Source organism: Pecten maximus, chromosome 18, assembly GCF_902652985.1.
Source record: "Pecten maximus chromosome 18, xPecMax1.1, whole genome shotgun sequence".
Classification (NCBI taxonomy): domain Eukaryota; kingdom Metazoa; phylum Mollusca; class Bivalvia; order Pectinida; family Pectinidae; genus Pecten; species Pecten maximus.
The window spans coordinates 31,580,533-31,683,266 of NC_047032.1; the positions used below are offsets into that span (position 1 = coordinate 31,580,533).

Below are 102,734 nucleotides of genomic sequence, written 5' to 3' on the forward strand. Positions count from 1 at the left end.
GTAAAATGATGAATTGAGCCCTTCTCAGCTGTTAAATGTGTATTGGATGTGCTATAGAATCTGTAGTAACGCACTGTTATTTGTATTAGGAAGAAGGCAGCTGTATCAATTAATCACATCACATTATGACGTCACAGACATAAAACCTGAAACGTTTCGAGCAGTTTCAAAGAAATTTGAGGCTCATGACGATGTAAAATGTTTTCAATAACTTTTAGTATTATTGTAACACGAATATGAACTCTTGTGTTAATTGTAAAACAATCTGAGTTGCGATATTGATTCTCCTCATTGCCATATTACTGGTGTCACGTGACGTGAAGCTGATTATCACGTGATAGGACTAAACATTGTATACTTTTTCCTCGATTAGATGGTGTATAACAAAGTGAAACATGATATTATTATTGTGAATGAATCTCCTTTTTTCATATTGAATTTTCTTTGCTTGTAATCCCATTAGGGGGAAGCTTGGCGTGTACTTTGACCTCTGTTGTGTACTTTTAGATTGTCATAGTGATATACAGAACATAGTATTATTTACCATGGATTAATTGTTTCTACCTGTTAAAGTGTACGTAAAATATTTGGTAATATTTTGTTTTTTCGTACTCTAACTTTTTATATTGTTTCTTTTAAACATTGTTTTACGTATGTATGTATATAATGTTTGTCTGTCGGTTATATCATTTGATTTCGGTACACATAAAGGATTTTTATAGTTGTTGTTGTGGATGAACTGCTATGATAGATGGTATCTTTTTTATCAGCATGTGTTAGTTGTTGCGGTGAATTACAATGATAGATGGTGTCTTTCTTAACCTTAACAGGGATGTTTTATGTGTTCATTCATCAACAATGAAAGATGAACATCTCTATGAAGAAAGCTAAATGGTGTGGAACAAATCACCTTTAACGAAAGCCAGTCACCCAGAACGAAAGTCCTTAAACGTCCATAGCAAAAGTTAATCATCTAAAACAAGGAATGATCATCTAGGACGAAAGCAACTAGATAGAAGCTAATTCCTCAATGACGAACGTTGATCACCAAGATCGACGAAAATTCATCCATAACGAAAATTCATCACCCAACACACAGATCATTCATTTGTAACGAAAGTCATCACCCAACACACAGATAATTCATTTGTAACGAAAGTCACCACCCAACACACAGATAATTCATTTGTAACGAAAGTCATCACCCAACACACAGATAATTCATTTGTAACGAAAGTCACCACCCAACACACAGATAATTCATTTGTAACGAAAGTCACCACCCAACACACAGATAATTCATTTGTAACGAAAGTCACCACCCAACACACAGATAATTCATTTGTAACGAAAGACATCACCCAACACACAGATAATTCATCCACCACAAAATCTAGAACGAAGGTAATCCATCGGAAGTAGTTCGTCCGTGACTAATCTATAAGCCGATAAGCTGTAATGTACTAGAGTTGTATTTGGTGTCTGACATTGATTTTTGTTTGTTGTCGTCTTATAACAATTTCATTTGTATGTTGATTTGCATGTTGTGTATTTTTATACAAATCTACTAACGACTGACGTCATACATATTTTATCACAGTACTGTTCCCCTACGCCTATCTATGTGGAGCTTTTTCCCGGGTAGACGTTCAAATTTATTATTGTGGACATTCTCCAGTAGATGTTCGGATTTATTAGTGTAGACATTCCCCAGTAGATGTTCGGATTTATTATTGTGGACATTCCCCAGTAGATGTATCTGATGTTGTTTATCGGTGTTGTTACATTACTTACATTATATGTACATTATTGTCGTTTGTTTAACCATAGAAAAAAAACTTGATATACAGGGTCCATTCTCATTTCTTTAATTCATTGCAAATCTTTAATTAAGATATATTTTATTTATATACGATTTGAATTGAATAAGACGACAATACTTGTAATTGTGTTTGTGATATCACAGAGCAATCATGTACATCGTAGACGTTAAATTGATGAAAGTTTAACTTATTATACAATGTATTTTGAATATTAGAAATAAATATTTACTGTTTTTAATTATCTGCTACAATGTATAACAGTGCTAATATGTTTAATTATCGAATATTAATGACAAAGATTTTTTTCCGCATAGAATGAAAATTAACTAAGGAATTAAGTACACGTGTACGTTTTATATATATATATAGATATACACGATGCTTCAGTTTATATGGCAATACCTGTCTAAACCGGAACTGTTTAATCCGACAACCTCTATACACCTGATATTAGCCCATTTCCTATTGTATTTATTTCTACATACGACGTTCCATTATTGATGTTTTATTTGTGTTTATAAACCTGTAACCAAGTTGTACTACACACAGGGACTTGTATAACACACATACACGACTGTGTTGTTGGTGCCAAGTCCCTGTGATATATTTCTGTATAACTTTATACATATATCAGTTATCACAAACACAAATATTTTATTGTAAAACATGGATTTAGACAGGTTCCTAATCGGGTATATGTTTTAAACAGAGAGCACAATAAAGAATTGAGGACACGGATTTATATAAACTATATAGTGAATGATTTATGTAAACCGTACAGTGAAGGATTTATATAAACCGTACAGTGAATGATTTATATAAACCGTACAGTGAAGGATTTATATAAACCGTACAATGAAGGATTTATATAAACCGTACAGTGAAGGATTTATATAAACCGTACAGTGAATGATTTATATAAACCGTACATTGAATGATTATATAAACCGTACAATGAAGGATTTATATAAACCGTACAGTGAATGATTTATATAAACCGTACAGTGAAGGATTTATATAAACCGTACAATGAAGGATTTATATAAACCGTACAGTGAAGGATTTATATAAACCGTACAGTGAAGGATTTATATAAACCGTACAGTGAAGGATTTATATAAACCGTACAGTGAAGGATTTATATAAACCGTACAATGAAGGATTTATATAAACCGTACAGTGAAGGATTTATATAAACTGTACAGTGAATGATTTATATAAACCGTACATTGAATGATTTATATAAACCGTACAATGAAGGATTTATATAAACCGTACAGTGAATGATTTATATAAACCGTACAGTGAAGGATTTATATAAACCGTACAATGAAGGATTTATATAAACCGTACAGTGAAGGATTTATATAAACCGTACAGTGAATGATTTATATAAACCGTACATTGAATGATTTATATAAACCGTACATTGAATGATTTATATAAACCGTACAGTGAAGGATTTATATAAACTGTACAGTGAAGGATTTATATAAACCGTACAGTGAATGATTTATATAAACCGTTCAGTGAAGGATTTATATAAACTGTACAGTGAAGGATTTATATAAACCGTACAGTGAAGGATTTATATAAACCGTACAGTGAAGGATTTATATAAACCGTACAGTGAAGAATTTATATAAACCGTACAGTGATGGATTTATATAAACCGTACATTGAAGGATTTATATAAACCGTACAGTGAAGGATTTATATAAACCGTACAATGAAGGATTTATAGAAACCGTACAGTGAAAGGTTTTTACTCAAAAAACGTATATATGTGTATAGTGATTATTTCTTATTTAATTATTTATGTATTTAATGACAATGATGTCTTTTGCTAAATAAAACTTGTGGAAAATAATGTAATTTTTGAGTCATTTGTTCTTACGACTGGTAATAAGAAAATGCACCGGTAAAATGAGGAATAAGAACCGAAAACTGACCGTCGTGGATAATCATCATTCTACCCGGGTTTACACAGTGCGTGTTGACACTATCTGTCCAACACAAACAGGGAATTCTAAATGAGTATGTCATCTGGCAAAAAGTACAGAAAAAATAAAGAAGTGAAATCATATAGTCCTGACCTATTGTTCAGACCCCATCTACACAAGATCTCAGAGACGGTAGACAGGTGAAGTGTTACATATCGAATGTTGGTAAGATGTTTTACAGATGACTCTACCTATAAACAGGTAAGTTGATACAGACAGTTCCGTACATCTCTCTGTGGTGTGTACTCCTGTCATTCATAGTGTTATGATACACAGCCTCGCGTATTACCGTAAACGATACATCACTGTTTAAAATCTCCAAGGTCATTCGTTTCCCTGTAAACTTCTCTACCTCACAATTGTAAAACTGTGTACCTGGGTAGCTTGGACTTTTATGGCAATGAAAAATAAATTCATGACATTCTTTAAAATATTTTAACATTTCAATTACATTAGGCCAATGTATTAAACCAATATTTGCTACCACGAACAACCTATATGTATAAATATATATATATATATGTGTGTGTGTATTCAATTTCAAAATGTTTTATTAACAAGTCAATAGGATTAGACACCCGGCATAGCCTATATAGTCTTGTCCTATATGTACATGTATATACATATATATGTGTATCGGAGTTGTCTCCCATATACAAGCAGTCAGGTTTGTAGATCTTTCGAAGGAACTGCCAATCATTGACCGATTCCAGATTATTTTTTATAGAAGAAGTTCTATAGGTCTCTTCACGTGTAACTCTTTTATGGCAGGAGGTACATTCATAGCAAGGCTAGATATATCTTTAAACACTATCTCTAAATTACGACAATGACAAGGCTCGTATATAGATATATACATTTTGTTGTTTGTCATTGTTGATTGTTTAAAAACAGAGTTATGTTAGGCATGGCCAATTGATACCATCTAAACTACGAAAGGTCCATCCGGAATTTATACAAGTAGGTCAAAGGTTTGCTAATGAACCTGGTCGAATGGTGTTGATGACAAGGATTTCTATTCATTGGACACAGCACAAGTAGGTCAAAGACACTCTACTGAACCTAGACAATTGGTGTGACGACAGGTTCGATTACGCATGAGCAGACACGAGATGTTTTTGAACGATTGTTAACCGAGATTCTCGCCACGTAATTATTTCTAAGTCTGTCTATACCTCTTCATACCTTCCATTGTTAGTAATCAAGCGATGTAGCTCTGTAAGGGCGCTCCGGGTAGCTCTAAAAAGGATTTGTGGAGATGTATACACTGTTTGACATCAGATGTTAAATTCGTAACTATATGTGTGACAAACTGGCCGTAAATATCTAGGTGTGAGGACTTATAAACACAGACGGAACGGAGCCCTATCTGTGACGATGAATACCACATTAAGTTGGGCAGTATAAAGACCCTCATCTGCTCTGTTCAAATTGAAAGTAAAATCCACAGAATGTACAGACCTGTCCAAAGACAGAAACATTAAACAATAAACAAAACTTGTTTTAATAAATGATTCAAATCCATAGCCGCATATTGCAGATGTTTCTCTCTTTAAAGTACAAAGTTACTTTGTATATTGATGTACACTGTACATGTTCATTAACTGAAGTTGTGAAATACACAGTTTATAGTGTTTAATGTTTCGATAAAGGAGTTATACAGTTAAAATTAGGTAGCATACAAGTTAGCTTGAAGTGCTAGTTTACGTAACAGTATCATATACTAGTAGTATATACAAAAAAAAAGTATATCATAAAGTCGCCAAGTAACAATACAGTACAGTGTAGCATGACTCCTTAAGACTCCACGTCACAGTAAGATAGTATATATAACATAAGTCGTCATGTAACAATACAGTACAGTGTAGTATACATCCTTAAGTCTCCACGTCACAGTAAGATATTATATATAACATAAGTCGTCATGTAACAATACAGTACAGTGTAGCATGACTCCTTAAGTCTCCACGTCACAGTAAGATAGCATATATAACATTAGTCGCCATGTCACAATACAGTACAGTGTAGCATGACTCCTTAAGTCTCCACGTCACAGTAAGATAGTATATATAACATTAGTCGCCATGTAACAATACAGTACAGTGTAGCATGACTCCTTAAGTCACCACGTCACAGTAAGATATCATATATAACATTAGTAGCCATGTAACAATACAGTACAGTGTAGCATGACTCCTTAAGTCTCCACGTCACAGTTAGATAGTATATATAACATTAGTCGCCATGTAACAATACAGTACAGTGTAGCATGACTCCTTAAGTCTCCACGTCACAGTAAGATAGTACAGTCAAACTTCGATGTTTCGAAGTTCAAGGGACTAACAGAAAAACTTCGATACAGCGGGACTTCGAATTATTCATGGTTGACAATAGATCGATGTTTTCTTGATACTGGCCATATCTGTTAACGTTACATGTCCTCAGTGTCTTCGTGTTGATCGTCGCCTGTCAGGCTCACATCGAAAAGTTTACTTAATTTATACCTCGAACACAACAAAATAAAAATTCTTTTCATTAATTATACCTAAGCATTTTATTAATTAAACAAAATATGTATCGGTTACAAAACACTTATATCGCGTTTAACAGATGAAACAAAAGAAGTACAATGCACACTTACGTAAGTCGTTAGGCTTTTCTGCGAAAGACACGTGCGTTTACGTTATGTGCATATAAAATACGGAATGCCGATCGGTTGGAGAATGCATGATTGAATGACAAATAATCGATTTACTTGGATATTTATGTAAAAGTTTGAAACGTGACACTTTGAATATGAGTGAAGCCATCGCTAATTGTTTGTGTTTAAAATTGGTCCGGTTGTTTTACAGTTCCGAAAATTTACTCACCGACCGCTGATTTCAATGGCGGCGGAGATTATCAGAGACGACTACCGAAATGTTTTACCGGAGTGATTATATGTCATGGCTTCTAAATACACTTTTTATCTATCAATTTGGTCTGATTATTAATAAACCCCATGACTGGGAGTGACAACACACGCTATCGTTATCCCTATTGTCAGTCAGGGCATTTGGGGGAGAGGTGTGAAATCTTGCCGCAGGGGTCACGACAAACACCTGTCCAGTGGTCAGTACAGGTAAATTTTTTGTTCGAATCATGAGATGTCAATTACCTATAATATCATAGCTAACGGGTCATGAAAAAAGTTCGATACATCGAAAACTTCGATTTATAAAAATTCGAATCATACATAGTTTCGTTAGTAGTGTTATATAGTGAGAAAATTCGGGACCAAGCAAAAAGTTCGATACAGCGAGAAATTCGAATCAACGAAGTTCGAATCATCGAGGTTTGACTGTATATACAATGTATAACATTAGTCGCCATGTAATAATACAGTACAGTGTAGCATGACTCCTTAAGTCTCCACGTCACAGTAAGATAGTATATATAACATAAGGTGCCAAGTAACAATACAGTACAGTGTAGCATGACTCCTTAAGTCTCCACGTCACAGTAAGATAGTATATATAACATTAGTCGCCATGTAACAATACAGTACAGTGTAGCATGACTCCTTAAGTCACCACGTCACAGTATCAGATAGTATATATAACATTAGTCGCCATGTAACAATACAGTACAGTGTAGCATAACTCCTTAAGTCTCCACGTCACAGTAAGATAGTATATATAACATTAGTCGCCATGTAACAATACAGTACAGTGTAGCATGACTCCTTAAGTCACCACGTCACAGTAAGATATCATATATAACATTAGTAGCCATGTAACAATACAGTACAGTGTAGCATGACTCCTTAAGTCTCCACGTCACAGTTAGATAGTATATATAACATTAGTCGCCATGTAACAATACAGTACAGTGTAGCATGACTCCTTAAGTCTCCACGTCACAGTAAGATAGTATATATAACATTAGTCGCCATGTAACAATACGGTACAGTGTAGCATGACTCCTTAAGTCACCGCGTCACAGTAAGATATTATATATAACATTAGTCGCCATGTAACAATACAGTACAGTGTAGCATGACTCCTTAAGTCTCCACGTCACAGTAAGATAGTATATATAACATTAGTCGCCATGTAACAATACAGTACAGTGTAGCATGACTCCTTAAGTCTCCACGTCACAGTAAGATAGTATATATAACATTAGTCGCCAAGTAACAATACAATACAGTGTAGCATGACTCCTTAAGTCTCCACGTCACAGTAAGATAGTATATATAACATTAGTCGCCATGTAACAATACAGTACAGTGTAGCATGACTCCTTAAGTCTCCACGTCACAGTAAGATAGTATATATCCTTTAGCCCTGATGCCATGGTAAAGTAAAATTGCATGAATGATCTTACATGAAAATTTTCATCGGATCGACCGTGATTTAACGATCGACTTAACAGCAGAAGCAGGTCTACTACGGGTGTTACTGAAATATCGATTGAAATTAAAATGTATTAATTGCAAAATTAAAAAGAGAAGATTGAATCTGGACACGAACAAATGAAAGTAATCCAGGATATAAAATAATTCCTGATCCCATTGACGGACTTTAAGTGACCTCACGAGAGCACGTGCATTGCATGACTATGGGTTGTTTATTACGAGCTGTCAGTGCCCTGTGTAACACGAGCTATCAGGTTGAACCATCTGGCTCGGAGGAACCAAGACAATTTAAATTTTATTTGACTAGTATTGATTTTCAAATTTTCAATTATTTGTCTCTGTGTAAACTGCACATCGAGGTAAACATTTGGCCTCCCGACTGTCTATCGTTATTTTGTGTGGAACCGATTTATTGAGTATATATCAATAGCAAGTGTACAAAAATCCCATTTAATTTTCAAATAATAATAAGAATTAAAAAAAATTCAATAAATGATTAAGATAAAAATAAATGTCACTAAAAAAAAAAAAATAGAAAATGAAGAGACACCAAAATCAGGCACTGAGGAGACATGACGAAAAGAAAGACAAACCTTCGAATATAGGAGACGTCAAAAAGGGAAGGCAAAAACACGAATTGAAAAGACAGCAAAAAGGAAAGGCGAAATCACGAACTCAAAAGACACCAAAAGGAAAGGCAAAAACACGAACTCAGAAGACACTGAAAGGAAAGGCAAAAACACGAACTCAGAAGAATCCAAAAGGAAAGGCAAAACCACGAACTGAGAAGAATCCAAAAGGAAAGACAAAACCACGAACTCAAAAGACACAAAAGGAAAGGCAAAAACACGAACTGAGAAGAATCCAAAAGGAAAGGCAAAACCACGAACTGAGAAGAATCCAAAAGGAAAGGCAAAACCACGAACTGAGAAGATACCAAAAGGAAGGCAAAAACACGAACTGAGAAGATACCAAAAGGAAAGAGGCAAAACCACGAACTGAGAAGATCCAAAGGAAAGGCCCAAAACCACGAATCTGAGAAGACATCCAAAAGGAAAGGCAAAACCACGAACTGAGGAAGACAGAAAGGAAAGGCAAAACCACGAACTGAGGAAGACAGAAAGGAAAGGCAAAACCACGAACTGAGGAAGACAAAAGGAAAGGCAAAACCACGAACTCAGAAGACACCAAAAGGAAAGGCAAAACCACGAACTGAGAAGACACCAAAAGGAAAGGCAAAACCACGAACTCAGAAGACACCAAAAGGAAAGGCAAAACCACGAACTCAGGAAGACACCAAAGGAAAGGCAAAACCACGAACTGAGAAGACACCAAAAGGAAAGGCAAAACCACGAACTGAGAAGACACCAAAAGGAAAGGCAAAACCACGAACTGAGGAAGACCCAAAAGGAAAGGCAAAACCACGAACTGAGAAGACACCAAAAGGAAAGGCAAAACCACGAACTGAGAAGACACCAAAAGGAAAGGCAAAACCACGAACTGAGAAGACACCAAAAGGAAAGGCAAAACCACGAACTGAGGAAGACAGAAAGGAAAGGCAAAACCACGAACTGAGAAGACACCAAAAGGAAAGGCAAAACCACGAACTCAGAAGACACCAAAAGGAAAGGCAAAACCACGAACTCAGAAGACACAAAAGGAAAGGCAAAACCACGAACTCAGAAGACACCAAAAGGAAAGGCAAAACCACGAACTGAGAAGACACTGAAAGGAAAGGCAAAAACACGAACTGAGAAGAATCCAAAAGGAAAGGCAAAACCACGAACTGAGAAGAATCCAAAAGGAAAGGCAAAACCACGAACTCAGAAGACACCAAAAGGAAAGGCAAAACCACGAACTGAGAAGACACCAAAAGGAAAGGCAAAACCACGAACTGAGAAGACACCAAAAGGAAAGGCAAAAACACGAACTGAGAAGACACAAAAGGAAAGGCAAAACCACGAACTGAGAAGACACCAAAAGGAAAGGCAAAACCACGAACTGAGAAGAATCCAAAAGGAAAGGCAAAACCACGAACTGAGAAGAATCCAAAAGGAAAGGCAAAACCACGAACTGAGAAGACACAAAAGGAAAAGGCAAAACACGAACTCAGAAGACACCAAAAGGAAAGGCAAAACCACGAACTCAAAAAACATCAAAAGGAAAGGCAAAACCACGAACTGAGAAGACAACAAAAGGAAAGGCAAAACCACGAACTCAAAAGACAACAAAAGGAAAGGCAAAACCACGAACTCAGAAGACACCAAAAGGAAAGGCAAAACCACGAACTCAGAGGACACCAAAAGGAAAGGCAAAACCCACGAAATGAGGAGACTTCAAAAGGAAAGGGAAAAAACCCACGAACTGAAAGAAACAAAAAGGAAAACGCAAAACCACGAACTGAAAAACACCAAAAGGAAAGGCAAAACCACGAACTCGAAAACATCACAAAAAAAATGGCCAAACACGAACTAAAAGGGACACCAAAAGGAAAGGCAAAACCACGAACTAAAGAATCCAAAAGGAAACCCCAAAACCACGAACTAGGAGACACCAAAAGAAAGAAAAAACCACGAACTAAAGACAACAAAAGGAAAGGGCAAAACCACGAACTCAGAAAGACACCAAAAAAAGGCAAAACCACGAACTGAGGAAGACAGAAAGGAAAGGCAAAACCACGAACTGAGAAGACACAAAAAGGAAAGGCAAAACCACGAACTGAGGAAGACACCAAAAGGAAAGGCAAAACCACGAACTGAGAAGACACAAAAGGAAAGGCAAAACCACGAACTGAGGAAGACACCAAAAGGAAAGGCAAAACCACGAACTCAGAAGACACCAAAAGGAAAGGCAAAACCACGAACTGAGAAGACACAAAAAGGAAAGGCAAAACCACGAACTCAGAAGACACCAAAAGGAAAGGCAAAACCACGAACTCAGAAAACACCAAAAGGAAAGGCAAAACCACGAACTCAGAAGACACCAAAAGGAAAGGCAAAACCCACGAAATGAGGAGACTTCAAAAGGAAAGGCAAAACCACGAACTGAGAAGACACCAAAAGGAAAGGCAAAACCACGAACTGAGAAGACACCAAAAGGAAAGGCAAAACCACGAACTGAGAAGAATCCAAAAGGAAAGGCAAAACCACGAACTGAGGAAGACACCAAAAGGAAAGGCTAAACCACGAACTCAGAAGACACCAAAAGGAAAGGCAAAACCACGAACTCAGAAGACACCAAAAGGAAAGGCAAAACCACGAACTGAGGAAGACACCAAAAGGAAAGGCAAAACCACGAACTGAGAAGACTACCAAAAGGAAAGGTAAAACCACGAACTCAGAAACACCAAAAGGAAAGGCAAAACCACGAAATGAGGAAGACTCAAAAGGAAAGGCAAAACCACGAACTCAAAAGACAACAAAAGGAAAGGCAAAACCACGAACTCAGAAGACACCAAAAGGAAAGGCAAAACCACGAACTCAGAGGACACCAAAAGGAAAGGCAAAACCCACGAAATGAGGAGACTTCAAAAGGAAAGGCAAAACCCACGAACTGAGAAGACACCAAAAGGAAAGGCAAAACCACGAACTGAGAAGACATCAAAAGGAAAGGCAAAACCACGAACTCAGAAAACACCAAAAGGATGGGCTAAACCACGAACTCAAAGACACCAAAAAGGAAAAAGGGGAAAAAAGGAAAACCACGAACTGAGAAGAACCAAAAAAGGGAAAAGGCAAAACCACGAACTGAGGAAAAACACCAAAAGGAAAGGCAAAAACCACGAACTCAAAGCAACAAAAAGGAAAGCAAACCACGAACTGAGGACCAAAAGGAAAGGAAACCCGAACTAGAAGACAAAAGGAAAGGCAAACCACGAACTGAGAAGACCACAAAAAGAAGGGCAAAACCACGAACTGAGGAAGACACCAAAAGGAAAGGCAAAACCACGAACTGAGAAGACACAAAAAGGATGGGCAAAACCACGAACTGAGGAAGACACCAAAAGGAAAGGCAAAACCACGAACTGAGAAGACACCAAAAGGAAAGGCAAAACCACGAACTGAGAAGACACAAAAAGGAAAGGCAAAACCACGAACTCAGAAAGACACCAAAAGGAAAGGCAAAACCACGAACTGAGAAGACACCAAAAGGAAAGGCAAAACCACGAACTCAGAAGACACCAAAAGGAAAGGCAAAACCACGAACTGAGGAAGACATCAAAAGGAAAGGCAAAACCACGAACTGAGAAGACACCAAAAGGAAAGGCAAAACCACGAACTGAGAAGACACCAAAAGGAAAGGCAAAACCACGAACTGAGAAGACACCAAAAGGAAAGGCAAAACCACGAACTGAGGAAGACACCAAAAGGAAAGGCAAAACCACGAACTCAGAAGACACCAAAAGGAAAGGCAAAACCACGAACTGAGAAGACACAAAAGGAAAGGCAAAACCACGAACTGAGAAGACACCAAAAGGAAAGGCAAAACCACGAACTGAGAAGACACCAAAAGGAAAGGCAAAACCACGAACTCAGAAGACACCAAAAGGAAAGGCAAAACCACGAACTGAGGAAGACATCAAAAGGAAAGGCAAAACCACGAACTCAGAAGACACAAAAGGAAAGGCAAAACTACGAACTCAGAAAACACCAAAAGGAAAGGTAAAACAACGAACTCAGAAAACACCAAAAGGAAAGGTAAAACAACGAACTCAGAAGACACCAAAAGGAAAGGTAAAACAACGAACTCAGAAAACACCAAAAGGAAAGGCAAAACCACGAACTGAGAAGACACCAAAAGGAAAGGCAAACCACGAACTGAGAAGACACAAAAAGGATGGGCAAAACCACGAACTGAGGAAGACACCAAAAGGAAAGGCAAAACCACGAACTCACAAGACACCAAAAGGAAAGGCAAAACCACGAACTCAAAAAACATCAAAAGGAAAGGCAAAACCACGAACTGAGAAGACAACAAAAGGAAAGGCAAAACCACGAACTCAAAAGACAACAAAAGGAAAGGCAAACCACGAACTCAGAAGACACCAAAAGGAAAGGCAAAACCACGAACTCAGAAAACACCAAAAGGAAAGGCAAAACCCACGAAATGAGGAGACTTCAAAAGGAAAGGCAAAACCACGAACTGAGAAGACACCAAAAGGAAAGGCAAAACCACGAACTGAGAAGACACCAAAAGGAAAGGCAAAACCACGAACTGAGGAAGACACCAAAAGGAAAGGCAAAACCACGAACTCAGAAGACACCAAAAGGAAAGGCAAAACCACGAACTCAGAAGACACCAAAAGGAAAGGCAAAACCACGAACTGAGAAGACACCAAAAGGAAAGGCAAAACCACGAACTGAGAAGACACCAAAAGGAAAGGCAAAACCACGAACTCAGAAGACACCAAAAGGAAAGGCAAAACCACGAACTGAGGAGACATCAAAAGGAAAGGCAAAACCACGAACTCAGAAGACACAAAAGGAAAGGCAAAACCACGAACTCAGAAGACACCAAAAGGAAAGGCAAAACCACGAACTCAGAAGACACCAAAAGGAAAGGCAAAACCACGAACTGAGGAAGACACAAAAAGGAAAGGCAAAACCACGAACTGAGAAGACACAAAAAGGAAAGGCAAAACCACGAACTGAGAAGACATCAAAAGGAAAGGCAAAACCACGAACTCAGAAAACACCAAAAGGATGGGCTAAACCACGAACTCAAAAGACACCAAAAGGAAAGGCAAAACCACGAACTGAGAAGAATCCAAAAGGAAAGGCAAAACCACGAACTGAGGAAGACACCAAAAGGAAAGGCAAAACCACGAACTCAAAAGACAACAAAAGGAAAGGCAAAACCACGAACTCAGAGGACACCAAAAGGAAAGGTAAAACCACGAACTGAGGAAGACAGAAAGGAAAGGCAAAACCACGAACTGAGAAGACACAAAAAGGATGGGCAAAACCACGAACTGAGGAAGACACCAAAAGGAAAGGCAAAACCACGAACTGAGAAGACACAAAAAGGATGGGCAAAACCACGAACTGAGGAAGACACCAAAAGGAAAGGCAAAACCACGAACTCAGAAGACACCAAAAGGAAAGGCAAAACCACCAACTGAGAAGACACAAAAAGGAAAGGCAAAACCACGAACTCAGAAGACACCAAAAGGAAAGGCAAAACCACGAACTCAGAAGACACCAAAAGGAAAGGCAAAACCACGAAATGAGGAAGACACCAAAAGGAAAGGCAAAACCACGAACTGAGAAGACACCAAAAGGAAAGGCAAAACCACGAACTGAGAAGACACCAAAAGGAAAGGCAAAACCACGAACTGAGAAGAATCCAAAAGGAAAGGCAAAACCACGAACTGAGGAAGACACCAAAAGGAAAGGCTAAACCACGAACTCAGAAGACACCAAAAGGAAAGGCAAAACCACGAACTCAGAAGACACCAAAAGGAAAGGCAAAACCACGAACTGAGGAAGACACCAAAAGGAAAGGCAAAACCACGAACTGAGAAGACACCAAAAGGAAAGGTAAAAACACGAACTCAGAAAACACCAAAAGGAAAGGCAAAACCCACGAAATGAGGAGACTTCAAAAGGAAAGGCAAAACCACGAACTCAAAAGACAACAAAAGGAAAGGCAAAACCACGAACTCAGAAGACACCAAAAGGAAAGGCAAAACCACGAACTCAGAAGACACCAAAAGGAAAGGCAAAACCACGAACTGAGGAAGACACCAAAAGGAAAGGCAAAACCACGAACTCAGAAGACACCAAAAGGAAAGGCAAAACCACGAACTGAGAAGACACCAAAAGGAAAGGCAAAACCACGAACTGAGGAAGACACCAAAAGGAAAGGCAAAACCACGAACTCAGAAGACACCAAAAGGAAAGGCAAAACCACGAACTCAGAAGACACCAAAAGGAAAGGCAAAACCACGAACTGAGAAGACACCAAAAGGAAAGGCAAAACCACGAACTCAGAAGACACAAAAGGAAAGGCAAAACCACGAACTCAGAAGACACCAAAAGGAAAGGCAAAACCACGAACTCAGAAGACACCAAAAGGAAAGGCAAAACCACGAACTGAGAAGACACCAAAAGGAAAGGCAAAACCACGAACTCAGAAGACACCAAAAGGAAAGGCAAAACCACGAACTCAGAAGGACACCAAAAGGAAAGGCAAAACCACGAACTGAGAAGACACCAAAAGGAAAGGCAAAACCACGAACTGAGAAGACACCAAAAGGAAAGGCAAAACCACGAACTGAGAAGACATCAAAAGGAAAGGCAAAACCACGAACTCAGAAGACACCAAAAGGAATGGCAAAACCACGAACTCAGAAGACACCAAAAGGAAAGGCAAAACCACGAACTGAGAAGACATCCAAAAGGAAAGGCAAAACCACGAACTGAGGAAGACACCAAAAGGAAAGGCAAAACCACGAACTGAGAAGACACAAAAAGGAAAGGCAAAACCACGAACTCAGAAGACACCAAAAGGAAAGGCAAAACCACGAACTGAGAAGACATCAAAAGGATGGGCAAAACCACGAACTGAGAAGACACCAAAAGGAAAGGCAAAACCACGAACTCAGAAGACACCAAAAGGATGGGCTAAACCACGAACTCAAAAGACACAAAAAGGAAAGGCAAAACCACGGACTCAGAAAACACCAAAAGGAAAGGCAAAACCACGAAATGAGAAGACACCAAAAGGAAAGGCAAAACCACGAACTGAGAAAACACCAAAAGGAAAGGCTAAACCACGAACTCAGAGGACACCAAAAGGAAAGGCAAAACCACGAACTCAAAAGACACCAAAAGGAAAGGCAAAACCACGAACTCAGAAACACCAAAAGGATGGGCAAAACCACCAACTGAGAAGACACCAAAAGGAACGGCAAAACCACGAACTCAGAAAACACCAAAAGGAAAGGCAAAACCACGAACTGAGAAGACACCAAAAGGAAAGGCAAAACCACGAACTCAGAAAACACCAAAAGGAAAGGCAAAACCACGAACTCAGAAAACACCAAAAGGAAAGGCAAAACCACGAAATGAGAAGACACCAAAAGGAAAGGCAAAAACCACGAACTCAAAAGACACCAAAAGGAAAGGCTAAACCACGAACTCAAAAGACACCAAAGGAAAGGCAAAACCACGAACTCAGAAGACACCAAAAGGAAAGGCAAAACCACGAACTCAGAAGACCCCAAAAGGAAAGGCAAAACCACGAACTGAGAAGACACCAAAAGGAAAGGCAAAACCACGAACTCAAAATACACCAAAAGGAAAGGCAAAACCACGAACTGAGAAGACACCAAAAGGAAAGGCAAAATCCAGCAATTTAGAAGACACAAAAAGGAAAGGCAAAACCACGAACTCAGAAAACACCAAAAGGATGGGCTAAACCACGAACTGAGGAAGACAAAAAAAGGAAAAACAAAATCCAGCAATTTAGAAGACACAAAAAGGTCAGTTTTCGTTGTCCAATCCTTCCTATTGTTTCATTTCCTTTTTGTTTTGTTGTCCAATCCTTCCTATTGTTTCATTTATCTTTGTTTTGTTGTCTAATAACTTTTTTATTTTCCTTGCCCCATTTTCTATTGTCATTTTCCCTTTTGTGTTGTATCCTCTATGTTCCTTTTGTTACCTGTCTGTTTTGATATCGCGTGTCTTCCAGTTCACATTCACTTTAATCTTTGTATATCTTCACATTGACAACACGGACGCTAACATAAATGTACCTATATACATACAGATCAATGTAATATGAACTTACCTGTGTATTTACCTATACTAATCGATCTCACCTATAGAAAGATAAGTAAAACACTACATCTACCTGTGGACACAAGGGGAATTACAGGTGTATAACGACTATGGGCTATTTAATGTAGACAAGCTCACCTGTTACAAACCAAGTACTTTAAGAGATTTAAATCTCAAATACTCAACACCTATTATGATAGAGAATTATGAATTGAAAGACTTACTCCTTAAGTCGTGTTCCGGAACCACGAGAGATATGTTACTATTTCCAGTCTAAGATTTGTCACCTTGGAATATGCATGGACGCAATAATAATTTATCAATAAAATCAATGTTTAAGATATTTGGTGTTTTTGGCATGATAAAAATTATGATTTTTTTTAGAATATTAAAAATAATATAGTTTAGGGCTAGCAACAAGTATATTGTACATTGTTTAGAAAGAGGAAAACCTAACGTATGAAATTTACAGCCTAACAGCGTAATCCTGGTACGAAAAAAACAACTTGTATGTGGGTTAAATGGGACCATATCATCCCCCGAAGGCACCAGAAATCCAACACCACCCCCCTATAGAGAGATCAGCATGATCCGCCAGCTTCCGGTGAGTAAGGGCTTGTTCTGTGTGGTTATAAACAACAATACATGTATACCAATTGTTATTTATATGTAATTTGGGGAGAAGCCTTGTTAGCTAAACCAAGTCATGATCAAAGGGTGCGACTATTAAAGACGGAGGTTAACACGAATTATAATGGTGGGTAGTTCATGTTCAGAGAAAAAAAAGAGCATTTCTTTGAATTACATTTCCCTTGGATCCGATGCTTGGCCTTGAACTAATCACTAAAGTGACCGAGATTATTGAAACGGTATTCCATCAATGTAGCTGTTATTCAAAACCATTAGCCACTGATGTATTTGGCTGATGAACGAATTTCAATCATAAACATATATATATATGTATTATTATATTAAAATGTAATCTTTTATCAGAATCACAATTCCTATATATGTTTATGACACACTAATAACATAACTATTTACACAACATGCTGTCTGGATTATACAGATATTATTGTACAGGTACATTTGTATATTATACAGGTATATTATACAGGTATATTATACAGGTATATTATACAGGTATATAACACAGGTATATAACACACAGGTATATTATACAGGTACGTTATTACATCTACATGGAGCGTAGTGACTAAATTTTTACCCCAAATATATATTCAGACTCATCACACAAGAAACAATTATAGACGAAATCAAGTTGAAAAGTCAGTAAATACGAGAGAATGTATTCGGTCAGAAAAGCATACTAACAGCGGGCACTGGAATCACACAGGAACTGAGAGTCGGTCACATAGTAACGATGTCCAATGTAAAACAGGACAAACAATATGTACAACATGTAGTTTACTCCACTGTAAAACAGGATAAACAATATATACAACATGTAGTTTACTCTACTGTAAAACAGGACAAACAATATATACAACATGTAGTTTACTCCAGTGTAAAACAGGACAAACAATATATACAACATGTAGTTTACTCCAGTGTAAAACAGGACAAACAATATATACAACATGTAGTTTACTCCAGTGTAAAACAGGACAAACAATATATACAACATGTAGTTTACTCCAGTGTAAAACAGGACAAACAATATATACAACATGTAGTTTACTCCAGTGTAAAACAGGACAAACAATATATACAACATGTAGTTTACTCCAGTGTAAAACAGGACAAACAATATATACAACATGTAGTTTACTCCAGTGTAAAACAGGACAAACAATATATACAACATGTAGTTTACTCCAGTGTAAAACAGGACAAACAATATATACAACATGTAGTTTACTCCAGTGTAAAACAGGACAAACAATATGTACAACATGTAGTTTACTCCAGTGTAAAACAGGACAAACAATATGTACAACATGTAGTTTACTCCACTGTAAAACAGGACAAACAATATATACAACATGTAGTTTACTCCAGTGTAAAACAGGACAAACAATATATACAACATGTAGTTTACTCCAGTGTAAAACAGGACAAACAATATATACAACATGTAGTTTACTCCAGTGTAAAACAGGACAAACAATATATACAACATGTAGTTTACTCCAGTGTAAAACAGGACAAACAATATATACAACATGTAGTTTACTCCAGTGTAAAACAGGACAAACAATATATACAACATGTAGTTTACTCCAGTGTAAAACACGACAAACAATATGTACAACATGTAGTTTACTCCAGTGTAAAACACGACAGACAATATATACAACATGTAGTTTACTCCAGTGTAAAACACGACAGACAATATATACAACATGTAGTTTACTCCAGTGTAAAACACGACAGACAATATATACAACATGTAGTTTACTCCAGTGTAAAACACGACAGACAATATATACAACATGTAGTTTACTCCAGTGTACAACACGACAGACAATATATACAACATGTAGTTTACTCCAGTGTAAAACACGACAGACAATATATACAACATGTAGTTTACTCCAGTGTAAAACACGACAGACAATATATACAACATGTAGTTTACTCCAGTGTAAAACACGACAGACAATATATACAACATGTAGTTTACTCCAGTGTAAAACACGACAGACAATATATACAACATGTAGTTTACACTGCTGTAAAACACGACAAACAATATATGCCACATGTAGTTTACTCCAGTGTAAAACAGAACAAACAATATATACAACATGTAGTTTACTCCAGTGTAAAACAGGACAAACAATATGTACAACATGTAGTTTACTCTACTGTAAAACAGGACAAACAATATGTACAATATGTAGTTTACTCTACTGTAAAACAGGACAAACAATATGTACAACATGTAGTTTACTCCAGTGTAAAACAGGACAAACAATATGTACAACATGTAGTTTACTCTACTGTAAAACAGGACAAACAATATGTACAACATGTAGTTTACTTTATTGTAAAACAGGACAAACAATATGTACAATATGTAGTTTACTCTACTGTAAAACAGGACAAACAATATATACAACATGTAGTTTACTCCAGTGTAAAACAGGACAAACAATATGTACAACATGTAGTTTACTCTACTGTAAAACAGGACAAACAATATGTACTACATGTAGTTTACTCCAGTGTAAAACAGGACAAACAATATGTACAACATGTAGTTTACTCCAGTGTAAAACAGGACAAACAATATGTACAACATGTAGTTTACTCCACTGTAAAACAGGACAAACAATATATACAACTTGTAGTTTACTCTACTGTAAAACAGGACAAACAATATATACAACATGTAGTTTACTCTACTGTAAAACAGAACAAACAATATGTACAACATGTAGTTTACTCCACTGTCAAACAGGACAAACAATATGTACAACATGTAGTTTACTCCAGTGTAAAACAGGACAAACAATATATACAACGTGTAGTTTACTCTACTGTAAAACACGACAAACAATATATACAACATGTAGTTTACTCTACTGTAAAACAGGACAAACAATATGTACAACATGTAGTTTACTCCAGTGTAAAACAGGACAAACAATATATACAACGTGTAGTTCACTCCAGTGTAAAACACGACAAACAATATATACAACATGTAGTTTACTCTACTGTAAAACAGGACAAACAATATGTACAACATGTAGTTTGCTCCAGTGTAAAACAGGACAAACAATATGTACAACATGTAGTTTACTCTACTGTAAAACACGACAAACAATATGTACAACATGTAGTTTACTCCACTGTAAAACAGGACAAACAATATATACAACATGTAGTTTACTCCAGTATAAAACAGGACAAACAATATGTACAACATGTAGTTTACTCCACTGTAAAACAGGACAAACAATATGTACAACATGTAGTTTACTCCAGTGTAAAACAGGACAAACAATATGTACAACATGTAGTTTACTCTACTGTAAAACAGGACAAACAATATGTACAACATGTAGTTTACTCCAGTGTAAAACAGGACAAACAATATGTACAACATGTAGTTTACTCTACTGTAAAACAGGACAAACAATATATACAACATGTAGTTTACTCTACTGTAAAACAGGACAAACAATATGTACAACATGTAGTTTACTCCAGTGTAAAACAGGAGAAACAATATGTACAACGTGTAGTTTACTCCAGTGTAAAACAGGACAAACAATATGTACAACATGTAGTTTACTCCAGTGTAAAACAGGAGAAACAATATGTACAACGTGTAGTTTACTCCAGTGTAAAACAGGACAAACAATATATACAACATGTAGTTTACTCCAGTGTAAAACAGGACAAACAATATGTACAACATGTAGTTTACTCTACTGTAAAACAGGACAAACAATATATACAACTTGTAGTTTACTCTACTGTAAAACAGGACAAACAATATATACAACATGTAGTTTACTCCAGTGTAAAACTTGAAGGTGAAACCCCATTCTCAAGGACAAATTATAATTAAATTTTAAATTGGAGATAGTAAATAGGTGTTTATGTCATTATAACCTCTATATAATAGGCCTTTGGTGTAAACATGTAAATACAAAACTTGGGAGTGAGTTTAACGAAGCTGTTAATTTGTTTCCCATCCCTCTGAAATTGTATATATGCAATAAATATGTTGGATTATTAAATGAAATGCCATTTAAACTTGACATATGTCTGACAATACAGAGAAACTAGTGTTCATGCTCACTTTGTTAAAACCTAGATCATGACACAGGGCTATTAATCAGTATCCATTTACATAATTTGGTGATTTTGTAAATTCAGAAACACGAGATGGAAAATAATCCGAGTACTTTGTCCCGTTCTAATGCTGCCATCGGTGAATGATTTTCAATTTGGACAAATCGAATGTGTGACGCGCTTCCGATTTCACCGTTTTAAAACCAATGTCGTTAAACATGGGGGTATTGAAATAGTTAAATAATAAATTATACAGAATACTGAAATGACTTGGACAGTTCTTGTTTCGTAAACTACATGTAACACTCGGACCTTCTCGGACTCGTACCACCTCACACGTTATGAGAAAAGCTTTCATTTTGCAAATATCGAATTCCCTTACAAACAACATTACTTTTTCTACACTTGGTGGTTTGATGACGAATATAAATCTAATGTTTTATTAAGATGTGTTAACTAAACAGTTCTACTGTGTTTTACCGCACTGCGTCGTTTCCCTGCAGATAGATTGTTTTGATTCCTTACATAATTTACATATCTATACCTCTATCAGATCCGAGCTTTTCCGTATTCAGCACACGTAAGGACCTCCTACTGGAGTTCCTCCTTGGTAGCCTCTGTTTCGTATACAGCATACCTCTTCTTTTGTAGCCTCTGCTTCGTACACAGCATACTTCTTACTTTTGTCAATAAAGTGACAAGTCATTCCGCTCTGTATATCGCCTATATTTACATGTATTAAAAACTGAATGATCACATTTATGAAAATTTCCATAAAGTATTTGTATGCGTTATTCCAGACAGTAATTTGAGATGTTATTAAAATCATTGTAAACGAGAAAATTATATTCGGCTGACTTTCTTCGGTAACAAGGTATTCTATCGTGTTAGTCATATTTACAGCCACTGAAGTCCAGGAATCACGAGATGACAGAATTACATACATGTACGATAAGTCCCGAGATGATCTTTAGTTCTAGATTTAGGTTTGGTTTGTGATGATAAATGCTGCGATATCGTTTAACAGTCTGTAACTTATAGATATATAAACCGTATGGTACATTCAGGCTAGGTAACACTCCAGAACCCTTGGATTTAAAAGTAGACTTGTCATGTAAATTTATTCCTAAACTAACCGAGGTCTGCAGTTCGAATCCCGCCATACAAAAGGAGACTCTCTATGTACATCCTTATAGACTTCGGGATACATTCCAAGTAGATTCGAATCCTGACATATTAAAAGGAGACTCTCTATATATCCCGATGTATATAAGGATGTAGGTTCGAATCCTGACATATAAAAGGAGACTCTCTATATATCCCGATGTATATAAGGATGTAGGTTCGAATCCTGACATATAAAAGGAGACTCTCTATATATCCCGATGTATATAAGGATGTAGGTTCGAATCCTGACATATAAAAGGAGACTCTCTATATATCCCGATGTATATAAGGATGTAGGTTCGAATCCTGACATATAAAAGGAGACTCTCTATATATCCCGATGTCTATAAGGATGTAGGTTCGAATCCCGCCATACAAAAGGAGACTCTCTATATATCCCGAAGTCTATCAGGATGTAGGTTCGAATCCTGACATATAAAAGGAGACTCTCTATATATCCCGATGTATATAAGGATGTAGGTTCGAATCCTGACATATAAAAGGAGACTCTCTATATATCCCGATGTATATAAGGATGTAGGTTCGAATCCTGACATATAAAAGGAGACTCTCTATATATCCCGATGTCTATAAGGATGTAGGTTCGAATCCCGCCATACAAAAGGAGACTCTCTATATATCCCGAAGTCTATCAGGATGTAGGTTCGAATCCTGACATATAAAAGGAGAACTCACTGTATATCCTGATGTCTAAGGCTGCAGCTCACAACATAATCTCACCTTTTCGTTTGTCGCCTATGTAACTGTTTGAACTCAATCTCAGGCGGTTAGGTAATTAAATCATCGATATTAACATAGATTATGATGATAAAACTTTATCACTGAAAAAAAACCCAGATAAAAATACTTTCGAATATTACGACAAGTCAAGGGACATTAAGATGTTAGTTGTGATGGGATTGAGTCAATGGGAAATTAATGTTAATTATCACAGGGACAGGGCACAAATTCCCAAACCACTATCCATACACAGACTATGTATATTGTTATATATCGATACACAGGTCCGAGGGTAGGGGATTAATGTCTAGTCCCTGTGAGCATCAGTACATTAGTATTTAGTGTATTATTTAAATTATCATCAACACAGAAAAAAATATTTTAAAAATATGTTTTTTGTAATCGTTATACCATAAATAGGTTTATTAAATAGTGTGTGTAATATTCTAAGTGTATTAATTAATGTATGTAAGATTCTAAGTTTCTAGGTAATATGTGTAAGATTCTGAGATTATTAATTAATATTTGTAAGATTATAAGTTTATTAATTAACGTGTGTAAGATTCTAAGTTTATTAATTAATGATTAATGTGTAAGATTTTAAGTTAATAATTAATGTGTGTAAGATTCTAAGTTTATTAATTAATGTGTAAGATTTTAAGTTTAGTAATTAATGTGTGTAAGATTCTAAGTTTATTTATTAATGTGTAAGATTTTAAGTTTATTAATTAACGTGTGTAAGATTCTAAGATAATTAATTAATGTGTGTAAGATTCTAAGTGTATTAATTAATGTGTGTACGATTCTAAGATTATTAATTAATGTGTGTAAGAGACTTGTTATGTAGTTATCACATACTTCTAACAGTACACTTGAGAATTCTAACATGTTTATAAAGATTTTTATCAGTCAGTGATAAAATTGAAATGAAAAGCTTGTACCCAATTATACGTCTGTATTGTATGATATTTTATAGAAAAAAAACAAACACTGTTTATTTGTAGCGCGTGGAGAGGATTCCTCTCGTGTCTTTTTTTTTGTTACTATGGTAACTGTTAAGTAAAATGATAGATTCTTGTCTAATATCTCGGAAAACTTTGGTAGAAATTTGGTAAAATACAAAAGAAAGCTAACTGAACTTGTCCTGACATTTCACGCCAGGAATTTGAAATTAGATTGAAATCTTGACAGCACTTGAGTTATCTGTTGGCACCTACGTGTAATCTCGTTGTCATCTCGTGCCATCTCGTGATCAGGCGATCAGACTCGATTGCGTTTTATTCCTGTTTAATTACGTTTTGTTAATTATATTCCACTCGGATAATCAGCTTTTCTCGGGTTTTATCGTCCACGTCATTTAAGATTGAAATCTTTAAAATAGCAATGTGACATTAATTTTTCCACAAGCAGCTTGATACCAATGTGTTTATTGCCTAAATGACATAGCCAAAACCCCAGGAGTACGGAATCTCGCTTGAACCCTAAACTCCCCGACAACACCTCTTCCTCCCGCGGGGGTCGTCTTCCTGTCCCAAAGGGGCCATAGAATACTTCATGAGCGTGATAATGATGAAAAGGTCGCCGGAAAACAGACAATTATCAGGGCTTAAGTTTATACACGTCGGCAAAAGAAACAGACATCTGAGAAAATCGTAAATCGGACTACCGGTGACATCGGGGTACCGGTGACATCGAAGTACCGGTGACATCGGAGTACCGGTGACATTGGTGTACCGGTGACATCGGAGTACCGGTGACATTGGTGTACCGGTGACATTGGAGTACCGGTGACATCGGAGTACCGGTGACATTGGTGTACCGGTGAAATTAGTGTACCAGTGACATCGGAGTACCGGTGACATTAGAGTACCGGTGACATTGGAGTACCGGTGACATTGGGGTACCGGTGACATCGGAGTACCGGCGACGTTGGAGTACCGGTGACATTGGAGTACCGGTGACATTGGAGTACCGGTGATATTGGAGTACCGGTGACATTGGAGTACCGGTGACATTGTAGTACCGGTGACATTTGAGTACCGGTGATATTGGAGTACCGGTGACATTGGGGTACCGGTGACATTGGGGTACCGGTGACATTGGAGTACCGGTGACATTGGAGTACCGGTGACATTGGGGTACCGGTGACATCGGAGTACCGGCGACATTCGAGTACCGATGACATTGGAGTACCGGTGACATTGGACTACTGTACCTGTGACATTGGACTACCGGTGACATCTGAGTACCGGTGACATTGGAGTACCGGTGACATCGGAGTACCGGTGACATTGGTGTACCGGTGATATTGGAGTACCGGTGACATTGGAGTACCGGTGACATTGTAGTACCAGTGACATTGGAGTACCGGTGACATGGGAGTACCGGTGACATGGGAGTTCCGGTGACATCGGAGTACCGGTGACATTGGAGTACCGCTGACATCGGAATACCGGTGACATTGTAGTACCGGTGACATTGGGGTACCGGTGACATTGGAGTACCGGTGACATTGGAGTACCGGTGACATTGGAGTACCGGTGACATGGGAGTACCGGTGACGTTGGACTACCGGTGACATCTGAGTACCGGTGACATTGGAGTACCGGTGACATCGGAGTACCGGTGACATTGGAATACCGGTGACATCTGAGTACCGGTGACATCGGAGTACCGGTGACGTTGGATCCCGATATAGTTTAGACTCGTGAATCTGCTTATATTGAAACTGATTACATGTACAATGTACAGACATCTGCTGGGAGAATGCAGTGATGTCTGCAATTGACGATGAAATATGATTGATAAAAAATTTACATTGAAACTATAAGTAATAACAATAAATGCACTTATTGAATCGCAGTTTTGGATACCGGGAAGTATTGCTGTTGCAAATTTTCTTTCTTTTTTCAATAAATGTTTTCCACATCACCCGAAAAAACAGTATCGTAACATTATGTACAAATGTATATTGATAATGCATTAAAAATATCTTAATTCGCCCTTAATCACACATTCGTCTTAAAGTTATCTCCTCTTAAAATAGTCCAAGTGTAATAAGTATGTATCTCGACGGGCCCACATCTGTTACCTAAAGTAACTACGAAAGTAATTCAAAAATGTACTGTATTTTTTAATGTCAGATTTTGTCAAAGAGCGGTATGTCATTAAATATGTTAAGTCACGTGGGCAATGTAGCATGACGAAAACGTCAAGCTGAATAAACTTTGATCTTCAAGCCTGAAACTATTACTTGTAAGTTTGTATATTATATAGTTTATGAGTCGGAAAGTTCGTCATGCGGGGGTAGCCAGTGGTATGTCTAGACGTGAAATATTATCCGAAATCTTTGTTTTCGGTATCATTACCTTTAGCAGCTGTGTAAGAGAATGTGAAGTCCAGTGTACCTATCTTGTAATCATATGTTCAGTTAATGTTGATGAGATCCACTCCATACTTGTAACCTTTTTGTTAGTGAAACAACAATGATGAAACTCAGTATTGTACTACTGTACAGCGAACTAAGTATAAAACAATACTACACCAATGTACAATGTAAAAAATGGTATAATGTACGAAACAAAGCTACATGTATAAATATATATACAATGTACAACAATCTATATAAAATATATATATAGTGTACAACAATCTATATACAATATATATACAATGTACAACAATCTATATAAAATATATATACAATGTACAACAGTCTATATCACATATATATAGTGTACAACAATTTATATAAAATATATATCAATTACAACAATTTATATAAAATATATATTCAATGTACAACAGTCTATATCATATATATAGTGTGTACAACAATTTATATAAAATATATATCAATTACAACAATTTATATAAAATATATATACAATGAACAGCAATCTATATAATATATATATACAATGTACAACAATCTTTATAAAATATATATACAATGTACAACAATCTATATAAAATATATATACAATGTACAACAATCTATATAAAATATATATACAATGTACAACAATTTATAAAAAAATATATATACAATGTACAACAATCTATATAAAATAGATATACAATGTACAACAATCTATATAAAATATATATACAATGTACAACAATCTATGTAAAATATATGAACAATGTACAAAAATACGTAAACTTGGACAATGTTCAAAAGTTTGATGCAAACTATATGAATTAATGTATTCGATGTAATACAGTGATATCATTAAATCTGCGTCATTTTTCACGTAAATAAAACATTTGTGGAGGCCAGGTTAAAAGAATGGTCCAGCAGCTATAACTTAAAGTAAATGTGAATCTGATAGCTGGGTATCGAGGTGGTCGCCACGGGCCTGGAGACAGAACAGATTGAATGTATATATGTAAGCCTATTGAGAACATACTCGACAGACATCGACACGGTTGTCAATTACACCAAATCCAGACGATGTACATTGTAGGTGCCCTATAACACACAGACAGGCTGAGTGAACAACTCTATCGGACAATGTATACTACTCAATAGGTGGAAATACCTGTGTTCGGGATGGTAAGCCGGAGCGAGTATGTAGGGAGTGGTACAACTATGTATCTATGTAGTGTGATAGTCTATCAAAGGGAAATTTAAAATGAAGTTCTCATAAAACAAAGGTAAGATATTCATATTTATGTTCAATATCTATACAACTGTCTAACACATGTCTAATGATCACTTACCTGTAAACTACCGACCAACTAAAGTAACAGTAGGTAACGACAACCTGTCTGTAAGGACCACCTACCTGTACAGTATGTAACGACAACCTGTCTGTAAAGACCACCTACCTGTACAGTATGTAACGACAACCTGTCTGTAAAGACCACCTACCTGTACAGTATGTAACGACAACCTGTCTGTAAGGACCACCTACCTGTACAGTATGTAACGACAACCTGTCTGTAAAGACCACCTACCTGTACAGTATGTAACGACAACCTGTCTGTAAAGACCACCTACCTGTACAGTATGTAACGATAACCTGTCTGTAAAGACCACCTACCTGTACACTATCTAACGAGAACCTGTCTGTAAAGATCACCTACCTGTACAGTATGTAACGATAACCTGTCTGTAAAGACCACCTACCTGTACACTACGTAACGACAACCTGTCTGTAAGGACCACCTACCTGTACAGTATGTAACGACAACCTGTCTGTAAAGACCACCTACCTGTACACTATGTAACGACAACCTGTCTGTAAAGACCACCTACCTGTACAGTATGTAACGACAACCTGTCTGTAAAGACCACCTACCTGTACACTATATAACGACAACCTGTCTGTAAAGACCACCTTACTGTACACTATATAACGACAACCTGTCTGTAAAGACCACCTACCTGTACACAACGTAACGACAGCCTGTCTGTAAAGACCACCTACCTGTACACAACGTAACGACAGCCTGTCTGTAAAAACCACCTTCCTGTACACTATATAACGACAACCTGTCTGTAAAGACCACCTACCTGTACACAACGTAACGACAGCCTGTCTGTAAAGACCACCTACCTGTACACAACGTAACGACAGCCTGTCTGTAAAAACCACCTTCCTGTACACTATATAACGACAACCTGTCTGTAAAGACCACCTTCCTGTACACTATGCAACGACAACCTGTCTGTAAAGACCACCTACCTGTACAGTATGTAACGACAACATGTCTGTAAAGACCGCCTACCTGTACACTATCTAACGACAACCTGTCTATAAAGACCGCCTACCTGTTAACAACGTAACGACAACCTGTCTGTAAAGACCACCTACCTGTACACTATATAATGACAACTTGTCTGTAAAGACCACCTACCTGTACACTACGTAACGACAACCTGTCTGTAAAGACCACCTACCTGTACACTATATAATGACAACCTGTCTGTAAAGACCACCTACCTGTACACTATGCAACGACAACCTGTCTGTAAAGATCACCTATTTGTACACTAATTACCACATATACTATGAAGCGAAAAATTGTCTGCATAGCCTATGATTCAAACTTCTTCGACGCTTGGTAGAATATAGATATTTTCCCCTTTTGGAACTATACGTTTTCTATTGAGGAAACGCCTTATTTGGTTGGTCTAGGCCCTGTAAATTGACGATGTGTTACATTCACACCTTGTGTTTCTGCACACTTTCTGTTAAATTTTACCCGATGTACCCGAAAGGAAGAAAGGGCGAGGAAACCTTTGTTGCTGTCCGAGTATAGAGAACTTTCCCAGATGATCTCATACATACCTATATATATAGTGGAACCTAAATCAACAAGCCTTCAAATATATTTATGCCGGTTAGTACGAGATGGTTAGTACGAGATGGTTAGTACCATATAGTTAGTACCAGATAGTTAGTACGAGACGGTTAGTAAGAGATGGTTAGTACGAGAGGGTTAGTACCAGATAGTTAGTACGAGATGGTTAGTACGAGATGGTTAGTACGAGATGGTTAGTACCAGATAGTTAGTACGAGACGGTTAGTAAGAGATGGTTAGTACGAGAGGGTTAGTACCAGATAGTTAGTAAGAGGTGGTTAGTACGAGATGGTTAGTACGAGGTGGTTAGTACGAGTTGGTTAGTACCAGATAGTTAGTACGAGATGGTTAGTACGAGAGGGTTAGTACGAGATGGTTAGTAAGAGATAGTTAGTAAGAGATGGTTAGTACGAGATGGTTAGTACGAGGTGGTTAGTAAGAGACGGTTAGTACGAGATGGTTAGTACGAGATGGTTAGTAAGAGATGGTTAGTACGAGATGGTTAGTACGAGATAGTTAGTACGAGATGGTTAGTAAGAGATGGTTAGTACGAGATGGTTAGTACGAGGTGGTTAGTAAGAGATGGTTAGTACGAGAGGGTTAGTACCAGATAGTTAGTACGAGATGGTTAGTACGAGATGGTTAGTACCAGATAGTTAGTACGAGATGGTTAGTAAGAGATGGTTAGTACGAGGTGGTTAGTACCATATAGTTAGTACCAGATAGTTAGTACGAGATGGTTAGTACGAGATGGTTAGTACCATATAGTTAGCACCAGATAGTTAGTACGAGACGGTTAGTACGAGATGGTTAGTACGAGAGGGTTAGTACCAGATAGTTAGTAAGAGGTGGTTAGTACGAGATGGTTAGTACGAGGTGGTTAGTACGAGTTGGTTAGTACCAGATAGTTAGTACGAGATGGTTAGTACGAGAGGGTTAGTACGAGATGGTTAGTACGAGATAGTTAGTACGAGATGGTTAGTACGAGATAGTTAGTACGAGATGGTTAGTAAGAGATGGTTAGTATGAGGTGGTTAGTACGAGATGGTTAGTACGAGATGGTTACGTTCCTGACGGTTAGTACCAGATAGTTAGTACGAGATGGTTAGTACCAGATAGTTAGTACGAGACGGTTAGTACGAGATGGTTAGTACGAGGTGGTTAGTATGAGGTGGTTAGTACGAGATGGTTAGTACGAGATGGTTACGTTCCTGACGGTTAGTACCAGATAGTTAGTACGAGACGGTTAGTACGAGATGGTTAGTACGAGATGGTTAGTACGAGGTGGTTAGTACGAGATGGTTAGTACGAGGTGGTTAGTACGAGATGGTTACGTTTTAGATATTTACTCAGTTAATTGTTGTTGCAAATATTTCAAATACTTCGTGTGAAATTCAGATATATACCTACAAGTCTACCTATTTATTACCTATATTTAGTTCGCTTTGAATCAAAAATAAAATATGACATTAACATTCAATAAACAACATTGTTAGTACTAATTTGGTCTGACTCTTCTGCGTTTGCCATCAAACCATCCGATTTTTCGTCAATAGGCTGGATAAAAGCCAGAGGACACTCGGACTTTATTTGTCTTACAGCGAATTTCCGTAATAGTTCGGGTCGATTTAACAGGGGAACCTATATCCGCCTGTCAATGTCAGAGACAATCCAGATTAATGTCCTGACTAGACAGTCCAAAGTACAAGTATCGTCAGTATACAAACAAACAAACTTAGGACAATCATCGTCAGTATACAAACAAACAAACTTAGGACAATCATCGTCAGTATTAAACCAACAAACTTAGGACAATAATCGTCAGTACACACAATCAAACTTAGGACAACCATCGTCAGAACACACAATCAAACTTAGGACAATCATCGTCAGTATTAAACCAACAAACTTAGGACAATCATCGTCAGTACACATAATCAAACTTAGGACAATCATCGTCAGTACACACAATCAAACTTAGGACAGTCATCGTCAGTATACACACTATCAAACCTAGGACAATCATCGTCAGTATACACACTATCAAACTTAGGACAATCATCGTCAGTATACACACTATCAAACCTAGGACAATCATCGTCAGTATACACACTATCAAACCTAGGACAATCATCGTCAGTACACACACAATCAAACTTAGGACAATCATCGTCAGTATACACACAATCAAACTTAGGACAATCATCGTCAGTACACACACAATCAAACTTAGGACAATCATCGTCAGTACACACACAATCAAACATAGGACAATCATCGTCAGTACACACACAATCAAACTTAGGACAATCATCGTCAGTACACACACAATCAAACTTAGGACAATCATCGTCAGTACACACACAATGTCAAACTTAGGACAACCATCGTCAGTACACACAAAATCAAACTTAGGACAATCATCGTCAGTACACACACAATCAAACTTAGGACAATCATCGTCAGTACACACACAATCAAACTTAGGACAATCATCGTCAGTACACACACAATGTCAAACTTAGGACAACCATCGTCAGTACACACAAAATCAAACTTAGGACAATCATCGTCAGTACACACAATCAAACTTAGGGCAATCATCGTCAGTACATACACAATCAAACTTAGGACAATCATCGTCAGTATACACACAATCAAACTTAGGACAATCATCGTCAGTACATACACAATCAAACTTAGGACAACCATCGTCAGTATACATAATCAAACTTAGGACAATCATCGTCAGTACACACAATCAAACTTAGGACAATCATCGTCAGTATACATAATCAAACTTAGGACAATCATCGTCAGTACACACACAATCAAACATAGGACAATCATCGTCAGTATACATAATCAAACTTAGGACAATCATCGTCAGTATACACACTATCAAACTTAGGACAATCATCGTCAGTACACACACAATCAAACTTAGGACAATCATCGTCAGTACACACACAATCAAACTTAGGACAATCATCGTCAGTACACACAATCAAACTTAGGACAATCATCGTCAGTACACACACAATGTCAAACTTAGGACAACCATCGTCAGTACACACAAAATCAAACTTAGGACAATCATCGTCAGTACACACACAATCAAACTTAGGGACAATCATCGTCAGTACATACACAATCAAACTTAGGACAATCATCGTCAGTATACACACAATCAAACTTAGGACAATCATCGTCAGTACATACACAATCAAACTTAGGACAATCATCGTCAGTATACACAATCAAACTTAGGACAATCATCGTCAGTACACACAATCAAACTTAGGACAATCATCGTCAGTATACATAATCAAACTTAGGACAATCATCGTCAGTACACACACAATCAAACTTAGGACAATCATCGTCAGTATACATAATCAAACTTAGGACAATCATCGTCAGTATACACACTATCAAACTTAGGACAATCATCGTCAGTATACACACAATCAAACTTAGGACAATCATCGTCAGTACACACACAATCAAACTTAGGACAATCATCGTCAGTACACACACAATCAAACTTAGGACAATCATCGTCAGTATACACACAATCAAACTTAGGACAATCATCGTCAGTACACACAATCAAACTTAGGACAATCATCGTCAGTATACACACAATCAAACTTAGGACAATCATCGTCAGTACACACACAATCAAACTTAGGACAATCATCGTCAGTATACACACAATCAAACTTAGGACAATCATCGTCAGTACACACAATCAAACTTAGGACAATCATCGTCAGTATACACACAATCAAACTTAGGACAATCATCGTCAGTATACACACAATCAAACTTAGGACAATCATCGTCAGTACACACAATCAAACTTAGGACAATCATCGTCAGTATACACACAATCAAACTTAGGACAATCATCGTCAGTATACACACAATCAAACTTAGGACAATCATCGTCAGTACACACACAATCAAACTTAGGACAATCATCGTCAGTACACACACAATCAAACTTAGGACAATCATCGTCAGTACACACACAATCAAACTTAGGACAATCATCGTCAGTATACACACAATCAAACTTAGGACAATCATCGTCAGTATACACACAATCAAACTTAGGACAATCATCGTCAGTACACACAATCAAACTTAGGACAATCATCGTCAGTACACACACAATCAAACTTAGGACAATCATCGTCAGTACACACAATCAAACTTAGGACAATCATCGTCAGTATACACACAATCAAACTTAGGACAACCATCGTCAGTATACACACAATCAAACTTAGGACAATCATCGTCAGTATACACACAATCAAACTTAGGACAATCATCGTCAGTATACACACAATCAAACTTAGGACAATCATCGTCAGTACACACAATCAAACTTAGGACAATCATCGTCAGTACACACAATCAAACTTAGGACAATCATCGTCAGTATACACACAATCAAACTTAGGACAATCATCGTCAGTATACACACAATCAAACTTAGGACAATCATCGTCAGTACACACAATCAAACTTAGGACAATCATCGTCAGTATACACACAATCAAACTTAGGACAATCATCGTCAGTACACACAATCAAACTTAGGACAATCATCGTCAGTATACACACAATCAAACTTAGGACAATCATCGTCAGTATACACACAATCAAACTTAGGACAATCATCGTCAGTATACACACAATCAAACTTAGGACAACCATCGTCAGTACACACAATCAAACTTAGGACAATCATCGTCAGTACACACAATCAAACTTAGGACAATCATCGTCAGTATACACACAATCAAACTTAGGACAATCATCGTCAGTACACACACAATCAAACTTAGGACAATCATCGTCAGTATACACACAATCAAACTTAGGACAATCCATCGTCAGTACACACAATCAAACTTAGGACAATCATCGTCAGTATACACACAATCAAACTTAGGACAATCATCGTCAGTACACACACAATCAAACCTAGGACAATCATCGTCAGTACACACACAATCAAACTTAGGACAATCATCGTCAGTACACACACAATCAAACTTAGAACAACCATCGTCAGTATACACAATCAAACTTAGGACAACCATCGTCAGTATACACACAATCAAACTTAGGACAATCATCGTCAGTACACACACAATCAAACTTAGGGCAACCATCGTCAGTATACATAATCAAACTTAGGACAATCATCGTCAGTATACACACAATCAAACTTAGGACAACCATCGTCAGTACACACACAATCAAACTTAGGACAATCATCGTCAGTACACACACAATCAAACTTAGGACAATCATCGTCAGTATACACACAATCAATCTTAGGACAATCATCGTCAGTATACACACAATCAAACTTAGGACAATCATCGTCAGTACACACACAATCAAACTTAGGACCAGTCATCGTCAGTATACACACAATCAGAACTTAGGACAATCATTCGTCTGTATACACACAATCAAACTTAGGACAACCATCGTCAGTACACACAATCAAACTTAGGACAACCATCGTCAGTATACACACAATCAAACTTAGGACAATCATCGTCAGTACACACACAATCAAACTTAGGACAATCATCGTCAGTATACACACTATCAAACTTAGGACAACCATCGTCAGTACACACAATCAAACTTAGGACAACCATCGTCAGTATACACAATCAAACTTAGGACAATCATCGTCAGTACACACAATCAAACTTAGGACAATCATCGTCAGTACACACAATCAAACTTAGGACAATCATCGTCAGTATACACACAATCAAACTTAGGACAATCATCGTCAGTACACACACAATCAAACATAGGACAATCATCGTCAGTACACACACAATCAAACTTAGGACAACCATCGTCAGTACACACAATCAAACTTAGGACAATCATCGTCAGTATACACACAATCAAACTTAGGACAATCATCGTCAGTACACACACAATCAAACTTAGGACAATCATCGTCAGTATACACACTATCAAACTTAGGACAATCATCGTCAGTACACACAATCAAACTTAGGACAACCATCGTCAGTATACACAATCAAACTTAGGACAATCATCGTCAGTACACACAATCAAACTTAGGACAATCATCGTCAGTATACACACAATCAAACTTAGGACAATCATCGTCAGTATACACACAATCAAACTTAGGACAATCATCGTCAGTACATACACAATCAAACTTAGGACAATCATCGTCAGTATACACACAATCAAACTTAGGACAATCATCGTCAGTACACACAATCAAACTTAGGACAATCATCGTCAGTATACACACAATCAAACTTAGGACAACCATCGTCAGTACACACAATCAAACTTAGGACACTCATCGTCAGTACACACACAATCAAACTTAGGACAATCATCGTCAGTACACACACAATCAAACTTAGGACAATCATCGTCAGTACACACACAATCAAACTTAGGACAATCATCGTCAGTATACACACAATCAAACTTAGGACAATCATCGTCAGTATACACACAATCAAACTTAGGACAATCATCGTCAGTACACATACAATCAAACTTAGGACAATCATTGTCTGTATACACACAATCAAACTTAGGGCAATCATCGTCAGTACACACACTATCAGACTTAGGATAATCATCGTCAGTATACACACTATCAAACTTAGGACAATCATCGTCAGTATACACACTATCAAACCTAGGACAATCATCGTCAGTATACACTATCAAACTTAGGACAAGATCGTCAGTATACACACAATCAAACTTAGGTCAATTATCGTCAGTACATACAATCAAACTTAGGACAACCATCGTCAGTATACACAATCAAACTTAGGACAATCATCGTCAGTATACATTCAATCAAGCTTAGGACAATCATCGTCAGTATACACACAATCAAACTTAGGACAATCATCGTCAGTATACACACAATCAAACTTAGGACAATCATCGTCAGTACACACAATCAAACTTAGGACAATCATCGTCAGTACACACACAATCAAACTTAGGACAACCATCGTCAGTACACACACAATCAAACTTAGGACAACCATCGTTAGTACACACACAATCAAACTTAGGACAATCATCGTCAGTATACACACAATCAAACTTAGGACAATCATCGTCAGTACACACAATCAAACTTAGGACAATCATCGTTAGTACACACACAATCAAACCTAGGACAATCATCGTCAGTACACACACAATCAAACTTAGGACAATCATCGTCAGTACACACAATCAAACTTAGGACCGTCATCGTCAGTATACACACAATCAAACTTAGGACAACCATCGTCAGTACACACAATCAAACTTAGGACACTCATCGTTAGTACACACACTATCAAACTTAGGACAATCATCGTCAGTACACACAATCAAACTTAGGACAATCATCTTCAGTACACACACAATCAAACTTAGGACAATCATCGTTAGTATACACACAATCAATCTTAGGACAATCATCGTCAGTATACACACAATCAAACTTAGGACAATCATCGTCAGTACACACACAATCAAACTTAGGACAATCATCGTCAGTATACACACAATCAAACTTAGGACAATCATCGTCAGTATACACACAATCAAACTTAGGACAATCATCGTCAGTACACACACAATCAAACTTAGGACAACCATCGTCAGTATACACACAATCAAACTAGGACAATCATCGTCAGTACACACACAATCAAACTTAGGACAATCATCGTCAGTATACACACCTATCAAACTTACGGACAACCATCGTCAGTACTACACAATCAAACTTAGGACAAACCATCGTCAGTATACACAATCAAACTTAGGACAATCATCGTCAGTACACACACAATCAAACTTAGGACAATCATCGTCAGTACACACACAATCAAACTTAGGACAACCATCGTCAGTATACACACAATCAAACTTAGGACAACCATCGTCAGTACACACACAATCAAACATAGGACAATCATCGTCAGTACACACACAATCAAACTTACGGACAATCCATCGTCAGTACACACAATCAAACTTAGGACAATCATCGTCAGTATACCACAATCAAACTTAGGACAATCATCGTCAGTACACACACAATCAAACTAGGACAATCATCGTCAGTATACACCTAATTCAAACTTAGGACAATCATCGTCAGTACACACAATCAAACTTAGGACAATCATCGTCAGTATACACAATCAAACTTAGGACAACCATCGTCAGTACACACAATCAAACTTAGGACAATCATCGTCAGTATACACACAATCAAACTTAGGACAACCATCGTCAGTATACACACAATCAAACTTAGGACAATCATCGTCAGTACATACACAATCAAACTTAGGACAATCATCGTCAGTACACACAATCAAACTTAGGACAATCATCGTCAGTACACACAATCAAACTTAGGACAATCATCGTCAGTATACACACAATCAAACTTAGGACAATCATCGTCAGTACACACAATCAAACTTAGGACAATCATCGTCAGTACACACACAATCAAACTTAGGACAATCATCGTCAGTACACACTAACAAACTTAGGACAATCATCGTCAGTACACACACAATCAAACTTAGGACAATCATCGTCAGTATACACACAATCAAACTTAGGACAATCATTGTCTGTATACACACAATCAAACTTAGGGCAATCATCGTCAGTACACACAATCAAACTTAGGACAATCATCGTCAGTATACACACAATCAAACTAAGGACAATCATCGTCAGTACACACACAATCAAACTAAGGACAGTCATCGTCAGTATACACCCTATCAAACTTACGACAACCATCGTCAGTACACACAATCAAACTTAGGACAACCATCGTCAGTATACACAATCAAACTTAGGACAACCATCGTCAGTACACACATTCAAACTTAGGACAATCATCGTCAGTATACACACAATCAAACTTAGGACAACCATCGTCAGTATACACACAATCAAACTTAGGACAATCATCGTCAGTACATACACAATCAAACTTAGGACAATCATCGTCACTATACACACAATCAAACTTAGGACCGTCATCGTCAGTACACACAATCAAACTTAGGACCGTCATCGTCAGTATACACACAATCAAACTTAGGACAACCATCGTCAGTACACACAATCAAACTTAGGACACTCATCGTCAGTACACACACAATCAAACTTAGGACAATCATCGTCAGTACACACTAACAAACTTAGGACAATCATCGTCAGTACACACACAATCAAACTTAGGACAATCATCGTCAGTATACACACAATCAAACTTAGGACAATCATCGTCAGTATACACACAATCAAACTTAGGACAATCATCGTCAGTACACATACAATCAAACTTAGGACAATCATTGTCTGTATACACACAATCAAACTTAGGGCAATCATCGTCAGTACACACACTATCAGACTTAGGATAATCATCGTCAGTATACACACTATCAAACTTAGGACAATCATCGTCAGTATACACACTATCAAACCTAGGACAATCATCGTCAGTATACACTATCAAACTTAGGACAAGATCGTCAGTATACACACAATCAAACTTAGGTCAATTATCGTCAGTACATACAATCAAACTTAGGACAACCATCGTCAGTATACACAATCAAACTTAGGACAATCATCGTCATTATACATTCAATCAAGCTTAGGACAATCATCGTCAGTATACACACAATCAAACTTAGGACAATCATCGTCAGTATACACACAATCAAACTTAGGACAATCATCGTCAGTACACACAATCAAACTTAGGACAATCATCGTCAGTACACACACAATCAAACTTAGGACAACCATTGTCAGTACACACACAATCAAACTTAGGACAACCATTGTCAGTACACACACAATCAAACTTAGGACAATCATCGTCAGTATACACACAATCAAACTTAGGACAATCATCGTCAGTACACACACAATCAAACTTAGGACAATCATCGTTAGTACACACACAATCAAACTTAGGACAATCATCGTCAGTACACACACAATCAAACTTAGGACAATCATCGTCAGTACACACAATCAAACTTAGGACCGTCATCGTCAGTATACACACAATCAAACTTAGGACAACCATCGTCAGTACACACAATCAAACTTAGGACACTCATCGTTAGTACACACACTATCAAACTTAGGACAATCATCGTCAGTACACACAATCATACTTAGGACAATCATCTTCAGTACACACAATCAAACTTAGGACAATCATCGTCAGTATACACACAATCAAACTTAGGACAATCATCTTCAGTACACACACAATCAAACTTAGGACAATCATCGTTAGTATACACACAATCAATCTTAGGACAATCATCGTCAGTATACACACAATCAAACTTAGGACAATCATCGTCAGTACACACACAATCAAACTTAGGACCGTCATCGTCAGTATACACACAATCAGACTTAGGACAATCATTGTCTGTATACACACAATCAAACTTACGACAACCATCGTCAGTACACACAATCAAACTTAGGACAACCATCGTCAGTATACACACAATCAAACTAAGGACAATCATCGTCAGTACACACACAATCAAACTAAGGACAGTCATCGTCAGTATACACCCTATCAAACTTACGACAACCATCGTCAGTACACACAATCAAACTTAGGACAACCATCGTCAGTATACACAATCAAACTTAGGACAATCATCGTCAGTACACACACAATCAAACTTAGGACAATCATCGTCAGTACACACACAATCAAACTTAGGACAACCATCGTCAGTATACACACAATCAAACTTAGGACAACCATCGTCAGTACACACACAATCAAACATAGGACAATCATCGTCAGTACACACACAATCAAACTTACGACAACCATCGTCAGTACACACAATCAAACTTAGGACAACCATCGTCAGTATACACACAATCAAACTAAGGACAATCATCGTCAGTACACACACAATCAAACTAAGGACAGTCATCGTCAGTATACACCCTATTAAACTTACGACAACCATCGTCAGTACACACAATCAAACTTAGGACAACCATCGTCAGTATACACAATCAAACTTAGGACAACCATCGTCAGTACACACAATCAAACTTAGGACAATCATCGTCAGTATACACACAATCAAACTTAGGACAACCATCGTCAGTATACACACAATCAAACTTAGGACAATCATCGTCAGTACATACACAATCAAACTTAGGACAATCATCGTCACTATACACACAATCAAACTTAGGACCGTCATCGTCAGTACACACAATCAAACTTAGGACCGTCATCGTCAGTATACACACAATCAAACTTAGGACAACCATCGTCAGTACACACAATCAAACTTAGGACACTCATCGTCAGTACACACACAATCAAACTTAGGACAATCATCGTCAGTACACACTAACAAACTTAGGACAATCATCGTCAGTACACACACAATCAAACTTAGGACAATCATCGTCAGTATACACACAATCAAACTTAGGACAATCATCGTCAGTATACACACAATCAAACTTAGGACAATCATCGTCAGTACACATACAATCAAACTTAGGACAATCATTGTCTGTATACACACAATCAAACTTAGGGCAATCATCGTCAGTACACACACTATCAGACTTAGGATAATCATCGTCAGTATACACACTATCAAACTTAGGACAATCATCGTCAGTATACACACTATCAAACCTAGGACAATCATCGTCAGTATACACACTATCAAACCTAGGACAATCATCGTCAGTATACAAACCAACAAACTTAGGACAATCATCGTCAGTATACACTATCAAGCTTAGGACAATCATCGTCAGTATACACACAATCAAACTTAGGTCAATTATCGTCAGTACATACAATCAAACTGAGGACAACCATCGTCAGTATACACAATCAAACTTAGGACAATCATCGTCATTATACATTCAATCAAGCTTAGGACAATCATCGTCAGTATACACACAATCAAACTTAGGACAATCATCGTCAGTATACACACAATCAAACTTAGGACAATCATTGTCAGTACACACAATCAAACTTAGGACAATCATCGTCAGTACACACACAATCAAACTTAGGACAACCATTGTCAGTACACACACAATCAAACTTAGGACAACCATTGTCAGTACACACACAATCAAACTTAGGACAATCATCGTCAGTATACACACAATCAAACTTAGGACAATCATCGTCAGTACACACACAATCAAACTTAGGACAATCATCGTTAGTACACACACAATCAAACTTAGGACAATCATCGTCAGTACACACACAATCAAACTTAGGACAATCATCGTCAGTACACACAATCAAACTTAGGACCGTCATCGTCAGTATACACACAATCAAACTTAGGACAACCATCGTCAGTACACACAATCAAACTTAGGACACTCATCGTTAGTACACACACTATCAAACTTAGGACAATCATCGTCAGTACACACAATCAAACTTAGGACAATCATCGTCAGTACAACACAATCAAACTTAGGACAATCATCGTCAGTACACACAATCAAACTTAGGACAATCATCGTCAGTACACACAATCAAACTTAGGACAGTCATCGTCAGTATACACACTATCAAACTTAGGACAACCATCGTCAGTATACACACAATCAAACTTAGGACAATCATCGTTAGTACACACACTATCAAACTTAGGACAATCATCGTCAGTATACACACTATCAAACTTAGGACAACCATCGTCAGTATACACACAATCAAACTTAGGACAATCATCGTCAGTACACACACAATCAAACTTAGGACAATCATCGTCAGTATACACACAATCAAACTTAGGACAATCATCGTCAGTACACACACAATCAAACATAGGACAATCATCGTCAGTACACACACAATCAAACTTAGGACAATCATCTTCAGTACACACACAATCAAACTTAGGACAATCATCGTCAGTACACACACAATGTCAAACTTAGGACAACCATCGTCAGTACACACAAAATCAAACTTAGGACAACCATCGTCAGTACACACAATCAAACTTAGGACAATCATCGTCAGTACAAACAAACAAACTTAGGACAATCATCGTCAGTACACACACAATCAAACTTAGGACAATCATCGTCAGTACACACACAATCAAACTTAGGACAATCATCGTCAGTATACACACAATCAAACTTAGGACAAGATCGTCAGTACACACACAATCAAACTTCGGACAATCATCGTCAGTATACACACAATCAAACTTAGGACAACCATCGTCAGTACACACAATCAAACTTAGGACAACCATCGTCAGTATACACACAATCAAACTTAGGACAATCATTGTCAGTACATACCCAATACATTTAGGACAGTCATCGTCACTTACACACAATCAAATCTAGGACATGCTATTTACGGATTTAGCTTCCATTATTAAGGCCGTTTACGGACGAAATACATCAAGATATCAAGAAAATTAGCATAGAAAGGCAGAGTATATTTTTGCAGCAAAACAAATAAAGACACAAAGATCACTCCCGTTAAGTTTGATGTTAATCTGTTAATTATTTCCTGACCTTGTCGTAACCCCTTAAATCATAAATAATCCTAGCTAATTGACATTTATTCTCCGTTTAGTTTCGTATTCAGATCCCGTCATCAAATGTGATCGGGTCATATCCGAAACTCACTGAAGGTTTACACATGTATTGTGATTCACACTGGTAAAGATAATTATGGATAATTCAGCAATAAATGTTGTACATTCGCTACAAAAGATTTTTTTAGGAGAAAGATCGGGTGATCATGGCCGATCGGTGTCTTCATTTCAGGAGTCAGACCATTATTTCAGAAGAGTATCGTATCGAGAAACAAATCTTGTTTTTAAATCATTTCCTTTCTACTGGTTTTATTGTAGGTGTCAGTTTCAATAGGTAAATAATCACATAGTGGTAGGTTACATTGTGAAATGGACACCTACTTATATACCTGCTGATTAACTTGAGAGTTTCAAAGCCAGGTGTTTACAAAAAAAAAATCTAAATAAAATATTTGAATAAAGAATATGCATTAAAACTATTGTAATTTGAAGACATTTTTTCTGTGAAAAATAAACCATGTTGAGTAATGAAGACAGGAGTCGTGATAGGTAGCAATTAGAAAATTACAAAAGTAACTTTAAAGAAATTTTACTACTTTAGCTATAAAGTTGACTAGGCTTTCAAAAACCGACCTTTAAAACAGCTTTATGTAGCTTCACGGAACCTTGACATCAGATGTATCGAGTTCCATCAGCTTGATGATCGGTTAAGTATAACTTTTAAATAATTAGACCACGCCTGGTACTGCCATTGAGTTTTACACACGATCCCCCCGTCTGTACGGCTGTGCACATCTTACATTCTAAAGATAGTATTCACCTCTGCTATGTTATAGTCCACAACGAATCCTCGTAATATTTCCTAGGAGAACGAGTCATGGTTTCCGTAATAAACAACAGAGTTATGGCACTTTGTTTACGTTAGGTAATGTCCACTTTATACAGAGTTGTGGCCCTTTGTTTACGTGAAGTAATGTCCACTTTTTACGTATTTATACAGAGTTGTGGCCCTTTGTTTACGTGTAGTAATGTCCACTTTTTACGTATTTATACAGAGTTGTGGCCCTTTGTTTACGTGTTGTAATGTCTTCTTTTTAGGTATATATACAGAGTTGTGGCCCTTTTTACCATGCATTATATTTCTTGGTCGTACGGTATCTAAGTACATGTATTTGAGTTCATCTGGTTGACTGTCACGTGGTAAAGACCTCGTGTCCAACAATAAGCAGAGTTACGGCCCTTTACTGATTAGAAGATATATTACTTGTTCGCAAACCTTCGGGGATCTTATGAGGCGATATGAGTATTGATGTGCATATTATCTAAACAGAATGTCGCTCTTAACTGAATATGGTCTTAGGTTGATGGGGAGGCTAGGTTTTTATACATTGTACATGTATCTATTAAACAGTCGCTAGAGTCGAGGAAGACAAACCTGAATCCAGTTTGAGTATTTCGTATACGTCTTATTGTTATTTCCATGTTATTCATGTTAAGTCATCAAATTACACTTTGTAATTATAAAAGTGCTTATGAAGTTGAATTGAGTATAGTCATCAATATGTGAAATACCGACTTTTTAATTGTGTTGTTCCTTTGTTGTTTTATTTATTTTTGAATCTTCATTTGTCATATTTTGTTTTTACTAAATGCCCATGATTTTCTGTTTTCTGTTTTTCTCTTGTTGTGTAACTTGTGTTAGGTTAAAATATACACGATATGACTGTACACATGTCATAATACAAATACTGATTGGGATCTGTTTTTCCTCGAGGCAGAACGTGTGTTCATTGAAGCTAAATTGTTTTTGTACACAGGGAAATCTTCATGTGTACAGGTAACACAGTCCAGTAGTCTTACTAAGTAGGTCGTACATTAGTCAGAAATAATCCCACGGTTAGGTGTGCTTTATGTATCCGGGATTATAACAAAAATCGTGTTATGTCGATGTTTTATATTGTTATAACTTTCGTTCACCTGTAAGCCTGCTCGTGCCGATAGATTAAGACAGTGCATTACGTGTGAAGGTAGATTTAATCTTTTGGACATTTTGTCAAAACATTTTGACCTGTACTGCTTAATAAGATTCGCGATAAGCTCTGTGGAACATACGGGCTTATTCTCCTCTCGTGAAATGTGTTTGCAACATTTCAAGGCTCTTCACCTGTATTGTTATCGTACCCAACCCGGTCTGATTGTCTTCGTCAGTGATATCCCCTTCTGATATACTCCAGTGATTGGATCCGACACTTTTCGGAAGGTTTAATATTGTGATTGACAAAACTACCGGGATTCGGTTTGGATTTTCTAATAGGATTACACTGTGATGAAAAGCAACAGGAATTCTACAAGGGTTCGTGTTTGGTCCTCCCTATTTCCCCAGATGGAATTTTTATTTACATGTATGGACGACAACTTGTAGCATTGCACCTCACGTAATCAGCGTTTGATCGTGAAAAGAAGTGTAACCATTTTGAAACATCGTGATATATATTGCTGATATGTTGTGCTACATTCGGAAATAAACTAAACTATATATTTTGATACCTCTAGCAACGTGAAATGTTGAATGGCCTTCAGCTTTGTGATGATATGGTCCAATGACTGATAGGTCAGTCTGTCTGACTGTGAACATCGCCAGGGAATGGTATTACGCTACCTAAATATTCCGTGGATTAGACCTCATTTTCCTGTACGTAAGCATAGTAATTATATCTCGTTTGGCATTTATCTTTGATTTTGTCTCCAATTCGAATGAAGGGAGGCATATATATATATAAATACTGATCGTCGTCGTCGTCGTCATTGTCGTCATTGTCGTCATTGTCGTCGTCATTGTCGTCGTCATTGTCGTCGTCATTGTCGTCGTCGTCGTCGTCGTCATTGTCGTCGTCGTCGTTCTAACACAATCTTATCCGGAGGATAAGTTTTGGAGAAATCTTGATGATGCAAACATCAACTACATGCTCTATGTGGCTTACACGTACTTTAATGGAGTAATATGGACCTTCATTCCATGTCCAAGGTTCATTTGGTATTAACTTTTCGAAACTTTAACGAAAGACAACCGTGAATTCGATTGAAAAAAATCAATCAATAGGAAGGGGAGATATATGTCTTAGTTCAAAAAAACAAATAGTTTACATCATTTAATAACATCTTTAAATAAACATCCAAACTGCGTTATGTCGAGTTGAGATAACTCGAAACACTAGATATCTCGAGGTAAAACTGTCATTCCCGTGGTTACACCTTGACTTAGATTAAATAACTTTGGTAGTTATGACATACTGTTAATTAAGTGTTTATCTCGAAATAACGACTCCTTTTGGAAGTGCTGGTATAGCACAATATCCCCGTATATAGTCAAAGGAATCGTAAAATGGATTCTCTCGTCAGAGGACAAACACATAACTGACCATATCTCACAAGGTCATATAACATTTTAAAGTGTATACCTACGTACAGTGTATTGTGTTAAAACGCGTGGAGTACTTGACTTGTTCTGTTCTACTCAAGATATCCATGGAATCCACTCAGAGTGCATAACTTGGAAGAATTTCTTCACTTAAATTGTCAACCCGTTCAATCAACCACTGTCCATTAAAGACAGAATCCATTAAAAATCGTTTTTATAAATACCGACTCATTTAAGAAAGTTAATTAACTGATTAAAACGCCCAGGACAAATTCAATCATTTTTTATGAAAACGAAATTGATTAAACTGGACAAGTAAGTGTTCCTGTATAAAGTGTGAAATGTTTCAGTAATTGACCGACACATTAAGGGTGTATGATAGCTTTATGAGTCCGTGTCCTTCTCGTGCCTCTTGGTTTCGTCTCTCATGCGAACGAGAAATTACCAGATCTAATTGTATGTATGATTATATTCTTGTAGCTCTTCTATACATGGAGGAAATAAAGAAATGATAATGTTGGACCACTACAACTATTTTTAGTGAATTGACCATACTGTACGTTAAGATAGTTCGCAATATTTTCAAGTAATCCAATTGGCATTCAATTCATCATTAATCACATGTCTACATATATGCAAAAGAATGCAATGAAGAAAAAAGAGAAATTTAAGAAAACTCTTGTGTAAATTCCAGGTACATTATCAAGGTACCATACAACCTTAATATAGATACATGGAAAAGGGTCCTTATGAATATATTTGATATTATTCAGGAATAGATTTAAAAGAAATACATGTAATAGATAGAAACAAGAAAACAGATCCTGAAATAAAAGTATATGATATGTAGATGTTATATTATGGCTAGGTAAGAAATAATCGGGATTCCTTGTCGAAGATGTTTTTGTATGGCTAGGTAAGAACTGATCGGGATTCCATGTCGAAGATGTTTTTGTATGGCTAGGTAAGAAATGATCGGGATTTCATGTCGAAGATGTTTTAGTATGGCTAGGTAAGAAATAATCGGGATGCTATGTCGAAGATGTTTTTGTATGGCTAGGTAAGAACTGATCGGGATTCCATGTCGAAGTGCTCTATAGTCCTAGTCAAGGTACAGTATAATCGGATAATAAATTCCTTTCCTACACATTAGAAAAAAGATTACAAACCAGTTGAAACTGGACCAAACACTTAGTCAGCATACAATGGCCGTTAGTAAAACGTGCTTACTTGTTTAATCCGTAATCGTGTAAATTATAAACATCTTATACATACAAAGATAGATTATAGCAATACGCATGTACGAGTACCGCCTTTATCAGGAATGGTATGTACGAGTACCGCCTTTATCAGGAAAGTATGTACGAGTACCGCCTTTATCGGGAAAGTATGTACGAGTACCGCCTTTATCAGGAAAGTATGTACGAGTACCGCCTTTATCGGGAAAGTATGTACGAGTACCGCCTTTATCAGGAAAGTATGTACGAGTACCGCCTTTATCGGGAAAGTATGTACGAGTACCGCCTTTATCAGGAAAGTATGTACGAGTACCGCCTTTATCGGGAAAGTATGTACGAGTACCGCCTTTATCAGGAAAGTATGTACGAGTACCGCCTTTATCGGGAAAGTATGTACGAGTACCGCCTTTATCGGGAAAGTATGTACGAGTACCGCCTTTATCAGGAAAGTATGTACGAGTATCGCCTTTATCGGGAAAGTATGTACGAGTACAGCCTTTATCAGGAAAGTATGTACGAGTACCGCCTTTATCAGGGAAAGTATTACGAGTACCGCCTTTATCATAAAAGTATGTACGAGTACCGCCTTTATCATAAAAGTATGTACGAGTACAGCCTTTATCAGGAAAGTATGTACGAGTACCGCCTTTATTAGGAAAGTCTGTACGAGTACCGCCTTTATCAGGAAAGTATGTACGGGTACCGCCTTTATCGGGAAAGTATGAACGAGTACCGTCTTTATCGGGAAAGTATGTACGAGTACAGCCTTTATCATAAAAGTATGTACGAGTACCGCCTTTATCGGGAAAGTATGTACGAGTACCGCCTTTATCGGGAAAGTATGTACGAGTACCGCCTTTATCAGGAAAGTATGTACGAGTACCGCCTTTATCGGGAAAGTATGTACGAGTACCGCCTTTATCAGGAAAGTATGTACGAGTACCGCCTTTATCAGGAAAGAATGTACGAGTACCGCCTTTATCGGGAAAGTATGTACGAGTACCGCCTTTATCAGGAAAGTATGTACGAGTATCGCCTTTATCGGGAAAGTATGTACGAGTACAGCCTTTATCAGGAAAGTATGTACGAGTACCGCCTTTATCAGGAAAGTATTACGAGTACCGCCTTTATCATAAAAGTATGTACGAGTACCGCCTTTATCATAAAAGTATGTACGAGTACAGCCTTTATCAGGAAAGTATGTACGAGTACCGCCTTTATTAGGAAAGTCTGTACGAGTACCGCCTTTATCAGGAAAGTATGTACGGGTACCGCCTTTATCGGGAAAGTATGAACGAGTACCGTCTTTATCGGGAAAGTATGTACGAGTACAGCCTTTATCATAAAAGTATGTACGAGTACCGCCTTTATCGGGAAAGTATGTACGAGTACCGCCTTTATCGGGAAAGTATGTACGAGTACCGCCTTTATCAGGAAAGTTTGTACGAGTACCGCCTTTATCAGGAAAGTTTGTACGAGTACCGCCTTTATCAGGAAGTATGTACGAGTACAGCATTTATATGGAAAGTATGTACGAGTACCGCCTTTATCAGGAAAGTATGTACGAGTACCGCCTTTATCGGAAAAGTATGTACGAGTATCGCCTTTATCGGGAAAGTATGTACGAGTACCGCCTTTATCGGGAAAGTATGTACGAGTACCGCCTTTATTAGGAAAGTATGTACGAGTGTAACGGGATGAGCATATTGTCCAATCTGGTGCAGAGATAGAAACACAACACACTGTACATTATTTACAATATTTAATTACACTATACACTATGAACAACTGCACATCCACACTCACTTTCACACATTTAATAAGAACATATATCACAGATTTCCATCACTGTCTATGAGGTCACCTTAATAGTCTACACTGGTGGGCAGATTTCCACCATGGAGTGTCAACAAGAAACCCAGTTCTCTCCACAAGACGGGCACCATCAAGCCTCATCACGAACAGTTCTATATTGCCAGCAAAGAATACCACTCATGGCTGTCCATCAAGGTTCTGGCTGTGTTCCTCATGAGTCGCAACCACAGTACCCAGGCCACCTCGCTCCACCACACATCAGTCTGGCATATGTCCCTGTCAGGACTCTGTTCTGACCATGATCCTTCCAGGATCATCCACACCACATTATGGTCTATCCTCACCAATGGGTTAAACTAAAATATAATACAAATATACTACTAAATAATTATGGCCCAACTAACCTAACCTATTAACAACCGTTATATTGACTGATATAATACATATATGCAATAAAATGACTACACCCTAAATTACTGAAAGTATGACACACGACGCCTTAATATTTACTACACTGACAACAAGTTATAAACAACATATACAGTTGGGTTTGTATGTACGGTACTCACCGCAAGCTGTAGTTTGCGTATTTATGTCCAATAAATGAGTAAATAGCCGCGGTGTTGTGCCGCTACACCTGCATGTTGACGTGTTTACACCGCACGTTCTGGAATGTCCTTTGTCATATATCCGGTCATACATCCGGTTCACGTACAAGTCTTTGAGCGCGAAATACAAACAAAGTAAAGTACCATGGTATGTAACAACGAGTACCGCCTTTATCGGGAAACAATGTCCGAGTACCGCCTTTATCGGGAAAGTATGTACGAGTACCGTATCAGGAAATTATACTTGATTGAAAAATAATGATCATTGGGGAGAAAAACACCACCACCAACAAAAAACACTAACCACCACAACCAACACCACCAAAACAAAAACAACAAACAAACAAACAAAAAACCCTACCAAAACACAACAAAGTCAGAAACAAAATCACCCTTAAGACTATCGTGTGGTCCTGTATGACGTTATTGTGTTGATGGACCGTTAAGACTACCGTGTGGCCCTGTATGATGTTATTGTATTGATGGACCGTTAAGACTACAGTGTGGCCCTGTATGACGTTATTGTATTGATGGACCGTTATGACTACAGTTTTGCCCTGTATGACAGTATTGTGTTGATGGACCGTTAAGACTACAGTGTGGCCCTGTATGACAGTATTGTATTGATGGACCGTTAAGACTACCGTGTGGCCCTGTATGACAGCATTGTATTGATGGACCGTTAAGACTACCGTGTGGCCCTGTATGACAGTATTGTGTTGATGGACCGTTAAGACTACCGTGTGGCCCTGTATGACGTTATTGTATTGATGGACCGTTAAGACTACCGTGTGGCCCTGTATGACAGTATTGTGTTGATGGACCGTTAAGACTACCGTGTGACCCTGTATGACAGTATTGTGTTGATGGACCGTTAAGACTACCGTGTGGCCCTGTATGACGTTATTGTGTTGATGGACCGTTAAGACTACCGTGTGACCCTGTATGACGTTAGTGTGTCGATGGACCGTTATGACTACAGTGTGGCCCTGTATGACGTTATTGTGTTGATGGACCGCTAAGACTATCGTGTGACCCTGTATGACCTTACCGTGTGGCCCTGTTATTAACCAGTTTAGTTTCTTTCATGCCAATGCAAAGTTTTATTCTTTATAGTTGTTTGCGACAAAAAGGCAAATTAAACGGAAATAATAGATAGATAAATAAATAAATAAATAAATAAATAAAAAACGTTTTTAAATTTAGTTTAAACAATTTTCTTAGGCAAATGTGCGTCCCGAAAGTGTTTTGAGAAAGTTCTGTTGTACAGCGAAAGTCGCTTGACGAGTCAGGGTTAATATACAAATCATCGTCATCGTTATTATTACAGCATTCAGAGCAGGACGAGACTGTAAACCAAATTGTATAAGAGGAATGTTCGGTAGTGAAACAGTGTCATATATCAAAGTCTCCACCAAAACAGGCAACCCTGGCTGAGTACAGAATTACAATACACCAAAACCTACTGTGGCAAAACACGAACACTTCAAATGGATATGATTTCTAAGTTAATGTTCAGTTTATTGTGCGTCTTTTCTTGTGATTTTTTTTACCACTTAATAGTTTATAGTTTCGTTCATTACATATTTTGATTTATATACAACAAGGCCATACATTTTGTGCCCATACATGTAATATCGATATGTGCCACCGCGAAGCGCGACGAGGGGGCGAGGGTTATGATATTGACTCGTCGGTTGGGGAATATATAACAAGGAAACAATAAGGAAAATGTCAATCATACATCTGACTTCATAGCAAGGTTTGACGAATGTAAATTCCAATAACAATATGATACTATGTATATCTTCATTAAAACATATGTTTTATCGGGTTTTTGATGAGTACACATACTTAATGCAAATGTACCGCGTGTTTCTTTCTTTGGTCCGTACTAAAGGCACTAAAAAGGTACGTCACCATATAATGGAACGCTATTGTATCTCAAGTGATGGCGCCTGTCTCTACCAAACATACCTCAAACATAAAATGCGAGTATTCATCTTTTTTATAATGTAACGGATAAAAAAACAATACCTGAATCGTTCCGTCGTATATTTACACGCATAATTTATAATTTATACAATTTCACTGCAAATGAAGATTCTTCGTCTCGTTTTTACAAACTTAAATAAGTATACCGAAGGAACATCCAGTTCCGCCATCTTGGATCCAAGTTGGAACTAATTTAGGAAACTAATCACATAAGCCGGTTCGCCGCGTTCCATTATAAGTACAGTAGATTCTTACCGGTACAACTGGTACGTACCCGATAGTCTCTTAACAAGTTACAATCTATGAGTTCTGCTAGATCATCATACTGCGGGATTTAGATGTAAAAAGCTATATAAAAAATATAGATTTAACCGCACTTGAATACCATCACATGGGTGGCCGAGTGGCAGAGTGGTGACGCACTTGAATACCATCACATGGGTTGTCGGGTGGCAGAATGATGCCACACTTGAATACCATCACATGGGTTGTCGGGTGGCAGAATGATGCCACACTTGAATACCATCACATAGGTGGTCGGGTGGCAGAAGGATGCCACACTTGAATACCATCACATGGGTGGTCAGGTGGCAGAGTGGTGACGCACTTGAATACCATCACATAGGTGGTCGGGTGGCAGAATGATGCCACACTTGAATACCATCACATGGGTGGTCGGGTGTTGACACACTTGCCGTTCACCTATGGGATCAAGGTTCGATTCCCAGGTTAAATATTCTAACCGAACTGTCAATCGGAACCCCTCGTCATTTCCTTCGAAACTAGACAACGTTCGCAGACGGAGGCGAGGTGTTCCGATTGCCCGAACTGTGTGTTGGAACGCAGTAGCAGTCTTAAACTACAAACATGTAGTTACCGTTAACCACTCACACAGGAAGCACGTACATTTATGTACATACATTTATTTGTACACGTATGATTGATTTTACGAGTTACCAGTATTTGAAAAAAATACAAATATATGTAATTGCAGCTCACATCAATTTACACCTTGTCACCATCACATACATATACATTGTACATTGACATTTAAGTAGGAACATTTTCGATAATTACACCACTAAACTCCGAGTACATTTTGTGAAATAGTTTCTTTGCCAGTCCTTAATCATGATAACTTACAATGAAGTTGAGACCCGAATTTGAACGATTTAGCATTATTTTCTTCGTGTCATTCCATGTAAGGCCTCAAGAGTTGCGCCCCTTCTAAACCGAGAACTAGTGATGTTCGAAGGTTGTGTATTTAAGGATATAAGTTTTTCTCAGTCTCGGCGACGTATTTACTGGTATGATTTTACAGGCCTTTTCAATCATCAAATTTATTCAATGATACTAGTTACTGGTATGATTTTACAGGCCTTTCAATCATCAAATTTATTCAATAGTATTACTTAGTTATCAGTTGCTTATTTTGAATGATATCTGCAAAAACAATCTTTTATGAAGATAAACCATCTTTAAGGAACTGATTCCATTTACAGTATTAAGTTTTATGTACCATGCAGTAAATCAGAACAAAATCAATTAATGAAATATTGAAACTAGGGTCATGAAAATGCACTGTTTCAAATTTTGTATCTACCGACTATTCGAGTGCGCAAACACCTCGGCCTTTTTTTTTTAGTTTGTTACCTATTCTCTGATTGACACTCATTCCTCATTCACACTTCCCCCAGAATCTTAATGTATTCTTGTCTTTTAAGGAAATTACTACTTTCATACTTAAGTGAAACTATACACGTACATGTTTGTTATATTTTTAAACTTTACAAGTACATGTTTGTTTTATTTTTTACTTGTAGGTGCTCCATGAAGGTTTACCATCCGTGTCAAACATTTATTGACTAAGCAGAGCCAAGCGTCAAGATGAATACACCAGAACAGGAAGCACGACTACAGGAAATAAATGACCATTATGTTTCAATTTTACTTCCGGCAATAATAGTCATCGGGGTGCTTATGGTTATAGGTTTATTCGGAAATCCTCTAGTTATTTATTTTTACGGCTGTCGAATGAAAACTACGGCATCCTATATGTTATTGTCACCCTGGCTATCTTCGATCTCATATCCTGCGTTATTTCTATGCCCATGGAGATTTCAGACTTAATCAACTTTTATACTTTCGACAGTGCCGCAACTTGTCGTGCTCTCCGTTTTATAAATTATTTTTCCTGTATTGGTTCCGGGACGACTCTAATTGCAATCGCAGTCGACCGATTCCGGAAAATCTGCAAGCCTTTCGAAGCGCAGATCACCGAGAAAATGGCGAGATGGATCATTTTCGGAGTGATTGTTTTCGCATTGTTTTGTTCATGGCCTGCCATTTTTCTCAACACGGTGATTCAGAAAAATCTGACTGAGGATACATCTGTGGTAGCTCGTGATTGCACTCTAAACCCAGACGAGGATTATATACTATTTGTGACAGTCTATAATTCGTACCTCTTCCTCTGTTTTATCATCGTTTTCATCGTACTCACCGTCTTGTACACTCTAGTCGGGAGACAGCTGTACAAGTTGCGCAGCTTCCGGTTTTATGCCACAGGGATCGAGAGAAACTTATCGTCTGCTCGTCCTACGAGTTCGATGACAGTTGCTAGTGACGTGACACATTCGGAAGGAAGAGGGAAAATGGATGATTCCTCAGGTTTCGGAAACGACCTTCGAGACGGTGCGCTGTCCCCTATTGGAGAAGACGATTACGGTCGACCTACATCGGCCAACTCGATCGCCGTCAGCGCTAGGTCGCTGAAAATGGGTCCACACAAAATTATCCCTCAGATGATAGACCCAGACCACAAAAAGGACATTGTTAGTGGAATGTCGTCATCAGTTCGACAAACAAAAAGTTTCACAGAAAAATCAGGCACGGACAAAATTCCTGAAAATAATCGTAGAGTAAGTTCGGCAACTATGGCGAACAGCAAAGAGAGAGCAATGGGGCATAAGTTCGGAAGTCCTTTACGAGAAGGGTCAGCTACGTCGAGGTTGTCCTTTGCGTCAACGACAAGCTCTATGACGGACATAGAAACTCGTGACTCCTTAGCAACCGGACATATGGACAACCAGAAGGAAAAAATGCGATCGCAAAATATCAACACCAAGCGATATACGATCATAGCTCTGTCTATTAGCATTGCGTTCGTTCTCAGCTTTTTGCCTTACTTGACACTTGTAATATGGTCAACGTTATTTATAACTTACGACCCGAACGACTTTACACCAGCTCAACTTGTAGCTAGTGAACTTTTCCATAGGTCGTTCTTATTTAACTGTGCTTTAAACCCCATCATCTACGGCTTCCTAAACACGGAATTTAAGAAAATGGTCTTTGGACAATGTGCAAGAGTATTATGTTGTTGCTGCAAGTCTAGGCATAAAGACGGTGACATAACTAATGCGGAACTTAGTGGAATGTCCCGGTCGACATAACTTTCGTCATCTCCACTGTAGTGTCCCGTCATTGCTAGTAATAGCACCGTGCACTATAAGACTGTGTTTACATTTATACTCCAGTGTCGATATATTTATATAAAAACAATTTGTACTCTAGTAATATTAGTGCGATGTTGCCGATACAGCTTCCATTAATCAATGGAATTTACTAACGTTCTCGGACTGGAACTCTGGGTAAGGGTTTTAGTTTTAAAGAAGAATCTATTTATCGGCATTGAGTTTTGGTTTTAGTAACTATAACCGGGATTCCTGAGTGAACTTTCAATTGTGTTATTCCCTAAAACCGAATGGTCAGGGTTTCCTTTAAAGCAGTCATCACTTAAAACATACTATTGTTCGATTTGCTTTTCATTCATTTATATCGAATAAAAAAATGTGTCTCCTTAGAAAGTAAAAATGATCATAAGCTTATTTTGACACAAGTTTTCATCTTATCAAAAACTTATCTCAGGGAATAAAATGATTATCATCTATGACGTCATAAACTATAATGGAGTTATCTCCCTTTCTAGGTTCTATTGACGTTTGTTTGTTAATCGATTATCGTAGATACTCAGAAAAGACATTGGATATAAGCATTTAACGTCACAAGTTTTCTGAAAAATCTCTTGATATGTTAGTTACTTAATTACGTAGAAAAAAATAAGTTTAATTTAATTTAGAGCGAATAATCTAGGATTTCTTTGCTTTGTATATTATACAAATGTATAACGTTAGTGCTTTAGTTATTGTATCGGTTGATAACTTTATGGATGACTTGCTAGGCCCGTTTTTGTTTACCTGTCTTTATAACTGTTTTATTTCAAGCTATAAACAAGGTTTGTAGTGGCAAAGGGGAGATAACTATAAGAGTGTTTAAAAAGAAATCAAATTTCAAACATGATTCCTATGTCCCTGATATTTTTTATCATTTAATTGTTTATTTTATACTGTATCATATTTTTGCCAACAATTATAATCCAATATCACCTTTATTTAAACGTTAACTATTTAAGATTTTACGTTTTGTTGTCACATGTCTAGGTAATGGTACGTGTATGTACATTATTTAAACTAATCACCGGTCTTAGCTGTACAGGTTAACATTTATATTATTGTTTTGTTAGTGTTGATAACAAAGATTGATGCTGTAAGAATGTAAGAAGAAATAAAACATGTTCCGAAGAGGAATATGATTGAAAAAATTGTTTTATTGACCTTGTTGGCGGAAAACGACAATTATCGAGGGTTCGAATGACAGAAAAATAAGAAAAGGTTTAGTAGCATTGAATGGACGCTGTTTGGGTAGAAAACATGCATTGGTTTCCTCTAACATTTCATCGCTAATGAAGTATTTGTGTATTTTTACTCCGTTTTTATTTCCATCTAAACGTCCTTACAGGGAAACCAGCTTAGACACCTTATAACAATGCACTAGTACAAAGGAATAAAGTTAATGAAATGTTGATTAGATATATAAATAATAGATATAAACTTAATGGAATGTCGATAAGATATGTAAATAATAGATAAAAGTTAATTGAATGTTGATTAGATATATAAATAATAGATGTAAACTTAATGGAATATTGATTAGATATGTAAATAATAGATAAAAGTTAATGTAATGTTGATTAGATATGTAAATAATAGATATAAACTTAATGGAATATTGATTAGATATGTAAATAATAGATAAAAGTTAATGTAATGTTGATTAGATATGTAAATAATAGATATAAACTTAATGGAATATTGATTAGATATGTAAATAATAGATAAAAGTTAATTGAATGTTGATTAGACATGTAAATAATAGATATAAACGTAATGGAATGTTAATTAGATATATAAATAATAGATATAAACTTAATGAAATGTCGATAAGATATGTAAAAAAAATAGATAAAAGTTAATGGAATGTTGATTAGACATGTAAATGATAGATAAAAATTAATTGAAGGTTGATTAGACATGTAAATTATAGATAAAAGTTAATTGAAGGTTGATAACATATGTAAATTATAGATAAAAGTGAATTGAAGGTTGATAAGATATGTAAATAATTGATAAAACGTCAAAAGAATTTTGATTAGATATGAAAATAATAGATAAAAAAATTGATAAATGTTGGTTAGATATGTAAATTATAGAGAAAAAGTAAGATGCAGACGTTATATAGGGACAGTGAATATATTTATCAATGTCTCAAAAAGTAAGATGCAGACGTTATATAGGGACAGTGAATATATTTATCAATGTCTGATAAAGTAAGATGCAGACGTTATATAGGGACAGTGAATATATTTATCAATGTCTCAAAAAGTAAATGCAGACTGTATATAGGGACAGTGAATATATTTATCAATGTCTGATAAAGTAAGATGCAGACGTTATATAGGGACAGTGAATATATTGATCAATGTCTGATAAAGTAAAATGCAGACGTTATATAGGGACAGTGAATATATTTATCAATGTCTGATAAAGTAAGATGCAGACGTTATATAGGGACAGTGAATATATTTATCAATGTCTCAAAAAGTAAGATGCAGACGTTATATAGGGACAGTGAATATATTTATCAATGTCTGATAAAGTAAGATGCAGACGTTATATAGGGACAGTGAATATATTTATCAATGTCTCAAAAAGTAAGATGCAGACGTTATATAGGGACAGTGAATATATTTATCAATGTCTCAACAACGGATCAATCTACAATGAATACATTTAAACCCTGTTCTATTTAGCAGATGATTTACTGGCAAAACAAATTCCAACAACTCGACTCTTCTAGATTTCAAGCAATCGTGCTAACAATATCGCACTGTCAAGAGACCTAAAATCGTCCTAATGAAATAACGAGGTGAGGAAGACGGACTTAACCTTTGTACCGGGACTGGGGTAAACTATCATTGTAAATAAGAGCATTGCGTTACCTTGGTCTTACCCAATGGGGTGTTCTCATTTTGAAGAGTGTTGTATGAATGTTACGAGACGGATGTCATACGGAGTAAAATTGTGAGTGGAATTATATTTGTTTTGCTGATATTGAGAAATATTTCAAAAGCTCATTTGGATGAAGGGTCATCGGCGATCTATCATCGGGGTAACTACAAAATGTAACTACTGTCCTAGTAGTGTTTGATTGAATATATATATATATATATAGTAATAATAATAAAAAACACAAACCAGAAATTCACACTAGCGCTTTCAACATGCTTTGAGAGCAAGCTCTTCAGGTGTAATGAAAGGATTTATTTGTGATGTCATGACTGTGTGTCATGGTTACGTCAAAACAACATAGATTATATAGGGACAGTCATCAATCTATGTTGTTTTGACGTAACCATGACACACAGTGATGACGTCACAAATAAATCCTTTCATTACACCTGAAGAGCTTGCTCTCAAAGCATGTTGAAAGCGCTAGTGTGAATTTCTGGTTTGTGTTTTTTATTATTATTACTATGTATACCCATCACAAGGACATTATATATTTTTAATTATATATATATATATATATATAGAGAGAGAGAGAGAGAGAGAGAGAGAGAGAGAGAGAGAGAGAGAGAGAGAGAGAGAGAGAGAGAGAGAATAAAACTTGTAGATACTTTGTGTATCGATTAAATAGTTGAAAAAATATAAATTCAACACGACAACTGTTGTGTTTCGCTAACGTTTTCAGGCCTAACGGCCATCTTCAGGCGATTCATTTATTAACGTCTTGGTTACCACATTATGACGTCACATACAATATAATAACACCAGGGGAGATAACGTTACTAATTAAGGTGTTATTACATTAATTTGGTGAATGTTAAGTGTCCGTTGAGAAAGTAAACATTTAAAAAAAAATCAATATTCATTCAATTTCGGTTTAAATATTTTCACAACATTTCTTCCTTGCAAAGTCTTTTAGTGATGCAAGTATCCACCATTTTGTAAAAGGGATATATACAAAATGTCCCTTTACCACAATTGTCTAGGTGTTCACTAAGTGGGATTTTGCGTGTTTCCGGGGTACGTATCTGTTGTTTGTGTACCCGAACTCTCTCACTTAGTGCGTTCCCCGTTTGGCAGATATAATGTTCTTTACATGTGGGGCAAACTATAACGTAAATTAGATTCTTGCTTTTACAATTCAAGTCACTATTGGGTTTCACCGTTTTCCCATTTTTCAAAATGAGATATTTCCCTATATGTATATAATTGCAGGTCCCACATCTTGTGTCTTCGCACTTGGATACAGAAAAACTTTGTTTATCAGATTCATTAAATTTAGCTTTTGTCAGAATCCTTTTAAGATTGGCTGGCTGTCGTTTACTCTGTAAAATTTCCGATGCCTGAACCAAATTCCGCATCTTTTCACTTTTATGTAGCAGTGGAATAGAGTCTTTCGCTGCCTTGGTAATGTTTTTGTGACACGGGTAGACTAGAGTTAACAATATTACAGGACACTCTAAACAACCTGAATATGTCCATTCAATTCACAATGGAATGTAGCGAAACAGAACTTGATGTACGTGTTAAAAATCGGGAAACTATATCATAACTGATATATTCTACAAGTCCACCGACACACACCAGTATCTGGACTTTCATTCATGCCACCCAACGCACAACAAAAGAAATATACCTATTCTGCCTTGCAAGACGTATATGTGCAATTGTGATTGACAGTAAAAAAAACGCATACAAAGACTTGATGAGCTAAGATATTTCTTAGTTAAACAGCATTACCCTTGCAGAATTGATAACAAGAAGTATCGAGCGGGCTAAAGCTATTCCAATAACAGAATTAAGAAAAAACAAAAGCGACATCCGAAAACAGTAACAACATACCATTCGTCGTTATCTAGAGAAGAGGATCTGAGAAGGAGGCATACAATGTATTTGTAAGATTTGACTTTGGTGATATTTGTAAGATTTACAGCTGTTGCGGAGATATGTTACTCTAATATATGTTATGGTTAGTAGACTTTATATTTCTGGAAAGCCAACAGTAACTTAAAAACAGCTTGAAGTGCTGTCTTTGATATAAAAGATATATTTTGAATAACGCAAAACTGTGCTTTAGTGTTTAAACTGGATTTTAAATCGACCCATATGTTATTTTGATACGTACGTTCATACCCAATAAATAAGGTTGTGTATAATAAAGTTATTTAAATAAACACCATATCCCTAGTGCAGTATCATGCTCGACGTTTCCCGATGCTCGTTTATATATCTAGTTTACCATTTCCATTACCCCTGTTCCCATTATAGGAACATGACATCAAATAAATTTGACCTTCATCAAATTTAGATGAATAAAATACAAGACGTAATCCCTTCCAAACAGCTGGTATTATTTCATTTAGTATATAAATATTCTTGTTTGCACACATTTTATCGATTGTGAATTAGATTTACGGTTTCGACTTCACATCGGTGACCTTCTTTTGTTTAAGAGTATGATATACATGTAAGACCTCCCAAGCTGTATGTGCCATCTACGCTTGCCTTGAATGATTACAACAAAAATGAAACAACTTTCAGGGAATATCATTACTGATATTCGTAACAGTGTTAATGGAATGTTGATTAAAGTGTTTGTTACTAGTATATAAAAAAAAAATGGTGATATGTTGGTTAGAGTGTATGTTGATAACACATAGCAGCATAATGATGAAATGTTGACTTGACATATAGATTACATGTAACAAAATGATGAAATTTTGACTAGACATATAGATTACATGTAACAAAATGATGAAATTTTGACTTGACATATAGATTACATGTAACAAAATGATGAAATTTTGACTAGACATATAGATTACATGTAACAAAATGATGAAATTTTGACTTGACATATAGATTACATGTAACAAAATGATGAAATTTTGACTAGACATATAGATTACATGTAACAAAATGATGAAATTTTGACTTGACATATAGATTACATGTAACAAATGATGAAATTTTGACTAGACATATAGATTACATGTAACAAAATGATGAAATTTTGACTTGACATATAGATTACATGTAACAAAATGATGAAATTTTGACTAGACATATAGATTACATGTAACAAAATGATGAAATTTTGACTTGACATATAGATTACATGTAACAAAATGATGAAATTTTGACTAGACATATAGATTACATGTAACAAAATGATGAAATTTTGACTTGACATATAGATTACATGTAACAAAATGATGAAATTTTGACTTGACATGAAGATGATTTGTAAAAAAAAGTGTTAAAGGAATGTTGGTTACGTATGTAAATAACAAAAAAAGTTGATGGAATATTGATTAAAGTGTACGTTAATAAAATAAAAAAGTTAATGGGATAATGGTAAGATTTGTGTTTTGTTAATGATATAGCATTAAGTGGTGTTATCTACACCGTAAGTGGTCAAATATTATATTTTATCAAACTAAAAATACATAAATCACTAGCTAAATTAGATAAGTTTTAATCACTGTGGAGGTTTGCATCGATGTGACTCTTCTACTAAAACAGTACATTTTATAGGAAAAGTGAATATAATGTAATTATCAATGTCTCCAAAATAGATCGATCTGCGATCACCAAATTTCATCACTATTTGCATCACCGCAATTTTTGCCATCCATCCAAATATCAACAACTGGACTTTTCTAGGTTTTAAGCAATCGTAATATCAATATCGCACAAGCTGGAGACCTAAACACAACATCGTTAATGAACAAACGAGGTGTAAACAGTGTTAAACCTTTGTACCGGGACTGGAGTGGAATATCATTATAAATAAGGCCGCTGTGTATTATTGTGTTCCCTTATACAGGATCTTCTCGATTGTAGACTTAGAATTACGAAAATGAGGTCAGATGGATCAAATTATGAAAGTTATTATATTTGTGTTAGTGTGTTGAGAACTGTTACACAAATCTACTTGAATGAAGGATCATTGATGGTCCATTATCGGGATAATAAACTACAGTTCGAAAACAATTACCTTTTATAAATACCATTATAGCCTACAGTCTTTAGCTTTCCTTCACTTTCATTCAAAAAACGCTCGGGGAGTGATTCCTTAATTAAAACTAACCCGGGGACGTATAGTAAAAAGAGGCAGACGACAGACCATCGTCATACAAGAAGGATCGGAATGGTAAGTGCTCACAGAGACGAAATGACTTGTATGATACGAAATGACCTGTATGATAACTCACTGGGTTAAACCGGAGACGAAATGACTTGTATGATAACTCACTGGGCTAAACCGAAGACGAAATGACCGTTGTGATAACTCACTGGGTTAAACCGGGGGTTGTTTTCTATGATTCTTAATTCTTAGCAAAGTTACTTCAATCCAAACAAAAGGACTTTTTTGAGTCTTGTAGAATTGTCAGTTTGGTCATTCAACACATCAAGGAAGAATCATGATCCTGTAATAGTTGTAGATACCTGGTCATGTCCTCGTCTTGTCGATTGTTTATTGTAACTTTAGTTTTAATTAACTTACAACTCGTGTATCCGTTATACACATTCATACCAGGTTTGAATACAATCAAACATCTATGTTTAAACCATCTTAAATCTATATTTCCGAAAAACCAATGCTCAAAGAAATGGCAGTTATGACGTCATGGAAAACACGCGTGATATAAATATATACATCAGTAATGTATTGTTTCCATCAGGATGATGCCTTTGACACCCTGTATTTATGGTAAGAGCAGTAACTGCCGATGGTCACGTTCTCCGATATGATTATAATCATGTGATCAATGTATGTGACACCGAAACTGTTTCAAGTGTCTCGTAATTATGTTAATGAAAACTTTCCGCCATGGCAACTGTTACGCGGGGACTATTTTTGTGTTTATTGTATATGTGACCCCGCGTGCACATATACTTGTAGCATTTCTTGTATAAATAACGGTATTAGGGTCAGCATTTAGACTACCTTTTATTTATACGGTTTGAATGTTTCCTGGTATCGTATGCTACAGTATATGTATGGTCGCGGATTTATAGGGCTTGTGATTCGGCTCTATTATTCATACGCTAACGGCAGTTTTGTGAAAGCATATAAATAGCATACATGTTCATGATCGATCACCAGGACAACAAGATGTGGTGTGTTTATGTGTGTTTGATTGTGGTGGTTTCCGCACAAACCATTAACAAGAAGGCTATAGAAGAGGCTAAAGCGGAACAGAGAATTCTTGGAAATATCCAGCCAATAGTAGTCGGATATGTGTCAGAAAGTCTTCAAATCGCCAACGAACGACTCGAGGAAAGGTTCAGCAACCTTGAAAAACGATACGACGAAAGGATCCAACAAATTGAATCTGATGCCAAAAAAGGTCAGTAAGGAAGGAGTGAATCGATATAAACTTGTTATATTATTTTAAATACTTACCTATATTACGTTGAGTAACCAAGTCGTAAATGATGACGTCATCAATTTTGACGCACATTTCAAGGAGCATTGAAGATGGTGCGATGAAAAACTTTCATAAAAACTTACGTTTAGTTACAAGTATGTGAGAAAAATAATCAACCATGGGTCTGTTCCGCGAACAAGGATATCTCAACCGTCGTGTCAGAGTTTGGCTGGCCAGCACTCGGCAAGCCTCGTGCTGACTGGCCAAACTCTAACACTCGGGTTAAGATATCCCTGTCCACGGAACAGACCCATGATAGATTCTATTAATCTCCCTTCAAGATTTATGCATTTTGGAATTTGTTGTTTTAACAAGCATTTACTGTTGGTTTTGATTTAACAATAACGAAAAAAATGCTAAATAAGATAAATAAATAAACTCGGTAGCTAATTCATCTCTATTTCTTTACTTAGAAGAAAATATCTCATAATTGATTGACTACTAACAGGCAATGTTTATTTAGATGTATTTTAAGGCCTCCGCATAACACTTTATATAACTGTATTCGAGAATAAAATATAAGACAGCTGTTTGCTTCCTTTACCCACTTAAAGGTAACAAAGGAGTGGTATTTACAAGATGGGGAAGGAAAGATTGTCCACCAGGCAACACCAGTGTGGTTTACTCAGGTAAGTACCACTACAATAATTTCATTATGTTAATAATTTCTTTTATTGCATGTTGCCAGTGAAATATAGAAACTTATCAACCTAATAAAACTCATATTTTCACTGCAGTGATGAGCAGTGAAAAAAAAGATTTTGCAGTGAAAATATATTTTTTTAGTTTTTGACCAATCAGAGCGAACCTTAGTATTCACCTCTTTAAAGCGAAAAAAGATAAATTGGTTACTTTGCTGTATTTCTGAAATATTCAGACTAGTTTCTGACAAAATACTCACTTGACGTTAGCTATTAGCTGAATGCTGCACTTTTTGACACTATTAAATTTAGATTTTAAGTATTTAAATTGCAATAAAAAGGAAATATAATGGTTTTACGTTAAATATAACACATATTTCACTCACAATGACAGAATATTTCGATGTTTTTCACTCATGCTTCGCACTCGTGGAAGTATCGATATTCTGTCATACTTGTGAAATATCTTACATTAAACGGGAAACCATTCAATATCCTCTTTATATAACATAGAAGAGACATGACAAAAGTTAATTTGATGACTTGTGCCCTGACCGAGCCTCGAATTCACGATCTACGAGGGCACTTCATCACTTGGCCAGATATACCCGAAGCTTACAACACTACACCAAGTCTACATCCCCACAATAGGACGGCTCGGTGTGACAGTGATGAACGGCCCTATACTCTGATATGATGGTAGTGGCAAATCGTCCATTAGATGATATGAATACATGTACTGCATTGTGTAGAAATATATATTACATCAACTCAATACATAACACTAAAAAAACGAAATTCTAACACATAGTATATGTGATCAATTACGTTATTGATGTAATGAATTGAGCAGAGAGGTCCATCAAATAACAACTGATCCTGATCAATGATAAAATACAGAATGGAAGCATGTAAAACTGAAACTGACCCAAGGGAATTCTGAAATACAGAATGGAGGTGATCTCGACTTTTTTTCTACTCCTACATTTTACAAACAGGGTGTGGTGTGATGTTATAGGGTGTGATGGTGATAGTATAGGGTGTGGTGTGATGTTATAGGGTGTGGTGTAATGTTATAGGGTGTGGTGTAATGTTATAGGGTGTGGTGTGATATTATAGGGTGTGGTATAATGTCAGAGAGTGTGGTGTTATGTTAGAGAGTGTGGTGTAATGTTATAGGGTGTGGTGTAATGTTAGAGAGTGTGGGTGTGATATTATAGGGTGTGGTATAATGTTATAGGGTGTGGTGTGATGTTATAGGGTGTGGTGTGATATTATAGGGTGTGGTGTAATGTTATAGGGTGTGGTGTGATATTATAGGGTGTGGTATAATGTTATAGGGTGTGGTGTGATATTATAGGGTGTGGTGTGATATTATAGGGTGTGGTGTGATATTATAGGGTGTGGTATAATGTTATAGGGTGTGGTGTGATATTATAGGGTGTGGTATAATGTTATAGGGTGTGGTGTAATGTTATAGGGTGTGGTGTGATATTATAGGGTGTGGTATAATGTTATAGGGTGTGGTATAATGTTATAGGGTGTGGTGTAATGTTATAGGGTGTGGTGTAATGTTATAGAGTGTGGTGTAATGTTATAGGGTGTGGTATAATGTTATAGGGTGTGGTATAATGTCAGAGTGTGGGTATGTTATAGGGTGGTGGGTAAGTTTGAGGGTGTGGGTGTTATGTTAGAGAGTGTGGTGTGCTAATTTCGGGTTGTGGGTGTCTGAAGTATGAGGGTGGTGGTCTAGTATGGGGTGGGTGGGGTGTGGTGTAATGTTATAGGGTGTGGTTTTTGTGATATCATAGGGTTGTGGTGTGATATTATAGGGTGTGGTGCGTGTTGTAATGTATAGGGTGTGGATAATGTTAGAGGGTCGTGTGTATTTAGAGGTTGTGGTGTAATGTTATATAGGGTGGTGGTGTAATGTTTCTAGGGGATCCTGTGGTGTGATAGTATAGGGTTGTGTGGTTTGCTGTGAATATTATAGGGTTGTGGTTGTGAATATTATAGGGTTGTGGTTGTAATGTTATAGGGTGTGGTTTGTGATATTATTATGGGTGTGGCTTATAATGTTATAGGGTGTGGTGTGGTGTGATACTTATAGGTGTGTGGTGTGATATGGGTGATATTATAGGGTGTGGTGTAATGTTATAGGGTGTGGTGTAATATTATAGGGTGTGGTGTAATGTTATAGGGTGTGGTGTAATGTTATAGGGTGTGGTGTAATGTTATAGGGTGTGGTGTAATGTTATAGGGTGTGGTGTAATGTTATAGGGTGTGGTGTAATGTTAGAGGGTGTGGTGTAATGTTATAGGGTGTGGTATAATGTTATAGGGTGTGGTGTAATGTTATAGGGTGTGGTGTAATGTTATAGGGGTGTGGTGTAATGTTAGAGAGTGTGGTGTAATGTTATAGGGTGTGGTATAATGTTATAGGGTGTGATGTAATGTTATAGGGTGTGGTGTAATGTTATAGGGTGTGGTGTAATGTTATAGGGTGTGGTATAATGTTATAGGGTGTGGTGTGATGTTATAGGGTGTGGTATAATGTTATAATGTGTGGTGTCATGTTACTGTTTTCCAGGATCTGCCGGCGGATCGTTTTATGACCACGTGGGAGCCGCAGCCGAATACGTGTGCATGCCACATGATCCAATATGGGGGCCCAACAAGGAGATGTATTCAAACGAGAATGTTGGCTACATGTATGGTGCCGAGTACCAGAATCCGATCACTTTGTTTGGCGTCTCAAATTATGCAATGGACGTTCCTTGTACTGTCTGCCTGGATACCCATCACTCCACCCTCCTCATGATCCCGGGTAGGACGGAGTGCTACCCCGGATGGACGGAGGCTTATCACGGGGATCTAGCCTCTGGTCGGCATGACTATAAGGCGGCGTCCGAGTATGTCTGTGTTGATGAGAATCCACAGTCTCTGGCCAAGGGATTGGATGACGATGGTAAACTGTTTTATGGTGTCAAGGCTAAATGTGGGACATTGCCTTGTCCGCCGTATGAGGACGGAAAGTTTCTTTCCTGTGTTGTTTGTCTGAAGTGAGCCACTGCATTAAAAGGTTTCACAGTTTAACTTTATGTTTGTATGAGAAAATAAAGATATTTTCAACAAAGTTAACCTCTTTCATCGTCTAGTAACTGCACATAATTGTATAATCTCCGAATTCAGCTATTTACCACCTAAATAGCTAACAACACATGCATGCATTGGACAATGCAGAATTTCTTACGATAAAACAATACTGAGTATTGGATAGAATTTTTACCACCTTCAAGCATTGGTCAATTTATTAACTTAACAACACTTGTTATTGGCTATAGAGAAGATCAATTACATTCTAGAAAATGTTGTAAATAGACAAACTGCATTATGAAATTTCAAAGGTACAAATATTGTTATAGGGAGTATCAGTAACTAGTTACGTAGCTACTTTCTATCAATCATACTGATCAGTCCATATCTTAGCCTAAAGTGTATACGCCCGACCTGAAAGACATCGCATATATTCAAAAAGGGAAGGTTTCGAAATTATTGTACAAATGTTACAGAAATGCATAGAAATTTTGTAAACATGAAAGCTCTTGAAATTACTGTATGAGTGTTATGAAAATGCTTATACAAATTTGGTAAATATGCTAAACAGGAGTGAGCTCACGAACGATGCTCGTGAAGTCATCTACGCTTCCGATCAATTTGCAGTTCCAAATTCCAATGACTTCTGCTTTTTAAAAATCCGACGAAGCCAAGAGGTCTTACCTAAATGATGTAGATGTTTCGCTTCATACCGAGCTTCCACATTAATGCTTTAATAAGGCCAATGCCTAAAAGGGAGCCTGAAGTTGGTTCCGAGTTCCGAGTTCCGTTTAAGTACAACGGAACGCGGAACCAGTTCCGAGTTCCGTTTAAGAAAAAAAGAAATACTATGAATTAGCTTTATTGATTAAGGTCCCAGTTCCGAGTTCCGTTTAAGAAAAACTGAAATACTATGTATTAGCTTTATTGATTAAGGTCCCAGTTCCGAGTTCCGTTTAAGAAAAACGGAACTGGGAACCAGTTCCGAGTTCCGATTAAGAAAAACTGAAATACTATGTATTAGCTTTATTGATTAAGGTCCCAGTTCCGAATTCCGTTTAAGAAAAACTGAAATACTATGTATTAGCTTTATTGGTATTGGTCCCAGTTCCGAGCTCCGTTTAAGATAAACGGAACTAGGAATAAGTTTCCAAATTCATTCAAGAAAATATTCTACGTACTTTATCTCAATATAAGACCCAATGAGTGCAAGGACACTTATCAGTCAGGTATAAACTTTACGGGACTTGGTCTTTGCTCCCAGTTCCGTTTAAAATAAATGAATCTAGAAACTATGTCCGAGTTCCGTTTAAGAAAGTATTGCATGCGTTGTAACTTCGGGGAAAAAGCTGGTTCCTAGTTCCGTTTATCTTAAACGGAACTCGGAACTGGGACCAAAACCAATCAAGCTAATACATAGTATTTCTGTTTTTCTTAAACGGAACTGGGAACTGGCACCAAAACCCGTAAAGCTAATAGATTGCAGTTCCGTTTTTCTTAAACGGAACTCGGAACTGGTTCCTAGTTCCGTTTTACTTAAACGGAACTCAGAAATGGGACCAAAACTCGTAAAGCTAATACATTGCAGTTCCGTTTTTTTTAAACGGAACTCGGAACTGGTTGCTAGTTCCGATTTTCTTAAACGGAACTCGGAACTGGGACCAAAACCAAAAAAGCTAATACATAGTATTTCAGTTTTTCTTAAACGGAACTCGGAACTGGGACCAAAACCAATCAAGCTAATACTTAATATTTCAGTTTTTCTTAAACGGATCTCGGAACTGGGACCAAAACCAATAAAGCTAATACATAATATTTCAGTTTTTCTTAAAAGGAACTCAGAACTGGGACCAAAACTCGTAAAGCTAATACATTGCAGTTCCGTTTTTCTTAAACCGAACTCGGAACTGGGACCCAAACCAATAAAGCTAATACATAGTATTTCAGTTTTTTCTTAAACGGAACTCGGAACTAAGATAAACGGAACTCGGAACTGGTTCCGAGTTCCGTTTTACATAAACGGAACTCGCTACTCGCAACTCGGAACCCACTTCAGGCTCCCTGTTTGGGACGATTGTTCTTAAGAAGGGAATATCGAAGAATTCAACAAGAAGCCAGCCAGCCACCCTATTCGTAACTTAACGACAATTTACATAATTTAATTTCAAAGGTACTTATTGTTGTAGCGGATAGAAATGATTAGTAACAGTAAATTACAGTCTGAGCAATTTTTCTATTTTCACACATTTTTCGGTCAACACCAGGTAAAGTCCAGATAAAACAAACGTGTTGTCACGAACGATGCCCATGACGTCATTTCTACTTCCGATGCAAAATTCCAAGGACATTTCGACTACACCAACAGGCTTTACCTAATGCGATGAATACGTTTCGCTTCTGTGAGTCATTCCGTGCTTGTCACTTGAGAGTTAAAAGCGAAATTACATGTACTTATTATCTAGTATTTCTATCACATGCTGACAAAGAGGTCATCTGTGCTTTCGGAGCATTTATGGTTGTTTGTGTGTGGGGGTAAATGGAAAGGCAAGGACAGAGGATCGAGGAATTTAACAAAATATATGCCAGCCACCCTATACGTTGCATAACGACAACTCACATAAAGGAAATGTCCAAGGTACTTATTGGTGTTTATAGTTCAGGTCTGACCAACTTTTCTATTTTTATACATTTTTTTTCGGTCAACACCAGGTAAGATCTAGGTAATGGGTGATCAATTATTATTTTGTCAGTTTTAAGTCTAACAGTTCACGATATCAGTATGGCACGCCAGATGCAATTGAAGTTCTTGATAATGGAAGAGGAGGCCATTTTCTCGTTAACGTTGGACACAAATTTAGACCTAGACACAAAAAGGGAACAGAGTGTAATTGGAAGGTGTTCACAGATATCTTGATTATACATCATCGTTAACAACTGCAAATAATATTCCAGGTGGGAATTGTGGACAAAACCACAATCATCACTCTGACACTTGCTGCTGATGTATATGTGGTTATTTTATAGCAAAGATGAAGAGAGGAGATCACCCACGTGTCACCGTTGTATGATGAAGAACTATTAATGAATAGATAGTGCGATGGTGATGTGGAGAGACGTTGATAGAGTAAATACCTGATTTGGTAAAAGTTCCTCTGTATAATCAGAGAATGAGGACTATCCCAAAGCTGTCAGCTTCAGAAAAAAGATTCTCTTATGAGAATAGGTAAATTGACAAAGACTTTTAATTGATCATTCAATCATTTTTGGAGACAATTGATTCCTGTTTACCGGCTGTATACATTACATGGTCGTGTACAGGAAACTTTGTTTCCTTTTATTTGTGAACTGCTTCCAAACAAAGCTGGACATTTAACAAGTGACAGTTGCCATGTCAGGACAGAAACGAACATACAATTCTCCCGACGGTCAGCATTATTTGACTTTGAACTTGCTGTAAAAAATGTCTTTATAGTTGTGTTCCCATCAGTCACTTTATATATATTATCATATTTCTTCATAAAATGAAGTCTTATCTACTCTGATTGTTAAATCAAATTAAATCTTGGTGCTGTAACAGGGTAAAAAATCTTGTAAGAAAGCTGGTTAACCTATGTCTACCTTGGCTGCCAGTGTTGTGAAAGTAAGCACACGTGTTTAAGGTAGCAGTAAAGAGAACCTATTCCAATCTGGCCAGCCTTTTTCTTTGCGCTTTTCAGTTTAAAATCCAAAAGTTTGATAGTCTGAACGACACCTTCGTAATGTAGACTTTCACACACGTATCCATTAGATTGTAGTAGCTACACTCGACACCACAGACATAGCAGATATTCAAAAAAGGTTGTCTTTTTGAAATTATTGCAAAAATCTTGCATACATAAAATAAAACGCTGGAAATTACTAACCATGTTAATGTATTATAAATGTCTTGTAAATCATTCTTTTATTTGTCAGTGAATACAATGTTTAGATATTATGTCAACGTTCAAATGAAATACCCGAGGAACACTTTGTAGGTAACGTGCAGGTCAACAGCCGTAATAGTTTCCTTGAAATAAAAGGTGTAGGACGAGGAAGCTGTTTGTGGCTGACTATGGGAGGGACTCTGGTTTGTGGCTGACTACGGGAGGGACTCTTAGGTTTGTGGCTGACTATGGGAGGGACTCTTTGGTTTGTGGCTGACTACGGGAGGGACTCTTTGGTTTGTGGCTGACTCTACTACGGGAGGGACTCTTTGGTTTGTGGCTGACTCTACTACGGGAGGGACTCTTTGGTTTGTGGCTGACTACGGGAGGGAACTCTTTGGTTTGTGGCTGACTACGGGAGGGACTCTTTGGTTTGTGGCTGACTACAGGAGGGACTCTTTGGTTTGTGGCTGACTACGGGAGGGACTCTTTGGTTTGTGGCTGACTACGGGAGGGACTCTTTGGTTTGTGGCTGACTACGGGAGGGACTCTTTGGTTTGTGGCTGACTACGGGAGGGACTCTTTGGTTTGTGGCGGATTCCACTAGGGGAGTAACTTTCCACTCATCAATATAGGTAAAGATGCCTTTAGTTCAACAAGTTTCTGTTCAGGTAACTGCAGGGAGAGATTATTCCATAAATAATCCGATAATGAAGACGTCACACATACACACACAACAGGATGAGAAGATGTATATGGAGGGTCGTAGGTTTAAGAGGTCAGTTACTAAAGCCTTCATCACAAAATCCGCTGCATAGCAACAGCAAGATGGCAGAACCTCCTAAGCAGCCTCAACATCCCCACCAAACCCATCCCCTCCATCCTCATTTTCTCATCAATTCACGGTGGTAGGGACTCCTAAACCTCTGGATTAATCCTTGTATTCCCCATTGATGTCACTCGCAGGCATATGACACCCTTTCAACTAAACATCTTGCGCTTAAATTAAAATGTTTTAACTTGCAAGATCATGGTCCTTCCAATTTGTTGTCAATAATATTAACTAACAATATGTTAAAATTAACAAACCGCACCCAACACCGAATGAAAGGGAAAGCACGATATGTTCAGATAGAGAGAAACAATGCGACATTACTTGTTTGTATGTATTTGAATGTGAAAGTTTGTTTGTTTGTTTAGTTTTCTTTAACGTCCTATTAACAGCCATGGTCATTTAAGGACGTGCCAGGTTTTGGAGGTGGAGGAAAGCCGGAGTACCCGGAGAAAAACCACCGACCTACGGTCAGTACCTGGCAACTGCCCGACGTTGGTTTCGAACTCGCAACCCAGAGGTGGATTGAAAGAGAGAACGACAGAGTATACTAGTTAAGAGTGGTAAACGACTGATATAAGAGAGCAATAATCATGATAATGATAAAAATGTACAACGGTGAAATACTTTTATATATTTTTTGTTAAAAAGCAATAAAAGACAAACTAAATATTATAAACATGGTCCAACCAACGGTAAACAGCCAATAATGAGTACAAAAAAAACAAAAAAAAACAGATGGCGTTCTGTGTGTATCTCCAACTACGGAGATACGGCTCAAGTACTCGAGTATAAGAATTAAAGGATACAGTAACATCTGTAAGATCAGAGACAACTGATACTTTTGAAGTTCCAGTAGTGTGGAAAAATATCTATTTAGACAAGTGGTACTTCTCAGTTCCGGTAGTGTGGTAGTAGACCTATTATACAAGTGGTACTTCTGGAGTTCCGGTAGTGTGGTAGTAGACCTATTAGACAAGTGATACTTCTGGAGTTCCGGTAGTGTGGTAGTGTACCTATTAGACAAGTGATACTTCTGGAGTTCCGGCAGTGTTGGAATAGACCTATTGATTTGTTTTGAAAGGGATTTTGCTGTTATTGCGATATCTTCACAAGAGGTGCAGTTATCGTTGCTATTAAGATACCAAAATGAGAAGATCTGGGGTAGGGAATATTTGCAAGATGTAAAGTTGTTATGGAGATATTAAAACAAGAGGACCTGAGGTAGGGTACATTGTTGAGATGTAGAGTTGTTAAAGAAATATCTAAACAACAGTATCTGAGGTAGGGAATACCTGTAAGATGTATAATTGTGAGATGTACAGTTGTTATTGTGATATCTTAACAAGACTATCTAAGGTAGCGGGATAAAATGTATTTGTAGGATGTATATTTATAAACAAGAGAATCTTAGGTAGGAAATACTTGTAAGATGTATAGTTGTTATGAAGATATATAAAAAGATTATATGGATGGAGTAGTATGATGCAATGTGTTATTTCACTGTGAGAGATGAATAACTTGAACAGATGTTATGATAAGCATAGCTTTTGACTGTCAATTTTTTCCCAAAAAAAGGCAAGAAGTGACTTTTTGATTAAAAACTTATTTTTGAATAACGCAAAATCTGTGCTTTATTGTTTTGACTTGATTTCCAACCAACCCGTGTGCTGTATTTGAGATACACATCAAGTTTTCAGATTCATATCAAATTAACTTACTGTATATATTAATAAAATATGTTTTAATAAACACTATTGCAGTTTGACGTCCGACGTTTCCCGGGGCTAGTATCAACGTTGTCATTGCCCCTGTTCTTATTATAGGAACATGACATTAAATAAATTTGACATAAATTTAATTTTAGATGAATAAAGACGCTTATCCTTCCCGAATACCTGGTATTATTTTCTTTTAAATAGGTTTGTCATAGATTAATCGATTGTGAATTAGAGATACGGTTTTGACGTTACGTCGGTGATCATGCGTTGTGTCAGAATATGACCCAACCTCCATCCCATTAATTTTGATTAATCGATTGTGAATTAGAGATACGGGTTTTTGTCTTTACGTCGGTGATCTTGCGTTGTGTCAGAATATGACCCAACCTCCCCACATCTTTAACTATATATGCCCTATTTAACACTATGCCTAAATTAAGGCAACAATTAGGAGACCACTTTCAGTGAACCTTGTGACTGGTATTTGTTACATTGTTATTCACTGTCAATATTGCCACGCTAAGTGCCAGTAAAGATGGATATCATCTAAAACGGATGTGGCCACTTTTTTATCACATGCATTAGATAAATATATATGAAAATGGTGAAATGATACCGCGCACTCTATCAGCTGATTCATATATTGTGTACTTAAATCTGATCTTTGTGTTATTTGTTTTTGGACTGGGAAAAAAATGTGGCAATTGTGGATTTTCTTTTCTGTGTCAGTTGTCTCCCAATATATAAATGGAAATACAGTGCGAGACGCTTTAACTGAGCAAAAGGTCCTGGGGAACATCAGACCGATATTGGACAGTTACCTAGACGACCGTATGGAACGTCAACAGACCAGTCTGGTAGCAATGTGTAAAGAAATGATCAACCATTCAGAAATGAAAATGAACACGAAAATGGAGACTATCTTAAAAGGTAAAACTCTTATATTTTATATACACTTTTTATAAATGTAATGCATGTTTACATTAAGTAGAAGCGTATGTAGCATACAACCATACTAATGTGTAACTGATGATCTAAATATGCTACTCACTTTTAGCTAAGGATCAACTCTATATAAAACCAAATAAGAAACAACTGATTTTAGAAAAGTATTTTATTTTTCGCGGTTCTATTTTGGGCAAAAATATGTGTTAGCCTTCTAAATCATCGTGTGTGTGTTCTACGCTAAGTATGGCTTTTTCACATTTTGTCTCTGCGTATTTATGTTTGAATATAACGTAAAGACGAACCAAACAGCAATTATGTTTTTTCCTCTCCCTACAAACTGGCTTGTTCCAGCGTTAGGTTGCAGCATAACTTCAAAATGTCCCAAAGTATAGCTTAAAGAATGAGGAATCATTTCCAGACAAACAGTACCATCTTTTTGTCAAGTTTTAAGTTGAATTTTCCGTTTGATGAATCAAGGACTATTCATAGATAGTCGAACAGCAGTATGACAAAGTTATATATTCGATAGAAAGGATAAGAACCACTGACGAGTCCAAGAAGGTCGAACAGCTGTATGACCAATTTCTATATTCGATATAAACCATTAGCACTATTGTCGAGTTCCGGAAAGTCAAACAACTGTATGACACAATTTTATATTCGATATAGGCCATTAGCACCACTGACGAGTCCTAGATGGTCGAACGGCTGTATGACACATTTCTATATTCGTTTTAAACCATAAGCAACGGAATCAGTCGTCATTAGACGAACTGAATCAATACATTCCACATTGTACAACATATATCAGTTGTCGAAGTTACACAGATCACTAGGTTTGTTTAATCTAGTAGCACACTGACATATTTCTTTATATCACTACATCAGTGGGAGTTACAAAAAAATGTATGTGACAATTATAATATAATAATATCTATTTTATGCAGGGCAAATTCAAATATTAAAGTTTAAACGCACATCATCTTGCTTGCTATTTTGACTCTATAACGTAAAACTTAATAGATCCCCAGCCTTGTATCTAAGACTTATTTACTATTTACGCAACAAAGTACTTTTTTGTAATTTGCAGGAAGCAAGGGAGCAGTTTTCACAAGATGGGGAAGGGAAGATTGTCCTGCTAATCAAACATCTATTGTATATACAGGTAAGGACAGAATTACCTATTATATCAAACATCTATTGTTTAAACACGTAAGTACAGAATTACCTATTAAATCAAACATCTATTGTATATACAGGTAAGGTTAGAATTACCTATTATATCAAACATCTATTGTTTAAACACGTAAGTACAGAATTACCTATTAAATCAAACATCTATTGTATATACAGGTAAGGTTAGAATTACCTATTATATCAAACATCTATTGTTTAAACACGTAAGTACAGAATTACCTATTAAATCAAACATCTATTGTATATACAGGTAAGTACAGAATTACCTATTATATCAAACATCTATTGTATAAACAGGTAAGGTTAGAATTACCTATTATATCAAACATCTATTGTATAAACAGGTAAGTACAGAATTACCTATTATATCAAACATCTATTGTATATACGGGTAAGGTTAGAATTACCTTTTATATCAAACATCTATTGTATATACAGGTAAGGACAGACTTACCTATTATATCAAACATCTATTGTATAAACAGGTAAGGACAGATTCCCTTTTATATCAAGCAACTATTGTATATACAGGTAAGTACAGAATTACCTATTATATCAAACACCTATTGTATATACAAGGTAAGTACAAAATTACCTTTTATATCAAACATCTATTGTATATAGAGGTAAGTACAGAATTACCTATTATATCAAACATCTATTGTATATACAGGTAAGAAGATAATTACCTATTATATCAAACATCTATTGTATATACAGGTAAGGACAGAATTACCTATTATGTCAAACATCTATTGTATATACATGTAAGGACAGAATTACCTATTATGTCAAACATCTATTGTATATACATGTAAGGACAGAATTACCTATTATGTCAAATAACTTTGTATATACAGGTAAGGACAGAATTACCTATTATATCAAACATATATTGTATATACATGTAAGGACAGACTTACCTATTATATCAAACATCTATTGTATATACAGGTAAGGTTAGAATTACCTATTATATCAAATTTCTTTAGTTTAAGGATAGAATTTAATAAGAAATATCCATTTTACATGTATATACAAGTAAGAACATTCCTTTTGCACTTTGATCCATTTTCAGTTAGTAAACACTCCTGTTAGACTTTAGTCTGTTTTCCTGTGGTAGACACTCCTGTTAGACTTTAGTCTGTTTTCCTGTGGTAGACACTCCTGTTAGACTTTAGTCTGTTTTCCTGTTGTAGACACTCCTGTTAGACTTTAGTCTGTTTTCCTGTGGTAGACACTCCTGTTGGACGTTAGTCTGTTTTCCTGTGGTAGACACTCCTGTTGACTTTAGTCTGTTTTCCTGTGGTAGACACTCCTGTTGACTTTAGTCTGTTTTCCTGTGGTAGACACTCCTGTTGGACTTTAGTCTGTTTTCCTGTGGTAGACACTCCTGTTTGACTTTAGTCTGTTTTCCTGTGGTAGACACTCCTGTTAGACTTTAGTCTGTTTTCCTGTGGTAGACACTCCTGTTGGACTTTAGTCTGTTTTCCTGTGGTAGACACTCCTGTTTGACTTTAGTCTGTTTCCTGTGGTAGACACTCCTGTTGGACTTTAGTCTGTTTTCCTGTGGTAGACACTCCTGTTAGACTTTAGTCTGTTTTCCTGTGGTAGACACTCCTGTTAGACTTTAGTCTGTTTTCCTGTGGTAGACACTCCTGTTTGACTTTAGTCTGTTTTCCTGTGGTAGACACTCCTGTTGGACTTTAGTCTGTTTTCCTGTGGTAGACACTCCTGTTTGACTTTAGTCTGTTTCCTGTGGTAGACACTCCTGTTAGACTTTAGTCTGTTTCCTGTGGTAGACACTCCTGTTGGACTTTAGTCTGTTTCCTGTGGTAGACACTCCTGTTAGACTTTAGTCTGTTTTCCTGTGGTAGACACTCCTGTTTGACTTTAGTCTGTTTTCCTGTGGTAGACACTCCTGTTAGACTTTAGTCTGTTTTCCTGTGGTAGACACTCCTGTTTGACTTTAGTCTGTTTTCCTGTTGTAGACACTCCTGTTAGACTTTAGTCTGTTTTCCTGTGGTAGACACTCCTGTTTGACTTTAGTCTGTTTTCCTGTTGTAGACACTCCTGTTAGACTTTAGTCTGTTTTCCTGTGGTAGACACTCCTGTTTGACTTTAGTCTGTTTTCCTGTGGTAGACACTCCTGTTGAGACTTTAGTCTGTTTTCCTGTGGTAGACACTCCTGTTTGACTTTAGTCTGTTTTCCTGTGGTAGACACTCCTGTTGGACTTTAGTCTGTTTTCCTGTGGTAGACACTCCTGTTTGACTTTAGTCTGTTTTCCTGTTGTAGACACTCCTGTTTGACTTTAGTCTGTTTTCCTGTGGTAGACACTCCTGTTAGACTTTAGTCTGTTTTCCTGTGGTAGACACTCCTGTTGGACTTTAGTCTGTTTTCCTGTGGTAGACACTCCTGTTGGACTTTAGTCTGTTTTCCTGTGGTAGACACTCCTGTTGGACTTTAGTCTGTTTTCCTGTGGTAGACACTCCTGTTGACTTTAGTCTGTTTTCCTGTGGTAGACACTCCTGTTAGACTTTAGTCTGTTTTCCTGTGGTAGACACTCCTGTTAGACTTAGTCTGTTTTCCTGTGGTAGACACTCCTGTTTGACTTTAGTCTGTTTTCCTGTGGTAGACACTTCTGTTGGACTTTAGTCTGTTTTCCTGTGGTAGACACTCCTGTTTGACTTTAGTCTGTTTCCTGTCGTAGACACTCCTGTTGGTCTTTAGTCTCTTTTCCGGTGGTAGACACTCCTGTTAGACTTTAGTCTGTTTTCCTGTGCTAGACACTCCTGTTAGACTTTAGTATATTTTCCTGTGGTAGACACTCCTGTTAGACTTTAGTCTGTTTTCCTGTGGTAGACACTCCTGTTAGACTTTAGTCTGTTTTCCTGTGGTAGACACTCCTGTTGGACTTTAGTCTGTTTTCCTGTGGTAGACACTCCTGTTTGACTTTAGTCTGCATTCCTGTTGTAGACACTCCTGTTGGACTTTAGTCTGTTTTCCTGTGGTAGATACTCCTGTTTGACCTTAGTCTGTTTCCTGTGGTAGACACTCCTGTTTGACTTTAGTCTGTTTCCTGTGGTAGACACTCATGTCGGAATTTAGTCTATTTTCCTGTGGTCGACACTCCTGTTGGACTTTAGTTTGTTTTCCTGTGGTAGACACTCATGTTGGACTTTAGTTTGTTTTCCTGTGGTAGACAATCCTGTTTGACTTTAGTATGTTCCTGTTGTAGACACTCCTGTTTGACTTTAGTTTGTTTTCCTGTGGTAGACACTCCTGTTTGACTTTAGTTTGTTTTCCTGTGGTAGACACTCCTGTTGGACTTTAGTCTGTTTTCCTGTGGTAGACACTCCTGTTGACTTTAGTCTGTTTCCTGTGGTAGACACTCCTGTTGACTTTAGTCTGTTTTCCTGTGGTGGACACTCCTGTTGGTACTTTAGTCTAGTTTTCCTGTGGTAGACACTCCTGTTGACTTTAGTCTGTTTTCCTGTGGTAGACACTCCTGTTTAGACTTTAGTCTGTTTTCCTGTGGTAGACACTCCTTGTTTGACTTTAGTCTGTTTTCCTGTTGGTAGACACTCCTGTTGACTTTAGTCTGTTTTCCTGTGGTAGACACTCCTGTTTGACTTTAGTCTGTTTTCCTGTGGTAGACACTCCTGTTTCGACTTTAGTCTGTTTCCTGTGGTAGACACTCCTGTTTTCCTGTGGTAGACACTCCTGTTTGACTTTAGTCTGTTTCCTGTGGTAGACACTCCTGTTGACTTTAGTCTGTTTTCCTGTGGTAGACACTCCTGTTTGACTTTAGTCTGTTTTCCTGTGGTAGACACTCCTGTTAGACTTTAGTCTGTTTTCCTGTGGTAGACACTCCTGTTGGACTTTAGTCTGTTTTCCTGTGGTAGACACTCCTGTTGGACTTTAGTCTGTTTTCCTGTGGTAGACACTCCTGTTAGACTTTAGTCTGTTTTCCTGTGGTAGACACTCCTGTTTGACTTTAGTCTGTTTTCCTGTGGTAGACACTCCTGTTGGACTTTAGTCTGTTTTCCTGTGGTAGACACTCCTGTTAGACTTTAGTCTGTTTTCCTGTGGTAGACACTCCTGTTGGACTTTAGTCTGTTTTCCTGTTGTAGACACTCCTGTTAGACTTTAGTCTGTTTTCCTGTGGTAGACACTCCTGTTTGACTTTAGTCTGTTTTCCTGTGGTAGACACTCCTGTTGGACTTTAGTCTGTTTTCCTGTGGTAGACACTCCTGTTAGACTTTAGTCTGTTTTCCTGTGGTAGACACTCCTGTTGGACTTTAGTCTGTTTTCCTGTGGTAGACACTCCTGTTGACTTTAGTCTGTTTTCCTGTGGTAGACACTCCTGTTAGACTTTAGTCTGTTTTCCTGTGGTAGACACTCCTGTTTGACTTTAGTCTGTTTTCCTGTGGTAGACACTCCTGTTTGACTTTAGTCTGTTTTCCTGTGGTAGACACTCCTGTTGGACTTTAGTCTGTTTTCCTGTGGTAGACACTCCTGTTAGACTTTAGTCTGTTTTCCTGTGGTAGACACTCCTGTTAGACTTTAGTCTGTTTTCCTGTGGTAGACACTCCTGTTGACTTTAGTCTGTTTCCTGTGGTAGACACTCCTGTTTGACTTTAGTCTGTTTTCCTGTGGTAGACACTCCTGTTAGACTTTAGTCTGTTTCCTGTGGTAGACACTCCTGTTGGACTTTAGTCTGTTTTCCTGTGGTAGACACTCCTGTTGGACTTTAGTCTGTTTTCCTGTGGTAGACACTCCTGTTAGACTTTAGTCTGTTTCCTGTGGTAGACACTCCTGTTGGACTTTAGTCTGTTTCCTGTGGTAGACACTCCTGTTGGACTTTAGTCTGTTTTCCTGTTGTAGACACTCCTGTTAGACTTTAGTCTGTTTTCCTGTGGTAGACACTCCTGTTGGACTTTAGTCTGTTTTCCTGTGGTAGACACTCCTGTTAGACTTTAGTCTGTTTTCCTGTGGTAGACACTCCTGTTTAGACTTTAGTCTGTTTTCCTGTGGTAGACACTCCTGTTTGACTTTAGTCAGTTTTCCTCCGTGGTAGACACTCTGTTGGACTTTAGTCTGTTTTCCTGTTGTAGACACTCCTGTTGACTTTAGTCTGTTTTCCTGTGGTAGACACTCCTGTTGACTTTAGTCTGTTTTCCTGTTGTAGACACTCCTGTTTGACTTTAGTCTGTTTCCTGTGGTAGACACTCCTGTTGACTTTAGTCATGTTTTCCTGTGGTAGACACTCCTGTTGACTTTAGTCTGTTTTCCTGTGGTAGACACTCCTGTTAGACTTTAGTCTGTTTTCCTGTGGTAGACACTCCTGTTTGACTTTAGTCTGTTTCCTGTGGTAGACACTCCTGTTTGACTTTAGTCTGTTTTCCTGTGGTAGACACTCCTGTTAGACTTTAGTCTGTTTTCCTGTGGTAGACACTCCTGTTTGACTTTAGTCTGTTTTCCTGTGGTAGACACTCCTGTTTGACTTTAGTCTGTTTTCCTGTGGTAGACACTCCTGTTTGACTTTAGTCTGTTTTCCTGTGGTAGACACTCCTGTTTGACTTTAGTCTGTTTTCCTGTGGTAGACACTCCTGTTTGACTTTAGTCTGTTTCCTGTGGTAGACACTCCTGTTGACTTTAGTCTGTTTTCCTGTGGTAGACACTCCTGTTTGACTTTAGTCTGTTTTCCTGTGGTAGACACTCCTGTTGACTTTAGTCTGTTTTCCTGTGGTAGACACTCCTGTTTGACTTTAGTCTGTTTTCCTGTGGTAGACACTCCTGTTTGACTTAGTCTGTTTTCCTGTGGTAGACACTCCTGTTGACTTTAGTCTGTTTTCCTGTGGTAGACACTCCTGTTTGACTTTAGTCTGTTTTCCTGTGGTAGACACTCCTGTTGGACTTTAGTCTGTTTTCCTGTGGTAGACACTCCTGTTGGACTTTAGTCTGTTTTCCTGTGGTAGACACTCCTGTTGGACTTTAGTCTGTTTCCTGTGGTAGACACTCCTGTTGGACTTTAGTCTGTTTTCCTGTGGTAGACACTCCTGTTTGACTTTAGTCTGTTTTCCTGTGGTAGACACTCCTGTTGGACTTTAGTCTGTTTTCCTGTTGTAGACACTCCTGTTGGACTTTAGTCTGTTTTCCTGTGGTAGACACTCCTGTTTGACTTTAGTCTGTTTTCCTGTTGTAGACACTCCTGTTGGACTTTAGTCTGTTTTCCTGTTGTAGACACTCCTGTTAGACTTTAGTCTGTTTTCCTGTGGTAGACACTCCTGTTGGACTTTAGTCTGTTTCCTGTTGTAGACACTCCTGTTAGACTTTAGTCTGTTTCCTGTTGTAGACACTCCTGTTAGACTTTAGTCTGTTTCCTGTGGTAGACACTCCTGTTTGACTTTAGTCTGTTTTCCTGTTGTAGACACTCCTGTTTGACTTTAGTCTGTTTTCCTGTGGTAGACACTCCTGTTGACTTTAGTCTGTTTCCTGTTGTAGACACTCCTGTTTGACTTTAGTCTGTTTTCCTGTTGTAGACACTCCTGTTAGACTTTAGTCTGTTTTCCTGTGGTAGACACTCCTGTTGGACTTTAGTCTGTTTCCTGTGGTAGACACTCCTGTTTGACTTTAGTCTGTTTTCCTGTGGTAGACACTCCTGTTTGACTTTAGTCTGTTTTCCTGTGGTAGACACTCCTGTTTGACTTTAGTCTGTTTTCCTGTGGTAGACACTCCTGTTAGACTTTAGTCTGTTTTCCTGTTGTAGACACTCCTGTTTGACTTTAGTCTGTTTTCCTGTGGTAGACACTCCTGTTAGACTTTAGTCTGTTTTCCTGTGGTAGACACTCCTGTTGGACTTTAGTCTGTTTTCCTGTGGTAGACACTCCTGTTTGACTTTAGTCTGTTTTCCTGTGGTAGACACTCCTGTTAGACTTTAGTCTGTTTTCCTGTGGTAGACACTCCTGTTAGACTTTAGTCTGTTTTCCTGTGGTAGACACTCCTGTTAGACTTTAGTCTGTTTTCCTGTGGTAGACACTCCTGTTGGACTTTAGTCTGTTTTCCTGTGGTAGACACTCCTGTTGGACTTTAGTCTGTTTTCCTGTGGTAGACACTCCTGTTGGACTTTAGTCAGTTTCCTGTGGTAGACACTCCTGTTCGACTTTAGTCTGTTTCCTGTGGTAGACACTCCTGTTTGACTTTAGTCTGTTTCCTGTGGTAGACACTCCTGTTTGACTTTAGTCTGTTTCCTGTTGTAGACACTCCTGTTTGACTTTAGTCTGTTTTCCTGTGGTAGACACTCCTGTTTGACTTTAGTCTGTTTTCCTGTGGTAGACACTCCTGTTGGACTTTAGTCAGTTTCCTGTGGTAGACACTCCTGTTTGACTTTAGTCTGTTTTCCTGTGGTAGACACTCCTGTTTGACTTTAGTCTGTTTCCTGTGGTAGACACTCCTGTTGGACTTTAGTCTGTTTTCCTGTGGTAGACACTCCTGTTTGACTTTAGTCTGTTTCCTGTGGTAGACACTCCTGTTTGACTTTAGTCTGTTTTCTTGTCGTAGACACTCCTGTTTGACTTTAGTCAGTTTCCTGTTGTAGACACTCCTGTTTGACTTTAGTCAGTTTCCTGTGGTAGACACTCCTGTTGAACTTTAGTCAGTTTCCTGTGGTAGACACTCCTGTTCGACTTTAGTCTGTTTTCCTGTGGTAGACACTCCTGTTTGACTTTAGTCAGTTTCCTGTGGTAGACACTCCTGTTTTACTTGAGTCTGTTTTCCTGTGGTAGACACTCCTGTTAGACTTTAGTCTGTTTTCCTGTGGTAGACACTCCTGTTGGACTTTAGTCTGTTTTCCTGTTGTAGACACTCCAGTTAGGCTTTAGTCTGTTTTCCTGTGGTAGACACTCCTGTCGGACTTTAGTCTGTTTTCCTGTGGTAGACACTCCTGTCGGACTTTAGTCTATTTTCCTGTGGTAGACACTCCTGTTCGACTTTAGTCTGTTTTCCTGTGGTAGACACTCCTGTTAGACTTTAGTCTGTTTTCCTGTGGTAGACACTCCTGTTGGACTTTAGTCTGTTTTCCTGTGGTAGACACTCCTGTTGGACTTTAGTCTGTTTTCCTGTGGTAGACACTCCTGTTGGACTTTAGTCTGTTTTCCTGTGGTAGTCACTCCTGTTTGACTTTAGTCTGTTTTCTTGTCGTAGACACTCCTGTTTGACTTAAGTCAGTTTCCTGTGGTAGACACTCCTGTTTGACTTTAGTCAGTTTCCTGTGGTAGACACTCCTGTTTGACTTTAGTCTGTTTTCCTGTGGTAGACACTCCTGTTGATCTTTAGTCTGTTTTCCTGTGGTAGACACTCCTGTTTGACTTTAGTCTGTTTTCCTGTGGTAGACACTCCTGTTAGACTTTAGTCTGTTTCCTGTGGTCGACACTCCTGTTGGACTTTAGTCTGTTTTCCCGTTGTAGACACTCCTGTTGGTCTTTAGTCTCTTTTCCTGTTGTAGACACTCCTGTTGGACTTTAGTCTGTTTTCCTGTTGTAGACACTCCTGTCGGTCTTTAGTCTGTTTTCCTGTGGTCGACACTCCTGTTGGTCTTTAGTCTGTTTTCCTGTTGTAGACACTCCTGTTGGACTTTAGTCTGTTTTCCTGTTGTAGACACTCCTGTTGGTCTTTAGTCTGTTTCCTGTGGTAGACACTCCTGTTTGACTTTAGTCTGTTTTCCTGTTGTAGACACTCCTGTTGGACTTTAGTCTGTTTTCCTGTGGTAGACACTCCTGTTAGACTTTAGTCTGTTTTCCTGTTGTAGACACTCCTGTTTGACTTTAGTATGTTTCCTGTTGTAGACACTCCTGTTTGACTTTAGTCTGTTTCCTGTTGTAGACACTCCTGTTGGACTTTAGTCTGTTTTCCTGTTGTAGACACTCCTGTTTGACTTTAGTCTGTTTTCCTGTTGTAGACACTCCTGTTTGACTTTAGTCTGTTTTCCTGTGGTAGACACTCCTGTTTGACTTTAGTCTGTTTCCTGTTGTAGACACTCCTGTTTGACTTTAGTCTGTTTCCTGTTGTAGACACTCCTGTTAGACTTTAGTCTGTTTTCCTGTGGTAGACACTCCTGTTTGACTTTAGTCTGTTTTCCTATTGTAGACACTCCTGTTTGACTTTAGTCTGTTTTCCTGTGGTAGACACTCCTGTTAGACTTTAGTCTGTTTTCCTGTGGTAGACACTCCTGTTGACTTTAGTCTGTTTTCCTGTGGTAGACACTCCTGTTTGACTTTAGTCTGTTTTCCCTGTGGTAGACACTCCTGTTGACTTTAGTCTGTTTTCCTGTGGTAGACACTCCTGTTTGACTTTAGTCTGTTTCCTGTGGTAGACACTCCTGTTAGACTTTAGTCTGTTTCCTGTGGTAGACACTCCTGTTTGACTTTAGTCTGTTTTCCTGTGGTAGACACTCCTGTTTGACTTTAGTCTGTTTTCCTGTGGTAGACACTCCTGTTTGACTTTAGTCAGTTTCCTGTTGTAGACACTCCTGTTATACTTTAGTCAGTTTCCTGTGGTAGACACTCCTGTTTGACTTTAGTCTGTTTTCCTGTGGTAGACACTCCTGTTGGACTTTAGTCAGTTTTCCTGTGGTAGACACTCCTGTTGACTTTAGTCTGTTTTCCTGTGGTAGACACTCCTGTTTGACTTTAGTCTGTTTTCCTGTTGTAGACACTCCTGTTGGACTTTAGTCTGTTTCCTGTGGTAGACACTCCTGTTTGACTTTAGTCTGTTTTCCTGTGGTAGACACTCCTGTTGGACTTTAGTCTGTTTTCCTGTGGTAGACACTCCTGTTAGACTTTAGTCTGTTTTCCTGTTGTAGACACTCCTGTTAGACTTTAGTCTGTTTTCCTATGGTAGACACTCCTGTTTGACTTTAGTCTGTTTTCCTGTGATAGACACTCCTGTTTGACTTTAGTCTGTTTTCCTGTTGTAGACACTCCTGTTTGACTTTAGTCTGTTTTCCTGTGATAGACACTCCTGTTTGACTTTGGTCTGTTTTCCTGTGGTAGACACTACTGTTTGACTTTAGTCTGTTTTTCTGTGGTAGACACTCCTGTTTGACTTTAGTCTGTTTTCCTGTGGTCGACACTCCTGTTGGACTTTAGTCCGTTTTTTGTGGTAAATATTCATTTTGGACTTGATTATGTTTTCTTTTGTGGACACTTTAGCTGGACTTTAGGTTGTATTTCTGATGGCATTCTGAAGGAATAAATAGCTGTAATCATTGCGCTATGATGCTGTTAAATTGATTGTTAATTATGCTTATTGCTGTTTGTTTTGTACATCACTTCAGGGTATGCCGGTGGCTCATTCTACGAACACACTGGAGCTGCCTCGGACTATGTCTGTATGCCCCACGAACCAGTGTGGGGACCACATCGTGATTTTTCTTATACTAATAACGACATTGCCTTCATGTTCGGTGCCGAGTATCAGTCACCGGGAGAATTGTTTGGAAAATCTACTTGGAGTGACGACGTACCATGTGCTGTTTGTATTGGTGATCAGTACACCACCTCCATCATGATCCCTGGCAGAATCAGTTGCTACCCCGGATGGACAGAGGCGTACCATGGTAACCTGGCAGCTGGTGCTCATAATCACAAGGCAGCATCGCAGTACGCATGCGTTGATCAGGAACCGCAAATATCTAAAGCCGGAGTGAATGATAATGGTAAATTGTTTTATGGTGTCAAAGCGAAATGTGGGTCACTGCCCTGCCCACCGTATGTTGATAACAAATTTCTTCCCTGTGTAGTTTGTATGAAATGATTGTAAATAAAGATACATTAATTTGGAAACAAGAAAATAGATATAAATGGAAGAATATAATCATATCCACTGACAAAAATACAGTATCGCTGTTTCTAACAGTATGTGATGGACGGTTTTTCTTTCCATGTGTTTCGTTTCAGCTTCACTTATTCAAATTATGTGAACCTTGAGAAGGAGGTAAACAATGTTTAATGAGATAAAACGATTAAAAATTTGAAAGTGATATACGAAATTGTTTTATATGTATGTATGTATATATGTATGTATGTATGTATGTATGTATGTATGTATGTATGTATGACATAAAAGCCTCTCTATGTTTTCGAAACATACACTTCTTGATAGAATATAAACCCTAATGATGATTTGTGAATACCTATACCGTATAGTTCTTCATAATTGTAATTAAAACCGGGAAACTACCAACTGATTACGTTGAACCGCCTTTGCGGTGCTCCACTCTCTATATGTAATTCTAACACGATTCGTTTGCAACGCTTGTTTTGATTGGTTACGGACCATGTTCTAATCCGCGATAGAACCATGATCTATCGTGTTAAGCCACGCCCCTTTTCTAATCAAAACAAATATGGCGTGAAGTTCGACTCGTAGCGAAATTCAACACTCTGCACCATTGATGACTGATGATCCAAGAGATTGGAATCGAAAGTGAAGAAATCGAAAAGAATGAATTAACTGAATAAATTTCACAAAAATCGTTAACATCATTCTTACCGTCATTTATTGATCGAAACGTTCATTTCTTCCGTGTGTAGGCATTTACCTAGCCAAGTAAAATCCGAAATGAAATGGAACAAGTCCACACAACTTCACATAACGGTTGAGCCTGTAGAAACACATCAACTCTGACTTTGTCAAAACGCACATGTCGTTATGCATACTGCAGAGTAAATCCAAATATGTCGTTTAATCTTCGGTAACATGACTTTTACAACAATCCAAAAACACCGCTTCGTCAACATACAGGTCGAACTCTCGCCAGTATGGGCGTGGCCAATTGACCGACTTTGAAAGCTTCTTTCTGATTGGTCAATCCGCCGTAGTATGACACGTCACTAGCGAAGGTCACAGAGTACTTAACAGCGTACTTGTAGCGATGTAAAACAATGTTTCTAAATATATGCGATAGTAAACGTGTTAGAATGGGGATAGTACGTTGTTTTGAGTGGCTATACTGGCGATTAGAACATAACTCTCGACCTATCGGTCTCGAGTTCAAACCAAATTTCATGTTCTAATCGCCAGTATAGCCACTCAAAACAACGTACTATCCCCTAAATGAGCCGCGGAAAATAAATCATGCACGCATGCGCAAACTCGTTCGTTTTGAAGAATGGCGCCCTGGCAATCAAAGTCATGCACCAGATGGCCAAAGTCGATCTGGCGTGCCAGGAATTGATTTAGGGTTTCAAGTTAATGAAGTGTTTAAGTTAAAGAACATTGGATGAAACCGGGCCCAGGTTGTTTAAGTCTCAAACTGCACTCGAGTCGCTCTATGTATCAACAACCCAGGTTCAATGGGTAACTTCTATCTGTCGTATAGAATGGAGAACAAACTCCTCGAACTTAAAAAGTAACAATTTATTGTTTGTAACAACATAACATACATAGAAATAGACAACATGATAGCTCTAGCTATAGAATACACACCCTAACCTAACACTAACCCCTATACATACGACCTCACCGTACGAAACTAAACCCCACACACCCACTGGTGCCTAATTAAGATCCCAACCTAGATACATTAGAAAAAGTGACAACACACAGAAATACAATCCATCAGACTGCCCAGTATACGATATACCACCCTGAATTTACCCCACATTCAACAATACAAAACTAAAGAACCAATCACAACAGAGGATTCACAGAAGCACACAACGACTGACAGTGACAAAAATGTATGATATACTACGGCAAATGCCTTTCACTTTCAGATACGCTTGCTTCATCAGAAATATCACTTACACCCCTAACATATCGCAGAACGAACGTCCAGCCAGGCACAGGGAGAGGACGAACAGAACACCAAGAGATAATGAACATAAAAGATAGCAGTCTTCAAACAGCTGAAGGTGAAGCCTGTAGCCCCCACTGTAAATGGATGGTAACCTGGCGACGGCATAACATTAGGTCCACAACTGGAAACCTGGTATGGTGGTTCAAAGGGCAGGACCAAGACTGAGGATCAACCTCTAGAGGGTATGACAGCGGCTGTCATCAGGAGATCATTTGGAAGGGACGCCTGTAGGATAGCCTTGCGACTTAGACAAAGACCTGCTGTGGACGAGCTCTTACTGAAGATGGAACGCATACGATCAGCATTATTTGATATATTGTCTTCAGAACTATGTTCCCTACAGTCCGTATAAAGACATGATTTTTCCTTTTTCACAAAAGAGATATTATCAAGATGGACAGTTAATGAGATAGCTCAACAATACTATTGATTTAGGGAATGTTTGTAAGAGGGATCGGTGTTATAAATATATACCTAAACAGGATTATCTTCAGTAGATAATATTTGTAAGATGTACTGTTGTTACGGAGACATTTGAACAAGAAGATATGATGTAGAGGGATACAATGTATTTGTAAGATCTGACTTGGGTGATATGTGTAAGATGTACAGCTGTTTCGGAGATATATATATATATATATATGCATAACTGAGTGATGTATTGTTTGTGGTACTGAAGATAAAGCGCATATATATATATATATGGGCGAGTCTACACACCCGAATCAGTGCTTGCTACTTACGAAATTGTTCGGCAGGGGAAGGACGACAACGTCACCAGTAAAGGATGTCGTCTTGGTGACCTACTCTCCACAGCTTTCCAAACACATCCATTTCCCATCGAGGAAAAGAACGACATGTTCAGGAAAAGGAGTGGCCTCATAGAATACCTTAAATACACAAAAGGGTTCCGCTAGGAAGCTATTAAGGACTTCGACCAGCTAAGAGTGGCGCTTCGTCGGGTAGAGAATATTTAGATAAAAGACAAAAGAGGGAAGTTAAGGCTACGTCAGAAATAGCAGCTGTAGACCAAGAGTCACAATTTGACGATTGGGATTATTCACTAGTTAGCAGGAGAGGTTGTGAAGCTACATACAACCCTAGGGGACATGTACCTTCTCTAGATGTCAAAGGTCAGTATGGCACCTTCTCAACACAAGGCCACACTCGAAACCAGACACAGGACACACGAACAGACGAACCTATGGGATGCAAGGTTCAACTGGACCATTATACAAGCGCGTTATACCCCAACATGCCTACATCAGGGCTGACGAAAGACAGGGAGGCACCAAGCCCAGGAAGCCGACACCAGATGTTGCGTTTATAGGAACAGCGAATTAGGTCAGCATGAAGTCGAGAGGAAACTAAGGCAGTACTCGATATAGACTCCATAATCTCCTCTATTGGTAGACGCTTTTACCAGTTCTATGTCTACAGGCGATATGTAAACCATTAAATCCTATATTTATTAAGTCCTTAAATGAAGGCATTGCTCCCTCGGCGTTACACAACGACGCCAAGTTTTAAAAATACAGACCTGGCAGTAAAGCAGATATAATAGCAAAAAATGGAGTAAATAGTCCGTGACATTGTTGTAAACTCTTGTGTTTAATAGTCGTCGCATTTAACGGGACAGGTGCGGAATATAACATAAAAAGGCCATTTTGAAGTGTTCTATATGTGTTCTATATGTGTTCTATATGTGTTCTATATGTGTACCGAAATTGAATTCTGGAAAGTTGTAACACACCAGACAGATACAATTATACATATATGTTATGTACATATCGTGTGTGCTGTTTATTCTTGAACTTTGACACTTTATTGGTTACATGGGTCGGAAATCAAAGAAACGTAGAATCACTGTTATCCATAATAACCACTCACCTGGAACGAGTGAACACACAGGTACTCCAAATATGCATGCGCCAGTCGGTAACTCACCTGATCAGATATCGTTCGTCCCTACCAGTAACATGATAGCAGGAGCGCATACCAAACTTTACGGGTCCCCACCCCCAACTGTCCCCGGTGCTGGACCTCCTGGTACGCCTATTTACTATACTCCTCCGGGACAACAGATGCCGCACTATCTTGTAAGCAGCTACTCAACTATGGCCGGACAGGTACGTCAGCCATCTCCGCCTGCTCCTACATCAAACCCCTAGGGATAGAGGAAACTGGAACTGGTGAAGATTCTGAACAAGTTGTCAAAGACTTCATCAAGACAGAACTTGGTATTAGTGATGAAGTGGAATTTCATGTTGTCCATCGACTACGTAAGCGCGACGACGGTAAACCCAGATCAATCGTTGCCAAATTCGTAAACCGGAAAGATCGGGAGCGTCTCCTTCGTGTTGCCCCTGCCAAACTTTCCACCAAACGTCAATTTAGCATAAATGAACAGTTTCCCCCAGAAATTAATGAGCGACGACGGGCACTCTACCCCGTATTCAAGGAGGCTAAACGCAACAATCGGCAAGCGCGTATAAAGGCGGACAAACTGTTCATCGACGGACGTCCATACATACCACCGCCCCAGCAGCAGTACCACGGTCCCAGGGATGCACCACCGCGCCGCGCACCTATGAGAGGACACCACCCTCCTCCGCGAGGTCATCAGTCACCACAAAGCCAACCTCAGCTCCATCAACAGGGCAACTTCGACCTGTCGGGACCACGTGACCACCGTCGCTAGGGACGCGCTACAAGAGGTCCTTCCTCGAGGCACCATGGTGAACATGGTGCTATTTGTTCTGAACTGAAAGTAACTTTTTAAATGTATGTGGTATTAAATCCAAAATACTCTTGCCAGAATTTGAAGAATTAATTTTAACCCATGATATTATTCTAGCAGAAACTAAGTTAGATAAATTCGACCATATAGTATTACCAGCTGACTATGATTACTATGTTAAATGTAGGGAAAATGTAGATAAAAAGTCTGGAGGTATTGCTGTTATTTTCAGAAAAAAACTTAAATCAAACTTGACAGTTGTTACTACTAAATCGGATTATGTGTTGTGGTTAAAATTTTCAAGACATATTATGAAAACTGAAGAAGATTTTTTCTTAGGTTGTGTTTATATACCTCCCGAAAACACTTGGTATACGTCACCTGAGGCATTTAGTGAAATCGAAAGTGAAATGATATCTTTGTCCAGAAAGAGCAACAAAATCGCATTTTTTGGTGATTTCAACTCCAAAACCAAAACTAAAAAAGGATTATATAGAGACAGATGATGATTTTATTCACTCATTGAACTTAGACGAGAGATAAGAACTATATTCATATTTGTATGATTTTGAGAAACTGAAATTATTTAATGTTAATTTACAAAGAACTAGTCAATGTAAAGCTAAAGTGAATAATTATGGTAATAAGCTGATTGAATTTTGCAATCAAAATAATATGTATATTGCCAATGGTAGAATTGGTAGAGATGCAAATATTGGTAAAACTACTTCAATACACAACTGACTTCGAAATAATGGACTTTGATCCGTTATTATCTGATGTACATTGCAGATTAGCTTTTATTTTTACTTTGTTTGATATAGAAAACAAAAATAGTACAAACGGTAATACAGATGAAAATGTATATATGAGGTGGAAATCAACAAAACAACAGCAATTCGTAGATAATATTGTAAATGATGAATCGGGATATCTAATTAAAATTAATCATAAATTAGACGAACTATCAAGTTCGCAAGACAATGTAACACATGTTGAAATTAATGATATTGTACACACAATCGGTGAATTATTTAAAGGCTCTGCAGAGCGGGTGTTTGGAAAAAAAACCCTTAACATTTCAAAACAAATATGAATTGTATTAACAAGCCTTGGTTCAATAGAGAATGTCAAATAAATAGAGCTATATTGAATAAAGCCAAAGCCAGGTATCATAAAGTCAAGAGTGCTGTAAATAAAAATAATCTCAACAGAGCTAGTAAATTATACCGGAAAACTCAGAACAGGAATTACCGTAAATACCAAGAAAACATGTCAAATGAGTTGAGAAATACAGCCGAGAATAATTCCAAAAAGTTTTAGAATATTCTGAATAAATGTGACGGGTCAGTTAAAAAAGGAAAAGCTGATATATGTATTAAAGAATTATATGAATATTTTAAAAGTATTAATCAGTCAGATCATAGTGATGACTTTGAATTTACTACTTCCGATGATTGTATTTTTGATGAGTATCTTAATGGAGAAATAACAGCTGATGAAATTAAATCGGCTTTGACTAATTTGAAAAATAAAGCTTCTGGAGTTGACCAAATTTTGAATGAATATCTTAAAAGTACTATAGATGTTTTTATACCAATTTATCAAAAATTGTTTAATTTGATCCTGAATACCGCATTTATACCAAATTCTTGGAAAACTGGTATTATAAAACCAGTGTATCAAAATAAAGGTGACCCCAAAGATTTGGATAATTATAGAGCAATCACCTTAGTATCATGTCTTGGGAAGGTCTTTACTACAATTATAAAAATAAAGGTGACCCCAAAGATCCGGATAATTATAGAGCAATCACCTTAGTATCATGTCTTGGGAAGGTCTTTACTACAATTATAAATAGTCGACTCAATAAAATATTTGAAGAATTTAATCTTATGAGCTATGCTCAAGCAGGATTCCGTAAAGGTCATTCTACAACAGACAATATATTTGTATTGTATTCATTAATTTCATTGTATTTTTCATTAGGAAAAAAATTGTATTGTACTTTCATTGATTTTAGAAAGGCATTTGACAGGGTATGGAGAGTTGGACTATGGAAGAAGTTGCTACAAAACAATGTCAGTGGAAAAATGTTCAATGTTATTTTAAAATTATATGAGGATACCAAATCATGTGTTAAAAATGGTTGCGAACAATCAGATTTTTTCAGCTGTCAGATCGGTTTAAAACAAGGGGAAAATTTGTCACCATTTTTATTTTCAATTTATCTTAATGATCTCGAATCTTATCTTATTGAAAAAAATGCTATATGCAGACAATATTGGACTGTATTTAAAACTTTTTATTATTTTATATGCGGATGATACAGTAATTTTATCAGAAACAATAGACGGTTTACAACAATCATTAAATGCATTTGAACAATATTGTGCAATATGGAAATTAGAACTTAATATAGGAAAAACAAAAGTTGTCATCTTTTCAAAACGGAAATGTGTACAAAATCACCATTTTAAATTGTGCAACTCTGAATTAGAAATACTTGAAGGGTACACCTATCTAGAGATATTTTTTAACTTTAATGGAAGTTTTTTTTAAGCTAGGAAAAAAGCTGCAGAGCAAGCCCACAAGTCAGTTTTCGCCATTTACAAGAACATTACGCTTCCAGTTGATCTCCAATTGAAATTTTTTGATTCACTTGTTATGCCAGTTTTATTGTATTCATCTGAAATATGGGGATTTGAAAATACCAAAATTATAGAAAGAATTCATTTACAATTTTGCAAAAATATACTTAAATTAAGAAAAAGTACAAATAATTTTATGGTTTATGGAGAGTTAGGTAGATACCCTCTCGATATTGAGATCAAATGTAGAATTATAACGTTTTGGCAAAACCTGATAACCTCAAATAAACTTTCTAGCAATATTTATAGACTATTATACACTTTACATGAAACTGGGTTAATGTCATTTAGATGGATATCATATGTTAAAGATATTTTTTCCCAACAGGGTTAAATTTTGTGTGGATGTACCAAACGACATGTTCGTTTTCAAAAGTTGAATTGAAGAGATTAGTTAAAGATAGATTAAAGGATCAATTTATACAGAAATTGTTTGATGATATTACTAATTCATCAAATGGACAAACATATTCTATATTTAAAACTCAATTTGGACAAGAAAAGTATTTATTAAATTTTAATGAAAAAGATAGAATAATTGTGTGCAAATTTAGAACTTCAAATATTAATTTACCTATAGAATCAGGAAGATGGCTTGGTATACCCCGTAATGAAAGAATCTGTAATTTGTGTCAATCTGATATTGGAAATGAATTTCATTATTTATTTAAATGTGAATATGAATATGTGAAATTGTTGAGAGAAAAATATATACCAAAATACTACTACACCTATCCGAATTATGACAAAATGAAAGGAATGTTTCAAATATTTAATGTTAAAACTTATTTGAAAATTTGTAGATTTGTTGAGAAGTTAAGTAAATTAATTGCAAAGTAATATTTACTCCTTTACCAAACCATGCTCTTCAACTGTACTTGTACCATTACTTATATTGTTATGTACTTATATTATACATGTATACATTTTCATGAATCTCATATATGTAAATCTCAGTACGCCATGTTGTAATATTATATAACATGTATGACCTCTTGTTACACACGTCAGTGTGTCAGAGTGAACCAATAAAACCTTGAAACCTTGAAATTTTGTTAAAAGATTTTCAGCAAAATAAGCATTTCCGCTTTATTTCAAAGCGATCAACTACAACAACGGGATTTAATGCTAATGGAGGATTTGACGGAAATTTTGGATAATGGATGAGAAGTAGACACGTTGTTTTCACCAATGCCTTCGATAAGGTGCCCTATCGCCGATTTGTTGGAAAACTACATAGTTATGGTTTAAATGACCAAACCGTTAACCGGGTTCAAATTGTTTTGAGTGACAGCAAACAAAGAGTAACAATTATTGTCCGATCATCAGTAAATTATCCCGTATTGAGTGGAAATGCCACAAGGAAATGGCCATAGGTCAATTTTATTTCTAATATACATAAATGGCCATCCTGAGCTAATTATTTCAAAATCACTACTTTTTGTGGAAAACAATTTACAGGCAGATTAAACACAATGACTCCACAGGGGCATGCCTAGTCTAATATCACAAAAATAGACAGAAATATCTATATATAGAGAGATATATTTCTAGCTATGTAACACAAACACACCAAGTGTTACTGTATGTCTGGAGGAGATCATTTAATTTTCCTGGAAACACCACAACAGAGAAGTTTATTGGCATCGAAAAGGATATAAACTTTTAAGTCCAGAGCCAGCCAACAATCAGTAATATGAGGCGAATATCCAAAAGGGTCTTACGGGATTTAACACATGTCGAGAGATGTGCTGACTCTATGGGGGTTTTTTCTCTCCCAGAATGCCTCATTCAAGATGGCTGCAAATGTTGGTAGCCATCTTGAATGAGGCATTCTGGAAGAGAGAAAAAAAGCCCATAGGAGTCATCAATTCTCTCCCCTGTTGGATTTCATGACGTTATTGACTTTCGGTATGTTAGTATAGTATGTAAATGGCTAGCCGGGTTAGATTTCATGACGTTATTGACTTTCGGTATGCTAGTATAGTATGTAAATGGCTAGCCGGGTTGGATTTCATGACGTTATTGACTTTCGGTATGCTAGTATAGTATGTAAATGGCTAGCAGGGTTGGTTTTCAAGTCATTATTTGTCATTTTTGTCATGATTTTGTCATTATTTGTCATGTTTTGTCATGTTTTGACATGTTTTGTCATGATTTTCTCATGTTTTGTCATGATTTTGTCATTTTTGTCATTTTTTGTCATTATTTTGGCATTTTTGTCATGTTTTGTTATGATTTTGTCATGATTTTGTCATGATTTTGTCATTTTTGTCATGTTTTTGTCATGATTTTGTCATGATTTGTCATGATTTTGTCATGTTTTGTCATGAATTTGTCATTTTTGTCATGTTTTGTCATGATTTTGTCGTGTTTTGTTATGAATTTGTCATTTTTGTCATGATTTTCTCAGGATTTTGTAATTTTTTTCATGATTTTGTCATGTTTTGTCATGAATTTGTCATGATTTTGTCATGCTTATTTAACATGCTAATTTGGTGTTTTAACATGCTGAATTGGTGTTTTAACATGCTAACATGCTAATTTAACATACTAACATGCTATTTTAACATGCTGATTTGCTGTTTTAGCATGCTAACATGCTATTTTAACATGCTGATTCGCTGTTTTAGCATGCTAACATGCTAATTTAACATGCTATTTTAACATGATGATTTGCTGTTTTAGCATGCTAACATCCTAATTTAACATGCTGATTTGGTGTTTAGCATGCTAACATGCAATTTTAACATGCTGATTTGGTGTTTTAACATGCTAACATGCTATTTCAACATGTTGATTTGGTGTTTTAACATGCTAACATGCTATTTCAACATGCTGATTTGGTGTTTTAACATGCTAACATGCTGTTTTAACATGCCGATTTCCTGTTTTTAACATGCTAACATAACATGCTGATTTGGTGTTTTAACATGCTAACATGCTATCTTAACATGCTGATTTGGTGTTTTATCATGCTAACATGCTATTTTAACATGCTGATTTAGTGTTTTAACATGCTAACATGCATTTTAATATGCTGATTTGGTGTTTTGACATGCTAACATGCCAATTTAACATGCTGATTTGCTGTTTTAACATGCTAATTCAACATGCTAATTTAAGAAGAAAAAAGTCAATAATGATATTTAGGCATGTGAGTATGACCGAGGATGTAAAGTTATTCCAAATCCCAGAAAACCTGTAAATAGAATGTATGCATAAAAACATTCTTTTTTTAAATATTGGGGATAAATTTGTACCTATGGTATAGTAAGAAAGGATATACAGGTGTTTTAGATTTATAAATAGAAAGACTAATGGTGAAGATGTAAATGGTGAAATTAAAAAAAAATCTGTGTATACTTTTGTTTTTGCATATTTTTGCAGAATTCTGAACCAGTTTTTTCAAACTTTTTAATCAAATTTTGCATTTTTCTTGCTTAATTTTTTCAACACAAAATTTGCAAGTTTTACTATATATTCTTACTATTTTTTTTGTTCATTTCTTTGCATATTTTAGTCATTTTTTGCAGAATTCTTAACCAGTTTTTGCAGATTTTTTAATCAAATTTAGCATTTTTCTTGCTTATTTTTTTTCAAAACAAAATTTGCAAGTTTCACTATATATTCTTACTATATTTTTGTTCATTTTTTTTTTTGCATATTTTCAAACTTTTTACACATAAAAAGCTAAAAAGTGGCAAACAAACATAAAAATAGAACGTTAAAATAGGATGTTAAATTAGCATGTTAGCATGTTAAATTAGCATGTTAAAACAGCAAATCAGCATGTTAAATAAGCATGTTAGCATGCTAAAACAGCAAATCAGCATGTTAAAATAGCATGTTAGCATGTTAAAATAGCATGTTAGCATGTTAAATTAGCATGTTAGCATGCTAAAACAGCAAATCAGCATGTTAAAATAGCATGTTAGCATGTTAAAATAGCGTGTTAGCATGTTAAATTAGCATGTTAGCTTGTTAAAACACCAAATCAGCATGTTAAAACACCAAATCAGCATGTTAAATTAGCATGACAAAATCATGACAAAACATGACAAAATCATGACAAAAATGACAAATTCATGACAAAACATGACAAAAGCATGACAAAACATGACAAAACATGACAAAAATGAGAAATTCATGACAAAACATGACAAAATCATGAAAAAAACACGAAAAAATCATGACAAAACATGACAAAATCATGACAAACATGACAAAATCATGAAAAATCATGACAAAACATGACAAAATGACAAAATCATGACAAATCATGACAAAATCATGACAAAAATGAAAAAATCATGACAAAACATGACAAAAATGACAAAATTATGACAAAACATGACAAAAATGACAAATCACGACAAAAATGACAAAATCATAGCAAACATGACAAATCAAGACAAAACATGACAAAATCATGACAAAAATGACAAAATCATGACAAAACATGACAAAATCATGACAAAAGATGACAAAAATGACAAATCATGAAAAAAAATGACAAAATCATGACAAATCATGACAAAATCATGACAAAATCATGACAAAATCATGACAAAATATGACAAAGTTATGACAAATCATGACAAAACAAGACAAAATCATGACAAAACATGACAAAATCATGACAAAAATGACAAAATCATGACAAAACATGACAAAACATGACAAAAATGACAAAATCATGACAAAACATGACAAAATCATGACCAAACTTCACACAATGATTACAAAACATGACAAAAAAGACAAAATCATGACGAAATCATGACAAAAATGACAAATAAAGACAAAACATGACAAATAATTACAAATCATGACATTATCATAAACGTTAAAATAGGATGTTAAATTAGCATGTTAGCATGTTAAATTAGCATGTTAAAACAGCAAATCAGCATGTTAAATAAGCATGTTAGCATGCTAAAACAGCAAATCAGCATGTTAAAATAGCATGTTAAAATAGCATGTTAGCATGTTAAATTAGCATGTTAGCATGCTAAAACAGCAAATCAGCATGTTAAAATAGCATGTTAGCATGTTAAAATAGCGTGTTAGCATGTTAAATTAGCATGTTAGCTTGTTAAAACACCAAATCAGCATGTTAAAACACCAAATCAGCATGTTAAATTAGCATGACAAATTCATGACAAAACATGACAAAAGCATGACAAAACATGACAAAACATGACAAAACATGACAAAAATGAGAAATTCATGACAAAACATGACAAAATCATGAAAAAAACACGAAAAAATCATGACAAAACATGACAAAATCATGACAAACATGACAAAATCATGAAAAAACATGACAAAATCATGACAAAATGACAAAATCATGACAAAAATGAAAAAATCATGACAAAACATGACAAAAATGACAAAATTATGACAAAACATGACAAAAATGACAAATCACGACAAAAATGACAAAATCATAGCAAACATGACAAATCATGACAAAACATGACAAAATCATGACAAAAATATGACAAAAATGACAAAATCATGACAAAACATGACAAAATCATGACAAAAGATGACAAAAATGACAAATCATGACAAAAATGACAAAATCATGACAAATCATGACAAAATCATGACAAAACATGACAAAATCATGACAAAATATGACAAAGTTATGACAAAATCATGACAAAACAAGACAAAATCATGACAAAACATGACAAAATCATGACAAAAATGACAAAATCATGACAAAACATGACAATATCATGACAAAACATGACAAAAATGACAAAATCATGACAAAACATGACAAAATCATGACCAAACTTCACACAATGATTACAAAACATGACAAAAAAGACAAAATCATGACGAAATCATGACAAAAATGACAAATAAAGACAAAACATGACAAATAATTACAAATCATGACATTATCATGACAAAACATGACAAAAATGACAAAATCATGACAAAACATTACAAAATCATGACAAAACATGACAAAGCATGACAAAACATGACAAAAATGTCAAAATCATGACAAAACATGACAAAATCATGACAAAACATGACAAAACCATGACAAAAATTACATTTACATACTATACTAGCATACCGAAAGTCAATAACGTCATGAAATCCAACCCGGCTAGCCATTTACATACTATACTAGCATGCCGAAAGTCAATAACGTCATGAAATCCAACAGGGGAGAGAATTGATGACTCCTATGGGGGTTTTTCCTCTTCCAGAATGCCTCATTCAAGATGGCTGCACAACATCTAGTATGTTAATTAAATTACTGCTTTCCAACTAGTACTTTTAACTGTATTGGTTATCAAATCCTTTCCGTAATAATCATTTTATTCACTTAATCCTTTTATCATACCCTTCTGATAACTCATTCTCCAAATCTTCCAAAGTAACATATGTACCTTTAACAAATAATTCTTAAAATGGGAGAAAAAAATTATCTCCAACGTTATACAGATGAAAGTACTACAGAGCGCTCAAATACATTTTTCAATTATTCAATTCTATTTTATTTCAGTTCTATTTTTCAATATAAAGACTATATATCTTCCTGTCTTAAGTTTATAATATGGTGGCTAGATTTAACGTAATCAAACGTTTAATGCAGTCTGGATCCCAAACATTAAGCTTACGTTGGGCCAACGTTGGGCCAATGACAGTAGTCACGTTGGGCCAACGTAATGTTGCTCATCGGCGGAACGTTGGTCCAACGTGTTGGTCCAACGTTGGGCCAACGAAAATAGGTCGTTTTAATGTGTTGGCCCGAAGTTGGTCCAACGTCAAAATTTAAAAAAAATCCATGTTGGCCCAACGTTGGTCCAACATCAGAATAAACAGTTCTATTTTTCTTCTTTTTTTTTGCAATAAAGAATATCTTCCTGTTTTAAGTTTATAATATGGTGGCTAGATTTAACGTAATCAAACGTTTAATGCAGGCTGGATATTGACCCAGAAACATTTTTGTTATTTTGTTTTTAAAGCTGACAGTGCAAGTTAAAAAGCATCCAATTGAGATTTAAAAAAAATAATACATGTACAGCTTTCCAAAAAATCGTTTCCGAGACAAAAAAGAAAAATGTCTGCCCGTCCTTAGATACGACACTGTAGGGGGATGTCTCGGAAACGATTTTTGGAAATCTGTACATGTATTTTTTTTTTTTAATCTCAATTGGATGCTTTTTAACTTGCACTGTCAGCTTTAAGAATGAATCGAGGTAATCTAAAATAGATTTGGTTAAATAGTAAAATGATTCACATTACAATGAAATAAACTACAGCGCCATGTCGCAACCGTAATTTTCTTACCCAGAAATATTTTTGTTGTTATTGTTTAAAGGAATGAATCAAAGTACTGTAATGTTAATTATTTGATACATATGTTATTCCCTTTTCCATTTTGTTATGATCATGAACTATCCATGTGTGTACACA

The 102,734-nt window shown here is 37.0% G+C and overlaps 4 protein-coding genes and 1 long non-coding RNA gene across 7 annotated transcripts in view; 4 read left to right on the top strand and 1 right to left on the bottom strand.

Moving 5' to 3' along the window:
* Positions 1-3,693, top strand: part of LOC117316709 (gastrin/cholecystokinin type B receptor-like) — a 5,823-nt gene extending 2,130 nt beyond the window's left edge. Inside the window, exon 1 of the mRNA XM_033871460.1 lies at positions 1-3,693. This exon is cut by the window's left edge and continues 2,130 nt beyond it. The gene's annotated coding sequence lies outside the window, so the exon portion shown is untranslated.
* A 24,469-nt stretch (positions 3,694-28,162) lies between these two features.
* LOC117316680 (alpha-2B adrenergic receptor-like) lies at positions 28,163-57,451 on the top strand. Of its 3 annotated transcripts, none has more exons than XM_033871385.1 (2): positions 28,163-28,348; positions 54,608-57,451. In XM_033871385.1, exon 2 carries the CDS (start codon positions 54,890-54,892, stop codon positions 56,237-56,239), a length of 1,350 nt encoding a protein of 449 aa, XP_033727276.1. In that variant the 5' UTR covers positions 28,163-28,348; positions 54,608-54,889; the 3' UTR covers positions 56,240-57,451. The 3 variants fall into 3 exon arrangements, with proteins under 3 accessions (XP_033727276.1, XP_033727278.1, XP_033727277.1); XM_033871387.1 differs by lacking the exon at positions 28,163-28,348 and adding an exon at positions 45,731-46,406; XM_033871386.1 differs by lacking the exon at positions 28,163-28,348 and adding an exon at positions 45,731-46,402.
* Positions 50,116-50,885, bottom strand: LOC117316681. Its single transcript, XR_004529968.1, has 2 exons — positions 50,751-50,885; positions 50,116-50,537 (listed from the first exon to the last, which is right to left on the bottom strand). It is a non-coding gene; the product is annotated as an uncharacterized LOC117316681 (long non-coding RNA).
* A 5,852-nt stretch (positions 57,452-63,303) lies between the features above and the next one.
* On the top strand, positions 63,304-68,466 carry LOC117316857 (short-chain collagen C4-like). Its single transcript, XM_033871637.1, has 4 exons — positions 63,304-63,407; positions 64,365-64,608; positions 65,244-65,318; positions 67,920-68,466. Exons 1-4 carry the CDS (start codon positions 63,405-63,407, stop codon positions 68,393-68,395), a joined length of 798 nt encoding a protein of 265 aa, XP_033727528.1. The 5' UTR covers positions 63,304-63,404; the 3' UTR covers positions 68,396-68,466.
* A 7,027-nt stretch (positions 68,467-75,493) lies between these two features.
* Positions 75,494-88,067, top strand: LOC117316858 (short-chain collagen C4-like). The gene is made up of 3 exons (XM_033871638.1): positions 75,494-75,810; positions 76,919-76,993; positions 87,363-88,067. Exons 1-3 carry the CDS (start codon positions 75,576-75,578, stop codon positions 87,839-87,841), a joined length of 789 nt encoding a protein of 262 aa, XP_033727529.1. The 5' UTR covers positions 75,494-75,575; the 3' UTR covers positions 87,842-88,067.
* Positions 88,068-102,734: the final 14,667 nt, after the last annotated feature.

Excerpts from the sequence above, each read along its gene's own strand:
- LOC117316680 (XM_033871385.1), top strand. The coding sequence starts at position 54,890 with ATGCCCATGGAGATTTCAGACTTAATCAACTTTTATACTTTCGACAGT.
- LOC117316857 (XM_033871637.1), top strand. Across the intron at positions 64,609-65,243 it reads TGAATCTGATGCCAAAAAAG|GTAACAAAGGAGTGGTATTT; the intron begins GTCAGTAAGGAA and ends ACCCACTTAAAG. Across the intron at positions 65,319-67,919 it reads CACCAGTGTGGTTTACTCAG|GATCTGCCGGCGGATCGTTT; the intron begins GTAAGTACCACT and ends ACTGTTTTCCAG.
- LOC117316858 (XM_033871638.1), top strand. The coding sequence starts at position 75,576 with ATGTGGCAATTGTGGATTTTCTTTTCTGTGTCAGTTGTCTCCCAATAT. Across the intron at positions 75,811-76,918 it reads AATGGAGACTATCTTAAAAG|GAAGCAAGGGAGCAGTTTTC; the intron begins GTAAAACTCTTA and ends TGTAATTTGCAG. Across the intron at positions 76,994-87,362 it reads AACATCTATTGTATATACAG|GGTATGCCGGTGGCTCATTC; the intron begins GTAAGGACAGAA and ends ACATCACTTCAG.